The sequence below is a fragment of the Felis catus genome, chromosome B4, assembly GCF_018350175.1.
Source record: "Felis catus isolate Fca126 chromosome B4, F.catus_Fca126_mat1.0, whole genome shotgun sequence".
Lineage (NCBI taxonomy): Eukaryota > Metazoa > Chordata > Mammalia > Carnivora > Felidae > Felis > Felis catus.
Genome location: NC_058374.1, coordinates 67,254,573 through 67,368,796, shown reverse-complemented (window position 1 = coordinate 67,368,796; position 114,224 = coordinate 67,254,573). Strand labels below are relative to the sequence as shown.

The following is a 114,224-nucleotide window of genomic DNA, read 5'->3' as shown; positions in this document are numbered from 1 at the left end:
AATCCTACAAAAGAGCACAGGCAGTAATCTCTCTGGCCAAAGCAATGTTTTTCTAGCTATGTCTCCTGAGATAAGGGAAACAAAAACAAAATAAACTATTGGGATTTCATCAAAATAAAAAGCTTCTGCACAACAAAGGAGTCAATCAACAAAACTAAAAGACAACCTACTGAATGGAAGAAGTTATTTGCAATGACATATCTGATAAAGAGTTAGTATCCAAAATATATAAAGAACTTATACAACTCAACACTAGAAAAAGTAATCCAATTAAAAATGGGCAGAAGACAGGGCACCTGGGTGGCTCAGTCAGTTAAGCATCCGACTTTGGCTCAGGTAATGATCTTGCATTTCATGAGTTTGAGCCCCACATCAGGCCTTGTGCTGACAGCTCGGAGCCTGGAGCCTGCTCCAGATTTTGCTTCTCCCTCTCTCTCTCTGCCCCTGCCCAGCTCGCAATCTGTCTCTCTCTCCTCTCTCAAAAATAAATAATGTTAAAAAGAATTTTTTTAATGGGCAGAAGACATAAACAGGCATTTCTCCAAAGAATACATACAGATGACCAACAGACACATGAAAAGGTGCTCAACATCACACATCATCAAGGAAATGCAAATCAAAACCACAATAAGCTATCACCTTACCTATCAGATGTCTAAAATCAAAACCACAATAAACAATTAGTGTTAGTATGGAGGTTCCTAAAAATATTAAAAATAGAATTACCGTATGATCCAGTTATTGCAACACGAGGTATTTACCCCCAAAATACAAAAACAGTAATTCTAAAAGATATATACAACCCTATGTTTATTGCAGCATTATTTACAAAAGCCAAAATATGGAAGCAACCCAAGTGTCCATAGACAGATTAATGGATAAAGAAGTGGTATATACATACAATGGAATATTATTCAGCCATAGAAAAGAATGAAATCTTGTCATTTGCAACAACATGGATGGACCTAAAGAGTATAAAGCTAAGTGCAGTAAGTCAGTCAGATAAAGACAAATACTATATGATTTCACTCATATGTGGAATTTAAGAAACAAAAGCAAATGACAAGAAGAGAAAATAAAAAAAAAAAACAAAAAACAGACTCTTAACTACAGAAAAGAAACTGATGATTACCAGGGGGGATAGGTGAAGGGAATTAAATGTATATTTATCTTTATGAAAACTGAGTAAAGAATTGTTGAATTACTACATTGTCCTACTGAAACATATGATAACTATATTGGAAATTTTTTTTAATTCAAAAAGCAATATGCCACATCTAAAAAATAATTTACAGTAATATAACCTTGCTATCATCATGAATAAGCAATTATAGAATGTGAAATGATACATATAAATTAACAATTAAATTATTTTTGTCTTTGTGTTTAACTTGGTCTCATTTTTATTTGTTATTATTTATTTATTATTTTTTAATATGAAGTTTATTGTCAAATTGGTTTCCATACAACACCCAGTGCTCATCCCAAAAGGTGCCCTCCTCAATACCCATCACCCACCCACCTCTCCCTCCCACCCCCCATCAACCCTCAGTTTGTTCTCAGTTTTTAAGAATCTCTTATGGTTTGCCTCCTTCCCTCTCTGTAACTTTGTTTTCCCCTTCCCTCCCCCACAGTCTTCTGTTAAGTTTCTCAGCATCCACCTAAGAGCGAAAACATATGGTATCTGTCTTTCTCTGCCTGACTTATTTCACTTAGCATAACACTCCCCAGTTCCATCCACGTTGCTACAAAAGGCCATATTTCATTCTTTCTCATTGCCACGTAGTATTCCATTGTGTATATAAACCACAATTTCTTTATCCATTCATCAGTTGATGGACATTTAGCCTCTTTCCATAATTTGGCTATTGTTGAAAGTGCTGTTGTAAACGTTAGGGTACAAGTGCCCCTATGCATCAGTACTCCTGTATCCCTTGGGTAAATTCCTAGCAGTGCTATTGCTGGGTCATAGGATAGGTCTATTTTTAATTTTTTGAGGAACCTCCACACTGTTTTCCAGAGTGGCTGCACCAGTTTGCATTCCCACCAACAGTGCAAGAGGGTTCCCATTTCTCCACATCCTCGCCAGCATCTATAGTCTCCTGATTTGTTCATTTTGGCCACTCTGACTGGCGTGAGGTGTTATCTCAGTGTAGATTTGATTTGTATTTCCCTGATGAGGAGTGACATTGAGCATCTTTTCAATGTGCCTGTTGGTCATCTGGATGTCTTCTTTAGACAAGTGTCTATTCATGTCTTCTGCCCATTTCTTCACTGGATTATTTATTTTTTGGGTGTGGAGTTTGGTGAGTTCCTTATATAATTTGGATACTAGCCCTTTGTTCAACATGTCATTTGCAAATATCTTTCCCCATTCTGTCAGTTGCCTTTTAGTTTTGTTGATTGTTTCCTTTGCAGTGCAGAAGCTTTTTATCTTGATGAGGTCCGAATAGTTCATTTTTGCTTTTAATTCCCTTGCCTTTGGAGATGTGTCAAGTAAGAAATTTCTGTAGCTGAGGTCAGAGAGGTTTTTTTCTGCTTTCTCCTCTAGGGTTTTGACAGTTTCCTGTCTCACATTCAGGTCCTTCATCCATTTTGAGTTTATTTTTGTGAATGGTGTAAGAAAGTGGTCTAGTTTCATTCTTCTGCATGTTGCTGTCCAGTTCTCCCAGCACCATTTGCTAAAGAGACTCTTTTTTCCATTGGATATTCTTTCCTGCTTTGTTAAAGATTGGTTGGCCTTACCTTTGTGGGTCCAATTCTGGAGTCTCTATTCTATTCCATTGGTCTGTCTGTTTTTGTGCCAATACCATGCTGTCTTGATGATTACAACGTTGTGGTAGAGGCTAAAGTCTGGGATTGTGATGCCTCCTGCTTTGGTCTTCTTCTTCAAAATTACTTTGGCTATTCGGGGTCTTTTGTGGTTCCATACAAATTTTAGGATTGTTTGTTCTAGCTTCAAGAAGAATGCTGGTGCCATTTTGATTGGGATTGCATTGAATGTGTAGATTGCTTTGGGTAGTAGTGATATTTTAACAATATTTATTCTTCCAATCCATGAGCATGGAATGTTTTTCCATTTCTTTGTATCTTCTTCAATTTCCTTCATAAGCTTTCTATAGTTTTCAGCATACAGATCTTTTACATCTTTGGTTATGTTTACACTTAGGTATTTTATGATTCTTGGTGCAATTGTGAATGGGATCAATTTCTTTATTTGTCTTTCTGTTGCTTCATTAGTGTATAAGAATGCAACTGATTTCTGTACATTAATTTTGTATCCTGCTACTTTGCTAAATTCATGTATCGGTTCTAGCAGACTTTTGGTGGAGTCTATCGGGTTTCCATGTAGAGTATCATGTCATCTACAAAAATTAAAAGTTTGACTTCATCTTTGCCAATTTTGATGCCTTTAATTTCCTTTTGTTGTCTGATTCCTGATGCTAGAACTTCCAATCTATGTTAAACAACAGCAGTGAGAGTGGACATCCCTGTCGTGTTCCTGATCTCAGGGGGAAAGCTCTAAGTTTTCCCCCACTGAGGATGATATTAGCTGTGGGCTTTTCATAGTGTTTAAGTATGTTCCTTCTATCCTGACTTTGAGGGTTTTTATTAAGAAAACTGAATTTTGTCAAATGCTTTTTCTGCATCTATTGACGGGATCATATGGTTATCTTTTTTTTATTAATGTGATGTATAACATTGATTGATTTGCGAATGTTGAACCATCCCTGCAGCCCAGGAATTAATCCCACTCGATCATGGTGAATAATTCTTTTTATATGCTGTTGAATTTGATTTGCTAATATCTTGTTGAGAATTTTTGCATCCATGTTCATCAGGGATATTGGCCTGTAGTTCTCCTTTTCTGTGGGGTCTCTGACTGGTTTGGGAATCAAAGTAATGCTGGCTTTATAGAATGAGTCTGGAAGTTTTCCTTCCGTTTCTATTTTTTTGGAACCACTTGAGGAGGATAGGTATTATCTCTGCTTTAAATGTCTGGTAGAATTCCCCAGGGAAGCCATCTGGTCCAGGACTCTTATATGTTGGGAGATTTTTGATAACTGATTCAATTTCTTTACTGGTTATGGGTCTGTTCACATTTTCTATTTCTTCCTGTTTGAGCTTTGGAAGTGTATGGATGCTTAGGAATTTGTCCATTTCTTCCAGGTTGTCCAGTTTTTTGGCATATAATTTTTCATAGTATTCCCTGATAATTGCTTGTATTTCTGAGGGATTGATTGTAATAATTCCATTTTCATTCATGATTTTATCTATTTGGGTCCTCTCCCTTTTCTTTTTGAGAAGCCTGGCTAGAGGTCTATCAATTTTATTTTTTCAAAAAACCAACTCTTGGTTTCATTGATCTGCTCTACTGTTTTAGGTTCTATATTGTTTATTTCTGCTCTGATCTTTATCATTTCTCTTCATCTGCTGGGTTTGGGGTGTCTTTGCTGTTCTGCTTCTATTTCCTTTAGATGTGCTGTTAGATTTTGTATTTGGGATTTTTCTTGTTTCTTGAGCTAGACCTGGATTACAATGTATTTTCCTCTCAGGACTGCCTTCACTGCATCCCAAAGCGTTTGGATTGTTGTATTTTCATTTTCATTTGTTTCCATATATTTTTAAATTTCTTCTCTAATTTCCTGGTTGACCCATTCATTCTTAGTAGGGTGTTCTTTAACCTCCATGCTTTTGGAGGTTTTGCAGACTTTTTCCTGTGGTTGATTTCAAGTTTCATAGCATTGTGGTCTAAAATTGTGCATGGTATGATCTCAATTCTTTTATACTTATGAAGGGCTGTTTTGTGACCCAGTATGTGATCTTGGCGAATGTTCCATGTGCACTCGAGAAGAAAGTATATTCTGTTGCTTTGTGATACAGAGTTCTAAGTATATCTGTCAAGTCCATCTGATCCAATATATCGTTCAGGGCCCTTGTTTCTTTATTCTCTGTCCAGATGTTCTATCCATTTCTTTAAGTGGAGTATTAAAGCCCTCTGCAATTATCACATTCTATTCAATAAGGTTGCTTATGTTTGTGATTGTTTTATGTATTTGGGGGCTCCTATATTCAGCACATAGACATTTATAATTGTTAGATCTTACTGGTGGATAGACTCTGTAATTATTATATAACGCCCTTCTTCATCTCTTGTTACAGCCTTTAATTTAAAGTCTAGTTTGTCTGATGTAAGTATGGCTACTCTAGCTTTCTTTTGACTTCCAGTGCATGATAGATAGTTCTCCATCCCCTCACTCTCAATCTGAAGGTATCCTCAGGTCTAAAAAGAGTCTCTTGAAGACAGCAAATAGATGGGTCTTGTTTTTTTTTTATCCATTCTGATACCCTATGTCTTTTGGTTGAAGCATCTTGTTCATTTACATTCAGTGTTATTATAGAAAGATATGGGTTTAGAGTCATTGTGATATCTGTAGGTTTCATGCTTGTAGTGATGTCTGGTACTTTGTGGTCCTAGCAACATTTCACTCACAGAGTCCCCCTTAGTATCTTTTGTAGAGCTGGTTTAATGGTGATGAATTCTCCCATTTTTTGTTTGGAAAAACCTTTATCTCTCCTTCTATTCTGAATGACAGACTTTCTGGGTAAAGGATTCTCAGCTGCATGTTTTTTTCTGTTCATCACATTGAAGATTTCCTGCCATTCCTTTCTGGCCTGCCAAGTTTCAGTAGATAGGTCTGCTACTACCCTTATGTGTCTACCTTTTTGTGTTAGGGCCAGTTTATCCCTAGCTGCTTTCAGAATTTTCTCTTTATCCTTATATTTTGCCAGTTTCACTATGATATGTCGTGCAGAAGATCGATTCAAGTTATGTCTGTAGGGAGTTCTCTGTGCCTCTTGGATTTCAATGCCTTTTTCCTTATCCAGATCAGGGAAGTTCTCAGCTATGATTTCTTCAAGTACACCTTCAGCACCTTTCTCTCTCTCTTCTTCTTCTGGAATCCCTATTATATGGATATTGTTCCGTTTGATTGCATCACTTAGTTCTCTAATTCTCCCCTCATACTCCTGGATTTTTTTATCTTTTTCTCAGTTTCCTCTTTTTCCATAATTTTATCTTCTAATTCACCTACTCTCTCCTCTGCCTCTTCAATCCGCGCTGTGGTCACCTCCATTTTATTTTCCACCTCATTTATTGCACTTTTTAGCTCCTCCTGACTGTTTCTTAGTCCCTTGATCTCTGTAGCAATAGATTCTCTGCTGTCCTCTATGCTTTTTTCAAGCCCAGCGATTAATGTCATGACTATTTTCTAAATTCTTGTTCCATTATGTAGCTTAAATCAGTTTTGATTGATTCATTAGCTGTCGCTACTTCCTGGAGTTTCTTTTGAGGAGAATTCTTCCGTTTTGTCATTTTGGCTAGTCCCTGTGGTAGCTCCAAACTGCAGGGCGCCTCCCCTGTGCTGTCCAAAGAAACTTGTGTTGGTTGGCGGGGCTGCAGTCAGACCGGATGTCTGCCCCCAGCCCATGACTGGGGCCACAGTGAGACTGGTGTGTACCTTATCTTCCCCTCTCCCAGGAGCAGGACTCACTGTAGAGTGGTGTGGCCCCTGTCTGGGCTACTTGCACACTGCCAGGCTTGTGGTGCTGTTTTGAAGGGATCTGGCCAAGGGCGGATTAGACGGATTGTATCTGCAAGGTACTCAGGAGTGGGAGGGGCAGGCTTAGCTAGTTTGCCACCTGTGGTCTCCTGTGGGAGGGGCCCTGCAGCACCTGGAGGGAGGCAGGCCCGTTGGGGGGATGGATCCATGGAAGCACAGCGTTGGGCGTTTGTGTGGTGCAAGCAAGTTCGGTGATGGAAACTGGTTCCCTTTGGAATTTTGGCCAGGAGATGGGAGAAGATGGTGTTTGCCAGCGCCTTTGTTCCACAGCTGAGCTGAGCTCTGTCTTCTGGGGCTCAACAACTCTCCCTCCCATTGTCCTCTCGCCCTCCCCACTCTCTGAGAGCAGAGCTGTTGACTTTTAAAATTTCACATGTTAAGTCCCGCTGGCTGTCAGAACTCATGCAGTCTGGCCCCTCTGCTTTTGCAAGCCAGACTTCGGGGGCTCTGCCTTGCCGGGGGCGGGGGGGGGGGACTGCCCCTCCACTGCCCCAGCTCACTCCTGCCAGTCCATGTTCTGTGCACTGCCTCTCCACCCATCCTACCCTCTTCCATGGGCCTCTTGTCTAGCTTGGCTCCGTAGAATCCATTCTGCTAGTCTTCTGGTGATTTTCTGGGTTATTTAGGCAGATGTGGGTGGAATCTAAGCGATCAGCAGGATGAGGTGAGCTCAGTGTCCTCCTACACCGCCACCTTTGACAATTATTTTAAAACCTTAAAAAAAAAAAAAAAAAAAAAAACCTCAAGTCAGGAAACATTAATAGTCACTGTACTGTCTGCCACCTCTACATCCAGCCATACCCCAAGCCCTGTGAATCTAATCATGTAATAAAAGTCTTCTGTCCTCGCTCTGTCTCTGTCTCAAGAATAAATAAACATTAAAAAAAGAAAAATTTTTTTAAATGGGGTGACTGGGTGGCACTCCATTCGGTTAAGCATCTGACTTCAGCTCAGGTTATGATCTCGCAATTCGTGAGTTCGAGCCCCGCATCAGGCTCTGTGCTGACAGCTCAGAGCCTGGAGCCTGCTTTGGATTCTGTGTCTCCCTCTCCCTCTCTGCTCCCCCCTGCTCATGTTCTGTCTGTCTGTCTCAAAAATAAATAAACATTAAAAAAATATATTAAAAAAAAAGTCTTCTGTCCTCAGTAATACTGATCCTCCTCAGCAAAAAACATTCTCATCATATTCTCTGGTAAGATGAAGACCAGGCTACTTGAATTCTACTGATAGGTTTGTATGTCCCCAGGATTATGGTAGATCTCATCTAAGCTAATTTTAAAAAAGGTAAGGTCATTGACCATGAGAAGTTCAAAGTCCATTTGGAATGACAAAATAAGATTTAAATTTAATAAAAATTCTACAGGCATAACAAAATAATTTTTCCAAAGACAAATATATATCTCAGTTTTGGGAAAGCAAGAAATAAGTTGAGATGAGAAAATATAACTTTCTAAAAAAAATCAAGCAAATTGCATTTTCTGAACAGGTATAGTTGTTTGGACTCCAAAACTCACACTCTTTCTTCTTCACTATATTATTTCTTTAACTACAGGAAAGCAAAGGTCTCACTGATTCCCTCTGGTGACATTGTAAGTGATCCCAAGATATAAACTGAAGAAAACCTTAATATCGGTTTTACTTACCAAAGGGGGCCTCCCCAAATCAAATCATACAAGCAAAGACATTAAGAAATTATGCCACATTGTTTTAGTGAAAATGAATACCTATTTCCTATTTTTTTGATACAAACTTTTTGGAAATCAATATAATACATGCATATTGTAAATCCTAACTCCATGTCTGTGACAAGGAATCTGCCATAGGAATTCACCACAAAAGAAAATTGGCTTGCTAAAAAAATTTCCAAAAGTATGTACACCATAAAAAATGGTATTAAGGGCTTGGTAATTACAACACAACTACATGCACTTTCACTTACTAACTCTGCCACATCAGCTAGTTTTTGCTATGTAAAGAAAATAAAATAAAATACAAACAAAAAAACACTCAAACACAGGGGCTTCAAATCCACAAATATTTATTTAGCTCACAATTTGGTGGGCTGACAATTTGGACTGTACCCAAGTGATTTGCTCCTGGGGTCACTGCTGAGCTCACCAATGCATGAGATAGGTGGGGTGATAGATGTTCAAGATGGCCTCAGCTGGGATGGCTCATCTCTCTTCTATGTGGTCCTTCATCTTTCAGCTGGCTTGTCCAGATTTTCATCACAGCTGAGCATCCTTTAAGAAAGAAAGCCTAAGTATGCAGGTCTCTTGAGGCCTAGGGTCACAACTGACACAAAGTCACATGTGCTAGATTTTACAGGCAAAATCAACCTACCCAAATTTCAGGGGTAGAGAAATAGATTCCATCTCTTAACTGAAGAACATGCAATATCCTATTGTACCAGTTGTGAAGATAGGGAGGGATAGAGAATCATGACCATTTTAGCAATCTTCAGTACTACATTTGGTTTCTGTTCCTCTTAGACTCATTCTGTTAAAAAATGAAGATGCTCAGCATTTACTTCATATAGCGACTTGGAATATTTCTAAGTATATCTTCCATATTTGGCCCTGGCCAAAAGTGATATATTTTAAACTCTATTTCTATAAATAATTCAATCATGATATTCTTTATCTTCTTTAGTGTAGCTCCCATTAGACTATGAGTTTTATGTGACTAAGGATCAATCTATCTTGTTTTCTTCTAATGTATAGTCATTGCTTTTGCACTGAGTAGGTGTGAATGAATAAAGGAATTAAACCTTTATTAAACCAAAAACTAAGAAAGGACCTATCTCAATTAATTTCTATCTCCCATAACCTCTAGGTTTTTGCACATACATATTTAAGTCCTCTAAAAATAATTGTTAACTACATTTTTGTATGAAGTGCAGAAGGAGGACTTACTTACAGGTTAAGAATGCTGAAAAATATGTATACTTTCTTTATCCAACAGGATTTTTTAATGTGTGCAGGCTGCATATTTAAAAATATGCGTAGCCATCCCGGTGACATTTGAAACTTAACTAGCTGTCTGGAAATGTGTGCAACAGGCTGTAAACACTGACATCACCACCTTGCAGGGTAGAGGGAAAAAAAAAGATAAATATGACCTTATGTCTTTAAATACAACATATTATAGTGATTCTGCAATAACACCCCTACCCCAACACCACAGTTAGTTGTAAACCGTGCTGCAACTCTGGTCTCAGTTCAATATCATTATTTCATCAGCCGTTTTATTTATGATAGTCATCTTTTTACCTCCTGTTATAAAAATATGAAGGTTAATGCCCCTAAAGAACCTTTAATAATGGATCTATTAGAGTTTAATAGAATCTGTTAGCTTTAAATAAAAAAGCCTAGTTTCTTTATGCTACATTGTGGGTTCCAATACCATAGAATTCAATATTCTCTCTCTTAGGCTACAAATACTCACTTCAATCAATAATATTATGGGATGATTAGCCAAAGATGACATATGCTGTGTAGAATATAAATTGGTTATTGCTCTTAAGGCTAATAAGCTGAGAATGAAGTAGGCTTGGTGTGATAGCAAGGAAGGAACTGTTGGTGACATAAGGCCGTAAGTGTTAGATGGCTTGTGAAACTCTAAAAAGCCTAATTCCTGTTCAAGCCAGACCAAATGGTAAACAAAACCAAGTCTAGGCCATCTTAAAAACATCTCCATTTCTGGGGCACCTGAGTGGCTCAGTCGGTTAAGCGTCTGACTTCGACTCAGGTCATGATCTCACAGTTTGTAAGTTCAAGCCCCGCATCAGGCTCTGTGCTATCACCTTTGTGCCTGGAGCCCACTTCGAGTTCTGTGTCTCTCCTTCTCTCTCTCTGCCTCACCCCTGCCCAACTGTCTCTCTGTCTCAAAAATAAACATTAAAAAAAAAATTTGTTATGAAAAAAATCTCCATTTCTGTCATTCCAGTGATTGCAGAGTGACCAATGTACCCTAAAAGAGTCTCTTCCTTCAACAAAAATCTAATAAGTACCTTTTGTAAGATACACACTATTCTAGGCATTGTATACAACATGGCAAAAACTATCCTAATATTGCAGTGAAATTCAGAAAAGATTTGTAGGTTAAGATATATACTGAAATATGTTACCTTCATGGGTATTGAACAAAGAACTTGGAGCCATTATGAAGTAATTTAGAAAATGCCAATTAGCAATTTTGGGAGGAAGGAGGTTGTAGTATATAAAGTCAGATGACATTATTTCTAAGTAAAAGCAGTCGTAGACAATACTGACCTTTGGATCCAATCTTATATAAAATGAAGTAGTGCCCCATTATCAACTATTAAAGACAGACTACAATTGACTAATATCAAACCTAATAATAAAGTTTCAGTATAGAATGGGCCCTTGAACAATACAGGCTTGAATTGCAGGGGCCCACTTATACTTGGATTTTTTACAGTACTATTGATGTATTTCACTTACTCATGATTTTTTATTATTTTTTAAAATGTTTATTTATTTTTTGAGAGAAGTAGGGAGAGAGGGAGAGAGAAAGACCAAGAAGCACGCAGGGAAGGGGAAGAGAGAAACGGGGACAGAGGTTTCAAAGCAGACTCTGTGCTGTCAGTGCAGAGACTGATCCAGGGCTCAAACTGATGAACCGTGAGATCAAGACCTGAGCTAAAGTCAAACGTTTAACCTACGAAGCCACCCAGGTACCCCCCTTCCTTATAATTTTCTTAATAACATTTTCTTTTCTCTATCTTACTTTATTTAAGAACACAGTATATAATGCATATAAATACAAAATATGTTGACTGTTTAGATTATTGGTAAGGCTTCCAGTCAACAGGTTATTAGTAGGTAAGTTTTTAGGGAATCAAAAGTTATCTATGGCTTTTAAGCTGCAAAGAGTTGGCACCACTAACACCAGTGTTGTTCAAGGGTCAACTGTAATTAAGTTATAAGAAAATGATATCTTTGCACTTCATTGTACTTTGATTTTTCAAATGTTGCTAAATACTCTTTTGGTCTACCTTGTTAATCGCTCTCAATTTTTATACTTCACCTTTTAACTGATAAATAACATTTCAATAAAAATCCTTAAAACAACAAATAAGAGGCAAATATTGTTCACATACAACATGTTCAGTGACACGGAAAGTATTATTGAGAACCAAATAACTTGGCTGAGAACCCAATGGCCAATAGCAACCAAAAGAATGAACTATTATGCTGATACGCAATACAAAAATAGACTTTGGAATGTGAATGTTTTTACCTTAATAGGAAAAAAAAAGTACTGGTATATGAATAAGACTTAAATGTCTAATTCTAAAAACTGAAACCTAACATCAGAAAGAACTGCCATAAATCTTACCCATTCATTCTTACAAGTCTTATTTTTTTTAAGCATGGAGATAATTCAATGGCTCCAGTGAATATAATGTTTTATATATTTTCCATGGAAAAAAAAATTTATTCCCCCTATTACTGAAATAGGTCTTAGTTCTGATTTTTTGTGTATGCCTAATTACATTTTTAATGGTAGATTCTTTCCATGGATCTCCAAATTTGAGCAACAGGATAGAATGCAGTAACACACAAATGAGAGGCAAATAAGACAATTGCAAATGAAATAAAGGGTATGAGCAAAGTCAATGGTCAACAACTAGAAACCTATGTTAACATCAAAATGAGATAAAGCAGTTATTAAAAGCATGGCTTTAGAGTGAGAAAGATCTTTGATTTGAATCTTGTCTCTATTGACTGAATGACTTGGGAAAGTCACTTCACTAAAGTTCAATTTCCTTATCTACAAAATGGGGATAATATTCATAATGTTGTGAGAATTAAAAGAGGTAGTGTATATAAATCACTTCAGTGTCTTTCACATAGTTAAGGTCAATCAACAAATTATTACAAATTTTTTGTATGTACTTGACATTCTTTCCAGGGGATACTGTGGCTCTTAAGCTATAAAACTTACATAGAACTCAATATATTTTAATGGTTATTATCATTATCAGGTGAGGTAACAGAAGTTAGGTTAAGGAGTCAAAATCAAGATGAAGTATAAGAGATATATAAAGATTTTGAACTAGAGCCAAATTCAGAAACTAAGTAAACAAAGCAACAAGGACAAAGTTTCAAAGGAGAAATGAGAAGTGATACAGCTATAGTGCTAGAATGAAGCTGATTTAAAAGAGCTAGGTACACTTAAAAGCATCAACTAGATGTATTGAGTGTTCCCTGTATGAAAAGCACTATTTTGGGCCATATACATTAAAAAAAAATATTACAAAACAGGCTTCTGGCCCTCATCAATTGTTGTAGCAGTGAGAAGAATAAGACCTGTAAATATGAACTCAGTTATCTAATGCCGCATAACAGGTTACTTCAAACGTTTTAGTAGCTTAAAATAACCTATTTTGATCACAGATTTTCAACATGAGCATGGCTAGCACGGACAGCCTATGTCTATACACTTTTGGATGGACTACTTAAAAGCATGGGGATGTTTCATTTACTCAGACATCCGGTGCCCAGGCAGAGAAGACCCAAAAGATTGGGGCTCCTCAGGCATCTTACTCTCTCTCTATATGGTCTTTCCACATGGTCCCTCCAGCATGGAGGTTTAGCAGCAACAAGACTTCATAAATGGCAGCTCAGGACAGCAAAGGTACATGTCATGAAAGAGGAAACAAGAGAGCACCAGCTGGAAAATATATCACATTTTATGATATGGTCTTGGAATTCATGCAGTGTCACTTCTACCTCATTCTGTTTATTAGACCTAAGTCATCAAGGCTCACCCATACCAATAAAAGAGCAATTAGACCCCACTGTTTGTGGAAAGGGAGTCAAACTACAAACATATCCTTTGGCCTCAAAGTATTTATAATCTTTCTGCATGTAAAATACACTCCCCCCCCCCTTCCCAAGACAACCCAACCTCTGCAAAAGTCTTACCTATTACAGCACCAGGCATAGGTTCAAAGCCCAGAATCTCATCCAAGTGTGTATGAGACTCTTCAGATGCTATTTATCAAGCACAGCTCCTCAGGTGTAGCTATCCTCAATATGAAGATATGGTGAACTACAGAGACAAATTATATGCCCTCTACATACCAACATATAATGGTGTAAAGGCATAAGAATCATTATAGGCTTTTCCATTGAAAAGGGGTGAAAGAGAGGCAAACTAGAGTTATCAGTCAATAAGAATTCTGAAATCCAGTTAGGCATGTACTGATGGTTTCTTGACACAGGCCTGCTGCCTGGGAATGCAGCACAGCATGTCTATATATCTTAACTCTACCCTTTGAGCTCATGGTTTAACCCCCTTTGTCATCTTTTCCATAAAGAACTGCTTATGTTTGCAGCTCAGTAGTTTCATCAGTCGGCTTCCTGAAAGTAGTATGTCAGAAGTCCAAAGGTCTCTTTTTATGTTTTACTGTCTCTGTCCCTTTCAGTCCAAGCTGGCAGTGTTTCTGCAAGTACACTTCTCTTAAAACTTTGTAGATCTCTTATGAGTATTACTAGGGTTTACCCCATCAGACAAAAGCTACACCCACAAAACTCATCAAGATAAGGCATTCTCTATCTTTGGCTTGCTGTCCTTGATACTCTTGAAAGCCCTATTGTTGAATAGAGACAATTTGGCGTTCATGTCCTTTAAGATCCTTAAAGATATTTATCTGAGATACCACCTCGAATCTGAGGTCTTTGCAAAGAGTTTTAGAATAACACCTTTGACATCACCTTTATTCCCTATTTTCCTGACATTGTCCTTCAATTGACCTTGTTCAAAAGCCTTTTCATAATTTTAATATTGTTTGCCATCTGAAGAAACTGGAATGAGAAAGTTTTATTTTTGATTCCAGCAACTCCAAGCTTCATTATATATGAAAGTATTTCTTTTACTTAACACTCTCATCTTGCATTTTACTACAGACAGCTAGAAGCCACTTCAATAATTTGAAATCTCCTTAATTTTGTAGTTCTATTTTCTTGTTAGTTCTATTTTCTGCATGACTACAGATCGTAATGTTGCTTAACTTTTTGTCACTACATAATAAATGTCCTCATTCTTCCAACTTTTGATACCATTATCCTCAATTTCCTTTCAGTTCTCACTCAGTGGCCACCTTGAGGACCCCCAAGTTACCACTAATAGTCTCTTCAAGGGCTACTATACTTTAATTTTCTCAAGGTCCTTGCAGCTGTATCCTGCCATTCCATCCGAAAGCCACGTTTTAGGTTTTTGTTGTGGCAACACCTCACTTCCAGGTACTAAAATATGTCCAACTGTCTACTATTGGGTAACAAGCCCCAAAACTCAGTGGCTTAAAACAGCAACATCTGTCTTGCTCATGAAGCAGTCTATACAAAAGGTTGATATAAGAAATTAAAAATAAATGGATATAAATATTCATTGATTGTAAAGCTCAAGATTATTAAGATGCTAATCCCCAAATCACTATCTACAGATTCAACACAATTCCTATCAAATCTAACTAGATTTTTTTGGAGAAATTGACAGGCTGAGACCAAATCTTATATGTAAATGCATATAAAGCTGAAATAATTATTTTAAAAAACAGGTAGTAACACTGATTTCAAAACCTGCTTATTATGAAGCTACATTAATCAAGACAATGTGTGCTTCACATAAGAAGAGATACATCAATAGAACATAATAAAGAGTTCAAAACCACACATAGTCAAATTATTTTTGACAAAGGCATAAAGTTAATTCATTGGGTGCAAGAATTGTCTTTTCAACAAATGCTGCTGGAGCAATTAGATATCTATGTTAAAAATTTTTTTTTTTTACCTTATATGGTACAAAATAAATAAAAGCTGGAAATAAATCATAGACCTAAATGTAAGAACTAAATATACAGAACGTCTAGAAGGAAACACAGAGGAGAATTGTAACATCATTAATTTTTCTGAAAAGATAAATTAGTTTGTTTTTATCAAATTTAGAACTTTTGCTCTTCAAAGACACCATTAAAAAACTGAAAAAAATACTATGGTCTGGTAAAAGTCAAGTTTGCTATAACAACCATTAAGGGAAGGCAAATTTGGGAAACAATTTGAGTACAATGTAATTTACAAAGTAAATTTCACAGATTGATGTGCAATTGCATCCACAAGAAACCCTATGTGAATGGACAAAACTGCACCCATTTGAACTGAGTCACAAAGGTATACACAGAATGAACACACACATATTCACAAACCTACCACTTACCCTGATTCAGTGTATTATCTTTTATGTTTTGCCATTCTTTCACATTTGTGAAAATTATATATATAATGAATATGTGTGTGTGTGTATTCAACAAATCAAAAAAATCTGAGTGTCTTGACTCAAAAATGCTGAGCAGTGCACATAAAAGGAATGTTTTAAGTATTAAAGAAGCTTGAAACAAAGCATTTTTAAAGAAATGAGAGTGGTATCTCCTCACTAATAGGCATAAAGGAATATATATTGCAGACCATTAGCTATAACACTGAAAAAATAAAAGAAATTCCTAGGTCTTTGAGCAAGTGCTGCAGTCAGTAAGAAGGCAGTCTAAAGAAATAGAAGCAATGAAAAAATTACTGAGCATATGGGTTGAAGACCAAACAATTAAAAAAAACGAAAAACTTTCCCACAAAGAAAAAGCACTATCTACATACAGAAGCCTTAAGTATAAATCACCAAATCCTGCAGAAATGGTTTCTTAATGCTAGTATTGGCTAGTTTGGTGGTTTCAAACAGTGCTGGAGCTGTAGGGAAAGAAACACAAGTCTAAAATGATAGCTTTTTTTCTGTCAGGATTTGGAAGGTGTAATTACACTGCATTTTGTCTTCCATTAGTGCTACTAAAACGTCGAACAATGCAGCTGTCCTTCTCGGAAGGTAGTCTTTTTCTCTCCAGCTGCTTTCAAGATCTTCTGTCAGGCTCTGCCATTTTATTATACTGGGTCTAGACATAGATTTCAAATTATTTTTCCTACTTGGAAATTCTTGGACTTCCTGAATTTGTGAATTAGTATGCCTGATCAATTTTGAAAAATTCTCAGGTATTATCACTTTAATTTATGCCTCTTTCCCATTCTCTCTCCTCCACTGTTGATACTTCAATCAAGTATATGTTGGAACTTATATTCTATCTTCCTCATTGTTTCACCCATTTTCTTTTTTTCTTGTGTATTTTGGACAATTTATTCTGATGTATTTCACTTCAAAAATTCTCTCTTCACTTGTGTCTAATATACTGCTAGATGTACTTACTGAATTTTCAGCAGGTGGCAGAAATGGAAAACTGGAACTAGAGAACTGTAAAACTAGAAAAAGTATCAATGTCAGAATTTGAATCACATCTACAGAGAAAATTCGTTCATCAATTTGTCATGGTCCCTAACTGTCAATATGGATTCTCCCAGAAGCAAACTAGAAGGCAAAACTCAAAGCAACATTTAAGTGCATGTAGTCTTGGGCAGCATTGGGGGGCGGGGGAGGGGGAGGGACGGGGGCTGTGATTTTAAGAAAAACTTGTAAGGAAGTAGGAAAATGAGACAAGAAAGAAAGGAAGCTAATACAGGGTTTATTACCAAGCAAGCTACCTTTGTAGGCAACTTAACCCTCTGAGGAACTCTGTAAGGATAGTGTTTCTCCAACATTGGAATGCATAAATATCATCCATTTAAGCATATATTCTTGATCCCCAGACCCCAGAGATTCTGTTTCAGTAGTTTGGGGGTAGGTTCTAAGAATCTGCACCTCTAACTCCTGCACAATAGTAATGTTAGTGTTACAGGTCTGTGTGTCAAGCTTTGGTGCAGAAAATGTTTGAGGGAGTTATCCTGCCCAAGAGGACAGTGAACTGGAGTATTTACCCACCAACTCCCATCAGTCATTGTTTTAAAAGACTTCTCTCAAACACCCTGGTACTTCCTGTCTGTCTGCACATAGTCAACACAGATGTCTGCAGCCAAGAGAAACCTCTCAGGAAATAAGTCACAGGTGCTGTCAGTTGGAAATCAGGTTGGCGTGTATTTAAATGGAAAGTGCCAAGGAAGCGTGAGCAGAGCAATGACAGCATTTGCTACGCTGCTGTATGTGGTGTCATGGGGAAAATAAACATTAACCAAGAAATTATACAAATAAATTAAAATTATGGTAAGTGCTAAAAAGAAAATTACATGAGACTATCCCTAAAGATAGCCTCATATTATTACAGATGGCAAATTACTAGAGTAGTTAATGCTGGCCAAAATCACTGTTTTATAAATTTGTTAAGCGCCAACTCCAGATCAGTATCATGTACATCAGCCGTAACTGACTGTACATACCTTATTTGCAGTCACTGTGATTGGTAGTTTACAATACAAATGTGTGCATAATCATTGAGCTTTCCATTTTGTTTCATTTGGATAAGCCTTAGTTAAGATTTACTCGTTTTATAAATCTTAAGTTGTGAATATGGAAAGAAAGCTGCTTACTTCTGTTGTTTTTTCCATTAAATGGCTTCACCAAAGGACCTAAATCATATTGGATTTTAAGAAGTATGCTACAATCTATTCTACTATGTAATATGTGTCTTTTTGATTCTGTAAATCCATATTCACTTTCCTTTCCAAATATATGCATCATCTTAAAGCACCTAAAGAATTAGCAACTGCAATGTTAGGGAACAGTCCACATAACTACCCATTCTTTAGGGGTTTCAAGAGCACCCTCAAATTTGATAACTTGCTTTACAAGGACTCAGTTCATTGAAAGATGTTATAGTCACGATTACAGTTTATTACAGGAAAAGAATACAGATTAAAATCAGCCTAGGGAAGAAACACACAGGACAGACTCTAGGAAAGTAATAAATGAAGAGCTTCTAGTAGACCTCTTCTGTGGAGTCATAGACTTTCCTGATATCACTGTCTGATAACATATACAGTACTGCCAACCAGGAAAGTTCACCCAAACCCTAGGGTCCAGAGTCTTTACTGGGGCTACATCAGAGTGGCATGCTGACCTCAGTTTCTAACCTTAAGAAGTTGAGCTGAGACTGCTTGATTTCAGGTCTCATTCTAAATCACGCTGTTACTATCTAGCTTGGTCCAAGGTCCCCAGGCTAACAAAGACATTTCTATCAGGCATGCAGGACACTCCAAGGGTATAGAAATTACATCCCCAAAGCCAAGAACAAAGGGAAGACCTTCTTTTGGGCAAGTTTACATTCTTTACTACACTGTACCTTACCCTCTTCTATGTGTGGTCACTGCACTAAAAAGCCCTGACATTCCTTTTTACCTTACTGAGCTGAACTGCCACATTATGATATTGACAAAAATGTAACTACATGTAGATTTTTGTAATTAAGGTGCTTTCAATACTGCTAGACTTTGATTAGCATAGTACTTGGGAAAAATCCATTTATTTGATACTTGAAACCAAGCTAAGATTCACAGCTCAATCTTATTCTAGTATCACAGGGAGAAGGTCTTCTTTTTCTATATTGGTCTTCATTGCTGGGTCATATTTTGCAAAATACTGCTCAGGATAATCAATCCATGACAGAATACTTTGTTTAAAATCACAATGAAAATCTGGCTTTTGAAATACTATCAATATACATCAGATCATTATATTCCCCTTCCAGAAGATGATTACTGTACCTTAAGAAAATTACTCAGGAGCTCTTTGAGCTTCCAGAGCCTGCAAAAATAACTTCCTAAAACTAGCTAAAAACTGAAGACTGCTACCTTTTAAAAATCAGCTGTTAGTGTTTCTAAATCATTATGCTTTAGATCACTCCTAATGCACAAAATACTGATTTGATATGTGTGCATGTAACAATGGAATATTTCATCATCCTTTTCTTTAGAGGCACAGAAACTCCTAACTACATTTTTGGTTCAGTTACATATCATAATGTCCTGTGCTGTATAATTTGTAATACATCCATACAAATGGTTGATTTCAGAGTATAAACATTTAAAATCTTGACAAAAAAAAAATAAATGTTATATTGGGAACAAAGACTGTATTTTATAAATGAGAAATTCTGATATAATATTTTTGAAAAGAATCTTAGCAATATTAAAATTAGTATACATAAATTACTCTTTCTAATGTTGAAGATTTCTTTTAGAAAAGCATTGACATATTTTTATAGCTTAAAGAGAAAAACATTCTCCTTTGAATACAAGCACCAACAAAAACCATTATCCAAACAAAACAGAAAATATATTTTGTCTAAAAATGCCAGAATTTTTAAATTAGGGCATAATATTTAATGTAAGTAGTTAGAAAATATATTTCATCTAAAAATGAATGCCAGAATTTTAATGAGGGGTATAATATTTAATATAAGTAGCTAACAGTGCTTGCTTCAGCAGCACATATACTAAAATTGAAACAACACAGAGAAAACTAGCAAAGCCCTACATAAGGATGATACGCAAATTTGTAATATGAGCAGCTAACAAAATTCTTATGGGACTACAAAACATATTTGACACTGTTTAGCATTAGTTTCTGTCTTAAAATCTTAGAACATTTTTGCTAACAGATGCAACTGCACTAAATTTTAAAATAAAGAAAACACAGCAGGAGGCAATTAAACATACTTTATCCATAAATAGATCATAATAATCACCATGAGATTAATAGACAGTAAATTTACATACGTATTTTTCCAAAAACTTGAAGATATAATATGTATATCTTGAAGATTAGCTACATATGTGTTTAAAGAAATATCTATGTAAAATTAATGTATACATTAAAATTAAAATGTTTTAAAACAAGCCATAAATACTTTTACCTTGTGCTTGACTACATATTCTCATTCCTTATTACGTTAATGAAATTCTGAACATTAAGTAAAATGCTAAAACTCAGGCTGAAATTTTAGAATATTAGTCGTTCTTAAGGATTTCCTGCCCTCCAGTGGTATCTGCCTTAATATTTTCACTGCACCTTTCAACATTACAAAGACACATTGCTTCTACATTTACATTATGAAATTATATCACACTGTATGGCAGCATCTAATTTTTTTTCCATTACAGGTTCACTGTCTGTCTGGACCCACGCATCACATCTTGCAACCTGTAGAATGCAGTTATTACTGGTTATATTCTGTGAATTGTGTGCTGAATTACACTGAGACTGTGGAAACTCATCTGTATTATCTTTCATTGAGAGGTGGTGAAGATTCTCATTTTGTTCATGAATTTTGGCATTGTTTTTAATAATCCCATCACATGGAGGTTTTGGCATCCTTTCTGGATAAAAATTACTAGTTATTTGTTTGGTTCTGATGGCTCTCCTATTTGATTCTTCAACGTGCTGCAATATTTTATCTTCTTCTTCAGATAGCTAAAAGAAATTCAGTAATTTCGCTGTAAATTTTTGCTTAAATCTCTAAAAATCATGCAATCACTTCAAAGCATTCTAAAATTCACACTATAGAAAATTTAAAATATAGAAAATATTGGCAGGCTGCAATTCAAAGCTGGCACACCAACAAATAGTCTTCAAACATTAATCCACTGCTTCCAGAGATTCCTCAAAAAATTAAAACTAGAACTACCATATGATTCAGTAGTGCTACTACTGGGCATTTAATCAAAGAATACAAAAACATTAATTCAAAAAGATATGTGCAGCCCTATGTTTACTGCAGCATTATTTACAATAGCAAAATTATGGAAGCAGCCCAACCGAAGTGTCCAGCAGTAGATGAACAGATAAAGAAGATGTGGTATATATATACAATGGAATACTATTCCACCAGGAAAAAGAACAAAACCTTGCCATTTGCAACAACATGGAGGGACCCAGAGACTATAATGCTAAGTGAAATAAATCAGAGAAAGATAAATGCCGTATGATTTCACTCATAAGTGGAATTTAAGAAACAAAAAAAATGAACAAAGAAAAAGGAGACAAGCCAAAAACAGATGCTTAACTATAGAGAACTGATGGTTATCAGAGGGGAAGTGGGTGGGGGAGATGGGTGAAATAGGTGAAGGGGAATAAGAGTACACTTATCATGATGAGCATTTAGTACTGTATAGAATTGTTGAATCTCTATTATACACCTGAAAGTAACATAAGACTACATGCTAATTATACTGGTATTAAAACTTAAAAAAATAATAACCTACTGCTTCCCAGGAGGTTATGGACTTTTAAAATAGCAAGAACAATAATAATCCTTGTATTAAAAATGCAGAAGAGCTAAGAAAGGAAAAGGGAATTTTGTCTGTTCTCAATCCTCATAATAGGCTACCTCATCCCCCTACCATTTCACACAAAGAATTGATAAATAAATAATTCACTCATTGACTCATTAAGTTCAAAAATATCTAGATTGTATCTTTTATAGGTCCAGCTTCATGAAAAATATAATTTAAGGAGAGTATCAGCTAATGGAAAATCAAATCAAATAGACAAAAGAAATTAAATAAGTATCTTAACTGTCATCTAAAAAAGTCAAATTTTAAGAACTTTTAATAGGTGTAGATTTCAATTTGCTAGTTCAAATGTTTCAACTTCATGAGAAGTTTTATCTTTTTTTTTGAGAGACAGCGTGCGTGTAAGCAAGGGAAGAGCAGAGAGAGAGGGAAGCAGAGGATCTGAAGCAGGCTCTGTGATGACATCATGGAGCCCAATGCAGGTGAGCTCATGATCTGAGCCGAGGTCGGGCGCTAAACCGACTGAGCTACCCAAGCACCCGTTGTTTTTGTTTTGTTTTGTTTTAGAGAAATTTATCTTTTAATTACTGAACTAACGAAAATATTTTTTACTAAAATTCCAATATAAAAGTAATGACTGTTCTAGGTTTAAAAAAAAAAAAAAAAAAGCAAAGTTAACACAAAAACCCTGAAATAAGGTGTAGGCTGCAGTAGATTGGCACTAAAATAGAAAAAGTAAGCCCAAGAAATAACATTGACACTGGCTGGGCACAAATTTGAAAAAACAAGCTCAATACATTTATTCAAGAAAATAAATATCCGTTTAGCTTCTGCAATGTGAGTGAAGTAGACACGGTTGCTGCCCTCTTAAAGCATACATTCTCACGGGTGGAAATAATACTAATCAAATAATCATGCATATGAATATCTAATTATAAATCAAGAAAAGCCTTATGAAGAACAAGTATGAAGCACTCTGAAAGCATAACTGAGAGGCTAGTTAGGTTGAGGAGCCAACGAGGGGCTTTCAGAAGAAGTGACATATTTGAACTGAGACTTAAAGGATGAGTAAGAGTAAGACAAAGGAAACAGGATCTACAAATGCCCTCAAACAGAAAAGAGACTGATAAGCTAAGAAAACGAAAAGTCAAAAAGTCAGTACATGTGAAGTGTGGTGTAAAAGGGAGAACATTAGAAGTTGGAGATGTAGCCAGAGGCCAGATTACACATGGCCTGTAGCCACCCTAAAAAGGTTAGATTCTAAAGTAAAACATAAATCCACTGAATACTTAAACACAGAAATAACACGATTCAACTTAGGTTTTCAAAAGATCATGATGACTGCTAACAGAAGAAAGTGGGACAAGAGTATAAGTAGAGAGATCTCGCAGGAGACCATCACAATAGTGCAAGAACAATATACTGGTACCTGAGGCTAGCATACTGACAGCAAAAGTTTAGAGAAGTAGATAAAATATGCAATTTATTTTGGAGACAGAACTGGCTGAAGTGATGGAAACAATGTGGTTAAAAAAAATGATAAGCCAGAAAAAAATGGCAAAGTTAACTAAGTTTCTGGTGTGAGCAACTGAGTGGATAAAAAAGGTATCTACTAATATGGGAATTATCAATAAAACTGATCTGGGGCAAAGACCTGTGGGTGTTTAGTTTAAGAGAAAGAAGAAAAGGAGGGGCACCTAGGTGGCTCAGTTGTTTGAACATCTGACTCTTGATTTCGACTCAGGTCACGATCCCAGGGTTGTGGGATTGAGCCTTGCATCGGGCTCCACACTAAGTGTGGAGCCTGCTTGAGACAGGCTCGCTCTCTCTCTCTCTCTTTTGCTCTCTCTCTCGCTTTCTCTCTCTCTTCTGCTCTCTCTCTCTCTTCCGCTCTCTCTCTTCCGCTCTCTCTCTCTCCCCCGCTCTCTCTTCTGCTCTCTCTCTTTCGCTCTCTCTCTCCCTCTCTGCTCCTCTCCCTTTCTTGCTTGCATGCTCTCTCTCTCAAATAAAAATATAAATGTTTCAAAAATAAAGGGAGATTTTGGTGAAATATCCAAGAAGCTATATCAAATAGGAAATTGGACATCTAAATAAGCATCTGGGCTAAAATGACAAAGGTGAAAACTGTCATGAGACAGATATTATATGCTGATGGAATACAGAACATCATCTAACATTTAGAGTACAGGTTTAGAGAAGAAAAGTGTCCTGTAGCAAACCCTAAACATTACATTTATATAGGGAGAAGGGTGGCAAAGAAGTCATCAAAGGCATAAAGTAGAATTCATTTTTTTTAACGTTTATTTATTTTTGAGGCAGAGAGAGACAGACCATGAACGGGGGAGGGTCAGAGAGAGGGAGACACAGAATCTGAAACAGGCTCAAGGTTCTGAGCTGTCAGCACAGGGCCTGACGCGGGGCTCGAACTCACAGACTACGAGATCACAACCTGAGCCGAAGTTGGACGCTTAACCAACTGAGCCACCCAGGCGCCCCATAAAGTAGAATTCAAAGAGGTATGAAGGAAACCCAAGATTAAGTGTATTATCACAAAAGTAAAGAGAAAGAACATGTTTCAAAACAAGAAAATAATTTCTACTAATATTATTAGTTCTCATAAAATGAAAACTTAAAAATGCCCATTAAAATTGGCAAGATAGAGGCCACGGGTGTCCATCCTTAGAAAGAGCCGTTTGGACAGTGAGGCAGACACTAAAAAAACAAAAACAAAACAAAACAAAAAAAAACGGCAGATTAAATGAACATGGAAGAATTAATGAAGGAGAACTCCATTTAAACTGTGATTTGTGAGAAATGCAGCATTCCCACTGAGGACATAACATGAGGACATAACACTCCATTTATTCAGATTACATTCTTCAACATTTTATAGTTTTCTTCATCTAAGCCTTCAGACTTTTTCTACGTATTCTTAGTTGTTTTAGGTTTTTAATTATTGTAAGCGGGTTCTTTTAAAAAGCATTTCAAAAGAAATCCAACTTTATCCTTGATAAGAGTGGCTTTGGTAAATAATAATGAACACATCATTTTTATGAATGAATGAATGATATTTACATTTCAATTTTACATTTCTGTTTATATTTTTCTTACACTTGAAGTGTTTAATATTTTTTTTAAATTTTCACTATTTATTGACAATTTTTTAGAATGTAAAGGTAACCTATGAAAAATATAAGTAATTCTAAATTAGCAGAGCATAAATTAATAAGCAAAAAAAAATGTAACTTACCATTTCTGAACTAGAACTGAAGCAACTATCTGTTGGCCTTGGAGAATAACTGGTAGATTGACTACTCTGTGAAGAATCAAGACCTGAAAATAAAGATTTAATTCATGAAGAATGGTATTTATATATACAAAGTATATACATAGGCAAAACTATTTGCCAGTAAAATACATTTAATTAACATTCTACAGAGAGCTATAAAGTGTGTGAAAACTAGTTAAAATTTTGTATACTTGGGCAGCTTGCATTTCTGATAGTATTATGGATTTTATACTTAAAACATTTGTATCTATAAGTAAAATAAGAGTATATACATAAGGAAAGAAAGGATAATAAAGAATATTGGATTGTTTTTTCCCAATATATGAACAATTTATTATAAACAAATAATTTAAAATTTTTTTTTAACATTTATTCATTATTGAGAGACAGAGACAGAACATGAGCATGAGAGGGGCAGAGAGAGGGGGAGACACAGAATCTGAAGCAGGCTCCAGGCTCTGAGCTGTCAGCACAGAGCCCGAGCAGGGCTCAAACTCACAAACTGCGAAATCATGACCTGAGCCGAAGTCAGACACTTAACCAACTGAGCCACCCAGGTACCCCATATAAACAAATAATTTGAAGTGTCAACTGCAAGAAAGAGGAATAAGTCAAGTTTATTAAATCCCAACATGCAGATATGCGCTAATCCAGTAAATGAAGATTAATTGTACAATCAAAACTGTATGAAAAAAATCAATTCAAAGCATCCAATATAATATTCTTTCATTATCTGGTTCATTATCTGGAACCAGATAACTGCAACCAGATAACTGCAACTTGATTGCAAGTACAGTTTAAAAGTGCACCTAAGAGGCAGGTCATAACTCCCTACAACAGTAGGGAGTCAACAGTAGCTTCAACAATTCCTGTCCCTTTGTCTATGAAAATAGGTTTCCTCTCAAGAAAAGCCCAAGGAAGGGTACGAGGGTGGCTCAGTCAGTTAAGTACCCAACTCTTGGTATTCAACTCAGGTCATGATTTCATGGTTCATGAGTTCGAGCCTCATGTCAGGCTCTCTACTTCTATGAGTAGGGAGATAAAGTAACCAAAGTCAATAACAAGAGGGAGTAAGTAACACTCTCCAAAAAACACCTCCTGAAGGGCCAGGCCCTGGACATGTGTGACCCCTCTTTAATATAGCAGTTCTCGCAGGTATAAGGCACACAATGAGCTTTTACAACACATAAGGGACAGAAAACTAGCCAAAATGATGAAACAGAAGAATTCTCCTCAAAAGAAATTCCAGGAAGAAATGACAGCTAAAAAATTGCTCCAAACAGATATAAACAATATAACTGAACAAAAATTTAGAATAACAGTCTAAGATTAATTGCTGGGCTTGAAAAAAGCATAGAAGACAGCAGAGAATCTATCTCTGCAGACATTAAGGAACTAAAAAACAGTAATGGTGAATTTTAAAAATGCTATAAATGGGGTGAAAAATAAACTGGAGGCAGTGACAGTGAGAACTGAAGAGGCAAAGGGGGGAATAGGTGAAAGAGAAGATAAAATTATGGAAAAAGAGGGAGCTGAGAAAGAGATACAAAAAACTTCTGGATCATGACAGGAAAATTACAGAAGTGATTCAAGGAAATGGAATAATATCCATATCATAGGAGTTCCAGAAGAAGAAGAAGAGAGAGAAAGGGGCCAAAGGTGTACTTGAGCAAATCATAGCTGAGAATTCCTCAACCTGGGGAAGGAAACAGGCATTGAAATACAAGAGGCACAGAGAACCCCCTTCAGACATAACTTGAATCAATCTTCTGCACAACATATCATAGTGAAACTGGCAAAATACAAGGATAAAGAGAGAATTCTGAAAGCAGCTAGGGATAAACAGGCCTTAACATAAAAAGGTAGACACATAAGGGTAGTAGCAGACCTATCTACTGAAACTTGGCAGGCCAGAAAGGAATGGCAGGGAATCTTCAATGTGATGAACAGAAAAAATATGCAGCCAAGAACCCTTTACCCAGCAAGTCTGTCATCCAGAATAGAAGGAGATATAAAGGTTTTCCCAAACAAACAAAAACTGAAGGAATTCATCACCACCAAACCAGCCCTACAAGAGATCCTAAGGGGGACTCAGTGAGTGGAATGCTACAAAGATCACAAAGGACCAGAGACACCACTACAAGCATGAAACCTACAGATAGCACAATGACCCTAAACGCATATCTTTCAATAATAACACTGAATATAAATGGACTAAATGTTCAAATCAAAAGACAGAGTATCAGAATGGATTAAAAAAACAAACAAACAACAACAACAACAAAAAAACAAGACCCATCTATTTTCTGTCTATAAGAGACCAATTTTAGACCTGAGGACACCTTCAGATTGAAATTGAGGGGATGGAGAACCAGCTATCATGCTACTGGAAGTCAAAAGAAAGTTGGAGTAGCCATACTTATATCAGACAAACTAGATTTTAAACTAAAGGCTGTAACAAGAGATGAAGAAGGGCATTATATAATAATTACAAGTAAATCCATCAAGAAGGGCTAACAATAAATGTTTATGCACCAAATTTGGAAGCACCCAAATATATACAATAGTTAATCACAAACATCTTATTGGTAAGCAATCTTATTGGTAAGAATGTGGTAATTGCAGGGGACCTTAATACTCCACTTACAACAATGGACAGATCATCTAGACAGAAAATCAATAAACAATGGTCCTGAATGATACACTGGACCAGATGGACTTGAAAGATATATTTACAACTTTTCATCCTAAAGCAGCAGAATGAATATTCTTCTCGAGTGTACATGGAACATTCTCCAAGATAGATCACATACTGGGTCACAAAACAGCTCTCAATAAGATCATACCATGGACACTTTCAGATCACAATGCTATGAAACTTGACATCAACCACAGGAAAAAGTTTGAAAAACCTTCAAATGCATGGAGGTTAAAGAACATCCTACTAAAAAAAGAATGTGTCAACAAGGCAATTAAAGAAGAAACTAAAAAATACATGGAACACATGAAAATTAAAACATAACAATCCAAACCCCTTTGGGATGCAGCAAAGGCACTCTTAAGAGGAAAATATACTGCAATCCAGGCATAGCTCAAGAAACAAGAAAAATCCCAAATACAAAATCTAACAGCACACCTCAAGGAAATAGAAGCAGAACAACAAAGAAACCCCAAGGCCAGTAGAAGAGAAATAATAAAGATCAGAACAGAAATAAACAATAGAGAATCCAAAAAAACAATAGAACAGATCAATGAAACTAAGAGTTGGTTTTTTGAAAACAAACAAAATTGAAAACAAACAAACCCCTAGCCAGACTTCTCAAAAAGAAAAGAGAGAGGACCCAATTAGAAAAAAAATCATGAAGGAAAATTGATTTATTACAATCAATCCCTCAGAAATATAAGCAATTATCAGAGAATACTATGGAAAATTATATGCCAGCCAACAGGACAACCTGGAAGAAATGGACAAATTCCTAGATACCCACAAACTACCAAAACTCAAACAGGAAGAAATAGAAAATTTGAACAGATCCATAACTAGTAAAGAAATTGAATCAGTTATCAAAAATCTCCCACTGAGAACAAACTGAGGGCTGATGAGGGGTGGGAGGGAGGGGAGTGTGGGTGATGGGTATTGAAGAGGGCATCTTTTGGGATGAGCACTGGGTGTTGTATGGAAACCAATTTGACAATAAATTTCATATATTAAAAAAAAAAAAATCTCCCACCACATAAGAGTCCTGGACCAGATGGCTTCCCTGGGGAATTCTACCAGACATTTAAAGCAGAGATAATACCTATCCTCCTCAAGCTGTTCCAAAAAATATAAATGGAAGGAAAACTTCCAGACTTATTCTATGAAGCCAGCATTACCTTGATTCCCAAGCCAGTTAGTGACCCCACAGGAAAGGAGAACTACAGGCCAATATCCCTGATGAACATGGATGCAAAAATTCTCAACAAGATACTAGCAAATCAAATTCAACAGCATATAAAAAGAATTATTCACCATGATCAAGTGGAATTAATTCCTGGGCTGCAGGGATGTTTCAACATTTGCAAATCAATCAATGTGATACATCACATTAATAAAAGAAACAATAAGAACCATATGATCCCATCAATCGATGAAGAAAAAGCATTTGACAAAATTCAGCATCCTTTTTTAATAAAAACCCTTGAGAAAGTCGGCATAGAAGGAACATACTTAAACATCATAAAAGCCATTTATGAAAAGCCCACAGGTAATATCACCCTCAATGGGAGAAAAAACGTAGAGCTTTCCCCCTGAGATCAGGAACATGACAGGGATGTCCACTCACCACTTGTTTAACATAGTGTTGGAAGTCCTCACATCAGCAATCGGACAACAAAATGAAATAAAAGACATCAAAATTGGCAAAGAAGTCAAACTTTCACTTTTGCAGACATGACACTCTACATGGAAGACCCAAAAGACTCCACCAAAAGACTCCTAGAGCTGATAACATGAATTCAGCAGAGTCACAGGGTACAAATTCAATGTACAGAAATCGGCTGCATTTTTATACATCAATAATGAAGCAACAGAAAGACAAATAAAGAAACTGATCCCATTCACAATTGCACCAAGAACCATAAAATACCTAGGAATAAACATAACCAAAGATGTAAAAGATCTATATGCTGAAAACTATAGAAAGCTTATGAAGGAAATTGAAGAAGACATAAAGAAATGGAAAAACATGCCATGCTCATGGGTTGTTAAAATGTCAATGTACCCAAAGCAATCTACACACTCAATGCAATCCCAACCAAAATAGCACCAGCATTCTTCTCAAAGCTAGAACAAGCAATCCTAAAATTTGTATGGAACCACAAAAGACCCCAAATAGCCAAAGAAATTTTGAAGAAGAAAACCAAAGCAGGCAGGATCACAATCCCAGACTTTAGTCTCTACTACAAAGCTGTAATCATCAAGACAGCATGGTATTGGCACAAAAACAGACACATAGACCAATGGAATAGAATAGAAACCCCAGAACTAGACCTACAAACGTATGGCCAACTCATCTTTGACAAAGCAGGAAAGAGTATCCAATGGAAAAGAAGACAGTCTCTTTAGCAAATGATACTGGGAGAACTGGACAGCAACATGAAGAACGAAACTAGACCACTTTCTTACACCATACACAAAAATAAATTCAAAATGGATGGAAGACCTAAATGTGAGAGACGAAACCACCAAAATCCTAAAGGAGAATGCAGGTAACAAATTTTTTAAAAGTTTTTTAAATTTATTTTGAGAGAGAGAGAGAGAGAACAAGAACAAGCAGGGTAGGGAGAATCTCAAGCAGGCTCCACACTGTCAGTTCAGAGACCTATGTGGGGCTCAAACTCATGAACCGTGAGATCATGACCTGAGCTGAAATCAAGTTGGTTGCTCAACTATCTGAGCCACTCAGGCGCCCCTCAGAATGCTTTTGTTGATTTTGCTATATCTTTGTTTCCGTAGCCAACTAGCTACGGTTGCAATTAATAAACAGCTATCATTCCAACATGAATGTTATTTGATATTTTCATTTAAGTTAATGAGTATAGGGGCACCTGGTTTCTCAGTAGTTTGAGTGTCTGACTTCAGCCCAGGTTGTGATTTCACAGTTTGTGAGTTCAAGCCCCACGTTGGGCTCTGCAGTGACAGCTCAGAGTCTGGAGCCTGCTTTGAATTCTGTGTCTCCCTTTCTCTCTGCCCCTGCCCCACTCACACTCTGTCTCTGTCAAAAAATAAACATTAATTTTTTGTAATTAGTGCAAAAAAAGAGAAACAATGAAGATGCACGTTGAAAGTATACTCTTCCAACAATGAAATAGCAGCTGTAGCTACTTCTTACTACCTTACTTACCTCTTGAGGCAAGGGGAAACAAAAGCAAAAATGAACTACTGGGACTTCATCAAGACAGAAAGCTTCTGCATAGCAAACAATCAACAAAACTAAAATGCAACCTTCAGAATGGGGAGAAGATATCTGCAAATGACATATCTGATAAAGGGTTAGAATCCAAAATCTATAAAGAACTTATTAAACTAACACCCAAAAACAATTAATCCAGTCAAGATGCAGGCAGAAGACATGAATAGATATTTTTCCAAAGAAGACTTAAGAAGTGCAACAGACGCGTGAAAAGATACTCAACATCACTAATAATCAGGGAAATACAAATCAAAACCATGATTAGACGGGGACCTGGGTGGCTCAGTTGGTTAAGCATCTGACTTCAGCTCAGATCATGATTTCACAGTTCATGAGTTCGAGTCCTGCATTGGGGTGAGCTTGAGTCCTGCTTCAGGTGAACTCAAGGCCCCCCTTCTCTCTCTCTCTTTCTGCCCCTCAGGGGATTTTCTCTCTTTACCATTTCCTTTCCTCACTCACTTTTGCCCTCTATCTCTCAAAAGAAAAAAAAGAAAACACTATGAGATTTCACCTCACAGCTGTCATAATGGCTAAAACTAACAACACAGGAAACAACAGGTGTTGGCAAGGATGTGGAGAAAGGGAAACTCTCTTGCACTATTGGTGGAAATGCAAACTAGTACAACCACTCTAATAAAGAGTATGGAGATTATTCAAGAAGTTAAAAGTAGAACTACCCTATGATCCAGCAATTACACTACTAGTTATTTACCCAAAGTATACAAAAATACAGATTTGAATGGGGACATGCACCCTCATTTTTATTGCAGTATTATCAACAACAGCCAAATTGTGGGAAGAGCACAAATATCCACTGACTGATGAATGGATAAAGAGGATGTGGGGTGTGTGTGTGTGTGTGTGTGTGTGTGTATATATATATATATATATATATATATATATGTACATATACGTATATATATATGTACATATACATATATATATATATAATGGAATATTACTCAGCCATCAGAAAGAACCAAATCTTGCCATTTGCAACAACACGCATGGAGCTACAGTGTATGATGCTAAGTGAAATGAGTTAATCAGAGAAAGACAAATATGATTTCACTCATATGTAGAATTTAAGAAACAAAAGAGATGAACATAGAGGAAGGGAAGGAAATATCTAATATAAAAACAGAGAGGGAGGCAAACCATAAGATTCTCTTACCTATATAGAACAAACTGAGGATTGTTAGAGCAGAGGTGGGTAGGAGGACGAGCTAAATGGGGGATGGGCATTAAGGAAGGCACTTGTAATGAGCACAGGGTGTTATATGTAAGTGATGAATCACTAATTTCTACTCCTGAAACCAGTATTACATTATATGTTAACTAACTAGAATTTAAATTTGAAACATAAAATATATGTGATAAAAAGTATGAAAATTTAAGTTGGCCGATGATCAAACCACATTTATAAACAATCCGATTTATAAAAGAATGCAATTTCTATAGAAAATTCCTCTTTCACTGAGAAGAGGAACATTTTTAGTATAGTAAATAAACAGAGGTTCAGAAACAGGAAAGAGGCAACCTATAGCTCTTAAAGAAAAAAGAAGTAATTTTATAGATGTTGACTATGAAAGGAACAGTTGAGACCAGAGACAGTTATTTAATTAATAGAAATTTCTAAAACATCAAGAGATGTTTTTAAAACCAAACGTTCAGATATGAGAAATAACTTTTGAGGATCTCATGTACAGCATGGAGTAGATTTTAAGTGTCTCACCACATAGAGGTGGTATGGGTGGCTCAGTCAGTTAAGTATCTGACTTCAGCTCAGGTCATGATCTCATGGTTTGTGGGTTCGAGCCCCTCCATCAGGCTCTGTGGTGACAGCTCAGAACCTGGAGCCTGCTTCAGGTTCTGTGTCTCCTTTTCTCTCTTGCCCTCCCTTGTTCACATTCCGTCTCTCTCTCAAAAATAAACATTAAAAAATTTAAAATATTAATAAATAAAATGCCCAGGGGAGCTACGGTTTAAGTATCTCACCACATACACACAAAAAGGTAACTATATGAGGTGGTAGATGTGTTAATTAACTTGATTGTGGGAATCATTCACAATGTATTTTTTTCATTGTTGGAAGAGTATACTTTCAACGTGCATCTTCATTGTTTCTCTTTTTTTGCACTAATTACAAAAAATTAATGTTTATTTTTTGACAGAGACAGAGTGTGAGTGGGGCAGGGGCAGAGAGAAAGGGAGACACAGAATTCAAAGCAGGCTCCAGACTCTGAGCTGTCACTGCAGAGCCCAACGTGGGGCTTGAACTCACAAACTGTGAAATCACAACCTGGGCTGAAGTCAGACACTCAAACTACTGAGAAACCAGGTGCCCCTATACTCATTAACTTAAATGAAAATATCAAATAACATTCATGTTGGAATGATAGCTGTTTATTAATTGCAACCGTAGCTAGTTGGCTACGGAAACAAAGATATAGCAAAATCAACAAAAGCATTCTGAGGGGCGCCTGAGTGGCTCAGATAGTTGAGCAACCAACTTGATTTCGGCTCAGGTCATGGTCTCATGGTTCATGAGATCAAACCCCTCACTGGGCTCCACACTGAGAGCATCAATCCAGTTTGGGATTCTCTCTCTCCCTCTCTCTCTCTGGCCCTCTACTTGCACGCTCTCTCTCCCTCAAATAAATAAACATTAAAAAAGAAAAAAACAAAAGAGGGGTGCCTGGGTGGCTCAGTCAGTTAAGCGTCTGACTTCAGCTCAGGTCATGATCTCGCAGTTTGTGAGTTCAAGTCCCGCATCAGGCTGTATACTGACAGCTCAGAGCCTGCATTGCAGCCTGCTTCAGATTCTGTGTCTCCCTCTCTCTGCCCTTCCCTGCTCGTGCTCTCTCTGCCACTCAAAAATAAATAAACATTAAAAAAAAGAAAAAAAAAGAAGAAAAAAAATTGTGTGAGAATTAGCTATACACAATGTATATGAATATTAAATCATGTTGTATACCCTAAATATATACAATTTTTAAAAATATTTATTTACTTATTTAATCTCTATGCCCAAAGTGGGGTCTGAACTCATGATCCCAAGATAAAGAGTCAAATGCTCTACCAACTGAGTCAGCCAGGTGCTCCAATACATACAATTTTTGTTTGCCAATTACACCTCAATAAAACCAGAAAAAAAAAATGTATCTCTCCTTTGACTCAGCAATCCCATTCCTAGAAATTACCCTAAAAATATACCTCCACAACTCAGCAACATATGCACAGAGTTTTTCATTGCAACATTATTTGTAAGAACAAGATCCTGGAAACAACCCAAACATCCATCAACAGGCATTATCTGAATAAACTATAATCCATCCATATTATGGATTACCATATGGTCATAAATAAAGGATGAAAAAATGTCTAATATTACCATGGAGAACACTTCAGGATATTTTATTAAATAAATTAATCTATTCAATTAATTTATGAAATATCCTGTATTAAATAAAAAATCTACTATTACATTTAGAGTGAGAAAGGCAAGAACTAAGTTTCATGTGTATATGTGTGTTTATAAATTTTTAGGCTGTATTTTGGGGAAAAAAACCCTGGAATGATAAAATGTAAACCAACAAAAAGCAGCTACTCATCTGATGCAGAAGGAAATAGGGCAGCAAAGATAAGGATTGCAACCAAACTAATGTGTTACATATTCTAAAGATTAAATTAATTCCAAAAGAAAAAAAGTCCATAAAGATTTCTAGGTATCCTAGTAGACCTACATATCCTGAAGAATCATTCTATCACAGAATATATAAAAAGTGCTAGAAACTTTTATCAATAAAAAGACAGAATAGAATAAAAAGACCACTCAAATCTGAAGTATTTGCTATACACAGTTAATATCTAGGGATATACACATATAGGTATATAAAAGACACATCCCATAAAGAAAGCCCAACTTAAAAGAAACACAGGCAACAAACATGAAGGGCATTTCACAGATGAAACATGGATGGCCAATCAACCTAATTAATAGAGAAATATAAATTAAAAATACAATGCAATACCAGATTGCCAACAATGAGGTACCAGACCCAGTGTTACAATATTTAACAACTAAGACTCCTACCTCTCACTAGTTGAAGTTTAAAATGGTACAATTACTTTGGAAAACATTCTGCATTACCTGGATGAGGTGAAGATGTTCATACCATACAACTACTCAGTTCTGCTTGTAAAACTATATCACAGAGGAATTTTTATACACATGTGTCAGAAGAAATGTCAAGAAGTGCCAAAGCAACACTGCTTATCATATCAAAATATTCAAGACAACCTAAATAATCACAGCCAGAGGATGTATAAATAAGCTGTGGTACATTCCCAAAATAGTAGTAAACGATATAGTAGTAAACAAATAATGAAATGTACCAGAGTCAAAAGTATCAAAGTGAACAAACGTCAAAATACATTAGTGGGTGAACAACAACATCACAAAAATATGTAGAGTTGGCCTCAATTTGTAAAAAGTTCAAAACTAAGCAATGGAAAAGTCTATGTGTGATATGACAAAAAATAAATTCAGGATAATAGTTACCTCTAGGGGGCAGGATAGGAAATGCAATTGAGAAGACCTTCAAAAGTTCTGATTATACATTTCTTAAGCTACAAAGTACATATACGGGTATCAGTTTCATTATTCATTAAACTGTACATATATATCATATATACTCATGTATAATATATATAATAAAAATAAGTGTAATACTAGTATATTCTAACATATCTATGAAATATTTGGTGGCATAAATCTGAAAAAAAAAACATTTAAAACTTGAACTAACATTTAAATGAAAATCAGTTATTTTAAAGAATAAAATTCACTTGATAGTTATACTTACAGATTTTCTTAGATGTTGGCCTGTCTTTTAAAGAACAACTTCCTCCTTCTTCCATCGGAATCTAGAAGAAAAACAATATTTTAACAACTCCCAAGTATAAACAGTAATACCCCCTCATATCTCCCTCTTAATCCCACCAATTCATCTTACAGTACTTTTCCTTCACATTAATTCAACAAAGATTATTTTAATACTACAAAGAAAAATTTGCCTGTGATGAATAATAAACAAAATTTAATAGGTTTTGAAACAGTAAGCAACAGAACAGACACTTGCTAAGAAACTTATGAAAAGTCTTGAAGTAATCATAGTAAATGCAGTTCAAAAGAGACAAATATACGAATGTAATTTGGAGATTTATTGTTATTCTCTAAATTTCTTACGTTGGTTATCAATTTATTTATTTTCAGGTTTCTTAAATAATAAAGGCCCTCAGAAGTATATATTTTTGTATAGAACAAACCACTGATTTTGATTTTCATCAATTTCTATGTATTTTCTTATTTTCACTTTTTTTAAGTCTTTTTCTCACTAAAAACCAGAATGTTTCTTAATTTCCAAGAAAGTACGGGAGGTTAAGCATCTTCTGTTGTTGTTTTTGTTGTTGATTTCTAACTTAATGAATTATTAGAAAATGTGACTATGAATCTCTCCTTAGACAAATCTCTTAAACTTTCTTTATGGCTCACTACATGAATTATATTTGCAAGTGTATCATGGACTTACAAAAAAATACACATTCTCTGATGGTAGGATAAAGTGTTTTAAGTAAGATAAAGGAAATTGGATAAAGGAGAAAGCTGCTTACCAAATTGTTTCCCTCTTCTCTTAGGCACAGAGCTAGAGTACATTTCCTAGCCTCCTCTGAAGTCTGTTTGGACATGTGATTTGAATTCTGGTCATAAGCAAAAGTGGTACATGCCACTGCTACCCCTCACCCATAAAAATTTTCCCTAAAACCTCCCACTTCTCTTTCCCTTCTGCCATCTGATGTGAACACACATTTATAAACATGGAAACCGCCAGTGAATGACAGCAAAGTCCCCACCAGCTCAGGTTCCTGAATAACTTTATGCAGTAGAGCCTTTTCTCTAATCCCACTACTCAATCATTTAGAAAGTATTGTATGTTCAAATCTTAAATAGCACGCAAGCCCCAGACTTGCACCACACACAAGCTGAGAAAGTTATATATACACCAAGGCAAGCACATAATACCAATACCCACCTCAGATCTGTTTATAGAGGATAAATGACAGAAAAGATCATTCCAAAGAGAAAAAAACTAAATTGTTCAAAGAATTTCCCCCCATAATCCAGGCGAGCAAGACTTCACAATGCCTGCCAAGCTGGATTTCATAATTGGTATGGATCAGTAACTCAGTATTGCCTCTTCTTCTGTTTTAGAATGAATTTTCTATTGCATTTATACTGTCTTTACTCTGACACTATATATTTTATGTATATATCTTCTGCTATATTTTTATTTTCAAAATTTGGTTATATTCTACATGTTTCTCTCTCCAATTTAATATTCTTTGAATCTTGATTTTTAAGAAATCAGCTTCTTGGGGCACCTGGATGGCTCAGTTGGTTAAGCATTTTTTCCCCACTTCATCAGGTTTCCTGGTGTGACATGGCAAATTCTGTGAATTCTGAAGTTCTTCCATGCGTCTCCATCTCTCTAGTAATAACCTTCCTATTTTTAACAGTCATATTTAAACCTTACTCCTTTATTAAAAAAAATTATTATGTGTATTTATTTTGAGAGAGAGAGAGACAGACAGAGGGAGAGTGGGGGAGGGGCAGAGAGAGAGGGAGACACAGAATCTGAAGCAAGGCTCCAGGCTCTGAGCTATCAGCACAGAGCCCTGACATGGGGCTAGAACCCATGAGTGTGAGATCATGACCTGAGTCGAAGTTGGACATTCAACCGACTGAGCCACTCAGACACCCCAAACCTTACTCCTTTAGAATTGGTACTAGTTCAAGGTGGCAATGGAGAAGAATGCTTAACTCACCTCCTCCCACAAACACACCAAATCTACAGCTACATACAGAACAATTTCCTCTGAAAAAAACCCCAAAAACTAGTTAAAAGACTCCTTCACATTGGGGGAATGTGAAAAAATCCACATGGAAACAAGTTGTGGGGTCCTGGCTGACTCAGTCACCAGAGCGTGTGACTCTTGATCTCAGGGTCATAAATTTGAGCCCCATGCTGGGTGGACACAGTATTAAAACAAACAAACAAACAAACAAACAAACAAACAAACAACTTAAAAAAAAAAGTTGGAGAGGCACAATTTCACCACAAATCCTGTCATGGGCTGATAGCAACCCACAATTCAGAGGGAACCCACAACTCTAAAATTCTCCCTGAAGAGCAAGTGCTTTGTACCCTACAACTAATACCTTACCTTTTAAGACCTGCACCTGACAGACAACAACAATAAAACATCAAGTTCTATATGCCAATGGGACTTGTGTCTATGAGAATAACAAGGCTATGGAAAACTGAGCAACAGTTCTTAAGGGGCTCACACAGGCTCCCTGTAGCTACAACTCAGGGTCTAGAAATGAGGCAGCCCACTGAAATACCCAAGTGTTTTGCAAAAGAAGCCTATGATCATTATATCTGCAGCCTGGGGCTTCTAATTAAACTCACAATAAAGGACCAACTTTAATCCTTTCCAGAGACATCAGAGACTGGGTGCTATCTTTGTGCTCACCCTCCGACCCACTCCAGGTAACTAGTATCTCCCAATAAGGAGACCGTGCACATGTCTGGTGCCCTGGGTTTTGTGGCTGCTGCCCAGGGGACACCCTTGATTACTTAGCTCTGGCAGGCAACAGGTTCCAGACTCAGACCTTGCATTTGTAGGTCCCATAGGACTGTAACAAACAGAAAAAGAGTTCTGAAACAGCTACCCCGGCAGGGGACAGGAGTGAGAGAAAGCAGAATGAAATGCAACCCCAATCTTTCTATGAAAGAGGCTTATCTAATTATCTTAAATCTTCAGCCTGAGGGGCAGGATTTTAAGTAACACACATTTACAGGCCTACTGAAATATTCTCCCAAGACTGCAGAGCCCAGCAGGAACCACCTTCACACTCTCCTTCTGCCATTTTCCAGGCTGCAGGTACGGCCGGAAAACAATGCCAATGCACACATAGAGCCCCAGTTCTTGCAGCTGCTGCCCAGGGGACGTCCTTTGATCATCAGCTCTGGTAACCCCCAGAGCTCTCGTAGGTCCCACAGGACTGTAACAAAGAGTTCTTAACCAGCTACCTATCCAGGGACTAATGATGAGGCAGACCAAAACACCTATTCTTTCTGTGGAAGAGGCCTATTAGCTTATATTAACACCTGTAACCAGAGGGGCAAGCTTGTAATTAAACACACATCTAGGGGCCGCCTGCAATCATCTCCAGGTAGCGTAGAGGCCAGCAGGTACCATCTTCACACTCTCCCTCTGCCATGCCCCACATTGCTGGTGTCACCAAGAAAGGAACTTGTATAAACACCCAGCATCCTGGCTTTTGTGGCTGCTGCCCAGAGGACACATCCTTTGATAGGCTGGCTCTGCTGGAGTGCAGGGTTTAGGTTCACAGATCCAACAGGAATACAGCAAATAGAGAAACACTTCCTAACTGGCTATCACATCAGGGCTCACAGCAGAGGGAACAAACAGATGCTCACCTCCAAGTCTTACCATCAAAGAGGTAAACTTGCATACTTTAAAAAATCCCACCTGAGGGTGTGGCTTCCAATCAAACAATTTGGTTACTGACTGAGATCCTTCCCAGTGGGACACTGGCAGGTTTTGGCATACACTCAACTACTGGGAGCTACTAAAAATAAAGCAGACTACTTGGAAAATCACAAAGGTTTGAGAGACAACAAAGAGATAGGGCAGGATTGAAACAGATTTTATTTTGCACTCAAGGCCCTACCTTCGAGGCTAGAAGTGTCTGTTTTATCTAACACACAGAAACCAACAAAGTCAAAGCATTTGAAGACACAGAACAGCATGTTCCAAACAAAAGAAAAAAAAAAAAAAACTTCAGAAAAACCCATCAGTGAAATGAAGATAAGTGATTTATCTGGTAAGAGTTCAAAATAACAGTCATAAAAATGCTCTCCCTGAGGTCAGAAGCACAATGCAAGAACTAAGAATTTCAACAAAGGAATAGAAAATATAAGAAATTACCGAACAGAAACCACAGAGCTAAGGAATACAATAACTGAAAAATGTAATAAAAGGAATAGAAAATTTGATGAAGCCAAAGGATAAGGAATTCAAAGACAGGTCAGTGGAATTTATCAAATCAGAGGAGCAACAACAAAAAGGAATTAAAAAAGTGTAAATAGTGTAAGGGATTTGGGGACAATATAAAATAAACCAATATTTATATAATAGGAGCTCCAAAAGAAAAATAAGGACACAGGGACAGAAAACTTATTTGAAGAAATTATGGCCATCAGCTTCCTTAACTTGGGGAATGAAACAGACATCCAGAGCCAGGAAGAACTTGGAGTTCCAAATAAGCTGAACCCAAAGAGACCCACATCAAGATACATAATTAAGTCATCAAAGATAAAGACAAGAAGAGAATTTTAAAAGCAGCAAAAGAAAAACAACTTGTTACATACAGGAAAACCCCATAAAACCATCATCAGACTTTTCAGGAGAAACTCTGCAGGCCAGAAGGGAGAGGCACAATATATTCAAAGAAAAAAACTATCAACCAAGAATATTCTACCCATTAAAGGTGTCCTTCAGAATAGGAGAGATAAGCAAAAGCTAAAGGAGTTCATCTCCATTAGACTTGGCTTTATAAAAAATGTTAAAGGGATTTCCTTAAGCTGAAATAAAAGTTATCAATTAATAACAGGAAAACATATGAAGGTATAAATTTTACCAGTAAAGGTAAAAATATATTAAATTTCAAAAAATATTGTAAAGGCTAATATTGAAAAGTTAATAAAGCTAGTATGAAAGTTAAAGACAAAAGTAGTAAAAACAACAACTACAATAATTTGTTAATAAATACATAAGATGAAAAGAAGTTGTGACATCAAAAACATAAAATGTTGGGGGGTTAGTAAAACTGTAGAGCTTAAAGATGCATTTGAACTTAAGTTTTTATCAGCTTAAAATGGACCATTATCAGAAGTTGTTTTATATAACCCTCATGGTAACCACAAAGCAAAAGCCTATAGTAAATAAACAAGACATGAAAGAAAAGAAACTAAGCATAACACAATAGAAAAATTATTAAATTACAAAGGAAAAGAGTAAGAGAAGAAACAAAGGACTTATAAACCAACCAAACATGAGTAAAATGGCAATAAACCCATGTCTATCAATAATGACAAATATAAATGGACTAAATTTCTCCAATCAAAACAGACAGTGACCAAATGGATAAAAAAAAAAAAAAAAGACCCATGTATATGCTGCCTTTGAGAGACTCATTTCACACATAAGGACACACACACATACTGAAAGTGAAATGATGGAAAAAAGACATTTCATGAAAATGGAAACCAAAAGAAAACTGGAATAGATACACATATATCAGACAAAATAGACTTTAAAACAAGACTATTGTAAGAGGCAAAGAGGGTCATAGTATAATGAAACAGGGTGAATCCAAGAAGAAAATACAACTTTTGAAAATATGTATGTACCCAACATAGGAGTAGCTAAATATATAATTGTAGGGGACTTTAATACCCCATGTTCATCAATTGACAGATCCTCCAGACAGAAAATCAATAAGGAGACACTGGCCTTAAATGACACTTTACATCAGATGTACTAAACAGACATATACAAAGCATTTCATCCAAAAACAATAGTGTACACATTATTTTCAAGCACATACTAAATATTTTCCATGACAGACTGTATATTAGGCCACACAACAAGTCTTATTAAGTTTACTAAGACTGAAACCACATCAAGCATGTTTTGAAACCGTAATGATATGAAAATTTACAAGGAGGAAACTGGGAAATTGACAAATACATGGAGATTAGACAACATGCTCCTAAACAACCAATGGATGAAAAAATAATTTAAAAAATTTTAAATATCTTGACACAAATAAAAATGGAAATACAAAATAACAAAACTTTTAGGATGCAGCAAAAACAGATCTAAGTGGGAAGTTTGTGGTGATAAACACCTACCTTAAGAAACAAGAAAGATCTCAAGCAACCTAACTTTATATCTCAGGGAACTAACAAACTGAACCTACAGTTAGTAGAAGAAAGTAAATAACAAAGATCAGAGTAGAAATAAATGAATTAGAAACTAAAAAGACAATACAAAAGATTAATGAAACTGAGAGTTGGTTGTTTGAAAAGATAAAAAAAAAAAAAAAATGATGAACTGTTCAGCCAGACTCAACAGGGGAAAAAAGAGAAAGGACTCAAAATCAGAAATTAAAGAGATGTTTTAACTGATAACAGAGAAACACAAAAAATCATAAGAGACTACTACAAACAATGATAAATCAACAAACTGAATGACCCAGAAGAAATTAATAAAATTCCTAAAACATGCAACCTACCAAAATTGATTCATTAAGAAATCGAAAATATGAATAGCACCAGTTACTAGTAAAGAGAATGAATCAGTAATCAAAAACTCCCCAATAAGCAAAAGTCCAGGACTAATGGCTTCACTGGTGAATTCTATCAAACTAACAAACATTTAAAAGATTACTACTAATCCTTCTTAAAAATCTTCAAAAAAAAAAAAAAATAGAGAAATGAACACTTCCAAACTCATTGTATGAGTATTACCTGATACCAAAAACAGAAAAGAACACAAGAAATTACAGCACAATATCCCTAATGCAACATATATTTAAAAATCCTGAAAAATATTAGCAAACTGAATTTAACAATACATTAAAAGGATTATACACAATGATCAAGTGAGATTCATTCCAGGAATGTAAAGATGGTTCAACACTGAAGTACAAAAATCATATGATCATTTCAAAATATGCAGAAAAAGTATTTGTCAATATTTGACACTCATTCATGATTAAAACTCACAACAAATGAGTATAGAAGGAACACACCTCAACAGAATAAAAGGCATATATGTTAAACCTGTAGCTAACATCGTACTCAACAGTGCTTAAGTTTTTGCTCGGTGATCAGGAACAACACAAGGATGTCTACACTCACCACCTTTATTCAACATAACACTAAAAGTCCTAGTTAGAGCAATCAGGCAAGAAAAAGAAATAAAATGCATACAAAACAGAAAAGAACAATTAAAATTATCTTCGTTTGCAGATAAAAGTATACTACATATAGAACACACTAAACACTCCACCAAGAAACTGTTAGAAATAATAAATTTAGTAAAGTTGCAGGATACATAACATATAAAATCAACTTCATTTCTATACACTAATAATGAACTATCAGAATGAGAAATTAAAGAAACGATCCCATTTACAACTGCATCAAAAAGGATAACATACCTAAAAATTTATTTAATCACAGAGGTGAAAGATCTGTACACAGAAAACTGTAAGACATTGGTGAACAGAAGACACACTAAAAAAAAGAAAGAAAAGACACAAACAAATGGAAAGATAATCCATGTTCATGACTGCACGAATTTATCTTGTTAAAATGCCCATACTACCCAAAGCAGATCCAATGCAATCTCTACCAAAATTCCAAGGTACTTTTCATAGAAGTAGAACAAATAATTCTTAAACTTGTATGGAACCACAAAAGACCCTAAATAACCAAAGCTTGAGGAAAAGAACAAAGCTAGAAGCATCACACTTCCTAATTTCAAACACTATTAAAAAGCTATGGTAATCAACACAGTATGGTACTGGCATAAAATAGGCATAGACCAAGAGAACATAAGAGAAATCAGAGAAGTAAATACATATATAATGGCCAACTAATTTACAACAAAGGAGCCAAGAATGTACTGTAGGGAAAGGACAGTCGCTTCAATAAATGGTGCTGGAAAACTGGATAGCTAAATACAAAAGAATGAAAATGGACTCCTATATTACACCATACACAAAAATTAACTCAAAATGGAATAAAGACTTGAACATAAGGCCTGAAACCATAAAGTTGCTAGAAGAAAACCTAGGAGATAAGTTCCTTGACAGTGATCTTGGCAATGATTTTTTGGATTTGACACCAAAAACAAAGGTAATTAAAGCAAAACTAAACAAGTGAGGCTACATCAAACTAAAAAAAAACTTCTGCACAGCAAAGGAAACCAAAAACAAAATGAAAAGGCAACCTACAGAATGGAAGAAAATATTTGTAAACCATTTATCTAATAAGGGGTTAATATCCAAAATATGTAAATAACTCCTAAATCTCAAAGCAAAAAACAATCTAATTAAACAATAGGCAGAGGAACTGAACAGACTTTTTTCCAAAGATGACCTACAGATGGCCAACAGGTACATGAAAAGGGTGCTCAATACCATCAATCATCAAGAAAATGCAAATCAAAACCACAATGAGACAGCACCTCACACTTGTTAAAATGGCTAATACCAAAAAAACAAGAACTAACAAGTATTGGCAAGGATGTGGAGAAAAGGAAGCCTTGTGTACTGTTGGTGGGAATGTAGATTAGTCAGCTGCTATGTCAGACAGTATAGAGCATCCTCAAAAAAGAAAAACAGAACTACGATGGGATCCAGCAAATCCACTTCTAGTAATTTTTCTAAAGAAAATGTAAACACTAACTCAAAGTGATTGTCCTCACTCCCTTGCTCATTGCAATTATTTACCATAGCTAAGACATGCAAATGAACTAAGTGTCCATAGATGTTTGAATGGATAAAGAAGATGTGGTATACATATGCAAAGGAGTATTATTCAGCCATATTAAAGAAGAAAATCCTGCCATTTGCAACAGGGATGGAACTTGAGGGTATCATGAAGAATGAAATAAGTTAGAGAAAAACTAATACCATATGGTCTCACTTATAACGTGCAATGTGAAAAAAAATTAAAATACAAACTCAAAGAGAGGGGCCTGGGGTTGCTCATTGGTCACGTATCTGACTCTTGATCTCAGCTCAGGTCTTGATCTCAGGGTTATGAGTTCAAGCCCCATGTTGGTCTCCACACTGAGCATGGAGCCTACTTAAAAAACAAAACAAAGTATAGATTCAGAGAACAGACTGGTGGTTTCAGAGGTGGGACTGGGTATGGGCAAAAAGGATGGATGAAGGCTGTCAAAAGATAATTTCCACTTATAAAATAAATAAGCCCTGGGGATGTAATGTACAACCTGGTGATTATAATTAGTAAAACTATATAGTACATTTAAAAGTTGCTAAGACATCTTAAAAGTTCTCGTAAGATAAACAATTTTTTAAAAAATGTTTATTTATTTTGGAGAGAAAGGGCTGGAGGGGCAGAGAGAGAGAGAGGGAGGCAGAGAATCTGAAACAGGCACTGAACTGTTAGTGCAGACCCTGATGCGGGGCTTGGACTCATGAACTGTGAGATCATGACCTATGCTGAAGCCAGAAGTTTAACCAACTGAACCACCCTGGTGCCCCAGAAAAAACAAAATTTTTACTGTGGTATGGTAATGGATGTTAACTAGACTTATTTTGGTGATCATTTCACATTTTATACATCAAATCATGATGTATACCTGAAACTAACAAATCATTATATGTAATTAAACCTTAATTTAAAAATTATTTTTATACTCCTCCAAGACCCTGTTCTCTCCTATTCCCTTCCACATCCAACAAAAGGATCTTGGGAACACCACTTCTTCCACATTCCCTACAATCTGCCATCCAAGATGGATTTTTGTTTGCTTCTCTGTCTTAATTCTGCCACAGTAGGAACTAACTGTTTTGATTTTACCCAGCCAGTGGGAAGGCACAGCCCTGCCTTTCTTCTGTGCCTACTCCTTCCTTCTTCCTTTCCTGTGCTGACTCCTGCCTTGGTCGCTCTTGTAGAATTTAAGATTTTAGCCAAAGTTTCACTACACCTTTAGCCCTATCCATGAGTCACAAATTATAAGCCCCATGTCTAGTCTACCCAAAGACCTCCTCATAGTACTTGATTCCCTGCAGGCTCTACCCTAATGGGCTTATTTTCTTTTCCAACTTGCTCTAGCCACATTTAAGCTGTCATAGATATAGTCAAAAAGAGGTTTTTTGTTTTTTTTAAGTATTTTAACCTGCTGATAATTCCTTCTTTGAGCGAATATATATTATTCTTTTTTTAATGTTTATTTATTTTGAGAGAGAAATAGAGAGAGAGAGAGGGAGAGAGAGACACACACACAAAACCTGCAGCAGGTTCCAGGCTCTGAGCTGTCAGCACAGAGCCCAGCGCAGGGCTCGAACCCGCGAACTGTGGGATCATGACCCGAGCCGAAGCGGATACTCATCTGAGACACCCAGGTGCCCCACAATTATTTCATTCTTATTTAATAATCTAAAATGAGTTTTTCAGGTCAGCAATTTTCTTCCAACTAGTGATTTAGAAACTCAGTCCCTCCCATCTTGTGGCTGCAAACATCCCTTAGGGCTTCACTACCATGTAGCTATCACATGAGGGGTAACATGGAGAAAGAATCCCCACCTTTTACAGGGCATGAAAATGATGCACATCACTGCTGATAACATTCTGTTTTGAGATCTCGCCACATGGCCAAATTTAGTTGAATGGAAGATTAGAAAATGTGCTCCTTGGGGCTTCTGGGTGGCTCAGTTGGCTAAGCATCTGACTTTGGCTCATATGATCTCACAGTCTGTGGGTTCGAGCCCCATGTCAGGCTCTGTACTGACAGCTCAGAGCCTGAAGCCTGCTTCAGATTCTGTCTCCCCTCTCTCTCTGCCTCTCCCTTGTTCATGCTCTCTCTAAAAAATAAACAAACATTAAAAAAAAATAAAGAAAATGTGTTCCTTGACCGGGTAGCCCTCTCACAATAACAGCTCTATTCTGTAAAAGAGGGCACATAAAATTTGATGGAGAGTTAACCTTTTCTGCAACCATCTCCCATGTTTTCAGTCTTGGTGGCATCATCCCATCAACCTTTACCCAAATCATAAATACAGGACTTCAGTTTTTCCCTTTTCACTTAACTAATCACCAAGCTCTACCAAAACTAGACCTTCTAAATCTTTGTGATAGCTCTTGTTTCCATCCTCACTGCCACTCCTCAACTTTTTAATACTCTGATGTTTGTAATATTCCTCTGCTAAAAAATTTTTAGTGGCTCTCTGTTTGATGATAGGGAATTAAATTGTTATACGTCCTACAAAGTCTTTTATGACCTGGCCCTTTATAATGCCCAGCGTTATCTCCTGCCATTCCTCCACCTTTTAATTTATGCTACAGTAGAAGCAATAACAGTAAGTAGAATGAAACAACTTACTTAGTTTCTTTTTTTTATTTTTAACGTTTATTCATTTTTTGAGAGACAGAGACACAGCGTGAGTGGGGGAGGGGCAGAGAAAGAGACACAGAATCCAAAGCAGGCTCCAGGCTCTGAACTGTCAGCACAGAGCCTGACACGGGGCTGGAACTCACAGACTGTGAGATCATGACCTGGGCCAAAGTCAGATGCTTAACTGACTGAGCCACCCAGGCACTCCCTTACTTACAGTTTCTACAACAACCTATATTCCCTCACCTCTTAGTTTCTATCTGAATTGTTTCTTCTTCATAGGATAAAGGCAGTTTGTCCATTTGGTAAACTTACACCCAAATCAAAAATGTTCTCCTCTATCACATCTTCCTCTGACCATGAAACTTAGAACTGTCTTTATTTTTTATTATTGAAGTATAACTGACATAAAAGATTATATTAGTTGTAGGTGTATAACACACTGATTTGACAATCCTATATATTACTCAATGTTCACCATAATTAAGTGTAGTTACCAACTATCATCATACATTATTACAATATGATTGACTACACTCCCTATACTGTACTTTTCATTCTGTGACTTATTTATTTTATAAGTGGAAGGTTTTACCTCTTAATCCTCTTCACCTATTTTGCCGATCCCTCATTAGCCTCCCCACTGGCAAACACCAGTTTGTTCCCTATATTTAAAAGTCCAGGTTTTTTGTTCATTTTTTTTATTCCACATATAAGTGAAATAATATGGTATGTCTTTCTCTGATTTATTTCACTTAGCATAATAATACTCTCTAGGTCCATTCAAGTCACAGATGGCAAGATCTCATTCTTTTTTGTGGCTGAGTAATATTCCACTGTGTGTCCCTACACACACACACACACACACACACACACACACACACACCACAATTTCTTATTCATTCATCTACTGATGGACATTTGGGTTGTTTCCAAATCTTGGCTACAATAAACAATGGGGCGCATATATCTTTTCAAATTAGTGTTTTTGGTTTCTTTGGATAAATAACCCAGTAATAGAATTACCGGACTGTACAGAGTTTTTATTTTTAATTGTTTAAGTAACTTCCATACAGTTTTCCATAGCAGCTTCACCAGTTTACATTCCTACCAACACTGCAAGAGGAGTTTCCTTTTCTCCACATCCTCGCCAACACTTGTTATTTCTTATCTTTTTGATACTGGCCATTCTGACTGGTGTGAAATCACATCTCATTGTGGTTCTGTTTTGCATTTCCCTAATGATTAATGATATAGAGCATCTTTTCATGTGTTTGTTAGGTATCTGTTTGTCTACTCTGGAGAAATGTCTGTTTAGGTCCTCTGCTCATTTTTAAATCAGATTGTTTACTTTCCTGGTGTTAAGCTGTACGAGTTCTTTATATATTTTGGATAATAACCCCTTATTGGATATACCACTTACAACTATCTTCTCCCATTAAGAAGGTTGCATTTTTGTTTTGTCAGTGGTTTCTTTTGCTGTACAAAAGCCTTTTATTTGGGTGTATTTTGGTTCATTTTTGCTTTTGTTTCCCTTGCCTAAGGAAACAAAACCAGAAATATGTTGCTAAGGTCAAGAAGAACAAAGCTGAAGGTATCACAATCCCAGATTTCAAGATATACTACAAAGCTACAGGACTCAAAACAGTATGGTACTGGCACAAAAACAGACACATAGATCAATGGAGTAAGAGAGCCCAGAAATAAACCCACATCTATATGGTCAATTAATGTACAATAAAGGAGGAAAGAATAACAATGGGGGAAAGTCTTTTCAATAAACCAGATAGCTACATGCCAAAGAAGAAAACTGGGCCACTTTATGTATACCACACATAAAAGTGAATTCAAAATGGATTAAAGATCTAAATGTGAGAACTGAAACCATAAAACTCCTTTAAAAAACTTAGAAGAAGTGTCTTTTACTAAGTTTCTACAAACCTTTGTAATTGGAGCAATGTATCTGAATGTACTAGGTTCTTTTTCTCTGTTTCAGGCTAGCTACCATAGCTTCCCTAAGATATGTTCCATGCCCTTTCCTCTCTGTACCTTTCAGTGTCTGGTGCATAAAAGAATGTAAGCTTCAGAAAACAAAAACTTTTTTTCACCACTGTTGCAACAGTGTCTAGCATATATAAATTCTCAATATATTCTATTATATGAATACATATTATGTATTCAATGCATATTCATCAAAGAGAAAAAGAGAAAACAATTAGTATATGTGAAAATATAGAGTCAGGTAAGAGTCTGAATCCTGGTTTGAGTGTGTTACCTTGAACAAGTTCTTTAATCTCTGAACTTGAGTCTCTTTTGCATTGAAGACCTTACAGGATCAGGCTCTTGGAGATTAGATGTACATAAAGCTCCTAGCACAAAGCCTGGACTGTTGAAACAATCACACACCCTTATTACCAGCAGTGGTTATAACTTATATAACCAGTGCTTATAGATCTTTCAGTATTCTTAAACATATAACTATGCTGACCATAGGATACTGAAACCTGATGTTTCCATCTTGGAAAAAATTTTATAGGACTTATAAGAAGAATTTTTTAAGTATCTAGATTGGTTTATCTTAAAGCATGTTACACTTTTTTAAAAGGTGGTAATTTTACATCTAAATCTAAGCTATAATTTCCCCAAAGTGAAAAAAAAAATAAACAAAGAAAAATTATTAACCTAAAAAGAAATTTTTTGATAAAAACTAACTTTAAATCAAACTTTAAACCAAAGTAAACTGCCAACCAGTATTACTATATTATGACATAATACAAGTGACTTAATTGGAAAAATAATGTAAGATGTACTTTACCTCACCAAATCCCAAGTCCCATGATGGATTAGAATGCAATCCTTCCAAAGAGATATTACCCCTAAGGATCATAAATAAGATGCTTTTAAAGCGTGCTTTAATCCTACTGAAAACCCTTGTTCTAAATTATTGTTCCCAATGTTGGTTTCAGATCAGAATTACAAGGGAAGCTTTTCAAAAAACAGATTCATAAGCTCCAACCTAAAGAGCTTATTTATTATATGTGGATCAAACTTGGCATTTTTAATTCAAAAAAATCGCCCCTTCAAGTTATGTGGACCTTTAGCCAGATTTGAGGACCATGTTCTAAATCACTTTCATAAAGTACATTCAAAAATTCAAGGCCTACAATGTTTTTTATTCACACGTTTCTGAAAATTTGAGTATCTGTCAACAAAGTAGCTACTTTGGGGGCGCCTGGGTGGTGCAGTCGGTTAAGCGTCCCACTTCAGCCAGGTCACGATCTCGCGGTCCAGGAGCTCGAGCCCCGCGTCCGGCTCTGGGCTGATGGCTCAGGGCCTGGAGCCTGTTTCCGATTCTGTGTCTCCCTCTCTCTCTGCCCCTCCCCCATTCATGCTCTGTCTCTCTCTGTCCCAAAAATAAATAAACGTTGGAAAAAACAAAAACAAAAACAAAAACAAAAAACAACAAAGTAGCTACTTTGTTGATTTTATTAAGTTGTGAATCTATATTTTAATTAATTTGTTGTGTCAATCCCAAAAAAATAGCATTTATGTACTCTTTTTATAAACACATTTTAAATATTTCCATAAGAAATACTTTCAGAATAAAAATATATTCTAGTTCATGATTTTCAGTGACCAAAATCTGACTACATCATAATCACTACAAAAAAAGTTTGGGCTCTTCTGAAACTAGAACTTTTGTTTAATTACCTATAATAACAGTCCCATAAACTGTTAATATGCTTGCTTATGCTATTAATATTTGAATTCTATCACTCTCTTGTTCTGATTTTATACTAACCAAGCAATCTTCCCATAAAGAACTGCCAAAAGTTGGAAAATATGCTCACCATGCAAGGAAGCATTGCTATACATGTGACTCTTCTATTTCTTACTATAAATTAATAAACTGACACTATAGTGGGTATATAAGTTTCTTATATACGTAAGTCAGTTTTCCCAAATCTAATTAATACTATCATTCCAGATATTTTTGCACTGCAAATATGAGCACCATACTCTCAAGTGGGGTGGTATTACCAAGATTCTGGTAAGTGGTAAGCCTTCCTTGAGGCTGGACTACCCACTCTCAGACAGCTATTCACCTACCTCATTTTGCATCAGGTCAAACCTTCAACATGCATTATACTAGATCCTGATTTGTATTCCCTGGATTTACCTAAAAACTTACATATAATTCACCGGATGTTTCTGGATTTCATTCTGTGGTGTCTTCTCTTGGCAATCACTTTCAAATTTTCCTTTAAAAATAAAAATATGCACTGAACCAAAACCTTAACATAGACCATCTCTGTTTTTTAATTTAAAGCTTATGACCCATACAGAGGGGAATTACTGATACAAAAAGTCATATAATACAATGCTATTTTTAATTTCATAAGGCTTCCTAAACACACACACACATATACACACACACACACACACACACGAGGGCACGCGTGCGCAAGCGCGCACACACACACACACACACACACACACACACACACACCTAAAACTGAAAACAAAAAAACCCCAATAAATTATGTTTTTCATGTATGACACTCACCTTTATTTTCAGAGCTGGCTATACAACAATCCTTCTTAAAAGTATTTCTTTCATTATTGTTGTACTCTTTCTGATACTTCTTGTTTGGCTGACACCTCTCTGGATAATGTGTTTCATTAAAAGTCGAACAACCAAAAGTCAACTCTGGATCTGTAAAAATACTTCTAATGCATTGACCAGCTGAATGATTTTTATCAGAACTTGTGTTTGCGCAATTATCTCCCATACTGTCATAACCACACTTGTCAAAGGTTTTCTTTATCCTCTGTTGATCTGTGTTTAATAAATTGATCACATTTTCACTAATAAAAGAGTTACAATTCTCTGATATAAGGCTGGCTGTTGGCTGGTTCATGTCTTCAAGAAAATTTGAAACCTCTCTTCTATTTTCTCTCCAAATAGGTTGTACTGATTGTTTTTCAGTAATAAAGTCTGTTTGTCTTTGCTCATTCATGCTTCCACAATCTTCACCCATAACTCTAACAGGTCTTCCAGTAAGGAAATTCCTATTTCTTGGACTTTGGGATACATAAAAACATATTTAGAAAGAAAAAAAATAGGGCATTTTCATTTTGAAGCACTTAAATTCTTAGAGAACATATCAAGTAGCTACTAACAATTACCTAGAGTATGTTTTAATTTTTTTTAATTAAAAAAATATTGCTTTGGGTGGGAATTTGTCTAATGTATTCTTCTAGTGCTTTAGTAAGTATAAAATTAATCTACAATTAGTTCAGTATTTCAACATGAAAAATTAGTATGGGTTCAATTTACTATTATATTAATAAAACAAAATATGCCCAACCTATATATAGTTTGTTTTCTGTAACAAGATCTAGTGAATAACCTAGACACTGTGTGTAGCTGCTGCTTCATTTAACCAGGGAAAGATATTTAAAGACTGTACAGAGAAAAGTTATCCTGTGTTAAAACATAAAATCAAATAATCATGGGAATATTAGAACAGGTTTTTTTCAACCTAACAATTCTAAAGTTCTCAAGGCAGAAAAACATATACAAGTGCGTATATAAGTAATCTAAGATATAAGATAAATTAGATGAAAAGGTAAGACTAGATAACTTTAAGTTCCTTATAATGAGGAAATCATAATTCTAACATGTCCAATTTGTACCAGATCAAAACTATCATAGAACACAATTAGAAATCAAGATATTCTGGATTTTAATGCCATTGACTATCAACAAATTTACCTGGGATTGAGTTGTTCCAAAGATTGGAGGTAACAAAGAAATTTAGAAAAGATATATAGACCACCAAAACTCTGATTTCCATTTTTTAAGTTATTTATTAAATACTTAATGAGCATGTACGTCTGCTGTGTTTCCAGACACTATGCCATGTGTTGTGGGCAGAGAGATAAAAGAGTTAAGTTTACTTTTAAGCAGAGAGAGATGTTTTACCCATGTATGTTCATAGATAACGATCCTACACTGTTTCTCGATATAGGTCTCATTGATGTTTTGGACAGATTGATGCTATTATGTTATACCAAAAGACATAACCTATACTATGCAGTAATATACATCTTAACACCAGAGAAATTTTATTACTCTAAATAAAAAAAAAAAAACGTAAAGGAAGGCTTATTTATGTGTATTAAACACATTTAATGTATTCCTACTATGTAGAAAGAGACAACACAGCTTATATTCTAGTTCAGGAAAATTATAAATACATAACCATTAGGGCACCAGGGTGAGTCAGTCAGCTAAGTGTCCGACTCTTGATTTTGGCTCAGGTCACCATCTCACAGTTCGTAAGATCAAGCCCCATGTTGGGCTCTGCACTGACAGCACAAAGCCAGCTTGGGATTCTCTCTCTCCCTCTCTCTCTGCCCCATCCCCTGCTCGTGCTCACTCTAAACAAACAAATAAACAAATAAAAAAAAAAAACTTTGGGGAAAAAAGGAAAATTCTTAAAATAAATACTTAACCATCAATAAGTACAAAGGGTAAAAGAAATAAATAAAAAAGATAATTACAACAGTTATATAGATGCTACAAGATCACATGATGGAATAACTTGTGTTAGAAGTCCTGTATCAGATAGTTTGGTCAGGAAAGTTCCTAGTAAGGAAGTGATAAATAAGAAAAAGAAACAGAATGGCCAGACATGTGAAGAAAGGAGTAAGCATCATCAAGGGAATAGAATAAGCATAGATTTAAGACTGGCAGTACACTTAAGTAACAAAAAGAAAGGAATAAAGCTTGAATAGAATCAGTGAAAGAACACCTATGATATAAGGTTTTAAAAGAACCCAGAGTATACAAAACCTCACTTTTTTATTCAAGTATAATTAACACACAGTGTTATATTAGTTTCAGGTGTAAATTGTGATTCAGAAATTCTATGCATACTCAGTGCTTATCACAGTAAATGTACTCTTAATCTTCACCTATTTCACTCATCCTCCCCACCCATCCCTCTCTAGTAACCACCAATTTGTTCTCTAAATTTAAGTGTCTGGTTTCTTGCCCCTTTTTTTTTTATTTGTTTCTTAAATTCCATATGAGTGAAATCATATGGTTTTGTCCTTCTCTGATTGACCTATTTCACTCAGCATTATACTATCTAGATCCATTCATGTTGCTGCAAATGGCAAGATTTCCTTCTTTTTTATGACGGGTAACATTCCATTATGGATATATACATACATCTTCTTTATCCAGTCATCTATGGATGGACACTTGGGTTGATTCCATAATTTACTATTGTAAATAATGCTGCAAGAAACATAGGGCCGCATATATCTTTTTGCATTAGTGTTTTAATTTTCCTTGGGTTAAGTACCCAGTGGTAGAATTACTGGATCATATGGATAGAGCTTTATTTGTTAAGAGAGCAATAAGAAACACTGAAAGGTTCTACATACAAAAGTAAAACTGACTTGCATTTTGCCTTGAAAAATATGAGTTTGATTGCTAGCTGAATATAAATTTCAAAACTTCCAACTAGCCAGTATCAAGTAAGAGGAACTGGATTTCCCCTTTTAATTGACACAATTTAAAAAATTGGACAAAATATAGGACACAAAAGTTTTCAGACATCAACCATCAGGTAGAACAGGATAATGATCAGAGAGAGAGAGAGAGAGAGAGAGAGAGAGAGAGAGAACGCAGCAAATGAGGTGTGCCCTAGGACTGCTCCTAGCTTACTGCCTACAGAGTATAAAAGCCACAAAACAGGGGCGACTGGGTGGCTCAGTTGTTAAGCATCTGACTTTGGCTCAGGTCATGATCTCACAGTTTGTGAGTTCAAGTCCCACATTGGGTGAACATGAACCCCACTTGAGGTAAAACACAAGCTCCGGTGAGCCCCACTTTTCTCTCTCTCTCTCTCTCTCTCTCTCTCTCCCTCTGCGCCTCACTCACTTGCACCCTCTCTCTCTCAAGAAAAAAAAAGCCGCAAAATAAAAATAGACAACCCAGTCAGAGCTCAGAGATTCCCTTTGTTGAAAAAACAGAGCTAGACGTTCAGAAAGCATACAGAGAATAGAGTTCACAGGGCAAAGTATCATGAAGGAAAGTGCTTCAAAGAAAGAACTTTGGAGTTCTACAGACAGTTCTCAAATCTCCAGCTAAGTACTGATCAGCACATGCATAGGAAGTAATACCCAAGGCTGGGGTGTGGAAGGGGAATAAAACATCTAAAAGGAGAAGATGGAACAAGTCCAGGAACTCACACATAGATGGAAAATGTATTTCCATCAGCCAGAGTGGAAAACCTCATAATTCAAAGGGAATCAGAGTACTCAGAAGTGTACCTCAGCAGGGGGCAAAATTAACCATAGACTGAAGGCATATCTGGTCCCACTTAAAAAGTTAAAGCAAGCCTCAGGGCACCTAAGTGGCTCAGTGGGTTAAGTGCCTGACTCTTAATTTGGTCTCAGATCATGATCTCACAATTCTTGAGATTGAGACCTGTGTCGGACTCTGAACTGACAACACAGCCTGCTTGGGATTCTCTCTCCCTCTCTCTCTGCCCCTCCCCTACTTGCTCGTGCGCTCTTGCTCTCTCAAAATAAACATTAAAAAAAATAGTTTTTAAGATAAGCCTCAATAAGATCATACTATTTTCAAGTAGCTAAACTGTATCAAGAACAAAGCTTACAATAATTTATACAGATACAAAAATTTCCAGACACCAGAAGGATGAAATTCATAATGTACATAATTCAAACAAAATTACCAGGAATAGAAAGAAACCAAAAGTTACAACCCATAATGAGAAGAAAAATCGATTAGAAATAGACCAAGAAATGACACAAATGATAGAATTTGTAGACAAGGATATTAAAATCAGTTATTATGACTATATTCCCTATTTTCAAGAAGAAAGAGGAAAGACTAGGCATGTTGAAATAAATGCATGGAAGATATAAAGAAAAATTAAATCAAACTTCTAGAGATGAAAACTATACTGAACAGATTTGAGAAGATGAGACATCAAAGAATATACAATTAGTGAGTTTGAAGATAAAGCAATATAATCTATGTAAGGTGAAACAAAGAAAACAATATTGAAAATATAAAAACAAAACATTAGCAAACTATGACACAACTTCAAGTGGGCTAACTTACATGGAATTTGTGTCCCAAAGACGAGAAAGAAATCAGAAAAAAATATTTTAAAAGTTAATGGCTAAACTGTTTTCAAATTTGATAAAAATGGTAAGTTCACAGATTTAAGAAGCTCAACACAGCCCAAACACAAGAAATGATAAGAAAATGAACATCCTAAGCAATGGATAAAATCCATAGTAGAAAGTCGATGGTAGAGAACACATGATTGAAAAATCTTAAAAACAGAAAAATTGTATACTGCATATACAGATATTAAAAATGACAAATTTCTTGTTGCAAAAATGCAAGTCAAAATACATCTTTCAACAAGAATACAAGAGAGACAAATACACGAAAGATTAAAGAATTCATCACTAGCAGACCCTTCTAGAAGAAATATTAAAGGAAGTGTTTAGAAGGAAAATGTCACCAGATGGAAATTTAGATCTACACAAAATAATGAAGACCATCAAAAACAGTAAATTTGTACTTAAATATAAAAAACATGTTTTCTCATTTTTTAGCTCTTTTTACAGATAAGCAATAATTTATTACTGGATCTGTAACATGTATATAAGTAAAATATATGAATACAATTACACAAAGGCCAGAATGGAGAAATGGAAACATACTATGTTATTATAGTATACTTGAAGTGGTAAAATTTTAAGATACTCTGTGATAAGTTAAAATATATACTATAAACTAAAGCAACCACTGAAAAACACAACAAAACAGACATAACTAATAAGCCAAGAAAAAAAAATAAAGCCATTAAAAAAACCCAAATTAAAAAAAGGTAGAAAAAGAGGAAAAATAAACAGATATGGGACAAATAAAAAATAATAAGAGAACCTATTGAAACCCTACCATATCAATAATCACAAAAAATGTAAACCACATTCTTGACCATAACACAAGTCTCAACAAATGTGAAAGGATTCAAATCATACAAAGGATGTTTCCTGTCCACAATGGAACTAATTTAGAAAGATAAAAGGAATGCCTTAGGATGTCTAGGAATCAAACAACAAATTTCTAACTAACTCATAGTTTGAAAAATAAATCAAAAGAAAAATTAGGAAGATATTTAACTGAATGAAAATTAAAACAAAACATATCAAAATTTGGAGAATACAGCAAAAGGACCAGTTAGTGGACAATTTACAGTACTAAAACACCTTTACTGGATAAGAAAAATGATCTCTGATGAATGACCTCAGCTTTCACCCTAGGTAAACATCTCTAAATAAGAATAATCGGGGGGGGGGGGGGGGGGAAGCAAAAAGATATATGCATTCCAATGTTCACTGCAGTATTATTTGGAATAGCCAAGATATGGAAACAACCTAGTGTCCATCGAAGATAGACGAATGGATAAATAAGATGGGGAATATATATATATATATATATATATATATATATATATATATATGTATATGTATGTAATGAAATACTATTAGCTATAAAAAAGAATGAAATCTTGTCATTAGTAACAACATACATGGAACTTGAGGGTATTATGCTAAATCAAACAAGCCAGAGAAATAAAGAAAAATAACGTAATTTTACTTATGTACCTAAAAAATTGAGAAAAAAAAAAAAACCAAGCAAACAAAACAAAACTAATGGATACAAAGAACAGAATGGTGGTTGCCAGAGGGGAGGGAAGTTGGGGAGTAGGTGAAATGGGTCAAGTTGGTCAAGAGGTAAAAAGTCCAATTATAAAATAAGTAAGTCATGGGAATGTAATGGTGACCATAGCATGGTGACTATAGTCAATAATATTGTATTGCGTACTTGAAATTTGCTAAGAGTTAAATCTTAGAAATTCTCAACATAAGAATTTTGTAACTTTGTATCCTGACAGACGGTAACGAGACTTATTGTGATTATTTTACAATGTATACAAATATTTAATTACACTGTACCTTAAACTACTATAATGTTACAGGCCAATTATACTTCAATTTAAAACAGGAAAAAGAAGGGAAAGACATAACTTATCTGTATTAGCAAGGAGAGAAAAGACATCACTACAAATGTTAAAAATTTTAAATACATAACAAGAGATTATTATTAATTTTCAGTCAATAAATTCTACAACATAGATAAAACATAGATATAATCCTTGTATGGCAAACTACCAAATTTCACCCAAAGAAAAAATAATCAGGCTAGCCTTGTATTTAGTAAAATATGGCAATTATAGTTTTTAAAAAAAACCTTCCCACAAAAAAAGACTCCATACCAATTGGCTTCATTGATGAACTCTATCAGACATTTAAGGAAGAAATTGTATCAATTCTACATAAACCTTCAGAAAATTACACATTAGGGAATACATCCCAAATCACCCTATGACATCAACATTAGGCTGATTTCAAAACCAGACAAAGTTATCACAAGCAAAGAAATATAGAAAAGAATAACCCTCATAAAGATTAATGCAAAAATTCCTAATAAAATTTTAGCAAATCAAAAACAAGAATGCATAACAAGGATAGCATGCTATAACTAAGTGGAGTTTATCTCCTGAATACAAAGCTTATTTAACATTCAAAAATTAATCAATATGGGACAGACTCTTGAATTAAGTGAAAAGTCTGGCAGATCCTGTCGCCCAAAAGCAATGACAGAAACAGATAACACTTGCAGAAACAATCATTGCAGAATCTGGAGAGTAACCAAGGCATACAGTAAACTGAGAAGCAGTACTTCAAGAAAAAATACTAAACCTTAACACTGAACACTTACCACTGTGGAGCCCTGGGAAGTTACCTCCCTCCCACCCCCAGCTCCATAGCTGATAGCTCTACCAATGCTTAGTAGTCTAGGAATGAAGACAGAGGAGCCCCATGCCCAGGGAATTTGCCAAAAATAATCATTACCTTGGTGGCAAGCCCTCAGGAAAGCCCATCACCACAGCTAACTGGGGTTGCTATATTTGGAGCAAGCAAAAAACCATCCAGAAATTTCATAGGGAGATCGAGAAAACTCCCAAATACCCCAGCGGTCTGAAAGGCTGCATACATGTGTAAAGCTGTATACACACTCAAGAGAGGGCATCAGGTGGGGCGCCTGGGTGGCGCAGTCGGTTAAGTGTCCGGCTTCAGCCAGGTCACGATCTCGCGGTCCGTGAGTTCGAGCCCCGCGTCAGGCTCTGGGCTGATGGCTCAGAGCCTGGAGCCTGTTTCCGATTCTGTGTCTCCCTCTCTCTCTGCCCCTCCCCCGTTCATGCTCTCTCTCTGTCCCAAAAATAAATAAACGTTGAAAAAAAAAATTAAAAAAAAAAAAAAAAAGAGAGGGCATCAGGTATCTACTCATCCCTGACTGAATGTGAGTTCTTGCACACAGAAAAAAAGCCTTATTAGCTCAATATGTTTAAACACAACCTCCAAGCAATCATTGGTTGACCTCTAAGCATTGGTTAGAGGGAAATTTATAGTTTTAAATACTTATATTAAATCAGAAGAAAATATCAAATCAGTAAGTTAAAGTTACACTTTAAGCATCTACAAAACACACACACACACACATAAAGGACAAACTAAACCCAAAGCAAGCAGAAAAAGGAAATTATGAGCATTAAGACACAAATCAATGGAATGGAAAACAGAAAAATAACAAAGAAAGCAAGTGAAATGCAAAACTTAGTTCTTTAAAAATATCAATAAAATCTTTAGCTATATTGACCAAGAAAGAAAAAGAAGAAATACACAGATCTAGAATTAAAGAAGGGACGACATCACTACCAACTTTACAGAAATTAAAAGGTTTTCAAGGAAATACTATAAACAACTTTATCACACAGCTAACAAATTACACAACTTAGATGAAATGGATAAATTCTTAGAAAAACACACACTACCACAATTGACTCAAGAAGAAATTAGAAAACCTAAAGACATTAAAAAATATATATAGTAGTTAAAAGTCATCCCATTAAGTAAAGCAGGTGCAAAAACATTTAAGGAAAAAATATAAATCCTCCACAAATTACTTCAATAGAGGACACATCTTCCAACTCAATCTACTGTAAAGTCAGTATCAACTTTAGTACCAAAGACAAAGACATCACAAGAAAAAAATCAGACCAATTTCTTCACGAACAGAGATGTAAAAATTATCAACAAAATAATAGCAAACCAAATCCCACAAGATATGAAGAGGATTACATACCAAGATCAAGCAGCTTTTATCCCAGGAACCTAAGGTGGTTTAACATTTGAAAATAAAGTAATATACAATATATTAATAGAATAAAAGAAAAAAAAACAAGATAATCTCAAGAGACACAGAAAGAACATTTGACAAAATCCATACTAAAAACTTCCAAAGAACTAGGGATAGAAGGGAATTCCCTAACCCTGATAAAGGGCACCTACTAAAAACCTACAACTAACATCATGATAGTGTAAGGCTAAATGCTTTTCTCTAAGACTGGGAATAATACAAGCATGCCCTCTCTTGCCTTGCTTGTTTGCTATTCAACACTATACTAGAGATTCTAGTCACTGCAGTCAGCAAGAAAAAGAAGTAAAAGGCATCCAGACTGAAAAACCATTAAAAATATCTCTATTTATAGACAACGTAATCCAGTAACAGTGAAAAACCTAAATAATCTACAAAACCACTAGTAGAACTAATGATGAGTTCAACAAGGTCACAGGAGACAAGATCAATCTTAAAAAATTAATTGTATTCCTATATACCAGCAAAGAACAATTCAAAAATGAAACTAAGAAAATAATACCACTCACAAAAGCATAAAAAGAATAAAATGCTTAGGAATAACTTTAGCCAAGGAAGCACAAGGCTTTATTGAACACAATACATTACACTAAGAGAAATTAAAGATTAAATACAATGGAATACTGTCCAGCCATAAAAAAATAAGGAAATCCTGACATTTGTGACAATATGGATGAATATGAATGACATTATGCTAAGTGAAATAAGCCAGACACAGAAAGATAAATACCATGTGACCTCACTTGTATGTGGAATCGAAAAAGTCACGTTCCAAGAAGCAAAGAGCAGAACTGTCAGAGGCTGGGGAAGGGGCCAGGGGTGGAAATGGGGAGATGCTAGTCAAAGGGTACCAACTTTCAGTTAAAACACAAGTACGTTATATTTGTCACTAATGTACAACATAGGGACTAGAATAATACATTACATATTTGGAATCTGTTAATAGAGCATCTCTTACATAGACTTAACACACACACACACACATACACAAAGGTAACTACATAAGGTGATGAATATGCTAGTTACCTTGACTGTGGTAATCGTTTCACAACATATATGTATATCAAATCGTCATGTTGAACACCTTAAGCATACCATTTATTTGAATTTATTTTTGTCAGTTATATCTCAATAAAACTGTGGGGGCTGGGGAGAGAGAACATTTCAAGCATACTGGAAGGTTTTCTCATGCTCCTCAAGTTTATAACTCCCAACAGTAACCACCATTCTGTTTGCTGTCACTATACATTAATCAAGGCTGTCTTTGGACTTCATATACATGGAATTATACAATGGTCCTCTTTGGTATGGAGTTTCATCCATGTTTTTACTTGCTACTGTAAGTTATCAGTAGTTCATTCTTTTCCATTTCTGTGTATTAGTCCATTATATGATTATATAATACTCTATTCTTTGTATTGAAGTAGAGTTGACACACAATGTTTCACTAGTTGCACGTGTACATATAATATTTTTTTAATGTTTATTTTTGAGAGAGAGAGAGAGACAGAGAGAGAGAGAGACAGAGAGAGACACAGAGCATAAGCAGGGGAGGAGCAGAGAGGGAGACACAGAATCCGAAGCAGGCTCCAGGCTCCAAACTGTCAGCACAGAGCCCAATGTGGGACTTGAACCCACGAACCTCAAGATCATGACCCAAGCTGAAGTTGGATGCTTAACCAACTGAGGCACCCCTTTAATATTCTATTCTTAATGGACATCTGGAACAGTTCAAATTTAGGATTACTATGAAGAAAGCTTCATTCATATTACTATGAATGAAAGCTGCATTCAAAAAAAAAAAAAAAAGAAACTAATAGGAAAAACAATTCATGCTTGTGGATTGGAAGAATCACTAATTTTAAAGTCACAATTTTCCCCAAGTTGATCCCCAAATTCCAAGTGGGCTTGCTTTCTCTCTCTCGCTCTTTCTTTTTCTTTTTTCTTTTTTAAATAGAAACTGACAGGCTGATCCTATAACTTAGATGGAAATGCAAAGACCTAGGAGCCAAAACATTTTGGAAAAAGAAGAACAAATTAAAGGACTAATGTAGTTCCCAATTTCAAAACTTACAATACAGCTATAGTAATCAAGACAGCATGGCACTAATATAAAAGCAGACATGATTGATCAATGGAATGGAATTGAGATTCCAAGGGAAAAATAAATTACATTTTTCGGTGAACTGACTTTCAACAAGGGTGCCAAAACAATTCAGCGGGGAAAAGATTTTCTTTCCTTTCCTCAAATGCAAATGATGAATTTTGAAACTCACTTCACACCATATATAAAAATTAACTCAAAATGGATCACAGATTTAAATGTGAGATCTAAAACTACAAGACAGGAGAAAACCTTCATGACCCTGGTTTAGGCAAAGATTTGTTAGCTATGACACCACATGCAAGATTCATAAATGAAAAAATTAATAAACTGGATTTCAATCAAAATCAAAACCTTTTTTTTTTTTACTTCAAAAAGAAAATTACAGAAATAAAAAGGGTAAGCATTTCACCAAAGATATGCAAATAGCTAATAAGCACATGAAAAGCTGTGAACATCATTAGTTGTTAGGGAAATGTAAAATTAAAACCACAATGAGATACATGTATCCAGCCTTTTCAAAAGCTTACATTATGCCACTTCGCTTTTATGAAAGATCTACGTTAGTACCTATTTTTACTAACCCAAGGAAATCTGAAAAGGATTTTTGCTTTTACAAAAAAAAAAAGGCGAGAAGTGAAAACAGCTGTCAGTGTTTGTTCTGCAGCAAGCTGTCAGAGACGCGGCATGTACACCGTACCCTGAGCAGCAAGAGTGGCACTGCCAGGCTCCTTCCCCAGAACTACACTCAGCATCTCAGCATCAAGCTACTGCAGCTTTGAACTGTGTCTGTGCGCATCTGTGCCTTATCCCAATTTATTTTGTGCATCATTAGCAAGATGTGTCCTAAGGTATTAGAAAAACCTAAGGGAGATTATTTTTTGGGGTCTGGGAAAGCTCCAAAAATTTTCCATGTAAGCTAACTGTAATTGCATCTTTGCTTTACAACACCATTTCAGTTTATGAAAGGTTTCATAGGAATGCTCTGCTTTCAGATAGAGGGAGAAAGCTGTACTACTACTGACTAAATCTTAGAAGACTGTACCAACTGTGTCAAGGAAGTGTTGCAACTGGAACTTTCATACATTGCTGACAGGAATGTAAAATGATTCAAATCACTCTGGAAAATAGTCTGTTGGTTCCTTAAAAAAAGTTACATATACACCTATCATATGACCCAGCCATTCCACTTGCAGATATTTACCCAAGAGAAATGAAAGCGTATGTCCAAAGACTTTTATATGAACTTTCATAGCAGCTTTGTTTGGAATAGCCAAAATTGGAGGGGAAAAAACCCAAATGTCCATCAACAGATGAATAAATTGTGCCGTGTCCATACAATGGAATACTACTCTGCAATAAAAAGGAATGAACATCAATGCACACAACAAACAACATAGAAGAATCTCAAAATAATTATGCTGAGTGAAAGAAACTAGACCAAAAAGACAACATACTATATGATGCCACTTACATAAAATTTTAGAAAATACAGACTAATAGAAAGCAGATCAGCAGTTGCCTTAGGCTAAGAGTAAGGGATGCGAAGTGGCCAGAGGAAGATTACAAAGATGCCCAAAGAAACTACCAATGATGAATATGTTCATTATATTTGACACAGGTCAAAATTTAGCAAAGTGCACATTTTAGATAAATTCAGTTTGTTGCACGTTGATGATACATCAATAGAGCTGCAAAAAAAAAAATAATAATAATAAATACATCTCAGGACAGAGAAAACAAAAAGAACTGTTATGTGGTTATTACAATTATCCAGGCTATGGTCAGTAGTGGTACTGGGATGGAACCTATTGAAGTAGAAATGTGAGTAGTTAACTTTAAAGTTTATTAAAATACAGAATTGGCAATACTTTGTTGATGTAACAGATATTGGCAGTTGAAGGAAAGGAAGCAATCAAGGACAACTTTAATTTTGGTGTAAGCAGGTGAGTGAACAGTAGTGTCATTTACTAAAATGAGGAATACTGGGATAGGATTACAGAGTCAAGGTTTCTCACCACGATTACCAAGAGTGATTCAAACTGGTTTTACAAGTTTAATGGATTTTAAAACAATGAGCCAGGATTTATATACAAATAGCTAGAAAATAAAAGTGGGGCACTGATCAACTACCACAAATATGAAAAATAAATGTTTATGATACAGAAAAAGAACTAGCAATTTATGAATGTTATAAAACAAATGCAAACACATTGGCTCAAATGAGCTTTTTTAAATAATTGAAAGGTAGACTGTGCACATTAGAAAATAATTACTTAAAACTATTTTAATTAAATGCTCATTTAACTTCCAGTGTTTTTTCTAGAAGTATTACTTAGGTTTGTCTACATTTCTAAAAAAAATGTGTCCATTAAAATCAAATTAATATTCAAAGAATGCTGCAGCCTCTTTATTTCCTTCAAAAACTGCTTTCCTGGACGCCTGGCTGGCTCAGTTGGTAGAGAATGTGACTCTTGATCTCAGGGTTGTTAAGTCTGAGCCCCATGTTTTGTGTAGAGATTACTTAAAAAATTAAAAATCTTTGCTTACCTGTTTAATCTTTCGAATAATGACCCAAAATGTGCTGTTTTATATGATGGACTGAGAGCATCTTGATTTTCATTTAATTTGGAAACCAAACTATTAGAATAATTAACTTTAATGAGCTGAAAAAAGAAAGAAGAATCTGCCAAAATGGTAAATGTACATATACACAATTTCAATTATTTACCATAAAATACCATTCAAGTGGATCTCTATATGCAAAAAAAAACCAAAAAACAAAAAAAAAAACAAAAAACTTTTCTGGTTTAAAAGAAAGTAATTGTGTCCTTATTGAAAACAAAATAATGTGCTAGCAATAAAAGCAATACTGGTATTTACATGATTGTTAAAATAACAGAACTGATACTATGAGGAGTACCATTTTCTCAGAGGTTAACAAATATATATATTTTTTACCACCTTACACACCTGTCAGAATGACTAACATTAACAACTCAGGCAACAACAGATGTTGGCGAGGATGCGGAGAAAGAGGATCTCTTTTTGCATTGTTGGTGGGAATGCAAGCTGGTGCAGCCACTCTGGAAACAGTATGGAGGTTCCTCAAAAAATTAAAAATAGAACTACCCTACGATCCAGCAATTGCACTCCTAGGTATTTATCCAAGGGATACAGGTGTGCTGTTTCAAAGGGACACATGCACCCCCATGTTTATAGCAGCACTATCAATAATAGCCAAAGTGTGGAAAGAGCCCAAATGTCCATAGATAGATGAATGGTTATATACAATTGAGCAAATTATCTCTGACAGAAAATAATTTGTCTAAAAAAAAGAAAAAAAACTAGCTGTACTTATCTGTTTTTTCCATTTACTGAGTAATTTTAGAATGCTACTTTAATCTTTCTGAATATCAGTATCATTGAGTCCAAAATGGGGAACATATGGAAAAACTTGTGGAAACCAGATGAGGTAATCCATGTGTTAATATGGATGGTACCATGTAATGTATGACATTACAGTGGCCCAACACTAATCTATCCAGTAATAATAATTTATATTTGTAACATATTTTATTTATTAGCCATGAAACATAGAAATGAGAAGTCCAAAGACAACCAATGACACAGTAAAAAACAAAACAAAACGAAACAAGGGAAAACAAAAGAGATATTCAGAAAACGAGGGAGAGTCAAAAGTCAGGGAGAGCTAGAAGTAATGTCTGGAAATACATCTCACATCTCAGTTTCAAAGAAACAGTGACAGAAATGTAGGGACAAAGTCATCTCATGAAGTGAGAAACACAAAAACAGACCAAGAGAGAAGAGAATACTATATGTTGGCTCTACACTACTTTCTCAAAGACCAGCAAGCCAAAGCCTACTTTTTCTTCTAGCCTCTTTTTTCAACTCATTTTTTTTGTTTTACAGTTTCATTTTAATTCTTCTCACTTTTTTTGAAACCACTCCAAATAAGCAATTAAAGACTTCTCTAATACTTCACAATATGACACTACATCCTGGACAGGAACATTAGCCTCTCTCTTTAATTTTCTCTTCTGGGTATTAAGTATATTATTATTTACCCCTCTGGAGATAATCACTAACCTGCAGCCTAAAAGCAAAGATTATTTAAGTAGAGATTACAAAGAGTTTTATTCTCTATCCCATAATCTATCGAGGATGCACATTTTTTTAGTCTTATAAAATGCAAACTAATAACTAAATGGTTTTTATTGTATCATTCCAAAGTTAATGGATCCTTATATTAGTAAGGATAACCTATCACTGGAATATAATACTTCATTTTTCTTCTCTGGAAAACAGAAAACATATTTTAATAACTATCTTAATAAAACTGAATCATCTCATTATATATTATATATAACATACCATATATAACTATAATTTATAAAATTGGAATTACAAATTTATAAATTATAAATTCATTTATAAGTGACAAATACAGAAATATGGCATAAAACCAGTACATCCTAAAAAAATGGGAAAAATTCAAAACTAAGTATCGCCATTAACAAGACATCATTTTTATATAACTATTTTCCCCCACTACCACTATACATTAGTATAATACATAATTTTATTTATTTTTTTAAAACTCTCTATATAATCTAATAAAATGACTACTTGTATGGCCTATGGCAGATATATTTCAGAATTTTAAACTCTGGATGTTTTTAGATTTTTAATTTTAGAGAATTCAATGACTGAACATTTTAGCACTACACATCTCTATCTATACAAAAAGATTTGTATAGTTTGAATTCAAGTGCACATAACCAGTTGTCACCTGTCAAATCATAAAAAAGAATCAAGCCATCCCAACTCCTACTTTAATGGATTACCATGACATCACTGAGATTATGTACTGCTCTTCATAGGGTCCTTTCCATATCATACAAATTGGGCCACCATGACATCACCAACTAGTCATTTACTGTGATTACCATCATCAGCTCTTATATACCCATACTGAACTATTTTCAATTTCACTGTCAATTATTTTATAAAAGGATAATGATTTCAAATATTTTTAAGGAACGTTCCAGTTTTTGAATTCATAATCTTTTACAGTGCAATTAAATTTTGACCAAAGAGGAATTATTATACCTAACTGACATCCTAAATTGGCTATATCTATAGCAATTCACAACCATTATTTTTTAAATCCATCAGAACAGAAAAAAAAGAGCATTTCATAAAAATACAATAATATAAAATGTTAAGTCTAGTGATTCAAATGTACCTGCTCATCCTGCTTTTTTTCATATGCAACTTTCTGAGGACTAGGTGCTGTTCTGGGAATGAAATTTTGTTTTCTATTATTTCTGTTAGAAGATAACTCTGCTGCGAAGGATGGTGGAGTAAAACTGCAATTTTCTATTCTGTGGAACTGAGGTTCAAACATTCTTTCTGAGTCCATTACTTGTGACAACTATAGGAAAAGAAGATACAACCATTCGATTTGCCAAAATATATAAACTAGAAAAGAGGAAAGTCAAATAGAAGTGGAAAAGGTCATGGACTGCAGAAGAAGTTCCAAGGAAAAGTAAGTCATCAGTAATTAACAAGACTTCTTAAGACGAGAGAGGCTAAGACATGATAGGTTATCAACTAAAATTGTACTTAAGAGCTCCTTTCCGTCTGCCTTTCTTACTACTGATCCACCCTCAAGTTTCATGCCATCTCCAAATGACAGGAAATTTGAGTTTCACTGACCCACAATTCAGGTAAAAAGATTTCCAAAAGATTTTGGTATCACTGCCATTCTCTGATGTAGTTTAATTTTGGCAATTCAAAGCAAAGAAAGATAATAATGTAGCATTAAACCTTAAAATTTCAAGCTTTAATCACAACCTATAGATTTTTTAATTGATTAAAATTTTATTTACTAAAAAAATCCTTTGCAATACATTGAAAAAAATAATCTTGAGATCAGTGGAAATATTGAAAATAATTTGATATAAAATAATCCAGTCACTATGCTAGAAGAGAGGAATTTCTCAGCTTATCATATTAACCCAAATCAGGAATCCCCAAATGAATTATCCCTTGTAGCTCATCAGTAACAAGGAGAATCAATTGTTATATACACAGAGGCCTAATCTACATTACTAGAACTCCAAAGGGTTCCTCATAAACAATCAGTTAAAATATTCTTAAGGTATAATTTTCTTATATTGAAAACTTTAGGGGCGCCTGGGTGGCTCCGTTGGTTAAGCGTCCGACTTCGGCTCAGGTCATCATCTCACGGTTCGTGAGTTCAAGCCCCACATCAGGCTCTGTGCTGACAGCTCAGAGCCTGGAGCCTGCTTCGGATTCTGTGTCTCCCTCTCTCTCTCTCTGCTCCTCCCCCGCTTATGCTCTGTCTCTCTCTCTCCTTCAAAAATCAAAAATCAAAATAAAATTTAAAAAAAAACTTTAAAAATAATTTAAAAGACTGTAAACAAAATTTTAAAGGACAATTTTCTCTGATATTTGAAAAATTTAGGGGTGCCTGGGTGGCGCAGTCGGTTAAGCGTCCGACTTCAGCCAGGTCACGATCTCGCGGTCCGCGAGTTCGAGCCCCGTGTCAGGCTCTGGGCTGATGGCTCAGAGCCTGGAGCCTGTTTCCGATTCTGTGTCTCCCTCTCTCTGCCCCTCCCCCGTTCATGCTCTGACTCTCTCTGTCCCAAAAATAAATAAACGTTGAAAAAATTAAAAAAAAAAAAAAAAGAAAAATTTATATCATTTGGTGGTATGTCACAATTGTTAAAGTAACTTAAAAATTTTTGTTTTAAATCTCACCTGAACTGGGGCAAGTTCTTTCTTGTTGCTTAGTCTTTGATAGTACATACAAATGAAAAGAAAATGTTAAGGTTAAAAAAAAAGAGCTGGCAATAAACTTATCTTTTTCTATATATTTAAAATGCATACAGTTGTATACAAATACACAAAAACATATAGAACTCTAAATCATTCTCTAATTTTATAAAAAATTATTACTCAAGAGACATTTTGAGGATAAGGAAAGTCAAACTACACATATAAAATACATAGTATAAACATTAGCTCATTTGATAAAGGTCTTAATAGTTTAATAATACTGTTAATAGTCAAACCAAAAAAAAAAAAAAAAAAACAGCTAGAAGAGTAGGTCCTTTGTACATTTTCCAATGAATAAAACAGTACTGATAATGACCCATTTAAATACCTAAATAATATACAACCTAGATAAAACCTACTTGTTTTCTACATCATCAATGCAGAGCTTAGATGGTATATAGTGAGGTGACATTGGAAGTTCTAAATCATGCTTTCTTAAGGGCATTTTTATATCTCTATGCATATTCACATGGGTTGGTTTTCTCACAGTTTCTATAATGAAAAAAATTACAATTATAAGAAATAAGAATAAAATCTTTTAATAACAATGTTTGATATACAATGTTCATTAAATAAATGTACATCTTAGAAATCTACTAAAACTACCTATATTCTATATGTACTAGAAGTCATTACAGCACTAAAAACTGTCATAAATAATTCAAATCATCTCTTTTTCATCATCTTACATAGTCCTCATAAAAAGGGCCATAATAATTCAGTTCTATTGTTTTCTTCTCCCAAAACTTCCTTGACCCCCAAACTATATCAGATGCTATGTAATACATGTCCATACCACTACATATGTTCTCTATTATAGCACTTACAGCAGTTTATTGTACTTCATTAACTCTATCTCTCTTAATAGATTTTTTTAAGTAGGCTCCACTGCAGGGCTCGACCTCACAACTGTGAGATCATGACCTGAGCCAAAAATCAAGAGTCAGTCACTCATGGGGCACTTGGGTGGCCTAGTTGGTTGAGCATACTCAACTTACTGAGCATTCAGGTGCCCCTAGATTTTTAAACTTGATGGAAACATAATCCTTTTCTCTCCTTATACAAGATATCACGATTTGGTCTGCTCAGTACTTTTAACTACTTTCCTTTTCTGAAAAATGCTTTTTACATACACACCAGCTATATGGTTTTCATAGAGAACTTCCTATCTTCCTATAAAACCCTGTCTCTAGAAAAATAATTGATTTAGGGGCAGCCATCTGACCCAAGATGAATCAATAATAGGATCACATCCTTGTGGTTAAAAATAATTGTTCCAGTGCTAGGACCTGGCACCAATAGGGCAAGGTAGTATCCTTTCAGTAAAATTTTAAAACTCAGAACCAAGAAACAACTCTCAGTGTTTCCCTTGTGGCAAAACAGGAGAGATGAACAATATTACTTTTTTAAGGTCAAGTTTTAAGCCTAAATGAAAAAGACAACCTGAGAGAATTAAGTTAATATCTAAAATGAGAAAAAAATCTTGATGATATTCAAGTCCCTGATCCTAGCAGTGGCCCAGCGGCACCAGTGCCCTTTCTTTTAGTAAAGAGTCTTAATCTATTCAGGCTGCACTAACACAATGCCATAGATTGGATGGTTATAAACAACAGAAATTAATTTCTCAGTCTGGAAAACTGGCAGTCCAAAATCAAAGTTTTCTCAGATTCAGGGTCTGGTGAGAGCCTCAGTCCTGGTTCAGCGAAAGCTGTCTCTTCACTGTGTCCTCACACAGTGAAAGAAGCAAGAAGAACTCTCTGGGGTCTCCTTTTAAAAGCACTAATTTCATTCATGAGGGCTCCAACATCATGACCTAATCAGTTTCTAAAGGTCCCCCTCCTAATACCATCACTAATAAACTTTTGCTTTTGTAGGGAAGGAAAAATATGTTTTTCCTCTACTCTTCTAAATTCTCAGCTAGGGACTCTATAACAGAAGACAAATTAATAAATAAACTTCATACAAATGAAGAGTTTTATTAAATAAATCTATTGAATAAATTTTAAATGGAAAACTTTATAAGGAAATAGAGACCCAAGTAAGTGGTTAAACCTGAGCACTTTTATACTAGGTTTGATGAAGAGTGGAAAGTAGTGGGAAAATGTGACTGAACAAAAAAGGGTATGAACTAAGTGAAGCATAATAAATGTTCCTCAAAAACAGCAAGGCTTGTTTGTTCAGATTGTTCTCGGCGTCCCTCTGTCTTGGAGATAAAGATGTTCCTTTCCTCAAGGTATAGGGAGGACAGTTCTCAAATGAGAATCCTTCCTGTTTCTCTGCTGCTTCTCAAATTCCTTCTGCTTAGAATAGTCAGTATGCCAAGGTGCCTTATTTTTGGGCAGTGTGCCCTGACCCCATCACTTTCTATTCTATTCCTAGCATCCAATATACTACTTAGGGTAAGTACTCAATAAACATGTTGAATATATAAATGAAAAGAAAGTGAAGGAGAAAGGAAATATATGAAGGTAAATAAATCACTGGACAGCCTCTTGAAAAAGAAACTGGTCCCCTATCTTACACCATACACAAATTCACCTCAAGATGGGTTAAAAAGTTCAACATATGACCTAAAACCATAAACCTCCTAGAAGAAAACATAAGAGGTAAGTTCCTTGACATCAGTCTTGGCGATGATTTTTTTTTTTTTGGATTTGACACCAAAAGCAAACAAACATGTGAAACTATATCAAACTAAAAAGCATGGAGCTAATCAGGGCACCTGGATAGCTCAGTCAGTTGAGCCTCGAACTTTGGCTCAGGTCACAATCTCGTGGTTCGTGGGTTCAGGTTCAGCATTGGGCTCTGTGCTGACAGCTCTGTGCTGACAGCTTAGAGCCTGGAACCTGCTTCAGAGTCTATGTCTTCCTCTTCCTCTCTCTCCCTCTCTCTGCCCCTCCCCTGCTCACGCTCTGTCTGTCTCTCTGTCAAAAATAAACATTTAAAAAAATTAAAAAGCATGGAGCTAAAATGTACTATGTTAAGTGAAATAAGTCAGAGAAAGACAAATACCATATGATTTGACTCACATGCGGAATTTAAGAAATAAAACAGATCAATATATGAGAAGGGAGGGAGGAAGAAGAGAGAAGGAAACAAACTACAAGAGACTCTTAACAATAGAGAACTGAGGGTAGATGGAGGGATGTGGGTGAATAATGGGTATTAAGGAGGGCACTTGTGATGAGCACTGGGTGTTATATGATGAACTCTACTCCTGGAACCAATATTGCACTGTATGTTAACTAAAATTTAAAAAAAACAGACAACAAAAAATGAAAAATCTTCTGCACAGCAAAAAAAATATTTCCCAAAATGAAAAGACAAACTATGGAATGGGAGAATATACTTGCAAATCATTTACCTGATAAGGTTCAATATGCAAAATATATAATGAACTCATACAACTCTTAGCCAAAAATGAACAAGCTAATTTTGTAAATGGGCAGTGAAACTGAATAGACATTTTTCCAAAGAAGACATACAAATGGTCAACAGGTACATGAAAAGATGCTCAACATCACTCATCTTCAGGGAGATGCATATCAAAACCACAATGAGATATCAACCCATACCTGTTAAAATGGCTATCATCAAAAAGGCAAGAGATAAACAAGTGCCAGCAAGGATGTAAAAAAGAGAACTCTTGCATGCTGTTGGTAGGAATGTAAATGGATGGAGCTACTACAGTGAAAATAATGTATGTTCCTCAAAAAATTAAAAGTAGAACTACCATATGACTCAGGAATCCCACTTCTGAGTATATATTGAAAGGAAATGAAAAGAGCATCATATGGAGATACCTGCACTCCCGTGTTCACAGAAACATTATTCACAATAGCCATGATATGGAAATAGGTTCAGTGTGTGTCAATGGATGAATGGGTAAAGAAGATGTGGTATACACATATGACAAAATATTCTTCAGCCATGAAAATGAAGGAAATCCTGCCATTTGTGACAACTTGGATGGACCGTAAAGGCATGTTAACTGAAATAAGCTAGAGAAAGACAAATAATGCATGGTATCACTTACATATGGAATCTAAAAAAAAAAAAAATGTCAAATTCATAGAAACGGAGTAGAAAAGTGGATGCTGGGGGCTAGGGACTGTGGAGTAGGGGAAATACAGGTTTGCAGAGGGTGCAAACTTTCAGCTACAAAATGAGTAAACATCATGACTGTGGCTGATAACACTGATTACGTTAAGTGAAGAAAAAGAAGGTAAATAAATCAATCAGATTTACAACAAAAAATTTTATTGCTAAAATCCATAAATAATATATTTACTTTTAAAGTATAACTAAATTTCCTTGTGTAAACCGTCATCTGCAGAGTAAGATACAAAAATGGCAGAGAAAGGAAAAGAGGATATACTAACAGTAGTTATAAGCAATTTCTATCCTCCTTTATGAACAGTCTTATTTCTTAGGCTCTCATTTTAGCACTTATTTTGAAGATTAAATATCATACACAAGTTCCCTTGAGACAAAAATATACTTTGTCTAAACTTTTTATTTACTTGAAGACTCTAAACATAGGCAAATGAACTTTGTTTTGAAGTATTAGACTACTATAGTTAACATTCTAAGAATGCCTAAGAAATTATTCAAGTTGTGATACATGAAACTAATCATTAATGGAAAAACCTTCTTCAGTGCCTCCTTTCAAACAAATTCTCTAAATACTGTAAGACAGTAAAGACATTTATTCCATTAGCTCTTTAGCTAACTTTGGTAACTATCTGCCTAAGCAGACTAATGTAGTAACTAAAACAACTGCAATATAATGTTTGACCATACCTTGTAAAGTTAATTTTATATAACACATAACTTAAAAATATGAAGCCACAAAAAAGATTTTAAGAATTAACAAAAGTGCTAATTTATACTTTGAGTTCTAAAGTTACAATTTTATTAGAAAACTGAATGTTACGATTACATTAGAGTCAAAACAAAATGCTAATGAAAAGACTTACCAGGTGTTTTCTTCTGGCAAGATATGTGATTTACCATATACAAGTTAAGGAGGTCTAAACTGACAGTGGAATTTTTGACAGGGGATAAAACCCCCAGTAATTTCATTTTTGATTTTAACTTTTTCTTTTCAAAATATTCCTAAAACAATTAAAAATAAAAGTTATTACAACAGCCATATGGTTTTAGGAAGAATCATAAAAATAAAAAAGCAATAATGCTATTAAATAGTTGACTTGACATTTTTATATTTTTGATACCCCCTTTATATGTTTACATATAAACTGAAATCAATCATGATGACTTATAATTTGCCCAAAGACTCTTAATTTCACAGCCTCTTAAAATCTTTCTTTTGTTAAACGTAATGACTTTAAAACAGAGCCATTCCCCGGTATCAAAAGATTAAAAATTACATGAAATGTAGAAAGTTGCCAATTTAATTCCCTTTGTTATCCTTCCATGACTCCTACTTTGCCATTAGCAAGGGTTGTACTGTGGAGTGGACTGAGAAGTGAATGGGAGATAAGAGTGAAGAGGCATAGCAGGAAAGGGAAAGGACCCAGAAAGGGAGCAAAACTTGTTTTAATAGGGGAAAATTAAGTATGTTTGAGTATCAGTGTAAAGCCTCCAGGTGACAGTGACTGGTTGAGGATATAAGAAAGAGAAGAATTAATTGATGCCATGAAGTCCCTGAGAAAGATGGAATCCAGATTGCAGATTCCTTTGACTAGAGGAAACTACAGTACTTCCACAGTCACTAAAGGGAAAGATTTAGTGAAGATATAAGATAGTTTACAGAACTGGTAGTAGAAATCTGAGATAATTCTCATGATACCTTCTATTTCCTCTAAAATATAAGACAAAGACATCTAATGAGTATGAAAGGATTAAAAATAGAGTTGGGGAAGAGTACTTTGGGGAAGCATGACTTTGAAAATGTCATACCTTTCCTTTAAAAGAAGAGAAAAGAAGCCTAACTAGAGATCAACACTTTGGGGGAGGGCCATATGTCTTTTCCTTTCTTATAAATATTCACAAGAATGATCCAGAGTTAGAATATTTAAAAAAAAAAAAAAATCTGGAGACAGACTATATTCATGGTTTATTTACTGAATGTCTACGTTATTGCTTGTCACAATTCCAGGCACAGGCGATATAAAATAAACACAAGTAATAAAATTCCTCTTCTGATGAATATATATTAATGAAGGTGAGGGACGACAGAACAAACAAACTTATAACTAAATACGAGATTATGAAAGAGAAGAGTGAGGACTAAAAAAGGGTCCTGGAGAGAAAGTAACTAGAGAGTGGGGAGCTACTTAGATGCTGAGATCAGAGAAAAACAATGTTAAGAGGAGATATTTTGGCTGAAACACAAATGTTGATAAGCCAGGCATGCAAATATCTTGAGGAGGAATATTCCAGACAAAGAGAAGAATGGCAGAAAGAAGTTCAGTGTAGCTAAAACACAATGAATAACAGGGTGAGTAGTAAGAAAGTCAGAGAAGTAGGGAAGGTGTAAATCCTTCAGGTCCTTTTCGGCTATGGTTAAATCAGTATTACTCTAAAAGCAGTGATGTGCTGCTGGGAGTTGTTTAGAGGTTGGCTGAAGGTCCTCAGGTGGAGTGATCACATCGCACAATCGCACAAACAGATTTACCATGTGGACAAATACAACAAGGAGGAGTTCCAGTACAGCATGCCATGTTGCCCAAGGGCATAGCCACGCCAGTCTCAAACACATTTGATAGCTGAATCTGAACTTGGAGGCATCTTGGTTTTCAGCAGAGTCAGGGATGGGTCCATTATATGATCCATGAACCAGAACCTCACATCTTGTTCTGGAGGACACTGACCAAGAAGCCAAAGAAATGAAGCTAACATCTTTCTGATAACATTATTATGTTACTTTCTTGTTTCTCCCTTTGATATTGAAAGGATATTCAGACTGTTTGAATGTGCTGGTGACTGCTCTGCTTCAAGTGGGCAGAGCCAACAGCACCATGGCCCAGCCAGATGAGTGCTATTTGGGCTGCAGCCTTGGCTGAGTGCGACCTCAGAAGCCATGCAGAGCTCTGTACCCAGCAGAATACACTTGGTAGATGGAGGAAGCAACTAACCTAAGAATAAGGTCATGGCTATTACAGGGACTGTGTAAACTTGCTCTTTTGTTTTTTCTGCCAAGTATTGTATGTATGGTGGTTTATGTTTCATTGTATTGGAAACTTTCCATTTCACTCAAGAAATCTGTTCCATGTTACCTTGATAAAAGAGGAAGTTTTTATAATATAAAAAAATTTAAAAAATAATAAAATAAAAGCAGTGAAAAACAACTGAAGCTTTTAAGCAGGAGGATGACAAATTCTGATTTGTGCTTTTAAAAGATCATACTAACTGCTACATGAAGAACAGACTACAAAGGAATGAAAGATAAAACAGAAAAAAATTGGTAAGTTCAATTACATTAGAATTAGGAACTTTCCTTCAAAGACAGCATTAAGAAAAGAAAAATAAAAGCTACAGAGTACACATATAACCAACAAAAAATTCTAAATATATAAAGACAATAAGCAAAAGACCAACACCACAAAAAAAAAATGTAAAAAAAAAATACTTGGAAAAGTACTTCACAAAAGAGGAAACACGGATGAAAAGATAACCTTATTAGTAGTCCAGAAAATACAACTTAAATTTATAGTGAGACATCATCTAAGTTAATAACTATCCTGCTTTTATTATAATCACTCCCTTGCTTTTTAAATTTTATGAGCTTTGAACATATTTTTTTTCTGTTTTGGAACTTTTGGCAAACAGAATGCTACTGCTTACATTCTGTGACTTGTGACATTTGTTCAAAATTATGTTTGGGGGAGTCATCTACATTAATTCTATGTAGTTGATACATTTTCACTGCTGTACCATTACTTGGGTATCCCACAATTCAACCATTCTACTGTTAATGAACATTTGGATGGTCTCCTTCCCTCCCCAGGCTCTCACCCTTCTCTTTTGCATTCTCCTCTTTTTGCTACGTAACAAAGATCCAAACAAGCTTGTATATGTCTCAAAGTACACATGTGGAAGAGTTTCTCTTGAATATACACTACTCAGTTGTAAGATACATACATGCTCAACTTTATATAATAAAATCAATGTAAGAAAAAGAACTAATAAAAAAGTTAGGAGACAGGTTCTAAGACCATCATAATACTCTAGGCAATAAACGATATGAATTGGGGTACTGATAGCACATGTAGTGAGAAGTGATCAGACGTGGGATATATGTTGGAGCTAGAATCAACAATGATCTTTAAGTCTCTACCTGAGCAAAATGGTTGGCTACATAAGCTATCTATAAACAGAGAAAACTGGATAGTCTTTTAGTTACTTGGGTGAATTTATTAACCTTCAAAAAATATTTCAGAAGATCACTGTTCTCGTAATGCTGATATAAATAAAAATATATGTATTTTTTACCTTTTGCTTTCTCCTTTCCTGCTTGATCAGAACCCTGGTACTGAAAAAAGAAGCAAAACAAAAAAATATAATGGTTAAAAAAATAGTTTCTTAAATGACTGCCATTTTGGCTGAAGACTTGAAATTAACATCGAAAAGTATAGTAACAATTCTATTATTTTTTGAAAAGAAAACTACGAAAATGTTATTTATAGCATATACTACTTCAAAAAATTTTCTTAGAAAATTCAAGAAGTAATAAAGACTAACCTCTAATAAATAAAAAACATTAAAAAATCTGAATTATCAATATAAGCAAAGAGAAAGCGATGCATTGGAAAAGATGTATCCCTGAAACATTCTCATCTGATAGCAATATTCTTGGTCAAAACTGCTATTTTCTTGCCTTTCCTTGTATTTCAATATTCTACTAAAATCGAGAGGGATTAGAGAGAAGATCAAAATCTATATAGGATCTAAGGAAATGTTAAGTTTATTATTAGAGCAACCTGAGTTACATTAATGTATCAGCTAAGTGGTTTTTTTTTTTAATTTTTTTCAACGTTTTTTATTTATTTTTGGGACAGAGAGAGACAGAGCATGAACGGGGGAGGGGCAGAGAGAGAGGGAGACACAGAATCGGAAACAGGCTCCAGGCTCCGAGCCATCAGCCCAGAGTCCGACGCGGGGCTCGAACTCACGGACCGCGAGATCGTGACCTGGCTGAAGTCGGAGGCTTAACCGACTGCGCCACTCAGGCGCCCCATGTTTTTGAAATCATCTAACTTCTTTAAAAAAAAAAATAGCTAGTTATTATGGATGCACCTTATACCTATGATCTTTGTGCTAAACACTGCACTAAATCCCAGTGAAAGTACAGTATTTAACAGTTACTAAAATATTTGCTCTCTTAGTAATACTGGAATGCTATAAAACATTCATGACAATACAAGCAGATCTGCACAATATAGCTTTTTTTTTTCAATATATCAAATTTATTGTCAAATTGGTTTCCATACAACACCCAGTGCTCATCCCAAAAGGTGCCCTCCTCAATACCCATCACCCACCCTCCCATCCCTCCCACCCCCCATCAACCCTCAGTTTGTTCTCAGTTTTTAAGAGTCTCTTATGCTTTGGCTCTCTCCCACTCTAACCTCCTTTTTTTTTTTTCCTTCCCATTTCCTTTCCCCCATGGGTTTCTGGTAAGTTTCTCAGGATCCACATAAGAGTGAAAACACATGGTATCTGTCTTTCTCTGTATGGCTTATTTCACTTAGCATCACACTCTCCAGTTCCATCCATGTTGCTACAAAGGGCCATATTTCGTTCTTTCTCATCGCCACGTAGTACTCCATTGTGTATATAAACCACAATTTCTTTATCCATTCATCAGTTGATGGACATTTAGGCTCTTTCCATAATTTGGCTATTGTTGAGAGTGCTGCTATAAACATTGGGGTACAAATGCCCCTATGCATGAGCTCTCCTGTATCCCTTGGGTAAATTCCTAGCAGTGCTACTGCTGGGTCATAGGGTAGATCTATTTTTAATTTTTTGAGGAACCTCCACACTGTTTTCCAGAGTGGCTGCACCAGTTTGCATTCCCACGGTTCCCATTTCTCCACATCCTCTCCAGCATCTAGTCTCCCGATTTGTTCATTTTGGCCACTCTGACTGGTGTGAGGTGATATCTGAGTGTGGTTTTGATTTGTATTTCCCTGATGAGGGGCGATGTTGAGCATCTTGCCATGTGCCTGTTGACCATCCGGATGTCTTCTTTAGAGAAGTGTCTATTCGTGTTTTCTGCCCATTTCTTCACTGGGTTATTTGTTTTTCGGGTGTGGAGTTTGGTGAGCTCTTTATAGATTTTGGATAGTAGCCCTTTGTCTGATATGTCATTTGCAAGTATCTTTTCCCATTCTGTTGGTTGTCTTTTAATTTTTTTGGTTGTTTCCTTTGCTGTGCAGAAGCTTTTTATCTTCATAAGGCCCCAAGAAGGTTCATTTTTGCTTTTAATTCCCTTGCCTTTGGGGATGTGTCGAGTAAAAGACTGCTACGGCTGAGGTCAGAGAGGTCTTTTCCTGCTTTCTCCTCTAGGGTTTTGATGGTTTCCTGTCTCACATTCAGGTTCTTTATCCATTTTGAGTTTACTTTTGTGAATGGTGTGAGAAAGTGGTCTAGTTTCAATCTTCTGCATGTTGCTGTCCAGTTCTCCCAGCACCATTTGTTAAAGAGACTGTCTTTTTTCCATTGGATGTTCTTTCCTGCTTTGTCAAAGATTAGTTGGCCATACATTTGAGGGTCTAGTTCTAGGGTTTCTATTCTATTCCATTGGTCTATGTGTCTGTTTTTGTGCCATGCACAATATAGCTTTTAGATATACATGAAACTATGGTCTCAAATTCAAGATTTGTGCAAGAATTATAAGTAAAATAATCAAATGTATCTTAGCTATATGAAATAACATGAAAATAATACCTAATAACGAGTACCATATATCTTGTACCACTCTAAATACTTCAAATACTTCATATGTATAAACTCATTTAATCTTCACAGCAATTCCATAAAATTGTATCTATTTTTATCCCCATTTTACTGATGGAGAAACTAAGACACAAAAAGGTTAAGTAACTTACCCAAGGTCACACTGCTAGTAAGTGGTAGAACCAGGATTCAAATACAAGAATTCTGAGTGTGAAGTTTTTAACCAGTACACTACACTACTTTCCAAGTATGTCGACTGTGAATACATCACAAAGCCGTTCATTTTTCCAAATGAAAATTTTCCAAATTTTCATAAACTACATGAATGACAGTTACTGAATACCCTCATACTTTGCCATTTATTGGACTTGTTCTTTAGCATATTTCCCAATAGCTATGTGTTAATTGACCAGTTTAAGCTCATTGATCAAAGAATCCAATCTATTCTGTTCTATGCAGGAAAAGTGTACTGCTGGCATTCAAATTTTAGGGGAAAGAAAGGAAAATAAATTACATTTCACTGGCATCTCAAATGCTAAGTTTGTATAAGACCAGAGAGATTAGTTTATTCTCCATCATTTTAAAATTTACAAAAAGTTGCACAGAGTACAAAGAGACTTTTCAAAGTTCAGAAATATAAAAAGTATGACAGAGCCAGCAACATTAAGCATTTCAGATTATAAACAGATAATAAAAAGAAATATTAATTCTATCAGCAGTTCTCACATTATGAAAATCAGCAGAATTAGGGACAAGCCAAAATCTAAATACAGTCTTTATATATGCATAGATCAAGTGCTTTTATTCCAGGTTGATTTTCCACTATCCAGGACACTTCTTATGGCTCTCACCAAATTCTTTGTACTACACAATCCCCATCACTATGTGCCTAAGTCCATTAGGAACTCAAGACTAGCTCCTAGGTCAGCCTACTAATCACTAGACCATAATGAAAGTGAAAAAGGATCCTGATGTAGAAGTCAAAGGTAATTTCTTAAATAGGACATTTTAGATTGTTATAAAGGAAACCAATGCTACTCAACAGTGTCTAAATGTTTTACTGAATATAATCACTCTCAATGAGGTGCACTAAAGAAAAAAACATTGCATCAATTAGGATTCTTGGTTACAAGAAACTGAAAGCCCCTTTGGTTAAACAGAAAATAAATGTATTAGAAGGAAGCTGGGTAGCCAACAGACCTGGCAAGAAGGCTGACAAAGTAAGTTTGGCAACCAGTAGGAAGAAGAAATTGAGGCTGTTGTGAGGTCATAGTAAAAAATCATGCCATAATTAGTTTCATAGGACACCACTGCTGACATGGTGAACCCTGGACACCACTGACTATACCACTGTTAGCAAAAACCCAAGTTTGGTGCCTGTCACTTGAAAAGCCAATACTCAAGAGCTTTGATTGGAAAGGAATTTGAGCTTTATTCAGGAGGCTGGCCACCCGGGAAGAAGGCAGACTCCTGTGCAAAAACCAACTCCAAGGTTTCTGCCTGACCCAAAGATTTTTAAAGGAACTTTAGGGCAGTTAATCAGTAAAAGAAAAAAACCTACGACTATCTGGTCAATTAATCTTTGACAAAGCAGGAAAGAATATGCAATGGAAAAAAGACGGTCTCTTCAAAAAATAGTGTTGGAAACTAGACAGCAATGTACAAAAGAACAAAACTGGGGGTGCCTGGCTGGTTCGTTCAGTACATCATGTGACTCTTGATCTCAGGGTCAGGGGCTTAAGCCCCATTTAGGCATGGAGACTACCAAAAAAAAAAAAAAAAAAAAAAAAAAAAAAAGCTAAAAAAATACAAAATTGGACCACTTTCTTACACTGTACACAAAACAAATTCAAAATGGATTAAAGACCTAAATGTGAGACAGGAAAACATCAAAACCCTAGAGCAGAACAAAGGCAGCAACCTCTTTCACATCAGTCATAGCAACTTTTTACTAGATATGTCTCTTGAGGCAAGAGAAACAAAAGCAAAAATATATTGGGACTTCATTAAAATAAAAAGCTTCTGCACAGCAAAGGAAACAATCAACAAAACTAAAAGGTAACCTATAGAATGGGAGAACATATTCACAAATGACGTATCTGATAAAAGGTTAGTATCCAAACCTATAAAGAACCTATCAAATTCAACACCCAAAAAACAAATGATCTGGTTAAAATATTGGACAGAAGACATGAATAGACATTTTTCCAAGGAAGACATACAGATGGCCAACAGACACACGGAAAGATAACATCACTCATCATCAGGGAAATTTAAATCAATATTACAATGAGATAACACCTCACACCTGTCAAAACGGCTAAAATAAAGGCCATAAAAAACAACAGGTTTTGGTGAGGATGTGGAGAAAGGAGAACCCTCCTGCACTGGTGGTGGAAATGCAAACTGGCCCAGTTACTGTGGAAAATAATATGGAGGTTCCTCAAAAAATTAAAAATAGAACTACCCTATAACCCAGCATTTGCACTACTAGGTATTTACCCAAAGACTACAAAAATACTAATTTGAAGGGATACATGCACCCTGATGTTTATAGCAGCATTATTGACAGTAGGCAAATTATCTAACAGCCCAAATGTCCACTGATTGATGAATGGATAAAGAAGATGTGGTGTATCTATGTGTGTGTGGGTACACACACACACACACACACACACACACACACACACACACACACACACAGTATTACCCAGCCATAAAAAAGAATGAAATTTTACTATTCACAATATGTGGATGGAGCTAGAGAGTATTACACTAAGCAAAATAGAGACAGATGAACAGAAATATGATTTCACTCATACATGGAATTTAAGAAACAAATGATCATGGGGGGAGGGGGGGAGGAAGAAAGAGGAAAACTGAGAAACAGGCTCTTAACTACAGAAAACAAATTAATGTTTACCAGAGCAGAGGTGGGTGGGGGGATGGATTAAATAGGTAATGTGAATTCAGGAAAGCACTTGTGAGGAGCGCTAGGTGTTTTATGGAAGTGTGGAATGACTATATTGTACACCTGAAAATAATATTACACTTTATGTTAACCAACTGGACTTTAAAAACTTTAAAAAATTAGGGGCACCTGGGTGGCTCAGTCGGTTGAGTGTCCAACTTTAGCTCAGGTCATGATCTCGCGACTTGTGAGTTCAAGCCCTGCATCGGGCTCTGTGCTGACAGCTCAGAGCCTTGGAGCCTGCTTCAGATTCTATGTCTCCCTCTTTCTCTACCCCTCCCCCACTCCTGGTCTGTCTCTCTCTGTCTCAAAAATAAATAAACATTTAAAAAAACTTTAAGAAATTAAATTTAAAAATTAAAAAAAAATTTTTTAAATTAGTAAAAGGGGACACAGTGGTAACACTCCTTGAATGCTTACAGACTCAATGGTGCTAGCTACAAATGTCATTGTGGTGGATGGAGGATGTATAAGAGGGTTTGATTCTGAGTCTTTCTAGGAAACCATGCATGATCTATAGATAGACAAAGAAAGGTTTAGCTAATCATGAGGGCTGAAGGTGCTTGCTAAAAGTTAAAGACTCTAACAGGTTGGCCAGAGGCGCCAAGGTGGCTTCACCCTCTCCACTGCTGAACAGTCAATACCTCCTTCTGGCATCATTGACATTACTGCCTCTGAAAATTCAATCCTGCTGCAGCACCTACAAGTGCCTACAACTACAATAGATGCTCTGTATTCCTTAACTGCTATTCAATATACAGGACAAGTGCATCAAAGTCTGAGCTTAGATCATATGCCCATTCCCTAGCTGCAAAACAGACTGAAACAAGTATCTGGGTTTGTTTTGTTTTGTTTTGCCAGATTCTATAGAGGAATGTGGCCTATGCCTAGCACCAAAACTCATAAGGTGGGAAATATCCCACATGCCAACAAGGGGCTCAGATGCTGGGCTGCCAAACAGTGTAAACAGCTACTTAAAAAATGTTATAGGGGCACCTGGGTGGCGCAGTCGGTTAGGCATCCAACTTCAGCCAGGTCACGATCTCGCGGTCCGGGAGTTCGAGCCCCGCATCAGGCTCTGGGCTGATGGCTCGGAGCCTGGGGCCTGTTTCTGATTCTGTGTCTCCCTCTCTCTCTGCCCCTCCCCCGTTCATGCTCTATCTCTCTCTGTCCCAAAGATGAATAAACGTTGAAAAAAAAATTTTTTTTAAATGTTATACAATGAAATTAAGAAGTTAGTGACTCAAAAGTAATTTTTTATGTGGCTATGTCAGAAATATGTGTGTGTGTGTGTGTGCGTGTGTGTGTGTGTGTTCCTAACAGTTGCATCTAATGTTCTAATGGATTTGCTTAGGTGAAAAGGTGAATATCAAAATAACAATGTTATTCTTTTTTTTTTTTTTTTTGCTCCTCAAGGGTTGAGCAAAATGGCAATATAGAAGGCTCCTGAGCTCCCCTCTTCCCAGACACACCAAACATACCACATTCCCTCTGAAAGAGATCCAGAAACTAGCTGAGTGACTTCTACGTACTAGATAAATGAGAAAATACCCACACTGAAATGAGTAGGAAAGGCTCAGACACACTTACCATAAACATGCCCTCCCCTCAGCCATAGCACAGTGCCATATAGTGAGGAGGGAACCCCCAACTCCTAGTTTTGACCAGAGAAGCAAATGGTTTGTACTCCATACACAGCATTCCAACTCTCACCGGAGAGTCAGGTTCCTAAAAATGTAGTTCTGAAAGCCAACAGGGCCTATGTCCAGGAGACCCACAAGACATAGCAAACAAATAAGCAATTCATAATGGGCATGCAGCATTCATCACAGCTATCCCTGAGGGTTCAGCATGGAGTGAGCAGGTAAATCATCTATCTCCCAGCCTTTCCCTGAAAAAGGTTTATCTGCATACTTTAAAAGCTCCCGCCTGAGAGTCAGGCTGATAATTCCATCAGAAATTAGAAAGCCAGAGGATACCTCTCCTGCCTATTTCTAAACCTCTCCAGTTTACCAGCATCTCCCTAGAAGAGGATGCTGTGCTCCAGCCAATATAGCTGTCACCCAAAGAACAAGTCACTGGATGTCCTGACACTGATAACCAAAGGGGCTTCCACTCAAGAAACCAATAGAACATTAGTAAACAAAGAAACAATTCTTAGCCTATCACCCCAGGGCTAAGCAAGAAGTAACCAGGCAAAATCTCTTAAATCCATTATTTCTCTGAAAAAGGTTTATCTGTTTACCTTAAAAAATGCTGCCCTGGGGCAAAGATCCTAATCTAGCAAGCATTAACAAGCTGCCTGTGATCTTCAGAGACCTTGGAAGACTGCAAACGTCTCTCATGCCTTCTCCCCACTCCAATGAAACCAAATCTCCGGTATCTACTAGTATTTAGCACCACAACTTTTGTGACAGCCACCTAAAGGACTGGTCTCCACATCACCTGATTCTAATAGTCAATGGGGCTTGCATTCATCATTCCCACAGAAATGTAGCAAACAATGAAATACTTCTTTGGGCATAGAAAACAACCCAGAGGGGGCGCCTGGGTGGCGCAGTCGGTTAGGCGTCCAACTTCAGCCAGGTCACGATCTCGCAGTCCGGGAGTTCGAGCCCCGCGTCAGGCTCTGGGCTGACGGCTCAGAGCCTGGAGCCTGTTTCCGATTCTGTGTCTCCCTCTCTCTCTGCCCCTCCCCCGTTCATGCTCTGTCTCTCTCTGTTCCAAAAATAAATAAATGTTGAAAAAAAAATTAAAAAAAAACAACAAAAAAAAAACCAACCCAGAGGCTGTCCAAGGAGCCCAGCACAGCTAGAGCAAGCAAAAAAGCTCACCTCTCTGGTTTTTTTTTTTTTTTTCCTGGAAGGAGCTTAAATACATGCATACCTCAAGGCAGTTAGCAACCAGGTGCAAACTGTATCTTACCCACTAGGACCCACCTACTACTAAGAAACAGAACAAAGGAGGCTTGGACAATAATAAAAGTTTGAGAGACAACTAGGAGGTAGGGCCTGGCTGATCAAGGAGATTCAATTCCTTCATAAGACCATTCTGTCAAAACTGGGAGAAAGAGGGAAATTTAGGGAGGATCAAGGAGTAGGAAGATCCTGAGCCTACCTCTTCACACAGGCATAGCAAGGCAACAATTGCATATATACAACTCACTCTACAAATGACTTGAAGACTGGCAGAACAGATCCTCCACAGCTAATGCCACACTGAGAAGGGTAGCAAGGGCAGAGTTACAGCCAGGAAAAAACCCTCTGGTGAGACAACCTACAAACAGGAAGGATATCATAGGGATGGAGGTCCTGGTGAGGAGTGAGGGAATCAAACCCCTTATCAGGCACACCCAGCCCTGGTGGGGGTCAGGATTTCAGAGTCAGGGGGGCTTTACTGCAAGAGAGCCAGAGGGATACAGGAAACTGATATTCCACTCTTAAAGAGCCAGCATACTAATCACTCAGTCCAAGACTCAGAATAAAAATAGCATATTGAAAAGCATCAGGGTTATAAATAAAAGATTTATTGACTAATTTTAGGGCATGTGCCAGAGGGGCAGGGATCTGTAGAAGCTTTATCTGGGAATAGAAATGCTGGCACAACTTTTCTTGCCCTCCTTCAACCTAGCTGGTCAGATTCTTGCAAGAGCCAGTTCCAACACTCTCTGTGTGCTCTCTATGTGTTCTCCATGTACATTGCTAGTACCGCTGGTTCCACCCTGGCATTCCCTTGAAATTATGCACTACCTAACCCACCTGTCCCAACAGGCACCCCTCCAAAGCAGCTCCCACCCCGCCACACCCAGCAGCCCCAGCGGAGATTAGCGCCACTCTAAACCAGTTCTGGCCCCAGCGAAGGGGAAGTCAGGCCAAGCCACCAGCATGCCCACCACAGTTGCAGATGGGCCTCTCAGCCAGCCATTCCAGTGCCCAGTCCTGCCCAGCAGTGCACCCATAGCAGTCAGGGCCAATCATCGCAGACAGTTGGCTTGGGGGCCAGTCCAAACTACCAGGGAACCCACAGAAGTCACAATCACAACAGGAAGGCACATGCAGCCTATAAAGGGGATACCCCTAGAGTGCCTGGTTCTTGTAACAAGGGGTAATTGTACTACTGGGTGCCACAGGATGCCTTCTACAGAAGACCACTACTTTCAAAACCAGGAGCTGACCTCCCTAATACACAGAAACAAACACAGAATCAGAAAAAAATAAAGAGACAAAGGAATATGTTCTAAACAAAAGACCAAAACCACAGAAAACTAAACAGAGATAAGTCATCTACCTGCTAAAGAGTTCAAACTAATGGTTATAAAGATGTTGACTGAAGTTGAGAGAAGAGTGGATGAACTCAGAACTTCAACAAAGAGATAGAAAATATAAAAAGGAACCATCAAAACTAAAAAAATAACTGAAAGGAAAAATATATCACAGTGAATAACAACAGATTAAGAGAATGCAGAAGGGGCACCTGGGTGGCTCAGTCGGTTAAGCATCCGACTTCGGCTCAGGTCATCATCTCACGGCTCGTGAGTTCAAGCCCCGGATCGGGCTCTATGCTGACAGCTCAGAGCCTGGAGCCTGCTTGGGATTCTTTGTCTCTGTCTCTCTCTGCCCCTCCCCCACTTGTGCTCTGTCTCTCTCTCTCAAAAATAAATAAAATGTAAAAAAAAAAAAAAAAAAAGAGAGAGACTGCATAAAAATAGATAGCAATCTGGAAGACAGGGTAGTGTAAAGCACCCAAGAACAATAACAAAAAAGAAACAAATAGAAAAAAAAGGAAAAAAAAATGAGGATAGCTTAAGGAATCTCTGGAATAATATCAAGCATAATAGCATTAACATTATAAGGGTCCCAGAGAAAAAGAGAGAGACAGAATGGGGCAGAAAACTTATTTGAAGATTTAATAGCTAAAAACTTCCCTAACTTGGAGAAAGAGATAGACATCCAGGTCCAGGAGGCACAAAAAGCCCAAACAAGATGAACCCAAGAAGGTCTACATAAATACAATAATTAAAATTTCAAAAGTTACAAATAAGAGAGAATCTTAAATGAAGCAAGAGCAAAGTAAATCGTTACATACAAGAGAAATCATCTAAGACTATTGGCTGATTTTTCAGGAGAAACTTTGCAGACCAAAAGTACATGATATATTCAAAATAATAAAAGGAGAAAACTTACAAGAATCCTTTACCCTGTAAGGTTACCCTGTAATCTTTCAGAATTAAAAGAGAGAGAGTTTCCCAAAAAAAGGAGTTCATCACCACAAAGCCAGGCTTACAAAAAATATTAAGGGGACTTCTTTAAGGGAAAAAGAAAGACAAACAAAGATAAAGAAAATAATGGAAGGAAAAAAATTTCACTGGCAAAAGCAAATATATAGAAAAGACACTAGATCAATCACTATAAAGCTAGTATGAAAATCAAAAGACAAAAGCAATAAAATTAATTACATCTACAAATTAGGAAATACACAAAATAAAACATCTAAAATATGAAAAATATATTTTAGAAATAAAATCTTAAAAACCTCTAAAATATATATATAATGTGGAAAGGGCAATAAATGTGGTTATAAATGTGTTCTAACTTAAGTCACATCCAAATTAATATAGACTGTATTATACAAAATATTATATATAAGCCACATGATAACCAGAAACTAAAAACCTATATGAAATACACAAAGAACAAAGAGAAATAAATACAAACACCACTAGGGAAAATCAGCAATTCACAAGGGAAGAGAGCAAGAATAGAGAAGAACTATAAAAACAACTAAGAAAACAATGAATAAAATGGCATAAGTACACAACCAATAATTTTTTAAAAAAAGTTTTTAATTTTTATTTTTGAGAGAGAAAGAATGTGAGCAGGGGAGGGGCAGAGACAAAGGTAGACACAGAATACAAAGCAGGCTCCAGGCTCTTTGCTGTTAGCACAGAGCTCTAGATGGGGTCAAACTCAAGAACCATGAGATCATGACCTGAGCCAAAGTCGGATGCTTAACTGACTGAGCCACCCAAGCACTCCCCAATAATTACTTTAAATGTAAATGGAATAAACTCTCTAATCAAAAGACATAGGCTGACTGCATGGATTTAAAAAAAAAAAAATTATACACTACTTACAAAAACCTTCAGAACTAAAGACACATACAAACTGAAAGAGAAGAGAAAGAAAAAGATATTCCAAGCAAATGGAAGCAAACAAACAAAAATTTGGGGCCGTAATACCTAGACTTTAAAACAAAGACTGTAACAAGACACAAAGAAGAGCATTATGTAATGATATACAGATCAATCCAAAAACACTATAATAATTGTAAATATCTGTACACCCAATACAGGAACATCTGAATACATAAAGCAATACTAACAGACACAAAGGGAGAAATTACAGTAGTGGATTAATATAATAATAGTAGTGTATTTTAACACCTCACTTACATCAATAGAAAATCATCCAGACAGAAGATCAATAAGACAACAGTGAATTTGAACAACACATTAGACCACATGGACTTGACAGATATATATACAAATACAGATTATACATTCTTTTCATAAATTTTTTTAAGTTTATTTATTTATTTTGAGAGACAGAGACAGTGGGAATGGGGGAGGAGCAGAGAGAGAGGGAGACTGAGAATCCCAAGCAACTCCATACTGTTAGCTCAGAACTTGACAAGGGACTTGAATCCATGAAATCATGAGATCATGAGATCATGACCTGAGCCAAAACCAAGAGTCAGTCGCTTAACCAACTAAGCCACCCAGGTACCCTACATTCTTCTCAACATAGAACATAGGATGTTCCCCAGAACAGGGTGCATGTTGGGCCACAACACCAGTCTCAATAAATTTAAAAAGGCTGAAATCATATAAAGCATTTTTCTAATCACAGCAGTATGAAACTAGAAATGAATTACAAGAAAAAACCTGGAAAAAACACAAATATGTAGAGACTAAATATCATGCTACCAAACAACCAATGGATCAATGAAGAAATCAGAGAGGAAACCCAAAAATATCTGGAGACAAATGAGAATGCAAATTTTCAAATTGGGGACATAGGAACAGCAATTCTAAGAGGGAATTTTATACCAATATAGGTGTACCTCAAGAAACAAGACCCATCTCAAATAAGTAATATAACCTTTTACCTAAGGGAACCAAAAAAAAAAAAAAAAAAAAAAAAGCTCAAAGTTAGTAGAGAGGAAAAATAAGGCTTAAAATGGAAATAAAGAAAATAGAGACTATAAAAAAAGGGAAAAAAAAAATCAATGAACTAAGAGCTGGTTCTTTGAAAAGTTAAACAAAAATAAAAAAAAACCCTTAAACTTAGATTCATTAAGAAGAGAAAGGGGCTCAAAAAAATTAAACCAGAAATGAGGAACTGATACCACAGAAATTCACAGGATTGTAAGAGACAACTACAAAAATTATATGGCAACAAATTAAAAATGAAGAAATTAATAAACTTCCAGAAACATACAATAGTCTTTCAAGATTGAACAGGAAGAAACAAATTCTGAACAAACCATTACTAGTAATGAAATCAAGTCAGTAATCAAAGAACTCAACAAAAGGCCAGGACAAGATGGCTTCCCAGGTGAATTCTACTAAATAAGAGTTAATACCTATCCTTCTCAAACTATTCCAAAAAACAGAAGAAGAAGAAATGCCTCCAAATTTATTCTATCAGGTAAGGGTTACCCTGACACCACAACACAACGAAAGTAAAATTTTAAAAATACATTAAAAGGATCATTCACCAAGATCGACTGCATTTTAACTAAGAGCTGCACAGATAGTTCAATATACACATATCAACATGCTACAGCACATTAACAAAATGAAATATAAAAATCACACATCATCTCAATAATGGCAAAGAAAACATTTGACAAAATTCAACCTCCTTTCATCACAAAAAGTCACAGCAAAGTGGGTTTATAGAGAACGTACCACAACATAATAAAGGCCATATATGACAAACCCACAGCTAACAACATAGTCAATGGTGAAAATCTGAAAGCTATTCTCTAAAATCAAGAGCAAGACAAGGATATCTACTCTCACCACTTTTGTTCGACAAAATATTGCAAATCCTGGCTGTGGTGTTCAGACAAAAAAAAAAAAAAAAAAAAAAAATTATACCTAACACAGAAAACTCTAAAAGCTCCACCAAAAAAACTATTATAATTAATAACTGAATTCAGTAAAGTTGCAGAATAAAAATTAATGTGCAGAAACCTGTTGTGTTTCTATATACTAATAATGAAGTAGCAAAAAGAGATATTAAGAAAACTATTCCATTTACAATTGTATCAAAGAGAATAAAATACCTAGGAATAAATTTAACCAAAGAGGTGAAAGACCTATACTCTGAAAACTTTAAGACTTTGATGAAAGAAACTGAAGAAAACACAAATAAATGGAAAAATACTCTATGTTCATGTACTGGAAAAATTCTTATTGTAAAAAATGTCCTTACTACCCAAAGCAATCTACAGATTCAGTGCAAACTCAACAAAAATATCAATTGTATTTTTCACAGAACTAAAACAAGTAATCCTAAAATTTGTATCAGGCTACAAAAGACACTGAACAACCAAAGCAATGTTGAGAAAGGAGGACAAAGATGAAGGCTTCACAATCCCAGATTTTTAAGTATACTACAAAGCTATGGTAATCAAGACAATAAGATATTGATATAAAAACACAACACCAGAACCAAACAGAGTCCAGAAATAAACCCACATTTTTATGGTCAACTAATCTATGACAAGGGAGGCAAAAACCTACATTAGAAAAGACAGTCTTTTCAATAATTAGTACTGGGAATACTGGACAGCTACATGCATTAAAAAAAAAAAAAAAAAGAAAGAAACTGGACCACTCTTTTATACCATACGCAAAAATGAATTCAAAACGTATTAAAGATATAGATGTACAACCAGAAACCACAAAAATCTCCTATAAGAAAACAAAGGCAGTAAACTCATGGACCTTAGCATGACCTTAGCATTATTTTTCTGGATCTGTCTTCTTAGAAAGGGAAACAAAAGCAAAAATGAACAACTGGGATATCAACAAACTAAGAAGCTTTTGCACAGTGATATATACCATCAACAAAACAAAACAGCAACCTTGTTAATGGGAGAAATATTTTCAAGTGATGTATCCAATAAGGGGTTAATATCCAAAATAGGCAGAAGACATGAAAAGACATTTTTCCAAAGAAGACATACAGATGGCCAACAGACCATGAAAAGATACTCAAAATCGTCAGGGAAATGCAAATCAAACCACAATAAGACATCACCTCACACCAGACAGAATAGCTGGTATCAAAAACACAAGAAATAACATGTTGGTGAGGATGTGGAGAAAAGGGAACCCTAATACAAAAACCAAACAAAAACACTACAAGGAAAGAAAATTACAGGCCAATAAACCTGTTGGCCATGAATGCAAAAATCTTCAACATAATATTAGCAAACCAAATTTAACATGACAAAAGATCCTTCACCATGATCAAGTTGATTTAATCCAGGGATGCAATGATGGCTCACCATATGCAAATCAATGTGATAAACCACATTAATAAGAATCATATGATCATGTCAATAGTTACAGAAAAAGCATTTGACAATATTCAACATCTTTTCATCATAAAAACTTCCAAAAAAGTGAACACCAGAGAGAATATGCCTAACCAAGGCCATAAATGACAGCCCACAGCTAATCTCATATGCAATAGTGAAACACTGAAACCTTTTCTTCTATGATCAGAAACAAGATGCCACTCCCAACACTTTCATTCAATATAGTAAGGAAGTCCTAGCTAGAGCAATCAGGAAAGAAAAAGAAATAAACAACACCCAAAACAGAAAAGAACAAATAAAACTGAATTTATTTGCAGATAACATGATATATACAGAAAGCTCTAGAGACTCTACCAAAAGAACTGTTAGAATACACAAATTCAGTAAAGTTGCAGGATATAATATCAATGTACAAAATCAGCTCTATATTAAAAAGAGAAATGAACGGGGCGCCTGAGTGGCGCAGTCGGTTAAGCGTCCGACTTCAGCCAGGTCACGATCTCGCGGTCCGTGAGTTCGAGCCCCGCGTCAGGCTCTGGGCTGATGGCTCAGAGCCTGGAGCCTGTTTCCGATTCTGTGTCTCCCTCTCTCTCTGCCCCTTCCCCGTTCATGCTGTCTCTCTCTGTCCCAAAAATAAATAAACGTTGAAAAAAAATTTTTTTTTAAAATAAAATAAAATAAAAAGAGAAATGAAGAGAATAATCCCACTTACAATAGCAGAGAAAAAAAAATACTTAGAATAAATTTAACCAAGGAGATGAAACATCTGTACACTGAAGACTGTAAGACACTGATGAAAGAAATTAAAGAATACACAAATAATGGTGAGATATTTCATGCTCATGGATTGGAAAAAATCAACACTGTTAAAATGTCCATATATTCAAAATAACCTACAGATTCAATGCAAGCCGTGTCAAAATTCCAATGGAATTTTTCACAGAAATAAAACAAACAACCCTAAAATATGAATGGGATCACAAAAGACTCCAAATAGCCAAGGCAATTTTGAAAAAAAGAAAAAAACATAGCTGGAGACATCACACTTGATTTCAACTATACAGATCTTCCTTGACTTACAATGGGGCTAAATTCTGATAAATCCATTGTAACTTGAAAATATTGTAGTGATGGATATTGAGGAGGGCACCTTTTGGGATGAGCACTGGGTGTTGTATGGAAACCAATATGACAATAAACTTCATATATTGAAAAAAAATTATAAAATATACCTAATAAAGATCATCTCTTTCTTTCTGTGAAAAAAAAAAAGAAAATATTGTAGTTAAAAATGCATTTAACACACCTAACCTACCAAATTTCATAGCTTAGCCTAGCCTACCTGAAACATGCTCAGAACATTTTACATTGGCCTACAGCTGGGGAAAATAATCTAACATAAAGCCTGTTTTATAATAAAGTGTTGAATATCTCATGGAATTTATTACATGCCATACTGAACATAAACAACAGAATGGTTGTATGGGTACAGAATAATTGTTAAGTGTACCACTCATAACCATCTGAGTGCATAGCTGACTGGGGCTACAAAACACTGCCACTGCCCAGCATTTTGAAAGAGTAGCATACTGCAAATCACTAGCCCAGGAAAAGATCGAAAATCAAAATTCGAAGTATGGTTTCTACTAAATGCATACTGCCTTTGCATCACTGTGAAGTCAAAAAATCTTAAGACAAATCATCATCAGTCAGGGACCATCTATGTTACAAACCCACAGTAATCAAATAGTATGGTCTTGGCATAAATGTAAATACATAGACTGAGACCCCAGGAAAAAATAGAGAGCCTAGCATGCACATATGGTCATTTATGACAAAACTGCCAAAAAACTATAATCGTGAAAGGACAGCCTTTAATAAATTGTTGGGAAAACTGGATAGCCATATGCAAATGAATGAAAGTGGACCCCTATCCTACACCATATACAAAAATCCACTCAAAATTAAGTAAAGACTTGAACATCAGACCTGAAAACATAAAAGTGTTACAGGGAAACACAGGGGCGTAAGTTCATTGACAATGGTCTTGGCCATAAATTTTTTTAGCTTAATCCAAAAACAAAGACAACAAAAGCAAAAATAAGTAAGTAGGCCTCCATCAAACTAAAAAACTTTTGCACAGGAAAAGAAATTATCAACAAAATGTAAAGGCAACCTAAGGAATGAGAGTAAATACTTACAAACATTCTAGCTGATAAAGGGTAAGTATACACAATATATAAGGAACTCATGCTACTCGAAAGCACACAAAACAAAAACAAAAACAAACAACCCAATTACAAATGAGGCAAAAAGGCAGCCCTTCCTGCCCAGTCCCCATGCTTTAATAAAAACTTTTGCATCATGGAAAACCCAAAAGATGCCATCAAAAACTGCTAAAACTGATTCATGAATTCAGCAAAGTTGCAGGATATAAAAAACAATGCACGAAAATCGGTTGCATTCCTATACACCAACAATGAAACAACAGAAAGAGAAATCAAGGAATCTATCCCATTTACAATTGCACCAAAAACCATAAAATACCTAGGAATAAATCTAACCAAAAAGGTGAAAAATCTATACACTGAAAACTATAGACAGCTTATGAAAGAAATTGAAGACACAAAAAATGAAGAAATATTCCATGCTCCTGGATAGGAAGAACAAATATTGTTAAAATGTCGATACTACCCAAAGCAATCTACGTATTCAATGCAATCTCTATCAAAATAACACCAGCATTCCTCACAGAGCTAGAACAAACAATCCTAAAATCTGTATGGAAGCAGAAAAGACCCCAAAGAAACAAAGCAATCTTGAAAAAGAAAACCAAAGCAGAAGGCATCACAATCCTGGACTTCAAACTATACTACAAAGCTGTAATCATCAATACAGTATGGTACTGGCACAAAAACAGACACTCAGATCAATGGAACAGAATAGGGAACCCAGAAACGGACCCACAAAAGTATGGCCAACTAATCTTTGACAAATCAAAAAAGAATATCCAATACAATAAAGACAGTCTCTTCAGCAAGTGGTGCTGGGAGAACTGGACAGCGACATGCAGAAGAATGAACCTGGACCACTTTCTTACACCATACACAAAAATAAACTCAAAATGGATGAAAGACCTAAACGTAAGACAGGAAGCCATCGAAATCCTCAAGGAGAAAGCAGGCAAAAACCTCTTTGATCTTGGCTGCAGCAACTTCTAACTCAACACGTCTCCAGAGGCAAGGGAAACAAAAGCAAAAAATAACTATTGGGATCTCAAAATAAAAAACTTCTGCACAGTGAAGGAAACAATCAGCAAAACTAAAAGGCAACTGATGGAATGGGAGAAGACATTTGCAAATGACATATCAGATAAAGGGTTAGTATCCAAAATCTATAAAGAACTTATCCAACTCAACACCCAAAAAAATATATAATCCAGTGAACAAAGGGGCAAAAGACATGAATAGACACTTCTCCAAAGAAGATATCCAGATGGCCAACCGACACATGAAAAAAATGCTCAACATCACTCATCAGGGAAATACAAATCAAAACCACAATGAGATACCACGTTAAACCTGTCAGAATGGCTAACATTAACAATGGAGGCAACAACAGATGTTGGTGAGGATGGGGAGAAAAAGGATCTCTTTTGCATTCTTTTTGGCAATGCAAGCTGGTGCAGCCACTCTAGAAAACAGTATGGAGGTTCCTCAAAAAACTAAAAATAGAACTACCCTACAACCCAGCAATTGCACTACTAGACATTTATCCAAGGGATACAGGTGTGCTGTTTCGAAGGGACACACACACCCCAGTGTTTATAGCAGCACTATCAACAATAGCCAAAGTATGGAAAGAACCCAAATGTCCATAGATAGATGAATGGATACATACAATGGAGTATTACTTGGCAATCAAAAAGAATGAAATCTTGCCATTTGCAACTACACAGATGGAACTGGAGGGTATTATGCGAAGTGAAATCAGTCAGTCAGAGAAAGACAAATATCATATGACTTCACTCATATGAGGGCTTTAAGACACAGAACAGATGAACACAAGGGAAGGGAAGCAAAAATAATATAGAAACAGGGAGGGGGACAAAACCTAAGAGACTTAAATATAGAGAACAAACAGAGGGTTATTGGAGGGGTTGTGGGAGGGGGGATGAGCTAAGTGGGTCAGGGGAATTAAGGAATCTACTCCTGAAATCATTGTTGCACTATATGCTAACTTGGATGTAAATTTAAAACATAAAAAATATAATGATGAAAATAAATAAATAAATAAAAACTTTTGCACCAAACAGAGAGAGAAGAAAAGATGTTCTGGGGAAGATGGCAGGGTAGAAGGACTCTAAGCTCACTTCATCCCACAGATATAACTAGATAACACCCATATCAGTGTAAATAACCCAGAAAATAACCCACGACTGGCAGAACAGAGTCTCCATCTTCACAGCTAAATGTAGAAAAAAGGCAACATTGAAGAGGGTAGGAAGGGCAGAGATGCAGTCCACAGCTAAGAGGACGTGTGGGACTGTGTGTAGAAGGGAGGGATGGCAGCCCACAAGAAGAGGGGAGAGGAGAGGACTCTGAGCAGGGAGCCATTGCACCTCAGGCATGGGGGACCCATACAGGGAAGACAAATCTCGCTAACATTTGGTGTTGAAAACTAGAGGGGCATAATTCCATGAGTTCTTACAATCAGAGGGGCTTAACACCTGGAAGAACAAAATGAGTTGGCTTGGCTCTGGGATAGCCAAGAGGACAAGGGGAAACTGAGTCCCTGCCCTTAGAGACACAGAACAAGAAACAGCCAGGTGATACAGACTAACAGTAGCAGTTTGAAAAAAAATGCCTGGGGAGATTTGTTTACTAATCTCAGAGTATGTGCTGGAGGGGTAGGGATCATTGGAAGATTTCTCTGGGAACAATATATCTGGCAGGTACCATTCCCCTCCCCCACCCTGCAGCCTAGACCCTAGGACAGCTGTAGGGACCAGCACAGTGCCACCACTAGCTACCTAACTTTCTAACAGCATACCTGCCTCTGAATTCTCCCATGGAACTGCCCCCTCCAATACACCTTTGGTCAGATCCATCAAAGTGGTGCCACAGCCTGGCAGTGTGCAAACAGCCCTGGCAGGGTCCAAGACCACTCAAAAGTGACTCCTGTTCCAGGGAGGGGAAAGGTAACTACACACACCAGTCAGACTGTGGCTCCAGAAGTAGGCTGGGGGCAGGCATCTTGCCTGACAGCAAGCCCTGACCACCAACAAAAGCTTCTCAGGGAACAAGACAGGAAAAGCACCTGCAGTTCAGTCCTACTGCATCTCTGGCAAAAGCCTAGTCTGACACAACTCAAGTCCAAGGCAGCCCCAGACAGGCCCAATAACAACACAGGGATCTAAGTCTGTCCACAACAGGCAAAGGGAGCCATTGCAAATGATTGGACTGAAGGAAACATTGGCTCAGTGACAATAGCAGAGTACGCATGCGCGCATGCGCACGCACACATGATACCCCTGAAGCACCGGATTCTGCTAAACAGGGGACGCTGCACTTCAGGGCAGTATAGGATCTCTTCTTCATAAGGCTACTACTTTTAAGAGCAGAAGATGGAGTTTCCTAATACAGAGAAACAGACACAAGGAATCAGACAAAATGAGAAAACAGAGGAGTATGTCCCAAATGAAAGAACAGGACAAAATCACAAGAGAGCTAAGTGAAACAGGTAATATACCTGAAAGAGAATTTAAAGTAATAGTTATAAAGATACTCACTGGGCTTCAAAAAAAGAGTGGAGGACCTCAGTGAGACCCTTAACAAAGATATACAAAACATAAAAAAGAACCAGAGATGAAGAGTCAGTAACTAAAACTTAAAAATACACAAAGGGAATAAATAGTAGATTAGAGAAAACAGAAGAACAGATCAGCAACCTGGAGGATAGAGTAATGGACAGCAATCAAGCTGAACAGAAGAGATCCAGATCCAGAAGGCACAGAGAGTCCACAAGAAAGTCAACCCAAGGAGGTCCACACCAAGACACACAGTAATTAAAATGACAAAAAAAGTAGTGACATAGAATTTTTAAAGCAAGAGAAAATAAAACAGTTGCATACAAGTAAAATCCCATAATGTTATCAACTATTTTCAGTAGAAACTCCACAGGCTGAAGGAAGTAGCATGCATGACATATTCAAAGTGCCGAAGGGAAAAACCTTCAGTCAAGAATACTGTATCCAGCAAGGCTATCATCCAGAATAGAGGGAATGATAAAAAGAGTTTCCCAGAAAAACAAAAGTTAAAGGAATTCATGACCACTAAACCAGCCCTATGAGAAATGTTAAAGGAGATTCTTTCAGTGGGAAGACCATGAGCAGAACTAAGAAAATTAGAAAACACAATAGTAAAATTAAGTGTATCTATAAAAACCAGTCAAGGGACTCACAAAAGGATGTAAAATAAGACACCATGTACCTAAAATGTGAGGGGGAAAGGAGTAAAGAATGGGTTCAAACTTAAGTGACCATCAACTTAATATAGACTGCTACATAAAGAATATGTTGTATAGAAATCTAATAGTAACACAAATAGGAAACCAGAAGTAGATACTACTAAAGCAAAAACTAAAGCAAAAGGAACCCAAGGAGATCACTAAAAAAAGCCAGCAAACTCTGAGACAAGAGATCAAGAAAGGAACAGAAAAGAACTATAAAAACAACCATAAAACAAGTAACAAAATGGCAATAAGTACATACCTATCAATAATTACTTTAAATGTAATACATTAAACACTCCAATCAAAAGACATAGGATGACAAAATGATTTAAAAAGTAAGACCCATTTATATATTGCCTACAAGAGACTCATTTCAGACTAAAGACACACGTAGATTGAAAGTGAAGGGATAGAGAAGGATTTATCATCCAAATGGACGTGACGGGTTAGTAGTACTTACATCAGAAAAAAAAGATTTTAAAAAAAGATTGTAATAAGACAATACACAAAGAAGGACACTATATAATCAAAAAGAACAATTCATGAAGACAGTATAACAACTGTAAATATTTACCACCCAATGTGGAAGCACCCAAATACATAAAGCAGTAACAAACATAAAGGAGATAACGGATCATAATACAATAACAGTAGGGGACTTTTAACACCGCACTTACATCAATGGACAGATCATCCAAACATAAAATCAACAAGGAAACAGTGGCTTTGAATGACACACTGAACCAGATGGATCTAACAGATGTATTCAGAACATTCCCTCCCAAAACAGCAGAACACAGATTCTTTCCAAGTGCATTTAGAATATTCTCCAGAAGAGATCACATATTAGGCCACAGAGAAGTCTCAACAAATTAAAGAAAAAAAAAAAAAAAATGAAGTCATTCCATGCATCTCTTCTGACCACAACACTATGAAACCAGAATCAAACACAAGAAAAACACTGGAAGAATACAAATTCATGGAGGTTAAATAGCATACTACTAAACAATGGGTCAACCAGGAAATCAAAGAAGTAAAAAAATACATTGGAGACAATTAAAATGAAAACACAACAGTCCAATATCTTTGAGATACAGCAAAAGCTGTTCTATGAGACAAGTCTATAATAATATAGGCCTACCTCAGAAAGCAAGAAAAATCTTAAACAAACAACAACCTAAAGGAGCTAAAAAAAAAAAAAAAAGAACAAATAAAACCCAAAGTCAGCAGAAGGAAGGAAATAAAAATTACAGCAGAAATAAAGGAAGTAGAAACTAAAACAAAAAACAGATCAATGAAACCAGGGGTTACTTTTCGAAAATATCAACAAAATTCACAAACCTTTAGCCAGACTCATCAAAAAATTTTTAAAAATTAAAAAACAGAAGAGAAGATGCAAACAAAATCAGAAAGAAAAGAGAATTAAACACCAATACCACAGAAATATGAAGATTTAGGAACACCAGGGTGGCTCAGTCAGTTGAGCAACTGACACTTGGTTTTGGTTCAGGTCACGGTCTCATGGTTGGTGAGTTCGAGCCCCACATTGGGGTCCACACTATGATAGTGTGGAAACTGCTTGGGATTGCTCTCTCCCCCCCTCCCCCCTCTCCCTCTCTCTCTCTCCTCCCCCATCCTCCCCCCTCTCCCCCCTCTCTCCCCCCTCCCCCCTCTCCCCCTCTCCCTCTCTCCCCCCCTCTCGCTCTCCCCCTCTCTCCCCCCCTCTCGCTCTCCCCCTCTCCCCCTCTAGCTCTCCCCCTCTCCCCCTCTAGCTCTCCCCCTCTCCCCCTCTAGCTCTCCCCCTCTACCTCTCCCCCTCTCCCCCTCTAGCTCTCCCCCTCTAGCTCTCCCCCTCTAGCTCTCCCCCTCTACCTCTCCCCCTCTACCTCTCCCCCTCTCCCCCTGTCCCCCTCTCTATCTCTCCCCCTCTCCCCCTGTCCCCCTCTCTATCTCTCCCCCTCTCCCCCCTCTATCTCTCCCCTTCTCCCTCCCCCTCTATCTCTCCCCCTCTATCTCTCCCCCTCTATCTCTCCCCCTCTCTCTATCTCTCCCCCTCTCCCCTGTCCCCCTCTCTATCTCTCCCCCCCCTCTGTCTCTGTCTCTCTCTGTCTCTCTGTCTCTCTCGGCTCCTCCTGTGTGCTATAAATAAATAAATAAATAAATAAATAAATAAATCTATCTTAAAAATAAATATATATAAAAAGGCTAATATTTTGAAAAATTATATGCCAACAAATTAGACAACCTAGACAAAATGAATATATTCCTAGAAACGTATAACCTTCCAAAACTGAATCAGGAAGATTTGAGATTTCTTCTCAAATTATTCCAAGAAATAGAAGAGGAAGGAAAGCTTTCAAATCCATTCTATGACTCTAACATTACCCTATACCAAAACCAGATAAAGACACTGCCAAAAAAAGGGACCTAAAGGCCAATATCTCTGATGAACATAATTGCAAAAATCTTCAACAAAATATTAGGAAACTGAATCCAACACTGCACTAAAAAAAAGGAAAAAAAATTCACCATAATCAAGTGAGATTTATTCCTGGGATGCAAGAGTGGTTCAATATTCACAAAATCAATATGATAAATCACATCAATAAGTGAAAAGATAAAAACAATATGATCATTTCAATAGATGCAGAAAAAGCACTGGACAAGGTATATCAATTCAGGATAAAAACCCTCAACAAAGTAGGTTTAAAGGGAACACACCTCAACATATAAAGGACACATACAAAAAACGCACAGCTAACATCATATTTCAGTGGAGAAAAGCAGCTTTTCATAAGGATGTCCACTCTCACCACTTTCACTCAACCTAATACTGGAAGTCCTAGCCAGCAATAATTTATCAATTATATCTCAGTAAAGCTAGAAAAAAAAATAACAGAGCAAAAGGAAATCACAGCCCCTAAATAAAGGGGGAAGTAGAATTTTATACCTGACAAAAATGTGGACATAATTAAAACAGCCAGATATAAACTATGCCAGATATAAACTATAAAACATGCCAGATATAAACTATGAATCCTAGGAAGTCATTTGCTACTTTGACAACTGCAATATTATATAGCTAACTACTATAATGATATTTTAAAGAGTTTCCCGGATTTTATGCAAATGTTCTCCAATACATTTCACTACATTGGTAATCGCAATAAACCCATCTCTGATTATCATTTAGGAACATGGCTTCCATAGTCTGTTCCCAACTCAGATTTCAAACTTGTTTCTGTTCTTCTACTTCATGTATTCCAACACCCAACCAAATTAAAATATACAATTTTCTCCTCCATATATGGACACTTCTCCCATCACACTTATTTTTTTCCCCACCACACTTCTGTATTCAAAACTTTCAATACCTTCAAGGTCTTAATTATATGCAAGTTTCTTCATCAAATTTATATGTACTTTATAAAAAAATAACTTTAAGAGTTTCTCTAGTTTTTGCCTTACAATTTAAATTACCAGTTATTATAAGTGGGGCAGTGAAAATGAGGCTCATCTTTTAATAGCAATCATTACTTTATTCAAGAAAGTAGACTTTTAAAGAAAGCTATTGTAACCATCTCTTTCAATAAAAGGATGAACAATATTAGTTGCCTTTATAGCTACATACTAAAAGAAAATCAGTAGTAGGTCATAACCCTTCATAGAACACTCTACAGGTTATTAATTCTGGAGAGCAGGAATACGGATATTTGTTACATAATTCTTTGTAAGAAAGAATAAAGTAAAATAGGTGTAAAAAGATTAAGGGAGGGAAAGAAGAGATAGAAGGAGGGGAAGGTGGAAAAGGGGGACATAGAGACACAGAAACACACTAAGAAATAAAAGCATGCTTTTATCATGAGTATTCTGCCCCTTGCTATTCTTTCTAGTAAGAACATATTTAAAGGAAAAGGCTAAAGCAATACTTCCTTAAAAAAAAAAAAAAAAAAAACAATAAGGTTGACAAAGAAAGATAAAAAAACAACACTAACACATTTTACATGGGAGGATGTAGGAGATATTGAAACTACATTATGAATTAAATACTATGGGTGTCATATGTCTTGTCAGTATTGAATTGTTTCTGTTTCTTTTGTTTTGCTTTTTAGTTTGCCGCTTAGTTTATTTTTTAGTGGCATGGTGCCATGCAAAGGAAACTTTCCAGATTGTTAAGATCTTATAATATTATCTTAAGTGTGATTAAAAGTGTAAAATGTAAATAAAATAAACAGAGCAATAACTAACCAATGAAAAACAATAGTTTATGGCTTATGTTACATTGATACTAATTTAATCTAAAACATCATAATCCAACATTGTTAGCCAGCAAACTTATTAAGATTCAGGACAGTAACTAGCCTAGAAAAAGTACTTACATTGGCTTTCCACAAAACTAAAACAGGTCTACCTGATGTGTTAGGAATAGTAATGATATATGTTAGAACATTATGGCTTTTACATAGATTTTTCTCTTATAATACAAGAAAAAGGTTTTTAGAGATGTGTGAGTTATAAAAGGTAAGGTATTGAAAAAAAATTGTCAAATCAATTAAAGCAGAAATCTAATACTCAAAATACACAGCCTAATTTAAATAAGTTCTTGCAGACTGAATTTTTATAGTATTTTCACAAAGAAAACATTGTTTCACAGTCACAGGCTGTAATGATAAACATGAGCAGCCCTCTCCTGATCACATAGTGGAAGAGATTTTGGAAAGTGAATGATATCTCAACCTAAATGTATATTTCAGGCTATTGCCAATTAAATCATAAACATTTTATTTTCAATAATTCACTAAAGCTTCTAAAGTTGAAGTTTTTCCATTCTATTTATAGAATAAAGATTTATTTATTTTGAATAAAGATGTTTTTGAACAAAATGTCTTCAAAATTTAGGACATTTGCTTACAAAAATGTTCAAAACAATGTAGGACACATTAATTTACAAAGTCATTCTTCAAAATCTCAAGTGATTATGAAATTCAATTAATGAAAGGCAGCAAAAAGAGAAAGCTTATAATGGCACACCAAAGCATTTTTTCAACATTAGTATTGTCTTAGAAAGTGTAATTCAGTTATATTAATTGTGCATATATAAAATTGTTTGAAATTCTGAAAACTGCAGTTCCTGTTCGGTAAAATATCAAGCTTCTTGGGATATGTAAACTACAATCAATCCAAGTATATATTAGTCACAGAGGTTATAATATTTAGTAAGAATACTGTTTTACACATGATGCTATAACCCATCAAATGTGTATTCATATTATCACTGCAGATATAATTTTGTCTTCAGTGTTCTGCAGTTACACGTGTCAAATTATTTGCCGCTATGATATTCTTAAAATAACTACTAAATCTGAAAATAAATCTGGATGCTTTTTTAGTAGATTTTGTTTATTCGGTTTGTCATGTGCTCAATGATAAAACATAAGAGATGCTAAATGTTGGTAAAATTTTTGTGCGTAAGTCCATCATCAACTTAATTTGAAAACAAAGTATCAGTACATAATTTATTATTAAGCATTAATTTTCCTTTATGTGAGGTCCTTGCTACAAAAAAGATTACAAAACCATTACCAAACAATATCAAAAAAAAAAAGTTGACAGAAAGCATCACAGCAACAATATTCCTATTACTCTTAATATGCTCTCTGGCAGGACTGATTAGCCTTGTATTCCTTACAAGTATTTCACTTACACCTAACCTGAAATTTCCCAAGCTTCATATTGACCCCACCCCCAGGTATGGCAGCTATACACATGTCTCAGACTTTAGCATGCAACAGCACAACTAGCTGGTACAAGTGGCCAGCAGGGACAGCAGCATTTAATACTTTCACAACCCCAACCGGCAAATTAATTGTCCCTAGCTGCACATGTCCCAGCACATTATCAGCTAGTGCCCTCCACACTATCTTTAAAAGGAGAGGTTAGTTATTTTTCGATCTGGGAAGTGTCTTTCCTGGGTTATCAGTGCAGGTCTTTGGATTTAACCACATATTAAAGTGAGAAATCTCTCCATGGCATGAGTGGCTCATGTACTAATTCAGACCATGGCAGAGGTTAAAAAAATAGGCCATTCCTTGAATCTATGTGGGCTCATTTTAACAGAAATAGTAATGGTAGTTTCTTTAGTTAAAAAACAAAAACTCCATCAGGGCACCTGGGTGGCTCAATCAATTAAGTGTCTGACTTCTACTCAGGTCACGATCTCATGGTTCGTGGGTTTGAGCCCGTGTCAGCTCTGTGCTGACAGCTCAGAACCTGGAGCCTGCTTCGGATTCTATGTCTCGCTTTCTCTGCCCCTGCCCCACTCGTGCTCTGTCTCTCTCTCAAAAATAAACATTAAAAAGTTAAAAACAAAAACAAAAACTCCAAGACAAATGCTGAACTGCACATGCCACGAGGACCATAATATAAATCATGACTGCACCAGTCAAATGGAAATGTTCACTGTGCATTTAAGTATTATCCCCCTTTAACAGATAAGGAAAAGGATGCTCAGAGACTAATTTACTATAAAAATAATTTATTGTAAAGTTAATTAAGGTTAAGCTTCAGGTGCCTTAACATAAAAATGTCCCTTCCAAGCCCTGTATCTAATTTTGCAGTCATGATTTTACATTATTTTTCCATACAGAAGGTTCCCCACCACTTGGATCTGTCCTTGTATAGAGAGGTTTAGTAACGAACCCAAATTCACACAGCCCCCCCCCCCCCCCCCCCCGAAACATACAAGTGAGTTAGGATTGCTGTTGATTTGGAGAATCACAGAATACGGAAAAATAGTATTAATTTTTCCCCCCATCAGATTCCCAACTGGTATCACGATCTTAGAGTTTTTCTCCCACTGCATTCCAAACTAAAAAATACTAATACTACAGTCATAAAAATACCATTTTTATTGTATTACTTCCAAATTTGTATGACTCAGTAGCTAACAGATTGAATTTCAACTTCTCAGTCTGGCTTTCAACCTCACCATCAAGTAGACCCATACACATTTTTAAATATTTAAATATTATAATTTTATCTCCAACTACTTATGTAATGTTTATTTGCTTCTTTGTTTTCTCCATCTAAACTTGTTTCTGGCTGTCAAAGCTTCAGCTAAAACTATCCTATATTGTATCGTTCAGAGTATCTATTTTTTAAATCATATATTTTGGCCCCTTATCTTAAATGTTTTCAAACCTAATGGCATGTCATATCCCCACCCCCAATAAAATACGAATCTCTCAGAAAACAATTAAATTTTGTTACTTTGCACACCACCTGGCACAGTGCTTGGTCCACAGCACTTAACAAATATTCTGCACAAATGTTCCAGACCTACATTTATTAATGCAAACCTCTCCCTCACCTAAATTTAAACAGGCTTTTATCTATGTTCCTCTTATGACACTGGTTGCATTATTCAATCTAAGTTACAAAAATAAACTTCCCCTAGGGGCACCTGGGTGGCTCAGTTGGTTAAGCCTCTCATTCTTTTTTTTTTTTTTTAATTTTTTTTTTTTAACGTTTATTTATTTTTGGGACAGAGAGAGACAGAGTATGAACGGGGGAGGGGCAGAGAGAGAGGGAGACACAGAATCGAAAACAGGCTCCAGGCTCAGAGCCATCAGCCCAGAGCCTGACGCGGGGCTCGAACTCACGGACCGCGAGATCGTGACCTGGCTGAAGTCGGACGCTTAACCGACTGCGCCACCCAGGCGCCCCAAGCCTCTCATTCTTGATTTCAGCTCAGGTCCTGATCTCAGTTGGTGAGATCAAGCCCTGTGTCAGGCTCTGTGCTGACAGTGCAGAACTTGCTTGGGATTGTCTCTCTGCCCCTCTCTCTCTCTCTGCCCCTTCCCTGCTCACTCTCACTCCCTCTCAAAATAAACATTAAAAAAGTTTTATTTTTAAATAAGTAAGCTTCCCCTAATTAAATTTTTTTTCCCTTATACTTCATATATAGTGCTATATAGCCCATCTACAGTCCAGCTCATTCTAAAAGGCATGTTGTGGCCCAAAGACTGGCTACAGCTTTTTATTTTCCCCTCCTCTCCCATCTTCCTAACACCTTCATGTCTAAGGGGCTATGAATTTGGTGAAACAAGTCAGTGATGAATAAACAGGAAAATAGAATCGTTTCCAAACTTAAAAATATCAGTAGTTATACCTGTTCTGTCTCAAATTTACACCTCAACCTGACTACAAAAATACAGGCTCTTAGTGGTGACTTATAAATCATACAAAACAAGAATTAGAGTTGTAGGTCAATGATTTCCAGACAAGTAAAAGAAAATTTTTTTTTTTAATTGGCAAGACTGACACTGATATTTTAACTCTGTCAAGAAAGGACGTGAGGGCGGGGGGGGGGGGGTGGAGGGAGGGGGGGGATTTTAAAATAAAAAAAAATTATATAATTTTGGGAAAAAAAGAAAGAACAGACCATTAAATTGAAAAACCTGACATTATCACTGATTAGCAAGTTTCAGACAGTTGATTGGGAATTGCGATCATAGAGGTGTAAATTACTTTCAGCTTAGACCAAATCTCTACCCAAAATGAGATTGTTTGAAATGAAATGTTATATCTTGCAAAAATGTCCACAATCCATAACATTAAAGCCAAATAAAACAATTTTAGTAATTGTAAACTTTTTTTTTTACACTTTATTTATTTATTGAGAGAGAGAGACAGAGCACAGTCGGGGAGAGGCAGAGGGAGTGGCAGACACAGAATCCAAAGCAGGCTCCAGGCTCTGAGCCTTCAACACACAGCCCGACATGGGGCTCGAACTCACAAACTGTGAGATCATGACCTGAGCTAAAGTCGGACGTGCAACTGACTGAGCCACCCAGGCACCCCTAATTTTAGTAATTTTAAAAAGGAAGATAAGAGGTACCTGGGTGGTTCAGTTGGTTAAGTGTCTGACTCCTGATCTCAGCTCAGCTCATGATCTCACAGGTTCATGAGATTGAATACCTCATCAGGCTCTGGGCTGACAGTGAAGGAGCCTGCTTGGGATTCTCTCTTTCCTTCCACTCTGCCCCTCACCCTGCTCACTCTCTGTCAAAAATAAATAAACATTCTTTTTAAAAAGGAAAATAAGGGAAGCTTACTTCTTCCATAGCCACCAACTCTTTACCTTTTTTTATTTCACATAAAAAAAATTTTACGTATGACCAATAGAGTCCCTAAACAGAAGAGTAGCAAAAAATCAAATGCCAAGTTTGTTTTAGGCCAAGAAAAATTGTAGACCTTTGCAATCCTAAGATTCTCCCATGAAATGATTCTGCAATTAAACTTAACAGATATCAGGTTCCTATCATATACAAGAATATTCTGCTTCTATTTTGTGTATGCAATCAGATTGCTACGAGCAAAACATAAACTTGCTTTAGCCTGCTTCTTTAATTCCCTTAACAACATTGTAAAGCTTCTTCCTGTTTTCCTGTGTTAATGCAGACCCACCTGCTGTCTAACGAATAATCCTTTCAGTTTCTATAATACCTCTGCTCTCAACCCATCTCTTCTAAGCCTTGCTAAAAACTAGGTCTCTAATCTGATTAATTATTTATCTCACCTACTTTTCAACCTTTAAGAACCTGTGCTTCATCGTTTCCCTGTGATGCTTGTTCTGTGCAATATTGCTATCTTTCAAGGCTTAACGTAATTTTGTTTCTCAGTTCCCTAAGTATCCACAGCCCTTTATGTGTGCCACTTTTACAATACTCATGTTCCCACACAGCATAACAGAGTGGTTAAGCACTTTGTTTTCAAATCCTAACTCTACCACAGATTAGCTGGGTGACCTTAGGCAAGTCACTTAACATTTAACAGTGTGTAGGTTTCCCCATCAGTAAACTGGGGGTAGCATTTGTATACACCTCATTAGGATCTTGTTAAGAGTAAATGAGCTAGTTTTGAAAAAGCACTTAGAACAGTGCTTATTTTGGGGGCATCTGGCTCTTGGTTTCAGATAGGGTCATAATATCAAGTTCTTGGGATTGACCCCTGCATCTTCACACTGTAAGCTCAGAGCCTGCTTGGGATTCTCTCACCCTCTATCTCTCTTCCCCTCCCTTGCTCACTCACTCTCTCAAAATAAATAACCTTAAAAAAAAAAAAAGGCTCATTTTATTATTAAGTGCTATTTAACTATTCTTTTCAGTATAATAGTCATTTACCAAATTCTATTCTCACCATTCTACCACTGATTATTTTTGTGGCTCAAAATTATATCTTTTTCTTTTCTGAACTCCCCTCCCCCACGTAGGGCTTAACCATGTCCTAAACAGGTAGGCATGTGAAAATCTATTTGTTTAATTAATGTTGAATGCTCTTTGGGAGCAGTTCTAATGGAGCTTTGTAAGTGTCCTCCAATTATTTATCTATAAGTTCTTAACAGTTCTCAAAATTTTCAACCAAAACCAATCCTAATAACAGAGGGTAATAAACAAGTACTTCAAGATGGACTGGGGTATGGATTAAAATGTCTATTCTCTAATAGCTCTAATTAAGCTAGTAGTGGTTACTGAGCACTGTCTTGGATTCTGAGATCCTTCAGGCCTCATGATCATAAACCATGATCAACTCATCTTGTCCACCCTTGTCTACTGTGATAGTAGAAAGTGGAGATACTCATTGTTTCATTACCAATATAGGGTTTGACCTAAGGAGCCCATTCACCCAAGAAAATTTTATCTAAAATTGCATTTGTTATTGTAATATTGCAAGAGTTTTGCACTTTACTCCATAATGTATCCATGTTTAAGTTTAAAAATATATTTTCAGAGCATCTGGGGAGCTCAGTCAGTTAAGCATCTGACTTTTGATTTTGGCTCAGATCATGATCTCACAGTTCGTGAGTTCAAGCCCTAAGTGGGGCTCTTCACTGCAGCATGGAGCCTGCTTGGGATTCTCCCTCCCTCCCTCCATCCCTCCCTCCCTCCCTCTCTCTGCCCCTCTCCTTCTCATGCTCTCTCTCTCTCTCAAAATAAATAAAATAAAACTTTACTACATCCAGGCACAGCACTACCTCATTTTGAGAAACACAACTACCATTTTCCTGCAGTATTTTGCTTTTGTGTCCTCCTAATAGCAACTAAAATATTACTCCTAGAATAGCCAGAAGTTTGTTTGTTTTTTTTAATTTTTTTTTCAATGTTTATTTATTTTTGGGACAGAGAGAGACAGAGCATGAACGGGGGAGGGGCAGAGAGAGAGGGAGACACAGAATCGGAAACAGGCTCCAGGCTCTGAGCCATCAGCCCAGAGCCTGATGCGGGGCTTGAACTCACGGACCTCGAGATCGTGACCTGGCTGAAGCCAGACGCTTAACTGACTGCGCCACCCAGGCGCCCCCAGAAGTTTTAAATATAGGACAGAATGGCACCTACATTGTAACAGTACTTAAGCATTTGTAAAATGATTTAATCTCATTTATTATTCACATTTTCAAGAATTTCAAATTCAAAAACATCAAATTATAATCATCTATCAACTAAAATCCTGTGAAACCTGTAAGTGAATTTTCAGTTTTCTCCAAAGTGGAAGTGTGATGCTAGAACACCAGCCAGAAATAATTCAGATAAATTTCTAACATACAATGCTAACATATTCTTCAACAGGATAAATGCTCCTGCTAAAATTACTGGGCATAATTACAATACTTGGTGAACACAAAAGCTGTCGTTCTCCTTACAAAATTCCTTAGAATGTAAATGTGTTACATTCTAACCACATCACCTGGGTCCACCTGTGACAAAAAAATTGTATTCAATGGTTTAGTGTTTCAATCAAAACAATTCTCTTCATCAAATGAAATTACAGGCCTACATTATTTCCATCCTAGTGGACTTTAGGCCAATAGGAATGAACATGTTATATAAAACTAAATTGCCAACCCATCACGCTTTAGATGATTAATGCTAAATACAAAACAGATCGCAAATTATCTTGTGAGATATTGCCATAGAAACTGTTCACCTTACCTCCCTTTAAAAAACAAACTAAATATACGATTGATACCGCCGCCCCTCTCCCCACCGAGGAACTTAGGGGCAGCAGGAAATGGTCTTTTCCGCAATACGGTCCAAGTTCATGAAAAAAATATATAAAGTCCTAGAAAGAAAACCTTTTCCAAGTGAGAGGGGCAGGAGCGGGAAGAAGGTAGAAGAGGGCTCAGGCGGTGAGACGCCTCGTTAGAGAAGGAAGATGTGAGACACCTGGGAGGGAGAGCCGAGCCCTTCACCCACCGTGGGCGGCTCCACACGCGAAGCCTTTGAAGAGCCAGCGGGGAGAAGCCCACTTGCTTTCGGTTTAAGAACAGAGACGTGGTGGCTAGGGTCGCCCTTCCTGGCTCCCGATGAAAAGACCCACGCCTACAAGTTCTCCCCAGCTAAAGCTATCCCCGCCCCTCGACGGCCTAGGAAAGAGGCGCCATTACGGGAATGAACGTCCCGGGACTCAAGGTCTCCAGTCTCAAGCTCCAGCAACACAACTCACCGGGATCCCCCGACCCAGTTCATCTCCCCGAAACGTCTGAAGCCCCAGAGGCTGGAAGCTCAGATGCCTGGGTTGTGTACGCAGCCACAACTTCTTCAGCCTCAGCCAATTTATTAGGCCTCGGCCACCTACTTCCGCCCCGCCCCAGGGCCGACGGCCCAGCCTCCCGACAGCCTCTGCGCCCAGGCTGGCTGCTTGTTAGCCTCCCGAAAGCCTCTGCGGTTTCTGCGGAGACAGTGGCCTGATAGGGCGGCAAGGGACCCTGTGGGAAAGCAGCCAGTCCGCCTAGGGGAAGAGGAATCAGCAGTTTTAACCGCTGAGGCAAGGGAAGCCTAAGTAAATGAAGTTTCGGACTGTGGCCACAGGGTTAGAGTTTCAGGCCACCGCCACCATAATTTCATTTAGTTCTATATTGGTCTCAGCCTTCTTTTTCAGATCAAAGATCAGACTTGGGGGAGAAAAAGAAGGCAAAGAGAAAGTTATAAGATTCCTAACCCTAAAGATAATGTTTGCATTCCTGCTTATCTATCACTCTGTATCCAGTTCCTTTAAATATCTTTCACATACGGTTTTAATATTCCGTAAACAGTTGTTTATTAGAAACATTGCACGTTGGTGATTTACTCTTCGGTACATTTTTATAAGTTTCTGAGAGTGATCAAAATTTTAGTTAAGCTGTAAAGGCCCAAAGACTCTCAACTTCTTAACGAAAAAATAACCTCAAAACAAAAATTGGATTTTGCTATTCATTTCTGTGTTATGTTTGTATATCTTCATAAAACATTTATCCTACAACCTGCTCTATGATATTTTGGCTGGAAACTAGAAATCTCTTGTCCCCCCAAAAATGCACAAAGTAATTCCACCCGTTCCCCAATTGTTAAGATCGTTTCCCAGAATTTAACCTAGGGAATATCTCATAATTTCAAATATAAAATATCTTCTATTAAGTCATTGGGAATAAATATTTAAATAGGATTACCTCCCAGGGTAGATATCTTGTTTAATGATATAAATACCAATTTTCATAATAAAAATTCATCAAAGTATATCTATTATTGGTTTGAATTAGACCGAGTGAATATGCCATTTCAGAACAAATCAATCTTCCACATTGTATAGCTGGTCATTCTCAGTAACTAAACCATACAGTTAAGTTAGAAGCAACGACCCAATGTTATTAGCTTTTCCTACTTTCAACATTTTTTGAACAGGAACAAATTGACTAAAAGGGTAAAATAACTTGCTAGAAGATTAACTGACTTTTGATATATTATTGTATGTGGAAAGGACATAAAGGAGTGGTTAACCAATTTACTAAAAAATCAAGAACTGGGAGCTGGATATAAACATCTCTTCTCCCTGACTAAAGTTACTGCTTTCCTTCCAGTCAGTCACAGGGAGGCAGTAGGAGTGGTGAATTACGCTAAGGAAAAATTAATCTAGGAGACACATCTTCAGACAAGATATTTTCTGGGTTTTCCTTCACAGCAAAAGACATTTCCTCATGAACTAATTATTCGGTGGTTATTTATAACAGCTGAAATGTTGACCTAAGATCTCATCTTCAGTGTTGTTTTATACCTCACATGAATAAGACTAGCATGATCAATAGATAATGAGTCAAACACAGTGCTATTTTAGGGCCAGTAGGGCAATTAGGTAATCTCTTGGGTCAGTAAACAGTTCAAGAAAGGAATACAGCACAGATGAAATACCACTTACCATTTGTTGAAAGGAAATCCATCTAAAATTCTTAAACCTTAATTTTATCTTTGTTACTAAAAATTACTTACTTTCTGGTGATTTACTATATAAACATACAACATATATATTATCTACAATATATATTGTTATTTATGTGTAGATGTCTTTATTATAAAAATCATTTCTGATGTTTTACACTTTTAAAGCATATAGTTTTATATGT

The 114,224-nt window shown here is 36.3% G+C and overlaps 1 protein-coding gene, 1 long non-coding RNA gene and 1 pseudogene across 2 annotated transcripts; 1 reads left to right on the top strand and 2 right to left on the bottom strand.

Annotated features, from left to right (window-relative positions):
* Positions 1 to 8,644: 8,644 nt before the first annotated feature.
* LOC109501531 lies at positions 8,645 to 10,445 on the bottom strand. Its single transcript, XR_002744119.2, has 2 exons — positions 8,967 to 10,445; positions 8,645 to 8,866 (listed from the first exon to the last, which is right to left on the bottom strand). It is a non-coding gene; the product is annotated as an uncharacterized LOC109501531 (long non-coding RNA).
* Positions 10,446 to 18,392: 7,947 nt separating this feature from the next.
* On the bottom strand, positions 18,393 to 112,492 carry CB4H12orf40 (chromosome B4 C12orf40 homolog). Its single transcript, XM_045061646.1, has 15 exons — positions 112,295 to 112,492; positions 78,223 to 78,262; positions 76,406 to 76,596; positions 74,742 to 74,880; positions 70,122 to 70,254; positions 69,685 to 69,718; positions 68,144 to 68,332; positions 65,425 to 65,540; positions 64,079 to 64,222; positions 51,933 to 52,450; positions 51,558 to 51,627; positions 50,181 to 50,241; positions 35,923 to 35,983; positions 25,062 to 25,144; positions 18,393 to 20,990 (listed from the first exon to the last, which is right to left on the bottom strand). Exons 3-15 carry the CDS (start codon positions 76,487 to 76,489, stop codon positions 20,628 to 20,630), a joined length of 1,995 nt encoding a protein of 664 aa, XP_044917581.1. The 5' UTR covers positions 76,490 to 76,596; positions 78,223 to 78,262; positions 112,295 to 112,492; the 3' UTR covers positions 18,393 to 20,627.
* LOC111561536 lies at positions 19,990 to 20,102 on the top strand (annotated as a pseudogene).
* Positions 112,493 to 114,224: the final 1,732 nt, after the last annotated feature.

Coding starts and splice junctions, on each gene's coding strand:
- CB4H12orf40 (XM_045061646.1), bottom strand. CDS start 76,489: ATGTGTTTGAGACTGGCGTGGCTATGCCCTTGGGCAACATGGCATGCT. Junction 51,628..51,932: donor AGCCAGCTCTGAAAATAAAG/GTGAGTGTCATA, acceptor TTATTTTTAAAG/GAAAATTTGAAAGTGATTGC. Junction 35,984..50,180: donor GGGACTTGGGATTTGGTGAG/GTAAAGTACATC, acceptor TTTTTCTTCTAG/ATTCCGATGGAAGAAGGAGG.